The sequence below is a fragment of the Acipenser ruthenus genome, chromosome 9, assembly GCF_902713425.1.
Source record: "Acipenser ruthenus chromosome 9, fAciRut3.2 maternal haplotype, whole genome shotgun sequence".
NCBI lineage: Eukaryota > Metazoa > Chordata > Actinopteri > Acipenseriformes > Acipenseridae > Acipenser > Acipenser ruthenus.
The window spans coordinates 40,696,028-40,821,608 of NC_081197.1; the positions used below are offsets into that span (position 1 = coordinate 40,696,028).

Genomic DNA, 125,581 nt, shown 5'->3' on the forward strand with positions numbered 1-125,581 from the left:
GTATTAAAATCCTGTTTTCACTGTAACCTTATATTTTTTATATTTTTGTGTGTACAACATGGAAGAGGCCTGTCTTGTTAAGCATTAAATATACAGTGCCTTGCGAAAGTATTCGGCCCCCTTGAACTTTGCGACACCACATTTCAGGCTTCAAACATAAAGATATGAAACTGTAATTTTTTGTGAAGAATCAACAACAAGTGGGACACAATCATGAAGTGGAACGAAATTTATTGGATATTTCAAACTTTTTTAACAAATAAAAAACTGAAAAATTGGGCGTGCAAAATTATTCAGCCCCTTTACTTTCAGTGCAGCAAACTCTCTCCAGAAGTTCAGTGAGGATCTCTGAATGATCCAATGTTGACCTAAATGACTAATGATGATAAATAGAATCCAACTGTGTGTAATGAAGTCTCCTTATAAATGCACCTGCACTGTGATAGTCTCAGAGGTCCGTTTAAAGCGCAGAGAGCATCATGAAGAACAAGGAACACACCAGGCAGGTCTGAGATACTGTTGTGGAGAAGTTTAAAGCCGGATTTGGATACAAAAAGATTTCCCAAGCTTTAAACATCCCAAGGAGCACTGTGCAAGCGATAATATTGAAATGGAAGGAGTATCAGACCACTGCAAATCTACCAAGACCTGGCCGTCCCTCTAAACTTTCAGCTCATACAAGGAGAAGACTGATCAGAGATGCAGCCAAGAGGCCCATGATCACTCTGGATGAACTGCAGAGATCTACAGCTGAGGTGGGAGACTCTGTCCATAGGACAACAATCAGTCGTATACTGCACAAATCTGGCCTTTATGGAAGAGTGGCAAGAAGAAAGCCATTTCTTAAAGATATCCATAAAAAGTGTCGTTTACAGTTTGCCACAAGCCACCTGGGAGACACACCAAACATGTGGAAGAAGGTGCTCTGGTCAGATGAAACCAAAATCGAACTTTTTGGCAACAATGCAAAACGTTATGTTTGGCGTAAAAGCAACACAGCTCATCACCCTGAACACACCATCCCCACTGTCAAACATGGTGGTGGCAGCATCATGGTTTGGGCCTGCTTTTCTTCAGCAGGGACAGGGAAGATGGTTAAAATTGATGGGAAGATGGATGGAGCCAAATACAGGACCATTCTGGAAGAAAACCTGATGGAGTCTGCAAAAGACCTGAGACTGGGACGGAGATTTGTCTTCCAACAAGACAATGATCCAAAACATAAAGCAAAATCTACAATGGAATGGTTCACAAATAAACATATCCAGGTGTTAGAATGGCCAAGTCAAAGTCCAGACCTGAATCCAATCGAGAATCTGTGGAAAGAACTGAAAACTGCTGTTCACAAATGCTCTCCATCCAACCTCACTGAGCTCGAGCTGTTTTGTAAGGAGGAATGGGCAAAAATCTCAGTCTCTCGATGTGCAAAACTGATAGAGACATACCCCAAGCGACTTACAGCTGTAATCGCAGCAAAAGGTGGCGCTACAAAGTATTAACTTAAGGGGGCTGAATAATTTTGCACGCCCAATTTTTCAGTTTTTTATTTGTTAAAAAAGTTTGAAATATCCAATAAATTTCGTTCCACTTCATGATTGTGTCCCACTTGTTGTTGATTCTTCACAAAAAATTACAGTTTCATATCTTTATGTTTGAAGCCTGAAATGTGGCAAAAGGTCGCAAAGTTCAAGGGGGCCGAATACTTTCGCAAGGCACTGTAAATAGCTTGTCTGTCTGTTTCTGTATTTTTTTTTTTTTTTTGAGGGGCTTGTACTAAAATAGGACCATATTCACTATTGTATAAATTGCATATTCTGCCTCCTTGATAGTATTATTATTTCAGAACAGTTACAGTACTTTTGAACTACACTAGGAACAGGTTTTCTTCTACTGTTTCCATGTTCATTGAGATGCCATTTCACACTCCCCAGGCTCCTGGTTGATCTGCAAAGCTGACACATTTTCTCCAGTCCAAGAGGAGCACATTTAGTATGTTTACAAATGAGTCATTGTCTGGGAAATACAAAATAATGTAAGAAGATTTAACAATTTATATACTGTATTAATTGTTTTGGAATCTAATATTAAGTGATAATGGCAATGCTTTGCCGTGTTACGAGGTGTTAATAAATGGCAATGAAATGTTTAATCACATTTTAATCCAGATATATGCAGAAATGTAAGTGTGGCTGTAATAGAGACTGCGTCCCCTCAATGGCTTCTGGGACACATGCGTGAGTTTGCAGGAAAGAGCCAGACGCTTCGCTTGTGGCGCAGTCCCAGCTGTGTTTTGTTTACGGGGAATCGTAGCTGATTGGTCCGCTGCGGTTCCTTGACCAGCTGGTGGGCGTGTCCCAGAGGAGCGTCTCACTATAAAAAGGAGCCCCCTGACACACCTTCCTGCTTGTATGTATTTGTTGATCCTGCAGTCCATTGTCAGTTAAAATAAGTTTGAATATATACACAAATGGAAAACAATGTCAGTTAAAAATTGTCAATTATACAAAAATAAATTCCAAAAATAGAAAAACCTGGTTGTTTTCTGATTGTTACTTTAAAGATGTCTTTAAGGGATAAACACAGTCTTCAAAATAATGTATTTCCATACAATTAGTTTCCCCTGAAAGCATTTTGTTTTATTTTATAGTATTTCTATAATTCAATTTGACCCTGCATATGCTGGCTATTAGAAATGAACAGGCGCTTATTCTACACAGCTAATAGGTAGCTGTGCTGCTTAAATGGGAAGCTAGAAAGTAATTAGCTGGGATTGTAACCCAGTCAAGCTTAATAAGCTTCAATGGCTCAGTGCAAAATGAAATTTATAAACTGTAAAATCTGAATTTAATCATGTCTCTATAGGGGTCAAAATATTTGGCACCACTGACTATCAAATGTAACTTGCAAATGTATTCATTCACTCATACATGATCCACCTCAAGGCTTGTTTATTTGATTCATACATTACAAGGTTTGGGGAATTAATAAGAGATAAATCCCATGAAATTGGTTCTCGTACTATAATGCAGCTGACTAATACAAATCTTAATTATGTTTTTCAGTCTTTAAACATCAAATATACATAGATTATGCCAAAAGTACCTCACCAGCCAATGCTAATAATGTGTAACACCTTCTTCAAAATAGAAATGGTTTTTTTGGTAGAATATGTACACATATTTGTTCATTACAATTCAACAGTTCTTTGAAAATTAGACAGCTAGACTAGTTTGAAACATTATGTTGTTATTTATTTATTTATTTTTTTAAAGAATGTAAGCCACAGGTTTCATATTAGTTAACTTTGAAGTTAACTACCTCTGGAAGGAAAGGTCAAATACCAAGTTTTTGTTGGATAATCAAGGTTATGTTGTGTTTAGAAACTGGTAAACTCTGCCTTTACTTTGCTGTAGTAAACATTTCATTCTTTACAGAATTACAAATATATTATATCAGAACTTTGGATAATATCACCAACTCAGATGGACAACTTGGCACAACCAAATTGCAAAACATTGCTCCTCTGACTGCAGGGGCAATATGGTAATAAAGTGTGACCATCTTATATGTGATTATATTATATCCTGCAGTGTCCAGGGGGGTCAAAAACTGGAAGACATAATGGAGCATATAGATCGTCGGGGTGGGGGTGACAACTGCCCCCCCTACCCCATAGCAAATGACGCCCCTGCCTGACTGTATGACTCACCATGCACACTACACTACTGTTCCTTTTCCCAGACAGTCAGTGAGTTTTTAATTACATAACATTTCAAATAATAAATAAAAATAATGAATGTTGTATGTGACCTGAAAGAATATGTAAAACCATGTAGAAGTGTAAATGTCACTTGATGACTGAAATTATTTAGGAATTTCAACAAATTAATGAAATACTATACTACAAAGAAATAAATGAATAGTAGCCCCAAATAAACACTAGGGGTTTTATCATTTAACTGGATATAATTCTAAAGAAAGTGTGTTTTTATTAGAACAATATGTTCAGTGGCTAAATGAAAGTTGAACATGTTGAAAATAATTTGTTTATGTACTGTTTACAATTACTGTGTAATTATAATATACTCAATGCCTGTATACATGCATCCTGTTTGTGATCATCATATACCAACTTCAAATATGATTGGATTAATGTAGGGATAACACAGGCTTAAAATCAATTATCTCACTTCTTACGAGCATTGGGAACATTACCATATGTCTCCTGTTTCTTTATGAATATATATTTATTGTTTGCTTCTGTTTTACTTTAATTGAGAATATGCAGATTTTAAGCTTGACCCTCTCTTCACACTCACTCACATCACCAGATTGAGGCCTATTAGCCAGACTTTGATATGGTACCAGGAAGAATGAAGTGTAGATCTGTTTTGCTACTGTTTGGTGCTTGCAAAATCTACATATCCCCAATTGAAGTTAAAAATAAAGCAAAGAACCAAAAGGTCTATTGCACAATTATAATGGGACCCATGATGTTGTTGCTAATGCTAACAATTAGAGGTAATAATATCTCAATTTTAATGCCTTGGTTATCATTTAGAAGATAAGGTAGGAAGAGTCTGAATGGTTTCCACCTGTTTGTAATAGATTTACATTTGAACCTGGGTTAATATGTATTTTTTAAATAAAACTAGAAACATTTTGGATCTACTTTGTAAAATATAATATGGAACTCAGATACATTATTTGATGTATAGTCCAATCAGAAAGCAAGAGGAAATTGCCTTTTCTAAAGTCTATAGGAAGAGACAGTAATAATAAATGTAAGGAAGCGATGTGCTATAAATAGACAAACCTTCATGGGCCAGGCAGCATTATCTCCTTCCCAAATGTCAAATGGCTATGAACAGATAAAGTGCAAGTACTTATCAGAATGAAATATTAACAGTCTTCTGTGCTGTGCAGGGATATTAAAACACAAAAACCATTTCACAGTAAGTGATACTGCAACTGAATGGCATTATAAATTAAACACAGGTAAAATAAACCTCTACTGCAAAACCAATTCACAGGCAGGCAGTGGATACAAAACTGATGTCCACAGAGCAAAGGATATCCTTTGTTACATGTTATTTTTACTGCAGTGCCATTCCTTAAGCAGCTCTTGATTTTCTTGAAGTCAATTGCTTCGTCATTATAATTCAAGTTCAAACACAATCCCTGAGTGTTTGAATGTCACGTTGTCGATCTTGGGGATCTAATAGAGGGCATCACATTGGTCCGTGCTGGACCTTGGATGATGCGGATTCAATATTACAATATATTACTATATTACAAAGTTGCAGCTAATTTAGAATTTGTGCTCCTATTTTAACAAAAGCATGGCTGGCTTTAAAGTTTTTAAAGTTGTATGTTCTTTGTATTATTAGAACATCATTTTTTGTTTTTTTTATTGTAGAAATAAAACTTAGATCATGCTGATTCTGAGAGGCTGATTCATGCTTTTGTTATGACCCGGATTGATTATTGCAATGCTCTTTTCGTTGGTCTGACAAATGGGCTTATGAGTAGGTTGCAACTGGTTCAAAACTCTGCAGCTCGTATTTAACTATTTAAAACCAGGGCTAGTGAGATACTGATTAGCTACAGGCTTGATTTTAAAGTTTCATTAATTACCTACTGGGCCAGGAGTGGCCAAAGATCCACTCCTGGTCTTTGTTCCAACCATTCTAAATTGTTTAATTGAACCAATTAAAACTCCAGAAGTAGTTCATGTTCATTTTACCTATTAAATCTGGAGTGGACTGGCCATCCAGGACCATGATTGGACACCCCTGTACAAGACCTTACATGTTTTTACTCCTGCCTATATTTCAGAGCTGATCTTTACACGTGCCTCATGTCCTGTGGTCTCAAAGATCTGAGCACAGAGCACAGACACTTTCTACCTTGGGAGCCTGGGCTTTTTCAACTAACTCTGGAACTCAATTCTGCAACGACCTAGGGAATACAATTCTGCTAAATCGTTCAAAATTAACTTAAAGACTTAATTTGAGGTCTTTTCAACTGTTTAGGTCTGTGTTTTATACCCTTTTTTTTTGTAAAGTCAGAATTACAGAGTCCACAGCTGCAGTGCTGACCTTAGTCTTCTAGGGGTCACTATCTTACTGACATCAGGATATCCTGGGTGATTGGGATTGGAGGACATCCACTGAACTTCAGGTTCTAGAACATTGATGAAAGAATTGAATGAATGCACCTAGCATTTAGGGGAAGTTGTTCCCAGTACTAAAGGATTTGAAATGGTTCTCATTTTGCTTCCAAATATTATGTAATAAATCAAAATATGTTTGAAAACCCCAGAATGTGAAACCTACACAAGGAATGAGCACTAAAGGTAACATTTTTGGAATTAATTTAGCTTTAGTTTTGACCTTTAAACAAGTAAACTGCATCTATTATAATGTTATTTATTAACTGCCATTCCATGAAATGCTTCTGAGTTATTCTCATTACAGTAGCTAAGCCCTCCTGCCAACCTGTGTAATTGAAATGAGCAGTCTGGGTTGAGATAGAGGCAGAGTGTCATTTTCTAGATTTGCAACGCAGTCATTACATGGACTGAGGATACCTTGTGAAGTGTGGCACGAATATGACTAGCTGAAGGTCTGCATGCATCCGCTAACATATTGTATTCTGATTAGTCGCTTGCTGTGCTGGCTGAACAGTCTATTGCAATCCAATATAATGTGGGTAGGGGTTAGTTTGGCTTGCCATAAGCTGTTTAGCTATTGCTATTGCTTTCAGCTAAATTTGCTGATGATAAAATGGGTGCAACAGAATAAAATCAATAGTGTTGAATGGCATAACTCAGAACCAGGTATTAAAAAGTAGGGCAACGAAACATTGAAAGAAACACTATTTATTCTATTTCTGTATGTTAAACAAGTATGAAGCAACACTGCACAAGTAATGGTTATATGAACAAGAGGTACACAGGCTCATCAAATAACTCGCTCCCCTGACCACTGTCAGAATCAGCTTCACCCGTAACTTGATCCTCGTGCAGCTCCTGATCAGCTTTTCTGCTGTTCAAGCACATTTTCTTCGTGTGGGCTCCCTCTGCTGTTATACTATTGGAAAACAACAAGCTGAATCGCAATATAGTATGCAGAATATTTAAAATGCATTCTTCTATAGCTGTTCTTTGTATTTCCCCCAAAATTAAAGGTTTGGCAGCATACAGAATGACTTTTGGCCTTCCCTTGTTATATTTTGCATCAGACTCAGGTGTTCCAAGATTTTGCAAAGTTCTCGAATTTTTTTGTAGCCTTTAAAAATGTGGATGTAAAGATGTCTTGAATCTTTAATTGTGCGGCGATTTATTTATTTATTTATTTTTAGTCTAACTGTACTGTAACTATTCTACATTTTGAATAATACAAGCTTCAATGTGTAACGAGACTCAAACACGACCAACAGAACATTGAAAAAAACTACTGTTACCAGAATGCACAGCGCTCCACGTTGGTGAAGTGCGCACTGGAATACACGTGGTTTGTGTGAGACTCGCCGCTCGAGTTCATCATCATCCAGCTTAGTTGTGCTTAACTCAGTATGTCAGTGTTTCATGACGAGGTGGAGATTGAAGACTTTGAATACGATGAAGAAACAGAGACATATTACTACCCCTGTCCATGTGGTGATAGATTTGTTATTTCTAAAGTACGTAAGTGGTTGGTATATGTTGTTACAGTGCATCATGGGCCTGGCAGCTTAGGATGACTAACCCAGGCTGTGTAGGCACTAAGCAGAGGTACAACTAAATGTAGCCAGATTTTAAATATTTGTTTGCTAAAATGTTGTTGTTTTTTTTTCTTTCAGTATACATTTTTTTTTTTACTTCGTGACACTATGCGTGTTGTCTTATGAACTACAAACCGGTAACAATTGTGTTTTTAATAATAAAATAAGTTTAATTTAACTCTTTTTGAGGCAGCTGGCCTGGGAAATCTGTAAGACTTCCCGGGACATTAAATGTCAAAGTATATGATTTATTTCTTTCTTTATTTATTTATTTTTGTACGACATGACGCTGGTGTCCCGGTTTTTTATAAGTCGGAGGTGGGAATCCTACCCATCGCTACAGCTGTATTGTTAGCAATGTGAAGCTAGCAACAATAACATTGTTATTAGTAATATCGAACAGCATACATTACTAACATTTTTTACATGCCTGCCCCTACTGTTCCTGAACAGTGCAGTTCAGAATCAGTCAGGGCTTTCCAAATACGAATATATGACAGCATGTGTGTTTTTTTTGTTTTTGTTTTTTTTTACATGGATGTGTAAATAACTTCATGTGTAACTCAAAACTGGCCAGTTATGTCCATAATGCGTTGTAAGTAGGGGGGTTACGGTACACTTAACTCACACAGTCAAAAATAGAACATTCTACAAAATGTTTTGTCATTAAGCTTTAATAGGCCATTTTAAGAAATAAATTGATTATTCAGAAATTATGGATTTATTTATGAGAGGTGAAAATATTACTGAACGTCGGATGTAGTGGCCTGTAGAGGGCGCGAAACAAACGGTTTTGAAATGCAATGGTAACAGTTTAAGTGACATTGTGTCAGGGGTAGATTAGGGTTAAGTTTAGGAGTTAGGTGTGTCGCATATGACGTAGCACGTACTGAAATTGCGCATGGACAAATTTTAAATGGTGATAGTAATTGTAAATTAAGTAAGGTGACATTTAGTTAAATTAGTTCTGTTGAAGTGGTGAAAAAATAAGGTTTTAAAAATGTGATTTGCAACATTTTCCAAACATGTCCCGTTTAAGGATAGTTGTTGTTTTTTTGTTTGGATACTTTAAAAAAAAAAAAAAAAGAGAGCGAGAGCGAGAGAGAGAATATGCGAGAGCGCAACGAAGCTGTAGGTGTATGTATGGTACCGCTGTATTGTGTTTTTATATTTTTGTAAATAAGTTTAGAATTTTATTCTTTTTAATTTATGTTAATATAATAAAGTTCAAGGATGAGAAATTTGGTAGAATTTTGTGTTTTTGACTGTGTGAGTTAAGTGTACAGTACCCGTTGGCTGATTCTTAGTTTTAGATTACCATTTGAAAAACACAATTGTGCAACTTACATTTTGGAGTGGCCTGCAAAGCTTTAGAAATAGACCAGTGTCTTTGTAAACGTAAAGAAAGGAGCTATGTGTAAATAGGGATTCACTTGCAGACTGGACCTTGTTTTTTACACCAAATTCTTCAGCATTGCACCTGGTGGCCTTATTGATTGTCCAATGCATATAATGGTCCTTTTGACATTGAATGTGATCTTTTTCCAATACGTCTATTCTCCATAAACCCATATATATATATATATATATATATATATATATATATATATATATATATATATATATAATGTTATAACAATCTATGTGACGTTCAGTTATACTTTGCCTAGTTGTAAATTCTGTACTATAAAAATAATAATAATATTGCAGGAAGACCTAGAAAATGGTGAAGAAGTTGCCACATGTCCTAGCTGTTCCTTGATAGTACGAGTTATCTATGATAAGGTAAGTGTGTGTGTGTGTTTGTTTTCTTTCTTTTTTCTTTTGCTTTCATTATTTCTTTGTCTTATTTGGTTTAATAGTTTTTCATCCAATTTAAACCTAAGTAAATAAAACTGTTAGACAGTAATTGAATTACTATAAATGTAATTAGTCAAGATTTTAAGCTTTCTTTGCCCACATGATGAGGAATAAGGTTTAGTTTGATTGGTTGTATTGCCCTTTGATGTACAGATGATAGTGACCCCCTACACAGACTTGACTACAGTCTTGAAAAATGCTGTGCGAATATTTTGAGGATTAAAAAAAGTTATCTCTCTCGATCTTTTTTTCTTTTAGGAAGAGTTTATGTCTGGAGAAATAATAGAATCACCTTCTGCAAACAAAGTAGAACTGGTACAGAGCTGATTACAGCATAGTCCTCTGCTCTCCTCGCTGATGAAGGGAGACTGGTTGGAACTGGGAGGACTATCGCACTGCAGGCCAATGGAATTGCTTGGATGTGACTGGCTGCATTGTGGTATTAAATGCTGATTCAGATTTTATCAGCGTTGTAGAGAAATGACTCTGGACTCGAGACAGAAGTTTTGACCATATCTGACCATCCACGACAGAATGAACATAACATGGAGAAGATGCCTCATGGGTTCAGCTGTGCAATCCAGTTAAAAATTATTATGTTTAACAATTTTTGTATTGTCTCAGAAAATGCTACCAATTACAAATACATGAAATCCCGGTCATGTGTTCTGCATATCCCTGTATGCCGGTTTCACAGTGTGCAATACTGTTGATCAGACAGACCTTTTAGAGGGATGGTAAAAGGGGTTCAGTTGGTGGGTGCATCTGTATCCCAAGATGTGGCGCAAATTACTGGTACTGATTTTTCAAAAGTGAATTGGGCACTTTGCAGAACAGACTTCCACCTCCAGAATTATTGAAGGAAGTCACTGAGACATGGTCATGTACCCCCACGGAACGATTTAAACACCATGCAGACTTATTGGGCCATATTTTCAAAGTGCTTCTTTAATTAACTCCTATTTTTTGAAAGCAGAATAAAACACGTTAACAAGGATGGAAGTAAAGCCCCTTTCACACTGGCATGCTCTACCCAGGTTGGACCTTACCCGGGTCACGTCCCTCTGTCATGTGGGTCGGTTAAGCATTTTCACACTGCTTTTTGAAGAAACAGAGTCAACCTAGGGTGACAGAAGCAAGTACACAATGCCCCGGAAGCAGCAACGTTCACATGACCACACTGGCATTCTGTGAAAATCAGCTTAAGCCAACCTTCGCAAATTGTTTGGAAGACGTGCTTGTTACAGACGCTTTCATCCAAGCTTCTCTGGATTGAATTGTCGGCCCAAAGAGTAAATGTTTCTTATTCACTCCACGCCATCCCTGCAGCAATCTGGCTCATGGTGTGTCTCAATCAGCATACTGTGAATAAACAGAAATGGCTCTCAAAGTCCTTGCGGACGTGAAACCTTCACGCAGGCGTCGCTGTTTGTTACTTCCACCGATTACATGTGGTCGTCATGCATTTTGTCACACTTGACCCGGGTAAAAGCATGTAGAACTACATTCTGAGGTGGGTTGCTGCCGACCCAGGTTAAGCCAGGGTCAACCCGGGTACGTGGCTTCATTGCATAGCAGTTTGATCCATTCCTGGTTTTACTACACACCTGATCTTGTTACCTATAGACTGGGGCTAATCAAGCACATATCAAAACCTGGAATGTGTGAAACTGCTATGCAATAGGTGTCTTATTTCCATCCCTGTGTTAATGTTACAAAATGAAAAAGAAAACACCTTCAGGGTGCTAAAGAGAACTTGAAATATATAACTTAGTTGTTTGGTTCTAGTTCTGTCAATATAGTTAAAGACTGGAGTAAATCATTAAAAAATGTGGCCCATCATATATTAGCATTTAGATTTTTGTTGTAAAAGGTTTTACCCTGTAATGAATGCTGTCCTCCCTGCCCAGGGGTCCTTGTACACCCTTTTGACGTGTGTCTGTTGTTTGTCCATCCCCTGTAGGCTACAGACTGTTCCCGCCCATGTGAAAGCAGCAATATCATGATGCTAATCATGTCATAAGACAAACATGAGAAGGAATTGTGAAATACTTTCTATATTAACTAGAAAAGTGAATTACTGCATCATTTAAAAAGGTTATTAACTCCTAAAAACAGAATGTGGAGTTTGTGTTTGATATACACCAGAATAGATTGCTAAAAAAAAAAAAAACCCTGTGACTCAGATGAAGTCAATACCCTTCCTCAGTTAATAAATTCCTGGAAATCTGTTCTTCATTGAATTAGGGAATTTAATGTATAACGTGTTAGGCGTCAGACAGATTTAATTTATTTTAAGCAAAAAAGAATGTTTTAATCATTAGACTAACCACCATATTAAATCTAGAATTCTATTGCCGTTACGATATATCGACAGAAGTAGTTAGTTGTTGGTAGATCTGCAGTTTGCACATTGTTCATGTCAAACAATCCCTGGGTTACCGTCACTTATTTTGATGGTTTAGTAAGAATAGCAAAGGGAATAGGTCTATAACAAGGGGACTGCAAACAAGTGACATACAAAAATGAAATATTTTGCAATGTTTTGCCATTAATGGTCAAATTTCTCCAAACTTTTACCATACACTCCTAGCTACCTAGATATGTTTTGGCTGTAATCTGATAAACTGGAGATTTGATACTAATTTTATGCGATTATGAGGACCCTCTCTAAATTGGTGCTTATTATCTTGTATCGATTTTTTTAATGCCAACTTTGAAGAACTTAAGCCTTCACTTGTTTAGCATTATGAAATGTGATCAATATTAAAGTGCTGGGATAAAGATTGAATAGGCAAAAATATTCAAAGATTTGCACACATACTCCTTGTTTCTGTTCATATAACAGAATTTTTTAATCGCTGTAAATGACGTCTAAAATAAGTATTAACATTCATCTTCAGAACAACGTTTCTCACTTCATTAATAGGAAATTTGATGGAATACCAGCTTTTTTTATTTTGTATTTATTGTGATATGGTACAGATTATACTTTTTCCAGCAAATTCAAAATTAAAGAATTTTCAAACATATTGTTTAAAGTTGCCATGAAATCTTTGTATGCATCGGAATGTGCATAGCTGTAAATGTTGGAATTTTTTTTAAGCAGTATGGAATGTGGTGTGCACTTTGTGAATCACACTACATGTATGCTAACAAACATATAGCTTTTTAGGAAATTATATATATATATATATATATATATATATATAATGTCAATTAAATGTTAGCCTTTTGGCATAATTCGGGGCAGGGGGTGTGTGCCGGAACCCTAAATTGCTGCTTATCATTACCAATCTCCTATTTAAACCCTAATCACACACACCTTCCCTAGTGTTTTTCGTTTTGTAGCAAACGCTCAGGCCCGGTCATTCATGCTTCAGCTTAACATCTTAGCTAATATCTAAACTTGCTCCTTTCACTGCAGGTCATTTCTGTGCATACCGCTATCAAGACATATCAACTATTTTCCTACCTGCTCTGGTGATTCTTCTCATCATTCAGCTTCTCTATTCAGCTGCAGGAGCTCCAACATTAGTCTTTCCTGCTCCACCCAGTCTCCAGCACAGCAACAGCGCTGTCCAAAGCACAGCTCCTCCTTTTCCGCGTTTTCATTAGAAAGTCTGGCCCTCCGTTAAAACTTTTAAAGCTCAGTCGACAAGACATTGACATCAATTGCCTTGCCTTAGCTCTATTTAAATCTACCACAAAGCTTTGTCTGCTGAATTTGTCTTTACTGCTTGCCTGCAATCAGGGCCCCCTCCCCTGTGCCCCACTCAGCACCCGCTGCCACAGAGCCAGCACAATTTACCGTTCCATCAGAAGATCCTGTCCTGGACCTCCATCAGGTACGTCCAACGTTTTAAAGACCTATCCAGCCCATTACAAACTCTTATTTCAACCAGCGGCGGCTCATGATTGTGACGGGTCACGTAACATACTCCAATGACACTGCTGTACTGCAACTCTTCCACTGGCGCCTCACAGACCATGGTTACCACGGCAATGCCTCATCGAGTGACTACTGGGAGTGGTAAGTTGTCATGGCGACCAGGCAGCTTCAACAGGCACTGCAAGCCTGTGACTCATGCAATCTTCTGGTTTCTTGCTGTGCTTTCACAACCGGCGAGAGCGAGTCCAACTTGCCGAATTGTGACATCTAAATACTGCAGGCTCGTCTTGTAGAGCTACATTAACTCATTTATATACATGACTAACAGTTCAAAAAACATACTTCAATTGTATTTATTATTCAAATCTAAAGAATACGCAAATATTTTATACATAGACGAGGATTTTAATCGCAATACCCAAATATATTCTACCCTGCTTCACTGAAGCCAATGGTTTTAATTCCAATTGCAACCTTAGACAGCAGTTTAACATATTCTAAACTGGTTTGCTATCGCTGTAAATCTTGCACACCAACTTTTCTATCTGTTCCTGCAGTTCATTGTCACTGAGGGATTTTCAACCTTTTGCCTAACTATATTAATTGACTTTCTTCAATTTCAACTCTTTTCCCCCCTTCGAGGACCTGGTCATGAAGCCACGCGCTTATCGGTTTTCTGAGATGCTCAGAATCCACCATCACTTTAATCCAGCTTCCCTGCATCAAGCATCCATTCCTGCTACCTTTTCCTGTTCCTGGATTCACACTAACCCATCTGGCTTTGCTCCTCCAAACCGACAAACTTCATCAAGGCACTTCATTCAATTTTCAAAGTCATCACTTCATTCAACTGAGCCATCAGTCAGATATGGAAACCATGTCCTATGATCATCAACATTTCAGTCAAAGTGTCTTCCTACCCTGCAATGGACAATACACTCTGCTTCTGATCAAATCAATAGGTTTTGCAGCACCCGCAGAGCAACGCATTCTTCATCCTCTCAGGCTCTGCAGCAGCCTCAGATCTATGCTTTCTTCATCCCTGCCCAAAGCCAGCCCCATCTCTGGCTCCAGCTAAAACGCCTTAACACTCAAAGACCAATGTCCACAGCATTCAGCAGATCTCTGCTCTCTACGGCAGTCCTCTGTTCACTACTACAGATCACCACTTCAGAAGATCTCAGCTCTCTACAGCAGGCCACTGCACACTACTGACAGCACTCCATCGTTTACTTCCTCAGATCTCTGCACTGTTCTGCAGATCCTGCCCTCTACTGTTAATTGCTCCTCACTACAGCAGATCTTGTCTCCCTCTTCAGATCGGCTCACTATTGCAGCATGCAAGAGTTGTTTCAGTTCAATGTTTAAATCTGCAATACAGGCGCTTGACTTCCTCAGCAATCTAGTCATATGTCTGCTCTTCCTCTCAAATACTACAAGCATTAATACATGGTGAGAGACGTGGTATGAGACAGGAAATCTGTCTTGATTATGAGTTAAGGAGTTCCACTATTAGGAGAATGACTGGAGTTATGAAACCCAAATCTGAATGTGAGTTCACCTTTTCCATTCCAAGCAGATATGATGGTAGCAAACCGCCGATCGATCCCGTATTAACTAACACATAGGATGGTCGGCATCTCCTCTCTCTGCCCTTGTTTCCAGAATCAGGCGCAAAGAGCGCTGAGCTTCCTCAGCAGTCGATTTCATATTCGTTCAGCTCCAGCTGCCACCTCAGCCCTCATCAAACTCTGCAACACCGCCATCTGCGTTTCAACTAAATACAACACTCTCCAACCTTCTGCAATCTGCTCGCCACTACATGGCTACAGCCTTAGCCCCAGTGACCAAATCATCATACACCCCCGGATGGAAAACATTTACAACTTTCTGCACTCAAAACCAAATACATCCCATCCTGCTTCAATGACAACGGATTCTAGCCTCCATCACCCATGCAAGGGATTCTCGTCACTTAGCCCCCACTACCATTAAAGCCTACATCTCCGGAATTCAGTATTTCTACCACCTCAACATCCCTTCCTCCATCCCTTCAGTCTGCTTGACTTTCAGAGGGATCCTCAAGAGCTATCCCCCTCCCCCTGCTGCTCCCTCCTGGCTCCTTTATATCAATACATATCCTTCACTCTTTAAACTCTTCCCTCAGAAAAGGCTGCTCCTGTCCATTCAATGACCTGACCATGGAAGTTCTATGTCTAACTTCTTTTTCGGATTCCTCAGATGCTCTGAGAGTTTACCATCCCATCAGCTTCTACCTTCCCAGCGGCAAGATAGGTCATCAAATTCATCTAGTCTGGTTTCTAGAGCAGGTCTTTCACTTCGTTTTTATACCCCTCATTTGCATAGGATGGGAGCAGCAACAACATCAGTAGCTGGCGCGAACATCAACCTCCACCTAATCAAGAGTATGGGGCTCTGGACTTCATCAGCAGTAGATACATACCTCCTACCGACATTGCCACAGCCCATCAGAAAATTGTTAGTATGCCCGGAGTAGGGGCTACCAGAGGTTTTTCCCCTTTTTAGAAGGGGTTGTTTTCCTCTCCACTGAGTGGCAGGTAAACACATATATCATTACACACTACCACTTCTAACCCCCTCTCTGTTTGTCTCGTATGTCATTTAATCCTTGAATCTATGTTATGCATTGGCACATGCTCTGTTGTCTGTCTCACGGTGAGGTTCTGTGGGGAGCCGGGGTCCATTCTTTGGGGGGTAAGTGAGCCTCACTTTCCCGACCTTAGGCAAGCTGCGCTTCCTCAACCTTATTTAATGGAGGTTCTCGTCGTGTGAATCAGAGGGGACCCCCCGGCCATACTATCCTTTCACAGCTCATGCACTTATCTTACCTCATCGCAGTGAGGCTCTATCCTATGACAATGTGGGGAAGCTATAAAAAAGGCCAACAAGATGCTCAGATATATTATGAAAAGTGTTGAATTTAAATCAAGGGAAGTAATGTTAAAACTTTGCAATGCATTAGTAAGACCTCATCTAGAATGTTGTGTTCAGTTCTGGTCACCTCGTTACAAAAAGGATATTGCTGCTGTAGAAAGAGTGCAAAGAAGAGCGACCAGAATTATCCCGAGTTTAAAACACTCCTTCACTTATACACTAGCAGCTTTTCTGCTACAGACAATAACAATACATCAACAAATTAAAACCACCAGTTTCGACAGAAATTCAGGATCGCGGCAAGCCCATGAATCAAATAAGTATGACTTTTTCTTTTTTTTGTTTTTTTAAGTAGTCTGCTTTATCTTTTTTTTTTTTTTTGGCATGTAGTTTGTAAAGCCTGCCAATTTTTCTTGTTAGTTTGCAGTTTTTGGATATGATGATAACGTGTTTTTTTTATTTTTTTTTAATGTTCTTGTGGAAGGGTGGTGGGTGATTCACTGACACACAGGAGACAGAAGGTGTACTTGAAGCACTGCACAGGTGCCCAGTTTTATTGTGCCGAGTGTGTTTTTTTCTTTTAGCCCGCAGAGGGCGCTGTTCACCGTGGTCTGCCTACCAGCGATGATAAAAACAGAACCACGGAAATACCAGATGCGGTACAGAACAAGTGCGGGCGCACTTACAAGTGCTCAAACAATAATTCAAAAACCAAAGGCGAAAGTAAAAAGGAAAATAAAACACAGTAACAAAACTACAAATAAAAGGTGCTGCACTTCGGCAGCGTTACCCCAGCCGTCGCTAGCCGCACGGCCCGGGTCTCCGTCCTACTCTGACCGTCTACCCTAGAACTACACAGGGGGTCTGCCCACTGGTTCCAAACTAATATTAAGTTTACTTTCCGTTTTCTTTTTGTTCCCGGTTTTCTCTCGGTCCCGGCTGTTCCCAGCTCTCGACTCGAGCTCCCGTACTTCCCGGTACGTCTTTTAAAAGGGCAGACCTGAGGAAACAGTGAAGTATTATTTTATAGGGCTAGCAATCCCCCCAAGACCCGCCCTTCAGCCACTCAGGGAGAAGAAAAGCCCACACACCCTCTTTCCCACCTCTCCGTGTCACTGCCATGACTGACAGGCGGGTATTGGACGACTGCTGCCCTCTTCCTGCAGCACTAAGAATACGCCAGCAGAGTCAGCACAGGTCTCCCCCTGTTACAGTTCTCTTCACAGTTAACAGTTCATTTCCTAATGCTTACTGTAGCTACAGATTTATAATTTTACTTTAAAAAGACAAATTTATTTCAGTACACAATCACATTTGAAAATAGATATCCTATTTATAATAAGTTTAATATGCGATTAAAACCAAGATTAAATAAGATACATTTTTTTAATTGAGATTATTTTTTTTAATTGCTTGACAGCCCTAATGTATATATATATATATATATATATATATATATATATATATATATATATATCTGCCTCTCCCTTTTGATACAGTATCTGAACTGAAGAAAAGCTGCGCTGGCACTTTATAACACAGACAGCTTATTCAGCATTCATTTTATAACTAAATAAATATTAGGCCTATTACGTGGTTATCTTTCCTAATGTATTTACTTTTTTGTTGCAAGAGGCGCTGCGGCTTTCTCAGGGAGACGAGATGCTTCAGCTTTGCTTCAGCACCTCTATGGCAGCCGAACCTGGGTCGAGCCCATTCCCTCTTCCCTTCTTCCCCTATCACGACCCGCTCTCCTTCTCGCACTTGGTTGACTGGAGCCTAATTAATCATCACTTATTCAATTTACATTCCCATGTGTTTATGCAGGGAGGAATTTAACCCCCTCCCTGCCAACCCAACATTCCCCCCACACACACCCACACACCCGTGCACCGGCAGGGTTTTGACCCTGCCACATATCCCCCCCTCATGTGTGCAGCACACATGGCCGCCATTGGCCCCCTCCCCTCATGTCCATCTTTCTCTGTTTTGATTCTTGTGGGTGGGTTGGAGGGCGGGTCAGTCCACCTTCTGGCACCTGAGACCCTGAGACCCGGCGAAAGGGGACCCAAGCGGGGTGGCAAGGGCGACTGGAGCGCAGGCCGGTGACCGGGCTGTTGCACCAGCAGGCCGAGATGAGAGCCCTAGAGCCAGCGAAGCGACGTCTGATCCACCAGGCAAGAGGCAGGGGGAACCCCAGTGACATCTGCTGACAGCGCAGTGATGTCTGGGGTTTCAGGGGGGAGCACAGTAGGTGACCAGGTGAACAACTCTGCCTGGTGGAGCATCGCACTGGGCTCTAGGCATATCAACAAGAGTTTCAGACACCATGTCAGCGTGTCTAGGAGCACGGGGCCAGGGACCTTACCTACCGGTGCCGGATCTGTGGTCTGTTCACCTCCTCCCCCCTCTCGATAGCCCAGGGAGGAATTTAACACCCTCCCTGCCAACCCAACATTCCCCACACACACCCACACCCTGCCACAGATGTGTAGCCTTATATATTTTAGGCCACAAAAACAATGAGACCCATTGCAATTTGAAACAGATACTGATATCATGTGTAATATCCAGGTTATGTCATTCCGTTTGTGTTGTTCAGTATATATTTCCTAGTAATGAAAACTGAAACAAGAATTTTGGGTCTAGCTAAAATACATGGATAAACTTTTTGTTATTTTCATAACCCCTGGATTAAGGGACTGATTGTCAGTCCAACTGAAATATTTTAAGCAGTAATTTGGCACCTCCCTGTATATTAACAGCAACAGCAGTCGGTTGCCTTGTGTTTGTGTTCTATTAGAATTTCCAAATCTAGTGAATCCAAACTCACTGTTCTAGTACAAACACCTCAGTTAGGAGCTATTTTCCTATTAAGAGAGTGGTTCACTGATTTATGGCAGAAAACATTGCACACTAGTAACATAAGTAAAATGATGACTATCACAGTATGAGGTATAGTTTGCAAGCTTGTTTTGTTCTAAATAAACTACATTCAGCTGAAGAGTAGTGATGAAACAATTGAACAACTGGGGAATAAATTGTTCCTAGAATTATTTATTTTAGAATTTAAAGACAGCTGAATCGTACCTGTGTTAGGATAATCTAGTGGTAATTGTATATTACATTTGGAGGTGCAAATTATATACACATACATCAGTGAAATTGATTAGTCAGGATGTATTTGAGTCCTATGATTTGGCTCTCAGTTGCATTAGCGCTGTGTATCTGGGAGCAGGTTAAAGAGTAAGTAGCGGGGTTCCAAAAATATAGCGTTATACATCCTCACGTGTTGGTACAACTGTTTAAATAACATACCTGTAATTTTTCTTCACCCTTTTTACAGTTCTAACTTTAAAATCTGTTTCAAAGCTCTTTTCAAATTGGCTGCTCTAGTGCACTACGGTTTGAGATCTGTCCTCTAAATACCTGCAGAAAGAGCTATAAAAAATCAAAATAAACAAAAAAGAAAACATGGCTTTTCTATTCCGTACCACATCATGGATTATTATTGCTGTGTTTAGCTTTTTGACAACGTGGGCAATAATCCTTACACTATCAGTGGACTAGAGCAGCCATTTTGAAAAGAGCTTTTTGAAACAGACTTTACAGAGTTTTTGTATTAAGTGTCGGAATGTCGTCATGACAACAGATCTGTCTGACTTAGATAGAGTCAGTCATTGGACGGATGTTTCTGTCTTCAAAACTGCATACATTGAGGATCAGCCTCAAAAGTAATGACCAAGTGAGTTGAATTATGGTAAACAGATTTTGTTCCAAGATTTCTACCTTGGAATTAGAGGTGGTAATACTTGAAGAAGTTACTTATCTGGTGCTCCTGGCTGCCATGGAGATCGTACACTGTATAGACAGAGGTACGGCAACTGTATTTTGTATTTTTTCAAGCAATTCTCCATTATGATATTAAATGTGGTTTAATAGTTAAAGGAAACAGGTGTGATTATAACATAATGTTTTTACTGACCTAAATTACCATGCTTTATCGCTACCGCACAAAACGGGGACCAGTGTGCCAGACCCGATAAGTTTTAATACTTTGATTTGATAAAGCAAGTTTTGATGAATTAGTTAACCCAAATGTCTTCCACAGCTCCCGGTTGTCTGATAAATATAAACATAAAAAACCTGTGGGATTTCCCTCCAACCTACTCTGACAGGTTGGCTTAATCACTAATCCTCTCTACAGGCATTACTCAACTCAAATCAGAGGAGTCTGGGATGTGTGACTGCGGTAAAAGTTTGACAGACAGCTCTGGGCACCAAAATAAAGGACAACTGTTCGAAGTTATAAAGCCTCTGAAGTATCTGGCCAACATCAGGCAGGATTTTGGGATTAGTAGACAGAGAGAATTGACACTGAGGGTCATTTTACTGCTGTTATCTAATTTTATTATAATTATCTTGTTATGTGTGCTTTATACTGCTCCAATAATAATATTAATATTAATAAATACATTTGCAGTATATTGCACCTTTCATAACCATTGATTCAAAGACACTTCACAATACAATAGAGGTGTACTCTGCAACCAGTTTCCAAAATAAATATCAGGTTATTTTTAGACTCTTCACAAAGTTCTTTCATACAATTGAAAACATGCGTGCACTAGGAATAAATAATATACGTAATATACGTGTGGGGGGGGGCTCCAAATTAATGTTGAACTGAGGCTCACAAACTGAAAACCTTGGCAATCAATAATTGATCAATTCTTGCATCTATACAATAAAAACATAAAAATAATAACTTACTACACATCATTAAAGGAGGATCTTAACTCCATCCTATCCCATTTCTTTACATACATACCTTTTCAGCCTCAGGGCTGGGTCGATATATAATTTTTTCAGTTTTTTTAACTAAATTATAACCCTTATGGAATGAGGGAGGCCATTATCTGCCAGGAATGGACTAGTTTCAGCTCCAAGCACTGAAAAGTTTAATTGTCATTTCAACATCTGTGTGACAGGGTAGCGTCACATCCAAGCTATTCCTGGCAGGAATAAGAGACAGAGACAGAAAAAACTGCAGTGAAAGCGCATATGAGGACTTTTAATATTTAAACAAAAACAGGAACAAATAAACTGGCACAAGGGCTGAAATAACAGGTTTAACAAAGCAATCCAATATAGGCTGGACATTCGCCTTCACTGTAATGTTCACTAACATATACACTAACATATACTACCTCATTGGAGAATAACCACCCCTGTGATTGTTGGCAGGGGCAGAATTAACCACATCCCTGCCAACCACAGCCCTATTTACACCAACAGGGCTTCTGCCCTGCCACAACCTGCAACTCTTTTTTTACTGCCATTTCTCAGTTTAGAATATCCAGTCATGGATCATTGTTGCTTCTTTGGGGTATGGATGATGTTAGTGTAAATAGATTAGTCTGCTAGTCTTGCATCTCAGGAGGAACTGATCTGATGAGGCCAGGTCAGCAGGGTGGACTGTGATGAAGCCATACACTCCCCCTTCCATCAAAGAGACAAATAAAGTGCAGGTTAGGGGGGTGGAGAATGAAACTGCAACTGGGATTGCATCCATTAATATGTTAGGAAGGGAACCCCGAATCTAAAACTAGATTTATAATGTCCTCTCACCGTAGAAACTCAAAACAGCCTGGGAGAACTGAGTACAATCTAACTGCCAAGCAAGCCAATCTCCCCGTTACACCCAGGACAGCAGATATCAGCAAGCTACCAGTCCCTGGAAGACAAAGGCAACTAATCTGCACTGCCCTTACTGCATGTACTGTGCATTTAACAGCCACACTGGGATCCCTGACTCTCAATGTTACACAATATGAAAGGGTCAAGGGGCCATAATGAATAAAGTCAATTAAATTAAACAAATTGAAAGGAAAGCATTAATCCTGTATTCTGCCACTGTGATAGCACTCTCTACGATTATTTCTGTGGTGCTGACCAGATAAGGAGGGAGAGCAGGGATACGATAGACAGCACTCTGACACTCCAAATACCAAAAAAGTGCCATCTCTACAAATACTTTGATCATCATTTCATATCTCCATTTACAAAACATATAAAAACGTGTATGTGGACAATTATTATCAATGAATAACAGTTTGTTACAATATAGCATTTTAATAACAAGTTGCTAATGTAAAACGTATTATCAAATTCTATAAACTATTATACATGCAGATAAACAATGACTTTAGAAGTGTATAGTATCTATATTTTGATTACCATGCATATTGTATACCTGGAGAATGACAGTACAGTTTTATTCCTGCTATACAATATGTTGCTTAAAACACGTAGCCCAGGGTAGTATTCACAAAGCATTTATCCCAGTGCTTAGTTTGCATTACAAATAAATAACTTAAAAGGTTAATTTAAGAGTTGCAACATGCACCTTAAAGAAGCTCTTAGTTGTTTTGTAATAGTTCTGTAACATTTTCCTTTTACAAGAAAACTAATCAAACTGTAGTTATTTATTCAGCAACAGAGACCTAATCATTCATGAAAGCCTTTCAGCTAATTTCACGCCTTACAGGTTATTTATTTCAAGAAAGAGGCATTAGATACAGTTTTAGTGCCCTTCTTATTCTAAGCATCCAAAAAAAAAACAAATTTGTCGTTGAGAAGAAACGAACAGCTTGCATGACCTTTAGCTGCATCAGTGTCTGTTTCTGCAATGGCAGTAAATGAGCTATATTTTAACACAACACCTCTCTTCAGCTTGACAGTCAGCAGTGGCTATCCTTACTGCCTAGCAACCTTATCAAATGCCTAAGCGCAAGGGTGATTCCTAATGTCTACAAATATGGTGATGAAGTGGAAATTTGTCAGAAGGGCACTTACTATAACGAATGCGCTCAAATCAATATCTCTTAGTATAAAAAAACATCAAAAAGTATTTACAAATATAATACAGCACATGGGAGACCTGTTTTAAATCCATTTTGATGTTTATCATGGGAAAAGTGTACTAAGCCTAGTGAATGCAGTTTCAGATCATTCAATAAAAATTAGACTTTAAATTTGTGCTTTTAATATGTATCATTCAGCAAGAGTTAGTGTGATCTGTGTTTAAGCCAGTATCTCTCTGTTCTCCCCCTTAGTTGTAGAATCATTTCTGCGCTGACATAAATATATTGGTCCACTATTTACTATTGTCATCTTGATTTAGGGGTGGGCAGAGATATAGCTATTCAGGTTTAGAGTTTGTGTTTGTGGCTGAGAAATTAATTGAATTTTCTCACCTAGGTTTGGTTTGGGTTGGTAGGCATTAGCCATTTATCAAATACAAATAAATCTGTTTTTTTAGGATAATCTGTAATGTATCCACTTAAGATGCACATGGTATGGACAAAAAAAGTAGGAAGAATATGTAAGTAATACTTTTGATTTATTTTATAAACAGTACAAATATTTTGATGTAGCAACGACGTCAATGTGTTGACATTTTAGTCTTCGGCAGTTACAATCTGCATGAACTACTCAAATGGAAGTGTTGTTTAGAATGATTTCAAAATACTGAAAGAAATGAAAAACGATAAAACGTCTTTCCTGTCTTCAGTGGTCTTCACTCCCAAGTGGTATAGGAAGGATCTCTTAATGGTCCCATTAATGATCCCATTAAGAGGCAGCAGTGGTGGAGTAATGGTTAGGACTCTGGACTCTTGACCAGAGAGTCGTGGGTTCAATCCCAGGTGGAGGACACTGCTGCTGTACCCTTGAGCAAGGTACTTTACCTAGATTGCTCCAGTAAAAACCCAACTGTATAAATGGGTAATTGTATGTAAAAATAATGTGTAAAAATGTAACAATTGTAAGTTGCCCTGGATAAGGGCGCCTGCTAAGAAACAAATAATAATAATTCGAGTGTGCTGATTTTGCATGTATTAGACATTCACCTTGCATTGATGTGAATGCTGCTAGTTACAATAGGTCACATAGGCCAGGAATAAAGTCATTTGTGGAAATTATTTAGGTTAGAAAAGGCAAAATGAAGAGAAAAAAAGAACAAGAACAAAAGAGAAAGCAGGCTTGCTGTTGTTGGTTGTGCTATCAGTTGTTGCTCACTTTTTTAATCTTTCTTGCAGTGTTTTGGCAACATTATTGTTTGTTTATTTAGCAGACGCCTTTATCCAAGGTGACTTACAGAGACAGGGTGTGTGAGCTGCAGTCACTTACAACAACGTCTCAGCTGAAAGACTGAGTATAAGGAGGTGAAATGAATTGCTCAACACCACACAGTGAGTGAGTGAGTGAGTTGGGATTTGAACCGGGGACTTCCTTGTTATAAGCCCTTTTCGTTAACCACCGGACCACACAGCCACAGAACTGAACAGATGTTGAACAGTTAGAAAGTCACCAGTTCAAGTTATTATGGTTGAAGTTTGTTGTCAATCCTGCATAATACACTAATGAGATTAACCGTTGGAAAATAAAGTATAGCACACCATGGGACAAAGTTTTGCAAAAAGACTTAATGTGTCATGTTTGTTGTTGCCGTCTATGAATTTGAGATATAATATCTGCATTCAGGAAAAAATCATTATAAGCCACGAGGTTAAACGAGATTCCAATAAAGCCCTACAAGCAGGAGTTGTACTGTCTTCTGCTGACTTGCATTATAAGCTCCATTACACCATAATAAGCTTTTGTTAACTGTGGGTTAACAGGGTTGTCAGCCACGAGTCTTTTGCACTTAAGAGGATGCCGTTGAGATTTTTTGTACCCCTTTCTCCTAACCTGTTATACTGAGTTCTTTCCTTCTCCTGTTGATAATTGAGTATTTCATTTGATGCATTTTTTCAATCCATTTTCCTACCCATTTGAAATGCCCACTTTGAATGTCAGTTCATGGCTGATATCCCTTAAATGATCAGCAGCACTGAAGATCAATGTACAACCCCCACCCACCGAACGTATCAACGGATGTTACTGGAACCTGGAAGCAATGGCCCAGCCTGTTTAATTCCTGCTTGGACTCTTAGGACATCTGACCAGTTGGGGTCAGTGATGAGCCCTGTGGTCCCTTGCCATAACCAGGATTTAACCCATTGGTCGCATGGCTCACCCTTCACTCCAGTGCAGTCGTGCCTTGCCTTTCAGTATTTCCTTGAGATAATGTATGTTGTTTTCTTATATTTTAATATTTTTTTATTGTCCATCGTTCATCAGAAAACTGATCAAACATTATCCAGGAATATATTTCCCTAGCCCAGGAAAAACTGTTTCCCATTCCCTGGGTAATCTGCACTTTCCCTATGCGAGAGAACCATTATCCATTACTTGAAAAACCTTAACTTTTCCCTTTATCTGGCTAACATTTATTCTTTGAGGTAGAGATGCCTTTAAGAAATGTACCACAGTGCTACCACCTTGGTCCTTTTGGGTGAAAGAATGGCAACTGCTCCTTTTCAACGTTTATTTTTCAGATGCTCCAATGTACTGTAATATATATAATTAGAGTACAGATTTGACTGGGATTCTTCATCGTCAAACAGCAGGATTCGTCTCTTTCAGTTTATGAGTTATTTCTGACCAGCTGAGCTGACAACAAGCCACGATAGACTCAGCAATAGGAAGGCATCAGGTATGACTGACACCCGTTTCATTTTCCTTAGCTCAGATATCTAGAATCCTGCTGCATTTAGTCAGCTGCTGGTCAGAACCTAGAAACAAATTGAAAAATTAACACATTCACGATCAAAGCCCATGAAACCTGTTACATAATTAATGATGTTTCAATAATGAACACAGGTCGGCTCAAAACTAAATACGTTAGTCTAGGTGAGTGATTTATTTTAGTATTTTCTGGGACCCTACAAAATAAGCATTGAAAAGGAGCAGGCCTACATATTATTTACTATATTTTTTCACGCGCCTCCACAATTAGGTACTATATTTAATGATGCTTTTACTATGGTTTACTGTAAGTAAAACCTACATAAGCAAGTGCCATTTGGAAATCCAAGAACTTCAGGAAAGATTAACATTTTCATCTTGTGGATAAGTCTAAGACAGTTTAAAAAAGAAAAAAACTTTTTATATTTACAATAACCAGGTAAATGGAGTTTAAAAAGACCTTCAATCTATAAAAGTTTCTTGAACAAATGCAGCTGCTGAACTGCTTGCTGATTTCAGTCTGTGCAGAAACAGAAGCTATTGTTGCTTCATATCTAGTAACTTATCTGTTGCAGCCTTGTGTTATTTGTTGATGGAAGTCTTCTGTAACCCAAATCTCCTTGTGTATGGACTCCACTGACTTCTAGGTATGATTTGTGAAACTCAATCTAATTATTTCACATACAAACGACGTCCACATCGAGTGACAGGCTTCCTGATCTCACTTATTAAATCAGTCTGCCCTTGGATTATTTGCAAGGTTAGAAGTCAGTCGTGTGCAGTTCGCGGTAGATGCAATCAAAAATACAGTGCTGCTATATGTTCTTTCACTGTGTTTTTCAATCCAAACGTAACTGAAATTTACACAATAATAAAATATGTAATATTAAAGAGAATTGAAATGCCATTTCTATGTTTTTAAGTGTGATTACCTATGTACATGTTTTATTAGATACACAACAGCTTCCTTAAAAGTTTGAAATATCACAAAATACAACATAAGCAGCACTATCTCATACTAGCAGGGAAATGTCAGCCCAAATCCAGTGATTAGTGCAGATGGACTTAACCAAAGTATATTTAGCATCCATCTCCCCCTCTCAAACCCCCCCCCCCCCCCCCCCCCCCCGCCCCCCCCAGTGGATTCACCAGAGCCAGGTCAAAGAGCAGCATTTGAATATGATATGCAGTCTACTTGATCAAATACCATAAATAGTAAATAGACATCAGCTGTGGTGTTGAAAGCTCTGGAAAGTGTTCCCAAAGATCTTGGTCGTGGGCCTTTCTATTCACAACTACCCATATAGCAATGCTGACTGAAGTCCATGCGCAAGTGTTAGCATTTGGTTGTCTGCACTAATATGCAGCCCAAAGTGATGCTAAAGAGAAATACTATCCATTTGGAGTGGGGGGGGGGGGAGATGATTAATTAGTTTCCCTAATCAACAACTTATCTGGTTGCCAGGAGCCAAACTATGTCTGTTTTTGTAATATCTCATCCACCAATCAACTTTGATCTTTTTAAACATATTTATTACCACAGTATTGACCCTGATTCTTGTCATATTTTCTGAAAATGTAATTCTGTAACACAGTGGTCTTTATAAAACATGTGCCTGGTCCCCTGTTCTCTCCAGGTAATTTTTTTTTTTTTTTAGTTCTGGTATTGTATCAGAATGAATTGGCTTCTCATCCCATTAGATTGAATGGAGAAGCAAAGGGCTGTATGCAAACCGCAAACGTTTCAAAGACACTGTACCATTGAACTAAAGAGGAAGTGAGCTCCGTAGTTCAGCGGTAAGGACGTGTCTTATGATGATGTTAGTATTATTAACTCCTCAGGCGCTAGGAGGAGAGTCGGTACAAGATGATACCACAGAGCATCTATACAATATCTAGATTGCAGAAGAAATTTCTTCTTTTTAAATTTTTTTTTTTTTTTTGCAAGGTGCCTAGTGCCTGTATAATGTTCAGCATTTACATAACACCATTATTATTGTATGCAGATACTTGTATTGATCTCTGTTTAGGATGAAAATATTGATAGTTTAAATCGATCTGTCTACCACTAGTGAAGATAGTATCATCATGTGGTGGTACCTAAATGATGTAGTTACTAATGCATCCTTTCACACATTTCTAGGGAAGACCAACCACTGCTAATATTTTATTGTGAGGAGAAGCGGGCCTTAGAAAACATGTGTCTTTATATCTACTGTTGTTCTTGTACAGTTATTCTTTCTCTGGTCCTTTCAGGCTAAACACTTGAAATCAAGCAAAAAAAGAATACACTGCAGTACATAAATACAAAGCAGATGGGTGGTCAGCAACTGGAACCTGTAAGGTGCAATAGTGCACGCTGAATAGAACTTCAGGGTGTCCCAAAACATTTTGTTTTGAGTCAGGTCAGGATTTTCAGAAATGGAAAGGTAAAATTGTAGAACGTGACATTAAGATGTTAAGACAGAGTGCCTGGCTTAAGACATGTCCTGTAAAACATCTCTTCATTCCTGATCCTGTCCAATTTTTTTATGACATTGTTTTAAAAGCAGGGTGCACACAGTTGTGGTTTGACAATACCTGTTGCATGTTCAGTTTGGCTGACGGTTTTCCACAACTTTATCCCAGATAACCACACAGTGAGCTGCATTTAAGATGCAGAGCCCTATAAAGTTTAAACACGTTCATTAGGGTTTCTCAGCACATGGGAAAATATGGTGTTTATAGGATGTTTCTATAAAATGCTATTAGTATAACAAAATGAGAAAATTCACCATGTTTAGTTTGTGTTTTTGTTATTACTGTGTATTGTTCATAGCATCTGTCTGTTGCAAGTGGTTACAGAAGCTGTCCTGATCTCATGAAGAAAAAAAAAGGATTCAATGGGGAATGTAAGCTTGTGTCACTGCAGCATGGCTTTATTAAGACTTAAAAGAGACTGAATATATATATATATAGCGGGTGAGAAACTAACAATCATAATTAAGGAATCATGTTGGACACAAATTGAAGCCTTTGCATTGCTGCCATCCTTAGAACACCTCACAGGGAGGCACCATGAAACGCTCAGAGCTGCATAGATCTAATTTTTACACTGTTAGAATGGAAACGCTCACAGCTGCACGGATCTCATTTTTATACTGTTAGAATGGAGACACTCAGAGCTGCACAGATCTCATTTTTATTCTGTTAGAATGGTTGTCCTTGAGTAGCAGAACAAAAGGATAAAGTTTCTAGGATCAGGTTGACTTTCCATTTGGGCGCTGCTCGGACTACAGTATGAAGCCTTACAAGGCCAGTTGTGCACTGTGAAGTTGGTTTTATCTCCAGTGGATGGCTTGTGCTTTAGAGATTTTGTATTTATAGCTCATGTGGATAAAGAATGCCTGCCTGTCCAATTACCAGATCCATAGGTCCACTAATCCAATAAAGCAATAAGTTAGCAGGCACTCGCTCAGTCCTCTTATTCTCTGGCTGAGAGTCAGAGAGGCAACACAAGAAGGTAAGCACAAGAAGGTAAGGGCTGCTCTCTATTCTTTATTCAGAGCTTTTGTCCAGATCTGTGCTACTATAGCAATCGTTATTGGCAAGTGTGGGGAATATTTGTATTGTGTAATTTATTTTTTTATCATATATATATATATATATATATATATATATATATATATATATATATATATATATATTATTTGAGTAGCTTCTAATGTTCTTAATTCTGAAGGTTTTTTAGTGAAATACATTCTGTTGCTGTATTCTATTCATGATAATCATTGATGATACCGCATTTGCATTATTATTTAACTATTTGATACATGAAAATAGAAAACCAATTTAATTATTAGAATTCTTGGGTGAGAAGGGTCTATAGAAGAATTAATCTATAATCCTTCAACTTAAAATACATGTGTCATGATTAAGAGTTCAGATAAAGTTGACAGTAAGTTTACAGAACATTTGCATTTTTATTTATCTATATTTAAGAGAATTGCTCTAAAAATACAATGATAATGTGTAACATACTGTAGCTAGGTAATGCTTTTGATGTTATATGAAGAGTCTTGCAGTGATGTCTTTTTACATGAATGTCATTTTCACTTATTTCCCAACCATTGTGTAGTCGAGGTTAACTTACTTCTGTGAAGCTTAATATTGGCAAAATATTGTGTCACATCATGCCTGAGAGTGAGGAACTACACAGGTCTAGTTTAGAATCGTTCAGTATTAAGTCAACCTGAAGTTCAGTTGAAATTAATATTACAAAAATGCAGAACAATATGGTACTCTTGTAAATGTTGCAGTGGCACACTGGCTTGAACCAGGGAGTGAAGCTTAAAAAAACACACCAAAACTGATAGATTCACGTACACAATGACAGTAAAAACCATTGAGATGATAGCAACACTCAACACCCTGAACTAAAGAATAATCAGAAGTATGGATAACATCTCAAAGTAGTTCAATATTCAGGGTGCATTGGTCTTTTTTTTTTCTTTCTCATTGTGACAGTAGTCATAACCTGAGAAAAGGGTAAGAATATAGGAAGTTGCTTTTGTTACAAATGCTGCTGGCTACTTGATATGAACTACTTTATGGATTATATAGTCAGAGGTTTAGTTATAATAAAGCAGATGTATAGAGTGGTGTGACGAAAAAAACTTTTTCAATGACATTTATTGGGATTTGTGTTCTAGTTTACTTGCCATTGTTTATTATAAAACAATAAAAAATAAACTGACATCAAAAAAACGAATGTTATGTTACAGGTCAGGTATAAAAACAAGTACTGGTATATAATATTCATAAAAGAAGACAATGAACAGAACATTCAGAAAATATCAACACTCTATTAATTTTATATTTCTTTGAATTAGCGATTTTTGAGATCTATTTCAATATAATACCATATAGCAGATATATTTTTAAATGCATTGTATCAGAAAGCGAATATGTGGACTACACTGAAGGAAATAACCGAGTCTTACTTGCATTTAATCAACCCATTAAACCTTCTTTTATATCTTAACTCATTAAGAATGAACAGAAAACTCTCGCCTGTATCAATTCTCTGTTAAATGCCCTCCTGTGTGTTCCTCAGACTCGGGTTACTCCAGAATGTACATGGCATCGTCTAGTGGACCCGCTGGGAGGTGTCACAGATATCTTTATTATGATAAACACTGGGCTCCAGATACGTTTGGCACAGAGCCACATGTTTTATTGTTTTGGCTGGCATCTTTATAGTAGAGAAGCAAGCTCTCTCCGAGGGACACGGTGAAGCCTTTTCTAAAATTAGCTCTGGCTATCTCAGAAAATGTAATTCTGTTGAAGACCGTTTGTGAGAGTGTTGAGAGAGTGATGGGATAAGTAAGCACATTTGCAAATCAGAGATACTGAAAGTTTTAATAAGAAGAACAAAGTGCGAGATCAGGTGGCAGCTAGTGACCAAAAGAAATGGGAGGCAGAAAAAAGGCAGAGAGCTTGGAGACCCATTAAGCCCCCAGCAGGAGTAGAATCATATTATTGTATTCTGACTGACAACACTTTTCATATTATTATTATTATTATTATTATTATTATTATTATTATTATTATTATTATTATGTGTTTATTTAGCCTATTTATTTGACAGATGTCTTTATCCTAGGTGACTTACAGGTGTTACACGGCAGTACTGTATAGGGTTAAAATGCAAGATTCATTTTAAATACTTTATAGTTTACAGTAAGTGCAAATAATACTACTGTACTAAAATACAATATGAACTAGGATGCAACCAGTTAGGATTACAACAAGTTATATCTACAATGACATATTAGTAGTGCAATAGTGCAAGGATGGTGCATCAGCTGAGGATCCTGTGATGTGGTGCTGAGGTCAGGAAAGTCCAGTGCATAGGGGTAGATCAAGAGATCCACAAGTGCAGTCTAAACAGGCTTTACCCCAATTCTGCAGTTAAACACTTTTTCTCCACTAGCCAACAGAGAAAGAAAACCGTAGCCCATCATAGTTTATTCTAATAAACTTAACTATTACACACTGCCAGCGTATGTTTAAAAATGCACTGAATACAACATTATTATGTATTTCTTAGAAGACGCCCTTGTCCAGGGCGACTTACAGTGGTAAACAAAAATACATTTCAAGAATCACGGTACAAGTAATAATACAATTAAGAGCAAGATAAATACATTGACTTTGGTTCTAGCAAGTACAAGTATGACAAAATACAATTCAATAATGGAGCAGATAACAGTGTCAGTGATAGTTACATCAGGATATAATTAAATACAAAATACTACAGATTAAATAACACTTGTGACAGATTACTGTACTCTAAAGTACAGGATTAAATGCAGTAAAATAGAGGGCAGATAAGAGCAAGTAAAGCGCATTTAAGGAAGAGTGTCCATAGGGGAAAAAAAGAGGAGTTCTACAGGTGCTGTCTGAAGAGGTGAGTCTTGAGGAGGTGCCGGAAGGTGGTCAGGGACTGGGCAGTCCTGACATCTGTGGGAAGGTCATTCCACCACTGCGGGGCAAGGGTGGAGAAGGAGCGGGCTCTAGAGGCAGGGGAGCGTAGAGGAGGTAGAGCCAGTCTTCTAGTGCAGGCGGAGCGGAGAGGTCGAGTGGGGGTGTAGGGAAAGATGAGAGTCTGGAGGTAGCTGGGTGCAGTCTGGTCAATGCATCTGTAGGCTAGTACAAGAGTCTTGAACTGGATGCGAGCGGTGATCGGGAGCCAGTGGAGTGAGCGGAGCAGTGGAGTTGCGTGGGAGAAGCGAGGCAGAGAGAACACCAGGCGAGCAGCGGTATATAAAAGATTAAGACATAATTTATTTTGTGTACATCCAAAAAAACTTTTTTTCTTTTCTTTTTTGTACACTGTAGGTATACCTCCTTTCAATCCTATATATATACGACTAACAATTATAATACCTCAGCTAAATATGTTGATAAGAAATATGTATCATAAAAAGCTGACAAACTGCAAAATATGTCACCAAAGGAGTGTTTGTAAATCTATTGGGAATTTGTAGCAACCAATAGTGTATTTGACCCCTGTCTCTGGAAATAATTTAAAAAGCAATACGTTCAGACATCCATGTATTACACGTTGATAGTCAATAGTGGTAGACTATTTGCCATAAAAATAGACTAGACACCACTATAAAGAAAAAAATCAAACATTTAATAATGCGTGGTACTTTATTTGTGTACATATATTTTGAATTTTTTTGATGTTTGTGCACTATATTTCAAAACTTCATGGAACTATTTATAAATGAAAATAATCTCCAATATCATTTATATGTAACGGATTGACAACACAACCCCTTCTGAAACTGTACAATTCACAATTGTGTTCCTTTAATTCAAACAGCTGAATACAATTAAAATACTGAAAGGACTAGTTCACTACTAGTATCCACTTCAAACACACATGCAGCTTTGCATAGTCAATAGTTGTGTTTGGTGTATTGTAGAATAGGATGTTACTCCCTTTTATTTATTTAAACATGAATCTTCAAGGGCCCTGTATAAGAGCAGCTTTTAAACTTTCTTTATTAAAGGACGCGTCTTTCTTAACGAGGGTCCTGTACTGTACTGTAGCTCTTGAATGAATGTGTTTTCATAAATAACACTTTCTCTACACGGTGCAGCGCTGGTGAAACTAAAAAACACACTTTGTGCAGTGCATTCCATTTTGTTTTAATGCGAAGCAATCGGGCATTGTTTTGTTATTATCCCACCTTAGCTAAGGCATGCACAACATTTACATCTAATCTGACCCCCAAATGCGAATAGGCCCTTTCTTAAACCCAAAGCCCTCTGCCTGCCACTGATAGACTCAGGACATGATTTACTTCTGACAATATGAAGTAAGCATCACAGTCCTTTATACCTAATACAATAATAATAATAATAATAATAATAATAATAATAATAATAATAATAATAATAATAATAATAATAATAATAATCAGTTAGTCTCTGTATACTCTTATATACACGTTAACTCATATTTAGAGCTGAGTATAACAAGATATGTGTGACGGCCTAATTTAACCCATTTTCATAACTCCTCTTTCATAATAAGACATTTTAATGTAAACTGTTTTTGTTTATGCTAAACAGGAGGGTAAGCCAAAAAAATCAGACTAATCCAAATGATTGCTGACTGTAACCTGACTATTACTTATTTTTCAGGTTGTTGCATATTAAAACACTTTCAATTGAACATCTCCCGAGATTAAATTTAATTCACATTGGAGCATTTCAAATATGAAAACTCTTTTTATGAAAACTCTTTTTTTTAATGAATTTAACAAAGCATTGTCTGAACTGGCCTGTTTTTTGTTTTTTATTAATAACATAGCAATCCAATGATTAAAGCCTGTATCAATTATTACTGTTTTTAAACAAATAAGGATATTAATATATACTATGATATAAATATTTAACTAATACCAAATGCACTCTTTCAAAGAGCAGTGAAAATTAGATCGTTTTTTTAGTTTTTCTGACAAATCAGTCAGAGGATTTCTCCACAAGGACTGACAATTGACACTAGAATACTTGAACCTTAAGATCTACCAGCAAATGCATACTGTACATTGTTTGCATTTTAAATAGAAGTACTGCAGTTGATCTTTGTTCATTTCTGTTCAGTTAATATCAGGTCTTTGTACATTAAACCTACATTAATTTATCAATTTTACATACATCTAAACAACAACATTTAATTTTAATAAAATACGCAGGAATCAGTCCCAGTATTACTTAGACAATTGCTTACTTAAATAGTTTTGTATTTGCTTACTCTGCAAGAACCTGGTGCAACATCTTTTATAGAGATAGCGCAATTCCATCTTCTCATGATGTCAGGTTCACAACACCTTCATAAAGGCTGCATAAAGCTGAGCATAATCATTTGTCATTATTTGGTACAAAAAAATGAATGTACTTTAAATTGAGCATTTCAACATTGCATTGTGTGAATTGTACCTAGTCCCCCAATAACACTTATTTTTTTACTACAATTACAGATTTATTAAATATTATACTAGTAAAAAAATAATGGTATGTATGTTATTTTAGTTTTCAAAGTGATTGTGGATAATTATGAATCTATTGGTTTTATGCAGGATTATATACAGTATTATGCAGCCTAAGGTGTTACACAGTGTCCAGATCAAATAAAGCATTACCCTTTGCCAGATTGCAGAGTGATTCGTTAGTGTGTCTTTTCATTTTGAAGATGTATAATGGATAAACTTTCTTTTGCTACAATTTGTAGAAATCCAGTAAACAACACCACATTATTATAAAAGCAGCTCTCTGTAGTGGAACATGTGCAGCTTCTAAATGAGGTTATCCTGGCTGATGTATGAATGAATCCAGTGAAGTTGTGACATATTGGAGAAGTAGGACACAGACAGACCCTTGGAAAGGCAAATTAAGTATTTTGAAAAATAATAAATAACAAAAAATTAATAAACCCCTGGAATGGATGCTGCCTGCTGCCACCTCCAGTCAGCCTTAAAAGAGTGAGGTTTCCAGCTTTTGCTTCCATATATGGTAAAATGATAGAGAGGGGGTTTCAAGTGGCTAAGCACAGAAGAGCACTCACTGCTTCTGATAAAGATACTAGAGGTGCTGGCTTGTGCAAGGGGTAGAATTCCAGGGAGCAGCCATTGAATAATACATATATCTGCATCTTCAACTGTACACTCAACCAGACTGGTTCATGGATGTGGCAGCCAGTGCTTCTTTGAGAACACGTTACGCAGACTGCTGCTGATTTGTGAGTAGACAGTAATACAGCACTCAAGTCTCTTTTGTTTTAAAGTAACAGTTCTTTATTTACCACGATACCTGTTCAAATAATCTTAAACATGCTTTAACATAGTGGTTGTTTATCTATCTTGATTTGGAGACAAACAAATTGTAAATGCGTATGTATATTTGTGTCTTTGTTTCTGTGAGTGGTGATATTGTGTTGCAGTTGATGTTTGTACACACTGTAGTAAGGAAGGAATGTAAAGCACTGAGATGTGTAAAGACAAGATCAGCTACTAAAACAACATCTCCAGTGATACCGTGCTACCCAGCTAGTGTCCATAGGGCTGCTAAAGCCAAAAGTGTTGCATCAACTTCAATTTTAGGATTGAGACATTAAAAAAAAAAAAGATTTATACCTTTTATTTAACGTCATGCAATCAAAGAAAATACAGGAAGCTACAACAGCAGTACAGTATTTTGCGTTAAGTATATGTATAACTACAAAGCGGTATGTAATTTAATATGTTAACATAACATTATTCAGCAGGTTTCATTCGACTTTATGAAGCAAAATGAGTTAATTCTGTAGGGTGATGCAAAACCTTTGGCCAGAGCTGAATGAACACTGCCAAATCAAGAATGATGCCATGTGCATCCGGACTTTCAGGGTAAAAGCTAATGTGTGGGGGGGAGGGGATTACCTTACATTTTGTGCATATGCACTTAAAGAACATTACTTAATTGAGATAAACAGAACAGATAATACAAAAATAAATCTTTTGTAAAATTGAGTACATTTACTCAAAATTCACTTACATTTTGAAGATATACTTTTATATAAATCATTACAACTGAGATCTTGATTGAGAATTAATTAAATCAGTTAATAAATACAGTTCTGTTTATTTCTTTTTCTTTTACTTTCAACTTGTGCTGTAGCGTTCTATGTACGAGAAACTTCTGCACACAGGATGCTTGTGCTGGAATCAGGACAGATCCATCACCTAGTGGTTGATTTCATAGAAATCTGTACAGCCTTATTCTCTGAAAAATGTGTGTAAAACATTACAGGTAAAAAACAATGCACTTCCTTACTGGGATTATAAATATGTAATGATACGGTTTAATATTGATCTGTAAAGTAGCAATTCCCTTTTTGTTGCTCAGGTGAGAGAAGCTTCCCAGGTGTCAGGATGACCGAGCGGTATGACTGCCACTACTGCAAGGAGTCCCTGTTTGGGAAGAAGTACGTCCTTCGGGAGGAGAATCCGTACTGTGTCAAGTGCTATGAGAGCCTGTACTCCAATGCCTGTGAGGAATGCAAAAAACCCATCGGCTGCAACAGCAAAGTATGTCACACTGCTCCTGCCCTCTAGCAGTCAACCATGTGACCTATTGGTAGAATGCACTGATGGGACATTACAAAATCCATAACTTACTCAGTCTGCTGTAACCTTATTTAGTGTCATTTTTATTACTTTTAGTTATTTAGTATAGTATTTATTACTTAATGTTCTGCCCCACTTTCCTCTCTGCCATAACATTCACAAAGCCACCTAATAATAATCTACAAGTAAAAGTTATACATCATCATTCATTATTTAAAGTGGGGAATGATACATAACCCAAGTCATTGGTATGCATACTGTATCAGCTGGTGTGTAAGTGAGCACAGCTGGACCTGCCCTGTCAATGGCATGGGCTGTCAGATCGATTTTACTGCAGCTCAGTAAGCAGTCATGCAAGGCACATCTCAGTAGCTGTGAAAGACAAACCTTACCAAAGAGACATTGAATACAGTTCGACAGATAATTAAGGGGTTTCCTCTCTCCATCATCAGGACCTAGCTCAGCAGAGGATAGAAAGACATTTGTTGTAATATGGAGGACTTTTTCTTTCAGTAGTACAATATAAATATGTTGTGGTTTCCTGGTGTGAGTGGGGACCAAAATCAGGTTCTAGTTAGGGCTAAAAGTGTACAGTAAGTCACATACAATCAACAAGGCAATGCCTGTGTCTAAATGCCAGAAGCATCAGAAATACATTTAGACACAGGCATTGCATTGTTCGTCTTCGCCGCTCCCGAGTCAGCGCGGGAGTGGTAGTGGTGAGCTGAGCCTAAAAATAATTGGCTATTCTAAATTTGGAGAAAATGATAAATAAACAATTGGCAACTACTAAATTAAAAAAAAGAAGAAGAAATCCATTGTTTTCTGGTCATGGGGAGCTGCTACTACTTAACTTTCCAACAAAAACTCTGTATTTGTGTGCTGGCTGGGAACTTACCAATTAACAATTCAGAACTGTGGTTGTAATATCAATAAATCAATCAATCTTTATTTTATACAGTGCCTTTCATAGTGGACCACCATAAGAAAGCGCTTTACAAGATGCAGTAACAACAAGAAAATCCATACCACTTTAAATACAGAGAAATGCATAATACATGATATACAGGAAAAAAATATCATAATACATTGAATACAGAGGAAAGTGCATAATACATGTAATGTCTATAGTCTTTAGCTTTTAATTTACAAACATTAAATACAGCCCTAATGTGACAATGAAATTTACCAAATCACAGAGAAAATGTTTCAGACACAACAAGTTCAGGCTTGCATAAGAACTAAAGACGTGTTCAAATTTGTTGGTACCCCTCCACAAAAAACAAAGAATGCACAATTTGCTCTGAAATAACTTGAAACTGACCAAAGTAATTGGCATCCACCATTGTTTATTCCATATTTAATAGAAATCAGACTTTGCTTTTGATTTTATATTCAACATAATATTGTAAATAAGAAAACAAATGAAAATAGCATGGACAAAAATGATGGGACCGCTAACCTAATATTTTGTTGCACATCCTTTAGAGGCAATCACTGCAATCAAACATTTTCTGTAGCTCTCAATGAGACTTCTGCACCTGTTAACAGGTAGTTTGGCCCACTCTTCCTGAGCAAACTGCTCCAGCTGTCTCAGGTTTGATGGGTGCCTTCTCCAGACTGCAAGTTTCAGCTCTTTCCATAGATGTTCGATAGGATTCAGATCAGGACTCATAGAAGGCCACTTCAGAATAGTCTAATGTTTTGTTCTTATCCATTCTTGGGTGCTTTTAGCTGTGTGTTTTGGGTCATTATCCTGTTGGAGGACCCATGACCTGAGACTGAGACAGAGCTTTCTGACACTGGGCAGTACGTTTCGCTCCAGAATGCCTTGATAGTCTTGAGATTTCATTGTGCCCTGCACAGATTCAAGGCACCCTGTGCCAGGCGCAGCAAAGCAGCCCCAAAACATAACCAAGCCTCCTCCATGTTTCACTGTAGGTATGGTGTTCTTTTCTTTGAAAGCTTTATTTTTTCATCTGTGAACATAGAGCTGATGTGACTTGCCAAAAAGCTCCAGTTTTGACTCATCTGTCCAAAGGACATTCTCCCAGAAGGATTGTGGCTTGTCAATATGCATTTTAGCAAATTCCTTTTTTATGTTTTTCTTTCAAAAGTGGAGTCCTCCTGGGTCTTCTTCCATGGAGCCCACTTTCGTTCAAAAAGCGACGGATGGTGCGATCAGAAACTGACGTACCTTCACCTTGGAGTTCAGCTTGTATCTCTTTGGCAGTTATCCTTGGTTCTTTTTCTACCATTCGCACTATCCTTCTGTTCAATCTAGGTTCGATTTTCCTCTTGCGGCCGCGCCCAGGGAGGTTGGCTACAGTTCCATGGACCTTAAACTTCTTAATAATATTTGCAACTGTTGTCACAGGAACATCAAGCTGCTTGGAGATGGTCTTGTAGCCTTTACCTTTACCATGCTTGTCTATTATTTTCTTTCTGATCTCCTCAGACAACTCTCTCCTTTGCTTTCTCTGGTCCATGTTCAGTGTGGTGCACACAATGATACCAAACAGCACAGTGACTACTTTTCTCCATTTAAATAGGCTGAATGACTGATTACAAGATTGGAGACATGTGTGATACTAATTAAAGAAACTAATTAGTTTGAAATATCACTATAATCCAATTATTTATTATCTTTTCTAAGGGGTACCAACAAATGTGTCCAGGCCATTTTAGAATATCTTTGTAGAATAAGCAATAATTCATTTCTTTTCACAGCTTCTTTGCTTTATTCTATGACATACCAAAGGCATGCAAGTATACATGATAAAATAGCTTTTAATTTCATCACTTTTCAGGAGGAATGAAGCATTATTTCAATGAGCTGTAAGGGTACCAACAAATTTGAGCACGTCTGTAGCTGGGGTTGTGTGTATAAATTCGAAATAGAAGCCAGTTATATGGGTCTTATTAATGGATTTAGGAAATTTTCCATATTGCAAAATAACCTTTCTGCAGGGTAGTTGATTCATCATGATGGAATTTATGAAAGCTATTTCTATTCTGCTGCTCCAGCAACTAATCTCAATAATGTAGTATGTTTGGATGTTGAAAATTCAATTGCAACACATGTTGTTAATCATGCTTTTGGCATCCACACACCACTTTAGTGGAAATGTTGTTTGTAGCTCTGTTTATAAAAACCATACAGTGCTGCATTGACATTTCACATCTCCTGTGGGGCATTCATTTTAGAACTGAATACTATATAATTATTCAAACCTTGTGTGTGTCACCAGCTTCCTGTAACAAATACTTTAGGATTTGTTATGCTCAGTACTCATTCCAAATCTACCATTGAAGATCAAAATCCTTTTACTCCACAGAGCTGGGCTGGGACAGTGATCTCTGTGCCCATCCTTCCTTTGATTCTTTATTAGACCACCTGCCAAGATTCCCACAGTCCCAAGTCTTGTGTTTAATGTATTGTAGTACAATCTATATTACCCATAAAAATGTCTGATTCATGAACGAATAAAGAAGAAGAATTATTAAGTCATGTCCCCACTGGCTCCTATCTTGTGCACAAAGAAGATCCTACGCAAACAATTCCTGACTATAATGGTAAATTGCCAGTGGAAAACTATAAACAGCTAGCTTAGAGTAAATGTGTTTATCTTGATTCTTCTTCTAGATACTTCATTCCAAAACAGCTAAAACACTTTATATTGTTGCAACACGATTTACATTATCTTTATACAGTATGCATCACAGGGCTACCTTATCATTCTAAGAGTTTGCACCCGTCTTAGGTGTTTTGACCCTTACAAAGAATGCAAGACTGCACTCTTAAAATATACAAAATATATAGTTATAATTGTTAAAAAAATGTTTTATTGATTTTCACCATTATCAATCACTTATTAATGGAATGTTTTCCATAGATGTATAGAGACAACTGACTCTGCAGGTGAAGGAAAATGTATCAGCCTGTATATCTAGTAATAATACCTGATCCTACAAGTTTAAAGCCACAAGTATTTAACTGCAGCATGTTTTTGTTAGAAGAGTACTCACAAGGCACTGCTGTTCTGTTCCAGGACCTGTCCTACAAAGACCGCCACTGGCATGAAGACTGCTTCCATTGTTTCCAGTGCAAGCGCTCACTGGTAGACAAGCCATTCTCTGCCAAGGAGGAGCAGCTGCTGTGCACCGAGTGCTATTCCAATGAGTACTCCTCCAAATGCCATGAGTGCAAGAAGACTGTTATGCCAGGTCAGTCTTTATGTCAACTGGTGGCACTGAGGGTTGAGAGCTTGAGGATCATCCATCACTTCAAAAACACTCACTGACTCGAAGGAAACTCAAGTACACAAACATTGGGGCTGCTATAACATTTATCAGTGTAATGATGAAGGCACTGACTGAAATGTTGGTCTGCTTGACATACTTTCTAATGTTTTACATAAAGGACTAAGAATTGAATTAAATTGAATTCAATTGAATTGAATTCAATTGAGCCACAAAGCGCAATACTGTTACTGTTTTATGACTTTGTTTTTAAATGTGTCTTATATTAATAGTCGCCCAGGGTTATGTTGTTGTATTGTTATGTAGTTTTTCCATTTTGTTTGTGCTTTCCTTGGCTTCCTAAACAGGAAGGTGATCTTTTTCCAAACTGGATAGATTAGTTCACTGGAAACTTCCCCGGGCACAAGAGCTGAAATGAAGTGTGACATCTCTGATTGGACAATAACATTAATACTTGCTTACTGCCATTATTTACATGTTGAATAGATCATGCAAAACATAGACATTCTTTATTCTTCTTTCCAAAACAGGCACTCGTAAAATGGAGCATAAGGGCAACAGCTGGCATGAGACCTGCTTCATCTGCCAGCGTTGCCAACAGCCCATTGGAACCAAGAGCTTTATTCCCAAGGACAATCAGAACTACTGCGTGCCATGCTATGAGAAGCAGTTTGCCATGCAATGTGTGCAGTGCAAGAAGGTAGGTACCTAAAAATATTGTGGGCTGGGTTTTACATAACCCACATTGACTTTCTATGTTCTTTGTGTTGATATATATTTGTACATATACAAATACATTCAAGACCACTTCAAGTGGCAAATAGACTCTCTGTGATGACATTCACATGAGCAGGTGCCTAACCCAATGAGAAGTTTGTTAAGAGAAGCAGGAGAGAAAAGTGGCAGCTGACTTGTCGTGTGATTTTGAATTACGAAGCATGCGGTTTCAGATGGACGGAAGGGCAGTTGTGGCTACAATTCATCAACATATAAATGGAATTTTAGAAAATTCATAGTTTAAAAAAAATTCTACCAGTTTTAAAATGTAGTCCACAAACAGAAACGTGATTCTAAACAGTATGTTCACAAACAGAGCACCAGACATTTAATACAACATGAACAGTCGACCTGTTCGATTATTTTTTACCTAAACTATTCGACTCTGTCAAATCAGTAGCCATTCTACCCCTATAACATTTAGAGCTGAACTATAAAACCTTTTTTTTTTCAAGGATCTATTCAGAGCATAGTAATAGTAGCCTTGTCCTTCTTCCATGATGTTGCTCTTGATGTTAAAGTCTAACTGCTGTCCTTTCTGGCAGCCCATCACCACTGGAGGAGTGACTTACCGTGATCAGCCCTGGCACAAGGATTGCTTTCTCTGTACAGGATGCAAGAATCAGTTATCTGGACAACGCTTCACTTCTCGGGACGACTTCCCTTATTGCCTCAACTGCTTCTGTAACCTGTATGCAAAGAAATGTGCAGGATGCACTAATCCAATCAGTGGTATGTCCTGTTTTCATCCATTCTCCCATCAGCATTGTAAAAAAAAAAGTTATAAAATCAGTGAGTGAAGTGCACTTTACTGTAGCAGGGTGTTGAAATGAGTGATTGTAATATGTATTTGAAATGTTTACATAACTTTACTAGACTAGAGTTGTGCAGTACATTTTTGGGGATTGATACATCCTGTCTACTAGTATGAATTTACTGATACAAAACAAAAGCAGTACTGTAGTACCAGTAGTATCCCGCAGTGGATATTGCTAGTCTTATTTTCTGTTTTATTTACTGATAATGATCTAAATGAAATGGACTGCTAGGGCTTACAGTATTAGATAAGTGGATACATTAATAATTACTAATTTCAAAACGTCAAATTATTAAATACACATTGAAGGCATTCATTTTAAAATTGTACATTAAAAAAAAAAGCTAAAAAATATAGGCAGAATGTAAGGCTTTCAATGAATTATACTTTACAGGAAAATGGGAGATTGGTGTGTGTGTGTGTATATAGATAGATAGATAGATAGATAGATAGATAGATAGATAGATAGATAGATAGACAGATAGATAGAGTGGCAGCAATAGGGTTGGTAGGTGATGTAATCACACACAAAGACATAATCCCGATATAAGCTCCTTGCAAAGGAGTCGGCTCTTTTGTACAGCGGTATTGGCGCTATGCTTTAGTGCGAGAGGTCCCGGGTTCACGCCCGCCCTCCGCCTGTGTATGGATTGCCTAGCCCTGTGTGATGCACCTGCCTGCGGGAAACAAGATCGCTACTATATATATATATATATATATATATATATATATATATATATATATATATACATACACACACACCAATCTCCCATTATTGTGTACAAATGCAATGCAAGGAGTGTAGGCTGAAGATACAAACTTGCTATGAGAGATATGCGATGAAAGATCAAAATATGTGTTGCATTAATTGTAACTGTATATCACTGCATTCACAGGAATTGGAGGAAGCAAGTACATCTCCTTTGAAGAACGTCAGTGGCACAATGACTGCTTCAACTGCAAGAAATGTTCTGTTTCCTTGGTGGGGCGAGGCTTCCTTGCAGAGAGAGACGATGTCCTTTGCCCTGAATGTGGCAAGGATATCTAAAAACCACTAAAAACCATACTGTTACGAAAATGCCTATAATCAATTCTAATAATAATAAAACCTACTATACTTCTAATAACAAAGAAACTATTCGAGTGAATATAGCAAATTCCTAACTAAACTAACCTCTGAAGTTCAGATAGTACGGTAGAAGCAGTGTGCGGAGCTGATGCATGCACTAAAATGAGATTTCCTCTGAAGGTATTTTATGTGTTAGCATGTGCAAGTGTTTGATATGCAATATAAACAAAATTGGTACAAACAATATGCTACTTCCTTTTTGTAAGTGAACTGTAAATCTCAACCCAAAGAGCAAAGTATCTGTTTGTTATGTATTTTAAAAAGTGGTACACAGTTATGAAGAGTTTTATACTGATAACCAATATGAAAAAAAGCAGAGTGCCAATAGGTCTATAATATACTGCAGAGTCCTGCACTACAGTATACTACAGGAATCGATATTGTTTTGCATGGCAATACAATATATAATTATTTACATGGGAATTAATAGTTAGTGAATGGTATGTGTTATTGTGAAGGAAAAGTCTAACAAAAAAGAGGTTTTAGTTAAAGCCCCAAGAGTACATCAGTTTTTCATGTAATCATTTTTAGCAAAGTCACGGTGTTGCTTTTATTTTTAATGCACTGTTTTTTCAGTATTAATAAATATTTTAAAATTGCATTTCTGTGCCCTTCATGTTTTTATTCTATTATAGAATTATTATTATAGTCTATTATAGTCTATTTACCACATGAACAGGCTGGCTGGTGATGACGTTAGACCTGGACACAGTCAGTACTGCAGGGTATGAAACCACTGCCTGCACATTTTAATAATAAATACAAAGATTAAACAAAACAAAACATTTTACAAAAACAAACGGCACGTTGGCCAAAACAGCCAAAACACACACTGAACAAACACTAAAGACAACAAGTATCGCGCTGGTATTAAGCCAGCACGAGTAGCAATTGTTATTATTCTTTTTAGTTTCTCTGTACTACCGTTCCGCCTCTGAACAACCAACCTCAATCAGCCAAAGCTGCAGGTTTTTATACATGGGACCGTCTTCAAAGTAGTAATAAATTAATCAATCTGGAGACCGTCACATTCGGCACGAGTTTAGCATGGATGGGGAAGTTTAACCCCATCCATGCTGCAAAACAATTTACAATTTACATACAAAACAGTACATTTAAATAATAATACAACAAATACAAAAAACACAAAACATGAAATATGCACAGGGGTACCCCGCCACACCCTATCTCTCTTCTCTATGTTTTAAAATCAGTATTTCTAACTAGGTATTCTGGTTTCCATAATGGTTTTAGAAAAACAGAAATCATAAATAAAATGTTACAATTACATGTAATTTGAACTTATATGAAGATTCAGTCTGAAGATTAAAGCCTGATATGTGCTATACATTATTAATTATTTATAAGTCCACATTGACATAAGAAATTAGTACCACTAAACAGCAATAAGTACACTATGGGTATAAGAAGATTACACAGCAATCTGCAAAAATATGAAACCAAAATGCCTGCAAATTTCAGTATCTAAAGCAGTTAGCAGTTAACTGAATTGGGCCTCAAGCATTATGAGTTGTGTTAAATGTACATATCACTATCATTCAATCTTCAGTGGCAATGCATTAAAACTAATGGCAATGCAAAGGCTGTGCACAAAGGGTCAATGGTCTTCTCTTTTCTGTTCATCTAAATCATTAACTCTACAGGGTTATTTTTTAAAACATTTTATTACATTTTTTTTTTTTTTTTCAAAAGATTTTTTTTTCATCTGTTTATTCAAATCCAACGTCAGAATGACAGGTAAATCGCACTGTTTCAAATTGTGTTTCTGAGTAAAGTGTAGAGAAATATTGTTACAGTTAATTCCAAGAATTGGTATGTCATTTATCTTTGCTTCTGTCCAGCCGAGCTGCTGGTAACAAGGAACTCTGGTTTGAGGAAGGTTGTGAAAGCCGCAGGCTGTAATGTCACAGGTGACACAAAGGGCAAATGCTGTAAAAACAGTAGCGAACTGACGGCTCAAGACACTTAGGTGTGGTCAAAGCATGGTAAGAATTAGCCTGAAGCAACTAAAACCCCACGGGGTGCAGGTGCAAAGTGCATAGGTGACCTTATGATGACTTAAGAATGCAATTTCAACCGTGTGATGATATAAGATTAAAAAACCTGTCAGTATAAATATGGGCTGTGTGTGAACTGCTGAGTGAGACATGCTCCTCAGGCACTCTCCTAGTGGTCATGTGAACTCCCAGTAGACCGGTGGTAACAAGGCCAGTTATTCGAACTACTGCTGTGCTAGTGGCTCCATTACATGCCTAATTTAGCCATCCTCACTGGTTGAATAACTACAGTACATGAAAGTGTCCTCTATGTATACCGCATCACTATAAACAAGACATTATCTATTATTAAGCAACACAGTTTTGCAAGCTACCCCCAAGCAGGAACATTGCTTGCTAACTTTCGCTTTGCAAAAAAAAAATAAAAAAAATAACGTTGTGGTTCTCTTTCCTTTTTTCAATGAATATAATTTAATTAATAGAGAATTAAAACAAACCAAGCTAATGTCACGATACAGGTAAACAGTGGGTAAGTATATTTATTATAATTAGGGCTTCTGATTTTCGGTTTTAACCGATAAAACCTGATAAAACACACCTGATACAAAAAAAAATTAATTCGGTGAATAGCCAATAAACACCGGAAAGCACCGGAAAAACTCAAAGTAAACTATACATGAGCAGCTAATATGTAATAGAAACAAAGGTAATGTGCTAAAATAATCGTGATGTATACATAGTGTAAATAGTGTAAAATCAAAAAGACAAACATTAAATCAAGTGACAAATCAAACAGTGAAGCAACTACAAAGCATAGTTAATAAAACGTGCCTACTGAAAATGTTGTAATATATATATATATATATATATATATATATATATATATATATATATATATATATATATAAAAATAAATTACAACATATATACACAAAAGCAGTATATATATATATATATATATACACACACACACACACACAAAAGCAGCATTTAAAAATTCTGGGGCCATTATTACTACTTGAGTCTGCATCTCATGAACAACAAGGATAATGCCACCTTTCCATTTGCCATTGGGCTTGAAAACGATTTGATATCAAATTTGTTAATTTCCATAAGCAGCAAGATCAAATGCATTGTAATTGGGACTCTGTCAGCCCCAGGTAGTCTCTCTAACACTGCACTATTGGTGGAAGTTACCTAATGACTATCCAATGTAAAACCGGAGAGAAGCGGGTATTACATCTTGGACTGCAGAAAAAAAAATATAGGCAGATCATGAGGGTTGTGGATAAATTATACTGAAAGGGAAATATTGGAGGTTGGTGAATGAATTTATAAATAACAATAATACAAAAATGTTATAAATACAGGTGATTTGGAACTTCTGTTAAATGTCCACTTGTAGATTGGATTAGAGTGCTGATGGAACCACAGTAGCCCCAGTTTGAGATTTGTTTTACAGAGGGAGCAGGTCCTCAAGATATGATGAAGACTGAGTAACTGTAATATATCATCACAGTTATGATATATTTATGAGACATGTGCGGGCTAAAAGCTATTTTATTTATTGTGTGTGCGTTTAAGGAAGTAAGAAAGAATCTTACGTCTGAGATTATCAACGTGCCTTTTTGCTTATCCTCAGTTACAACAACAGTTTTGCCTAACTTCATGTTATAAGTGAAGACTAAAGCAAAATTAATAATGAGCCACCTTTTGCTGTTTGTAGGTTTCACGAGTCTGGCAAACCTGTCATATCAGAACAGTGAGTAATGCCGATTTACTTTTCATTTTTTAATATTAATACATTCATGTATTTTTTTTAAATATTTATTTTCATATTTTATTTTTAAAATATTGAAATCAGAGAAGCATGTAGTTGCTATCTTATTACCTGCAACCTGATGTAGAAACTGAACAATAGACTTCATTTGTACTGTAGTTGGTTGTAGGGTATTATAATCATCGTCCTTATGAATTACAATTAAATAGCTGTTATTATTATATTCTATTATATAACTTGGGAATTCACACAGATTGTATAGAGATTCACATAGATTGGAATTCACATATACGATATCCAGGTGTTACTGCTAACGTATATATAGATTACATTTACAATTACGCATGCTTAAAATTCAAAGGTAGAGCACAGCACACAGTCACGATAAAGAAGCAAGAAGTGCAGTTAACTTATTTATTGACTGGTGAAATACAATTCAAAGTTGCTGCAGTATTTCCATTATTTTGTCATTTCAAATATTTTCACAAAACAAACATTAAACTTGAACTCTACAGTGTACAGTGCAAAAGCACACCATGTAAAAACACATTTGTAGGTGAAAAAACGCTAGAATAAAAGTCGCTACATTTATAAAATATATAAACACATGAAATTTTCAGTCCACTAAAATAAATGCTTTACATAATCTCTGTAACTAAGTAAGAAATTGGAGTGTCCAGTGTGAAAACACAACATGAAATAATAAATTAACATAACATCCAAAGTAGCCCTATAGCATTAAAATGTTCAATACAAAAAAAATGCCTGAGTTACAAGCTCTTGCAGTGTTTAAAGGAAAAAAAATCCAAAATATGGATTGTAGCGTAATAACAGGAAAGCGTAATCAATCAGACTGCGGAGTCTGTATCATCTCCACGTCTTCGTTATTTAAACCATTATCATTGATGATGCAAGCAATTGGGGGGAGGGGGGGGGGGGGGTTCAAACATAAACAAAAAACACTCATTATCATATAATAGACGTATCTCCCCAACACCACACGACCATCATGACAGTAAAAACAGACATAATGAAGTGTTTTTACCTTTGTATAAGTTAGTGTTCAGCAGATGTGTTAGCCGCACGAAGAGCAGAGCGCATGGTTTTCACTCTACTACTGTGCAGAATAAATTCATTTTTTTCTATGGGTAAATAGCGGGACTTTCTTCCTATGCATCGGGACGTGGGACATTTGCTAGGAAATCAGGACAGGGACTGTTGGCATGTATGCTACTTTTGGTATAGAGCAGTGTTCAAGTAAGGTGGATCAGGGCTTTAATGAAAGTTTTTCTTAATGTTACCTTATTTATTACTGATTTGGGATATCTTGTCTTAAATTCTGTGGACTTTATTACTTATTTTAAATATTTTAATTTTTCTAAATATCTTTTTCATTTACTATGGTTCTGTTAGCCCTTCCAGGGCCGTTGAGGGGCCAGGGAGTCTGGAGCGTGATCAGGTTTGAGGGGCCAGGGAGTCTGGAGCGTGATCAGGTTTGAGGGTCCAGGGAGTCTGGAGCGTGATCAGGTTTGAGGGTCCAGGGAGGCTGGAGCGTGATCAGGTTTGAGGGGCCAGGGAGTCTGGAGCGTGATCAGGTTTGAGGAGCCAGGGAGTCTGGAGCGTGATCAGGTTTGAGGGGCCAGGGAGTCTGGAGCGTGATCAGGTTTGAGGAGCCAGGGAGTCTGGAGTGTGATCAGGTTTGAGGAGCCAGGGAGTCTGGAGCGTGATCAGGTTTGAGGGTCCAGGGAGTCTGGAGCGTGATCAGGTTTGAGGAGCCAGGGAGTCTGGAGTGTGATCAGGTTTGAGGGGCCAGGGAGTCTGGAGCGTGATCAGGTTTGAGGGGCCAGGGAGTCTGGAGCGTGATCAGGTTTGAGTGGCCAGGGAGTCTGGAGCGTGATCAGGTTTGAGGGGCGAGGGAGTCTGGAGTGTGATCAGGTTTGAGGAGCCAGGGAGTCTGGAGCGTGATCAGGTTTGAGGGTCCAGGGAGTCTGGAGCGTGATCAGGTTTGAGGGTCCAGGGAGTCTGGAGCGTGATCAGGTTTGAGGGTCCAGGGAGTCTGGAGTGTGATCAGGTTTGAGTGGCCAGGGAGTCTGGAGCGTGATCAGGTTTGAGGGTTCAGGGAGTCTGGAGCGTGATCAGGTTTGAGTGGCCAGGGAGTCTGGAGCTTTATCAGGTTTGCCAAGAGGTATTCCTTTAAACCAAAGGTGTTAAAACTTACTGCTTACACTGGTGTTTTTGTTTAGTATAGTTCCTAAATAAATTACCTTGATTAAGGAACATTTTGGTCAGAAGACTAGTCAGAATGTCTGTGAATTTGTAGTCTTAAAGTAATTACACAGATTACTTATCTATTGTTAAAATAAGGCAATGTGACCTACAGTTGTAACAAATGTCTGGGCTAGAATGGCCCTGCAGTGCACCACAGCTGTAAATACATGAGACTGCAGATTTTTTTTCAAATTACAATGTGTTAGTGCCATCTTGAGGAAAAATGATCACACTGCAACATTGAATACAAATCTATCACCAATGATCAAACATGTTACAACTTAGTATGACTCATTTGGGTAGATATAAGGATACGCAGTTATTTGCGGGTGTAAAACGATAAAAGCACACACCTGCAGAGATCTGTCATTGGCTTCAGGATGGCTGCTGTGGTACACTTCCTGATGCGGCAACACTTTGCTCTTGTTGAGAGGCAGGAACATGTTCAGAGAATGGCAAGATGCAGAAGACCCCGCTTATTCAATCCCAGTCACTTTGTTTGGGATGCTGGAGGATGTGATGCTAAAGCGTTATCATCTCATTCCGCAGGTCGTCCTTGACCTCTTAGCTTTATTGAGGGATGAGCTAGACCCCCAACGTCAATCTAGGGACCGCTATCCCTACACATGTGAAAGAGCTGTGTTCTCTGCACTAGCCTCTGTTTTTTTCAGACCAGTTGGAATGTCTGGAGGGATAGCCCAATCCACCTTTTCCAGAGTGCTAGACACATTTCTGGATGTCATGCTAAAAACGGCAGGCCAATACATGTAATTTCCTAAGGATACTAGCATAACTGATGTTGGTTGAGGCTTTTCCAAACAACTCAGTTTCATGCCGAGTGACCTCAGCATTTAGGACTCAGCTCCCTCAGAAAACTTTTCTTCTTTTCTGTGTGCCAGAGGTCTTTGCTGCCCTTTCTGACATTTCATGCTTCACAAACATCATACAGTGACTACTGCTCTCTGTACTCCTAACACTGCAAAAGAGACCCTCATTATCATAATTGCGGATCATTATTTGTGTGTGTTGAGTAATTTGCATTGCTCTTAAGCTTACAGAGTGCACTGCAAAATAATTGCCTGGTTGCAATGCAATTTTAATCTTCCATTCACAATTATTTACACAGCACCTATACTTGCATCTACCCCTATATGTCTTGCCATTGACACAATGGTCATTCCTTAATGGTTTAGTTACAAATGTACTTTTAGAATGCTGTATGTGTGTTTACTGGGAAGTCAAGCAAGAAACAAAACTTTACTTTTATGTTTATTATTTATTGTCCTGGATGAGAATGCCCCAATTTAAAACACAACTGCTAGACATAGAGCTGTGCAAAAAATAAAACAAACAAAAACAGTACATGGTGCTTTAAGTGGAAAACACATTATTTACTGTGTTAAGGAGACTTCTTGGTCACTAGGTTTCAAGTATTCAACATTATTTGGGCCCTATAAATACTTGACAGGGAAAATTCTGAATAAGCTTAATGGTCCTTTATGGTTCAGCTGTTCTACATGGTCATCTTCAATGTTCCCCAGTGTGTTTAAGAATTATGGAATCAGTTTAGACAAATTTCTTGAATTCATCATACAGGACCAGCACAAAGGCACCACCCATGCCTCTGAGAACATTGGACAATGCACCCTTAAAGAAAGCCTTTCCACCTTCATCCTTTGCAATCTTCTTCCAGCAGTCAATTGTTCCACTGTACATGATGTCAGCTGTGAATAGTGAAAACATATTTTATTTTCATGTATCTCACTAAAAACTACTTCAGATTCTATCTGTACTGCAAATTAGCTAAGAATTTTTTTTTTTTTTATGTAAACTTAGTGCATCCCAACAGTGACCTCAATCATAAAATGTATGAAAGTTTGATTAATCCTTCTTCAGTTTTATCTGACTGATATTAGTTAGGGAGGTTCTTTGTGGGGGGGGGGGGGGGTTGTGGAGGGTGGTTTGGGTGGGGGGGGGAGAAAATGTAAAACTTGGGAAAATGATTGTATTGTACTTAATTATATGTTTTTGTATCCTCCCCAATAAACATTTGATCACACAAAAAATGTATGAAAGCATTATAAATTCAGCCAAATACATTTTTAAAAGAGGTTTTCTTAACCTACAGTATAATGATTTAATCACACGGTTATATTTTTTCCACCATAAGAAGGTGTTCATGTAACTCGGACACCAATCCCAGTCTAAGGTCTAATACCAGCATATTTGACCCCTAGCATTCCTATCTACGTAGTGTGCCCAACAATAAAACATCTTTGGAGAAGTCTATTTAAATAAATACAGTGGGGAATTGATTATGTAACTGGTTTTATTTCTATAGCTTAAACCATACCTCAATTAAAAAGGTGATAATCACAACGACGGTGGACACCATCTGTTTTACACTTGTGGTTATGACCTCCCTGCGATTCTTGCGGCCAGTTTCTTTCACGTTATTTATAATTATACCCGTTATTGATTTGCAAATAGAACTGCAGTCTTCTTGTGTTTTGTTTTTTAATTGTTACACAAGATTACTAGCCATACATTGGTAAGGCCTTTTCATGAACTAACCCATATGCAAAAGTCAAATTACATACAGCTCAGTTAGCACCACTTCTAGAATGGGTAAGGTAATCCAAAATGAGTGTTAAATTTATTTACCTCCTTTACGGCCAGACTGCATCATCATACGACGACGCACAGTATCGAATGGGTAAGACATTACACCAGCCACTGCAGTCACAGTCTGTGCAATCATCCAGCTGATCACAATGTGGGTGTTCTTTGGATCTGGGAGCATACCTGGAGGAAAGAATAAATAAATAAAATTGCTCTATAGAGGGTGATTTGATATTCTAGACAAGATCTTGGTTTTATTGTAAGTTTTCATAACAAGACGTAGAATTAAATAAACATCATTATACTGTATTAGCAGACAAGAAACAGAATGGGTCACTCAATTACAGGAAAAAAGCCCACAATCAATTTCCACGCAAAGGGGGTGGGGGGATTGTGGGGAACCAACAGCTTTTAATTGTCCATTTACTCAATAACTATACGTGATAGAAATAAATATATCTGGAGGTATCAGTGTACATACCCTTGGCTGTATCATAGACACCAAAGTAGGCAGCTCTGTAGATGATGATTCCCTGCACAGACACATTGAACCCTTGGTACAAGCCTTTAATACCATCAGATTTGCTAATCTTCACCAGACAGTCGGCCAGGCCTTTGAATTCTCTGGTGGCACCAGCTTTGCCCACGTCAGCAGCCAAGCGTGTTCGGGCGAAATCCAGAGGGTACACAAAACAAAGGGATGTGGCTCCAGCAGCACCTCCAGAAGCAAGGTTACCAGCAAAGTAGCGCCAGAACTGGTTCTTATCTACACCACCCAGGAAAATCTGCTTATACTTGTCCTTAAAGGCGAAGTTGAGGGCCTGAGTGGGGAAGTATCGGATGACATTGGCCAAATTGCCACGCCAAAACGACACAAAACCCTGCTCCTTGGGAATGCGCACAATACAGTCGACAATGCCTTTGTACTGCTGGTCTACCGCAATCTGTTTGCTTGCATGTTGTACCTGAAAGTGGAAGGTGACAAATGTTATGATATTCTCCAAATAACTCAATTAGGTTTTCAATTAACTTTTTTATAACTGCAATTACTTGGATAGTCCATATAAAAACACCTTGTTGGTACAAAAAGGTGTGAAAATGAACAGCAAAGCAGGTGCAAGAAATGGCTCCATAATAAATATGTGATTGAACCGACATTAACTACCTTCAATTGATTAAGCTGCCCATACATGTGTATATGGTCAATTATAAACTATAGCTGATCAATGAAACTTTGAAGGTAGCAACATGTGACCTTGAGGAAGATGTGTTGCGATTTGAAGGCGACTCAAAGCTGAAGCACAGTAATTACATAATGAGATTTACTTCAACCTTCGCATTTCACAGCAACATGCTCATACTTGAAAGAGGGGCAGATCAAAATACCGACTTTAGTATAACCCGATTGACCTTTAAAGTATCAGAAAACGTACCACAGTTTAAACTTTTACAACCATTTGTGCAAATGTTGTGGCCCACTGTCAAAATAAACTAGAATCACCTTCTAGTTTCTTGGGACTGCAAAAACAATGTTTTTCAACGCATAAGTGTTCGAGTAGAATAAAGATAGCTGAATACAGTTGTGCCCACTGCTCTCATTCATATTAGCAAAGGTGCTTAAGTGATAAAGAATTAAGGCTCACGTAGCAGCAGGTTGGCTTTCTGTGGCTAAATTAGTGGCTTATAGCTGTTTCATACCGCAACTCAAGTAAATTAGACTGTTCGTTTAAGGACACCTACTGTGCAAGAAAATTACAAAACATTGAACAAAACCACATTTAAATTAAGAATTGTCTCAATTAAAATCAGGCGCCGCAGTGTTTATGTGCCAACTAAGCAAGGAGAAGATTGTATGTAAGAATATTAATAGCAATTCAGACCAAGAGGAACCTGTATTCACTACTCGTGGTAGAAAGAATTCTAGAAGAATCTATCGGAAAATGAGACTGGGATACACAAAAAGAAACGATAAAATGCAGTCAAAATGTAAAAAAATTAAATCACACCGAGCAATCCCTGCCGCAGTTTCAAGTTCAATATGGCTGCTCAAGGAGAATTTTGAAGGTTGTGAGCAAAAAATATATTTTTTATTTTTTACTTCAGTGTACTTTAATTTGTTGCAAAATTAACTGGTGTCAAGAGTTCAGAATCACCTAATTTAATGTGTATTCAATTTACAACAACGCACAATGTTATAAAAACCCTCCCCTCCCCCTGCTTGCTCGCTCGTCGCAGCTTCGCTTAGTTTATTTTATTTTACCTGTAGCAGCAGTTTGACTCTCTCAATGGGGGCCACTGCTGTTTTTGATATGGCAGCAGCAACTCCACCAGCCAGAAAGTCTTTAGCGAAGGAGATGGCTTGTTCCGACATTGTAGCTGTAAGGATGTATGCCGGCTTCGTTGGGATAAGAGTCAAGCTCCTGCAAGTCTCAATGCCAAAATCCTCTGACAAAATGGCCGATTTCCCGTTTGCGCTTGGACTAAATCTATGGCAAACGTATCGCGAGAGATTAGCTGAACTTCCCTTTTGTATTTTAGAATAACTTTATTTAAAAATTGTTTCACAGTGGTGAATCACGTCGAGTGTCAGTTTAGTAAAAGAGGTAGTGCTGCAATTGTACTTCAGCATAAACACCATTACAAAAACAATCACAGAGAAGTCAAACTAAACTCATCACAGCCACGATCAGTCAGTAGTCCAAAACAAGGACAACAAAACGCAAATATATAGTCTAGCTAAGTGCGTGTATAAACGTCAATTATAGTTACCAAATGTATTTTTGACAGAAATTAAGTCTTTGATAATTTTAATGGTTTTATGTTTTAATAATCAGTTTTATTAAAACTACAGTACTCACTGACCGGATCCTTTATATTTGTATCCGGTTCGTCGGGTCGCACATCTCTAGATTTGCCTCCACCCCCGTCTCGCTTAAATTATATTAATGTATTATTGTACTATGAAAGAGCCGAAACCACGAATAACTTTCGCTTACGGCCATACCACCTTGAGAACGCCCGATCTCGTCTGATCTCGGAAGCTAAGCAAGGTCGGGCCTGGTTAGTACTTGGATGGGAGACCGCCTGGGAATACCAGGTGCTGTAAGCTTTTCTTTCTGCAGCTCAACAGGGGGCGCTATTTCCCTGTTTTTTTTATGTTACTAACCTGGAAGCTGTAATGGTAAACATCTTTTTAATGTTGGAGGTTTGTTTTGGTCTCATCACGCACACAAACAAAGGGACCAGCTATGCAATATATCATAGTTTAATATGTCGCAGACACCAGTGTTGTTTCCTCAATTTGTGACGAAATGTGCACCATGCAGTCAAAAAAAGTTTTGAAAAAAAAGGATTGATGCAGAAGACACCATCTGTACAGCAATAATAATAATAATAATAATAATAATAATAATAATAATAATAATAATTTCTTAAGCATTCAGATCTTCTTTAAGTTGTCATTAATTTGTATTTTAAATAGATTGTAGCTTTTAAGACATCAATACCGTAGATTTTTTTTTTTTCCTAATCAAAAGCAATACGTACAGCAGGCTATTACAGATCACTTACAGTTTGATTGCTGTAATGTGGTCGTCTTACTGCTATAGGTGCCTGACATTGTATTTAACATCATGTAATCAAATAACTACAAAATGGTACTGCAAAAGTCTACCGGAAGCCATAATCGTAGTACAGTATTTCATGTTAGATTTCAATTCATGAAGCAACACGAGTTAACTTTTAGCCATAGCTGTCCTATCCATTATACATTGTGTGCATTGGAATATACATTGTTGAACACAAAAAGAGTTGTGAAAGGAAAATAGTTAAAAGGAAAGTTAAGTGATGTGACAGTTCGTGCTTGTAACATTCCCTTCTCCTAGGAACAATGTTAATGGGGAAGTGCGTACCCGGCCTGGACTATGGCAAAATTGACATGTCTTATCTGAGCAGAACAGCTAGGCTGTCAAACTTGGCTTAGCTGCCAACCGTTAATTTAGCTGCTAACATCTACTGGAGGTAGCAAGTATGAGACTAGCAAAAGTCCGAAAGACATTTGACACAAAGAGAAATGCAACAACATGCACCAACATGTAGATCATTTCCTCAGCAAAACAATGCAATGTGCGAGAAGGTAGGGATAATCAAATGGATGTTTTGATATAATGTTAAAGGCATTGAGGCAGGGGGTTTTGCTTATGGTAACTGGAAAATAGACAATAATTATTCGAGGGTGGGGAAGACTAAATCGGTGATAACACCCACATTTTAGGGTATACAATTATCAAGCAAATTATGTTGATTCTGTTGCTTAAATAATAAAATTTAATAACAAATAAAAAAAAAAAACATCTACTTAAATCCATGCTGTTGAATATCATCAAATTAGGATAATAGACACATTTTCATTCTTAATACTTGTGGTACGAAGATAAAGTAACCAGCTTTAGGATTTTTTTTTTAAATTGTGGCATGTGTTTAGAGAAATGACAGGCACTAATAATTACAATTCTGCATTTAGTCAGTCTCTCTCTATCTAATCTGCATGTATTTACTAGGTTGAAGTATTAACAATATGAAATCAGGATATAACACATAATCTGCATTTTATTAACCTTTGTGTTGCATGAAGGTACTTTTGAAATGTAGAATAGAACTAAGCAGCCATTCTTATTCAATAAACTAACGTTGCATTATACTGGCTTGTGGTTAATTCTTGTGATGAATGTCGAATTCTCAGAGGGTAATAAAGAGAGTCCACATACATTAAATTAAAACATTTTATTATGTTGAAAGATAAAATGAGTGTTCGTTATTTTATGTGGCTATTCAGAGTATCCGTATTAAATAACATTGTGCTTTGGTAAAGAAACACTGGATTCAGAACATTTCACTACAGTCCTGGCATCTGTAACGTTAATTCTGTAACGGCGCAGGCTCAGATATTTGAAATTAAAATGGGCACATCTGTATTACAATATGCAATACAATTCTGTAGTTTTCATACAACTTTCTGATACAATGGAAGTAAAAAAAACATCTTTGTAGGGGTTTGAAGACCACACACTAATAATGGCAATCAAACCTTCCATTATTATAGTGCACGGGACCGAGACACTAGGCTGGTAAAATCTTCTGGGTTAGAATCATGTGAAAGTCACATTACTGCTTAACGAACAGGATTGCGTCCAGAAAGTTTCCAGTGTGCTTCGGTTGTATTTCAGTGAAAGCGTATTTCTGCAGGAGCTGGCTGTACTCTGACCCACTCCTCTGCTTCCCTTCAGTCATGCTGAGGGCCTGCAGCAGTGCTCTTGCTGGGCTCCTTCGCTGCTCGTCCAGAACAATCTCAGCCACCAGCAGCCCACAGCCTACACATTTCAAACACAGAAATGGATAGAAAAAGGTTCATGTGTCAAACGCCCCCCACGGTCCTGCAAGCACACATCAAGCCTGCCACGACAAGTGGATGACGGAGCAGTGTTGTAAACGTGGGCCTCTAAACACTTTCCAATGCTATATCACTCTATGGCCTATATGCTTCACTGCCCGAAAACTGGCTGCTGTATGTGTAACAGGGTGAAAGCTAGGTGTAAACCGTCGACCCCACACATCGCAAAGACCGTCTAAACCACAATGTTTTTTAGAGCTTTTAACCTCATCTCAGCTTACCGACAGGGTACAATCCGGAACAGCGGCGTATCACACAACACTGTCTATTACACATGCAGGAGCCCAGCGGGTTTTCTGCCTGTTGTATTGTTCTTATTCACTGTTTCGATATGAAGATAATTGTTTTGTTCATGACAGGCAGGAGATACAGTCCACAACCAAGTTCCTTGTCTACGCTTCTATGTCAGATGTTTGTTGAAACACATTGCTGCTTGTTTTGCATGATCAATTATGTCCAATACATTTATTCAAACAAAGCACTTTCATTTTAGCTTTGTAGTCGGGAAACATCAACATCTGTACTATTTTTCCAGAACCTGCTGTTCTTACTGTAATCCTGCATATTGTACTGCGGGCCTTGCTCTTGTGCTGCAGTGTCCCTAGCAACCAGTGTGTGACACGTTCTCATGAAACTGATAAAAAAGGTCATGCTTTATGCTTCAAAACTGCAAATGAAGCAACATTAAATAACTATGGATGTAACTGTTGAACTGAATATCAATTGCTGACTTTCAGATTGGAGGACACCTTTAAATTAAAAACCTAATTTTTTTAAAAAAAAACACTTCTGGCCATCTAAATACAAGATTCCTTGCAATTCCCAGTCTTCACAGAGGAAAAGTGCTCTTTTCAAGCGCCAGGTTTTTATCCCTGGATCCTAGTGTCTCATACAGACCTAACACTATTTAAATGCTAGATTCGATACTATGTTCTTACCTGGTGTACAGATCTGAGAGATTTTGCTTAACAAAACATCGATCTTGTCTTCAGACCAATCATGAAGAATTCTGGAAAGGATATACAGGTCTGCTTTAGGAAGATCATCTTTGAAGAAGTCACCTGTTTTGAAAAGAATAACAAAATAAACCAAAAAAAAAAAAACTTTTGTTGGAGAAGGGGTGCGTACTGCTCATAACCTAAATCCTTCAAGACTAATTGAAAAAATTCAGTTTGCTTGACCCCACCATCAAAATGTTAAAAAACAAAGCATTTCATTTTTCATACTGTGGTGAGAAGTCAGCTTACCTGCTGTGAACGTCACTCGATGGGTATCTTGTTTGTGAGGCCGAAAATGGCTGCTCATTTCTATAACAGCTGGCAGATCATAGACTGCAATAGTTAAATCTGGGTACATTTTCACAAGCTCATACGCCATTGCTCCTGTGCACCCTGGTGACAAACACATATCAGTTACTTCCTGTATGACAGCTAGGGGAGTACATTGGACCTCTGATTGAGGCTCTTCAATCTCAAGAGCCAGAAAGAAAGAAATGCAGAATCTGAATTGAACAATAAGTGTGTGAATACCTCCTACATCGCATGCGGTTTTAAACCGAGAGAGGTCAAAGACTGCTGCAACATCTCTTCCCGTCGCTCGGGCAATGCTGTGCATGGCGTTCATAAAGCGCAGCCTCACGTCTTTTTTGTTGCAGTAGGCATCCTTAAACAAAAAGCAGAGATTTCATGAATAAATTCAGATAGGAGGAAGAAGTACAAGAGGGAAATCAATGTTGTTCTCTATTAAGAAAAAAAACATTTTTCAAGACCGCTGTAATATTTGTATATACAGTTGTAGTCAAAAGTTTACATACCCCAATGGAAATGTATAATTTGTGAAAAAATTGCTAAAATAAATAACTGTTTCTTGTAACTTTTTTTCCTCATCCACAAAAGGAAAACTTTTGCCAGTCACGGCTTCAAAGTCATCACTATTAACATAAAAAGGTGATCACCATGACCTATATCTATTGACTAATATACCCCCAGATTATCTTCATTTTAATAATTTGTGCTAAGAAAATCCTTTCATCTAAACTGGACAAGTTCTCTAGACATGTGTACATCTGTAAAACCACATATAAAAGATGTTTTAAAACAATTTGTTGAGCAATTTGCCTATAAAAATATATATATATATTAAACAATTATTTTTTTTTTTAAACAAAGGCATGTGGTTACCTGAAAGAGATCCTCCGTTTTGCTCCCAAAGGCTCTCTCGTTCTGGTTAGTCCCTTCCTGAACAGCATGCTCCAGGTGTGTGAAGAGTGGCCAGACGTGATCATTACAGTGAATAATATACCCGTGGAGGGAATAATCACTGGATGACACCAGGTACATGTTTGCTTGCTCTGTATTTTTATACACTGTGAAAAAAAAGGGACTTATGTGCTGTGCATGTTTACATCTAAAACCTCATCACTCACAATCTCAAAAGTATTGAGTGTTGGAAAACACAAAATACATCTTATAGGCAATAGGGGTCTCCAGAGTACAATGATATTACTATTAAAGCCCCAGGATATAACAATGTTCAACTGATTTTTAAAACTAAACATGATATGCCACATATGCACCAATGTGTAATTATATATTTTTAATTCAACCACTTACACTTTCACTATTGATCTCATGGAGTACGCCACTTAATATGACAACAAACCAAGCAGTACACTATTGTATTCTTATATATAGTTTTTATTCACCACAGGGGCTTTGTAAGGACATCATCCTAAGGTGAATAAAAAACAGACATCACGAACAATCATTCATTATTCTGTTTATATTTTATAAAATAAATAGCAATAACATTTGATATTAAACCAATTCAGGCATTATTTTACTCTTTACTTTCATTTTCAACACACTATGCTTTGATGTGGATTCATTTCAAACCCTGCTTATGGCCTCATCGTCTTTTTAGATAGAACTTTGCAGCCTCTCTGTTGTTTCCTACTCTTACCAGTGTTAGTGAAGGGGCTACAGGCTGTTCGGAGAAGTCAGACAGGCAATTCAGTAACATTATTTCTTGACTAAGCTCACTCTCAATGAAATCGGGGTCCAAATCAACAATAGAAATCTGAAATGATTTCACGTATTTTAAAACAACTACCGACACGCAGCTCTGTCCTGAATTTCAGCAGTGCACCACTGGATTGGAATATAAGCAAAGACACATTCAAAACTAGTCCCGGTAAGCATGTTATCCCACTTACGGAGGCGGTTTGGTCCAGTGGTTAAAGAAAAGGTCTTGTAACCAGGAGGTCCCTGGTTCAAATCCCGACTCAGCCACTGACTCACTGTGTGACCCTGAGCAAGTCACTTGACCTCCATGTGCTCCGTCTTTCGGGTGAGACCAGCTGATGCATTTTTCACACACCCTAGTCTCTGTAAGTCGCCTTGGATAAAGGTGTCTGCTAAATAAACTAATAATAATAATAATAATAATAATATGTTATTCCACTGAAGTGGAGTAACAAACATATGTCCCACGCTAGAGCCACCCAAGCTTGTGGTATAAACACAATATACTGGACTGTACAATGAGGGACGTACCCTGAGAGTCTAATTGATGGGTTTTCTCCAGCAAACCAAGTGCCACACAGCCCTCAAGGAGTCGCTCTGTTCCCACAACAGAGGTCTGAAGTTTGTCAGCAACTTCTCCAACTTCCAAGCTACCATGATGGTTTAACAGGTCAAACACCTTCAGTTTGGATGCCACAAATAAAGTCTGCAACACAAACACGAGATTCACATACTGATTCCAAAAATAATGTTGCATTAAATTAAAATGCTGTGTGTACATGGATGTGTTTGTTTGCAACCCTGGTCCCTTGACTGAAGGCAGCACAACTTGACTCGGGCCACATTTCCAAAGTGTTTCCTCGGTTCTTTAACTCCTTTTTTTTTTAAAAGCAGAAAAAAAAAATCATGTTAATGTTACAAAATGAGACACCAAACAAACACCTTGAGAGTGCCTAAGGGAACTTGAAATATATAACTTGGCTGTTTAGTTCTAGCTTTGTAAAATTAACAGGTGTTTTACATCTTTTAAAAAAACAAGAGTTAAAAGTTTCTTATAGTTTCACCTTAGAATTTTGATCCGAGTTTTATGGATAACAATAATAAGAATTGAAAAAAAATACAAAAAACTAAAAACTGTAAGTCCTTCCAAAAGCAGTTTTTGACTTTACGATTACAATGTTACAGTAACTGGGTAAAATCCCAGTTCAGTGTACCTTGAAGAGGGTGCAACATATATTTTACTACCTGGTGTCAGGATTGTACATGGAAAGTATCCCACAGTCTAAGACCTTTAACCATCCTTTTTCCTTCACAAGAAAAGTAAACTCAGAGTAAAAACTATTAATAGTAAATACCTTTGAAGCTTTAAAGCCATCCAAAAGATCTGCAATGTTGTGAGGAAATTCTACAGGCCCTTTAGCCGAACCCTGAGCCTCCACTGACACTGCAGCGCAGTGGTGTGAAATACTCCTGTTGTCTTGGTCACCCGGTTGGTTGCCTATCCTGATTGCCTCTCCATTCTCCGTGTGCCTCTCCAGTCCACTCTCCAGGTCACCAGGATTATCGAATGTTTCCACGTTTGGTATAGACTCATACTTTGTGTGCCGGATCTCACTTTTGGGTGGGGGGTTGTAGATCTCTGCCAGTTTCTTGCAGAAATGATTCAGGGGGAATCCCACAACATTAAGAAAGTCTCCGTGGACGTATTCAACCAGCATTCCTCCTAAGGCCTGAATACCATACCCACCAGCTTTATCCCTTTAAAATAAACAAGACAAGGAGAAAAAAAAAAAAAATCAACCTACAAATTCAAAACAGACATTTCAAGATTATTTTTATTTACCATATTACCAAATGTGGCAGACATTTTAAGATTCTTAGATAATTTACTATTATGCCTGTTTCATGCATGCTACAAACATAATGCTATTTTCCTTTATTTTGTTTTATATTTTCCTAATGAACTAACCAGATTTACAGTAACATGTACCCCCCACTGTGCTATACATATAAAGTTTGAGCTATTAGTATAATAAAAGCAGATCACCATGACCTACATTCACTGTAAGTACATGCACAAATGGAAGTGTGACAGCTTTGATATATGTCAAACTCTAAAGTATGTCATACACACTTAAGCACAGGCTTACATACTGGACCACTGTAAGACTGTCTGGGGTTCTGCATCCCTGTGCAGTTTACCCTGTATCTGGAGGTCAGCATTTACCACTATCAAGATAAGATTGTCTGGCGCCAGCTTCTGAAATAAGCTGTTGCTCTCTAGGTCGATTGTATGCAAACTTCCCTAAGCTTCATTGCTATACTTTGCTGCCACCTATTGTTCTAAAATGATATTACACACTGGACATTTATGGACGTGAAGTACTGTAGTGGTAAGCATTTTAACAACAATCAACCCAAACTATTCACTACAATTTAAAAGATTTGCGAAAACATTATATAATAGTAGTATACTTCACATCTTGAATTATGCTATGCAATACATACAATAGATGCTACAATAGACCACACATGTAAAAATGTACATGTGACAAACAGAGACACGTTTCTCTTTATAACCATTGATTCAGATACTGTCAATAAAGTGTGTTAAAGAAAGCATGGACAAAAGAATGCCCTAACCAAGCAATTCTCTACAAATATGTTAAACCCAGCAAGACATCGTTTCAAGTTGTACGGGATGTATACAGGTTTTCTTTCTTTCTTTGGGACACTTACATTGGTTCACCGCTGTGAATATATTCCCACAGTAGCTCCTCTGATAGGTCTGCAAACTTTACTTTTGTTTCTTCATAAAAATCAAAAACATCATACTCCATTTGACTGTCTGTGAAAAAATAAACACACAATCCAAAATATAAAAAAGACACAAAACAGCTGTACAATGCATTCTGTATGCTGTAGTTTGCATTGAGCACTGAATTTGAAATCTAGTTTGTTTCAACAGGGTCGACCGCTAAATTGTAATCTCGAGAATATGCAATTTGCAAACAATATTTTCACAATCATTGTGCATCTGTTCAGGTTGCAAGAACACACTATGCAAATGTGAGCACATTCTCTGTTCTGTGTATTGTACAGTTATAGCAGTCCAAGACAGGTAGCATCATCATGTCAGTTTGCATATGTTTAGAAGCCTGAAAAAATGAAACTATTAAAATAATTCAACATATGCATGGTTAGATCTACAAATCCATAACTTGTAAATAACTAACCAAACATTTGACTGTATGTGAAATGTTAGCAGAGGTTGTGTTAAGTGACAAGTGAGATGATAAGTTAAGGTGTCCTATGGCTCCTGCACCTCTATACAGAAGCATGGCAGCAACATGCGAGTGGGCAGGTCAGTCACTCTCCAGATAGCTTGCTGGACCTCTGGGGCAGGCTTGTACAGAAGGGTGTGCCTGGCAGCCCTGTAGGCATAATGCTCTTGAGTGAATACTTTCTGTGCATTGTGCCCCTCTAGTTCACCCATGTTGCTACAATGGTTTGCATAGACTGTGATACCCACAGACCGTTACTACACGTTCTGGGTTTGCCATCATTTCACATTCTATTTACAATCTCTATGGAAGTTTACCAGAAATGTTATCAAGATACATAGGTTTGGTATCTTAGTTAAAAACATGTGAAAGCAGATTTTAGAATACATGTAACCACATATTTTTAGAGCTACACACTAGATTATCTTAGATAAACTGTAACACCCTGTATTAAAGTTAAAGTATCTGCACTTACCAGTCTCGCTGGTACAGTGAACTATTGCAACCCCTGTAAACACGCTGTGCTCTTTACCACTCAGCCTAAAAGAAGATAACGCAATACATATTAATGTACCACAGAGCAGTATCTTTTACACTATCTACTGTGTAAACAGTATTGATGTAACACGAACTAGGCTTAGTTAAACATAGGCTTAGTTAAACATAGATCACACAAGAATTCATTTTACAATGCAATCCGTCTTTTTATTTATTTTTTTGGACAACGGAAACGGACCTGGAGAGCATCCGATAAGCGTCTTGTTTGTCAGCTGGTTTTTCAAGAATGTCTCCTTCTATAGTCTCAAAAATCAAAAAGAGAAATGAGCATTAGAAGCTATACTTTTACATTACGGTACATTTCACAGATCACAGTTTATTATTTCAACCAGAGGCACATTTGGACACTTAGAATTTCAAACCTCAAACTTGATGTACCACAATTTGTTTTGATGGAAGTGGATACTCCAAAATGTGTGATAACTGAATGTAGAAATACCTTACCACTATAGTATCTGCTCCTATCACAATGTCTGGTGTTTTGAGGTGTTTCTGAAAAAACAGAGATTAACAAAAATAGTCAATAACTATACATCGTGCACAGCAGCTTGCTTTCAATGTGTAACAGAAGGCAAGAACGTTTTTTTAGTTTACTACAATTACGAAGCCTTGGATTGAACAGCATTTGTTAGTTTAAGTTTGGCATCAAGTTTTGATCTTTATAACATAACACCATGTATTGTGTTATTAACTGTATTATAATTTGCACTTAACAGCTTTATATATTTCATACACAAGAAAATAAGTAACTGATGTAACACGAATGATTTAAATCACTCGCTACAATTTCACAGAAATCCATTTAACTATTTTGAAACCATCGTGATAATGGTTGCGTCAAACGGATTAATCAAGACTGGGATAAATGAAGTTAAACAGGTGTCAGCACATGGTTAAAGCATTACTGAGACCAGGCCTTTTACCATTCATTGATTAACAATGCAAACACAAATTCATTGTTCATTCTCCTTGCAACTTACAATCTGCATTCTTCTTGCCACCTCCAGGGCCTTCTGCTTGGCAGTCTCTACTGCATATAAATGCGGAGCTGCGAAAGACGACTTGTCCAGGGTCTCCTTAAACCAGGAAGGAACCACTTCAAAGCGTAGTCCCTGGGACATTAAGAGAGATGAACATCAGACATGTCACAGCCCAGGGGGTTTAGTGTACACGCCATAGAATAAGAACACTATCAATTAAGAACTATAGCATTGAGGCTTACTGCAGTCATCTACAGCAAAGAGAGACTTAAATGAGCCCCACTACGATCTCTACACTGTCTTTCACAATGCTCACTCACCACATTGGTAAGAATCTCCCGTCTCCTTGGAGAAGCACTTGCCAGGACTACTAGCCTTCCAGCTAGTTTGGTTATCACCGGGTTCAGCACCATCTTGATAGCTCTGTAAATGGAGACATTTAAGGGAATGCTTTATATCCCCTGAACTGGCATCATGTTATATGTTTATTATCCCAAGACAGTGGGTAGAGATTTGCCACAGGAAATCTTTAAAAAATCAAAAACAAAAACAAAAAAACACACACACAACTGTAAAATGTATCTTTCTACTTACTGTAAATATGGTGCTCTTTGTCCTCAACAATGGCACAGTTTTTGTACACTTACTAATGGTGTTTTGTAGAATTAATACATTTAGCAAGGTTTACTTGCATCTAGACAGCAAATGATTGATGAAACAGCAAACTGGTCTCTAAATGATTTGCAGCTGATTTATATGCTGTATCTACAGTACTGCATTGGGTTTGGCAACACTGTATTCATCTCTTGAGGAGTCTGGTCCCTATGGCAATACAGAAAGGTATTTTAATTTTGTTTTTATATTTTAATAAAACCAACATGTGCCAGTAATGTAAGCATCAACCCCAAGCTAAATATGCTGTGAAGTGGTTAAGGGCAACTGTTTTCCCTTTACAGTTGCCTGGATCTCCTTCAACAGGAAAATCAATTAAAAGACCTACAGACTCTGGTGAGATTGATTTCTGGTCTGAAAACCTATAATATGTCTGATCAGTTAAGGGCAGATATAGCAGGACCCTGATGGTTCACATTGCTGGCACATTACTATTTTATAATAAAATGGCTGATTCAAACCTACCTAAAAAGACCTTTCTGTATTGCTATAGGGGGGAGTCTCCTCAAGAGAGGCATACAAATACAATTTGACCAAACAGTATACAATACTGTGCATAATGTAACATAATGGCAAACGTGTTTTAAAAATACTATTTTGTGCACTCGTTTTTTGAGAAGCTCACACACAGGCAATGCTGTTGTAACGGAGGACTATATTTTGTAGAACGTTCGTTTTAGAGTTCTTATGTAGAAGGATACATAAAAAGTGCCATCATATTTAATCAGCTATAACAATGGCTGTTTTAATCATGACACTAGCTGGCTCCGCTGCTGTATTTAATCATTATATTATTATTATTATTATTCACACAAACCATCTCTCCGATTGAAATTCCATTCACTGTGCACGTTCCCCTTTCATTTTGTTTTTAAATGCTGTGTTTAACTTAGTGTCTGGCCTATTGTAACGTTAGCGCTATAGCTACTGACTGAACGAATAATAATAACTTAAAGTAAAGCTGTGTTCCAATTCCCAGTACTCGTTACCAGGTACCACGAGCTCAGCGGCAGCTGCTGGATTTCTCAGCAGAGCAAATTGCGAACGACAACCACAAAAAAACGACATACATTACAGAACTAGAATTAGTTTGGGAACAACAGTAGTAAGCTGACACCGTAGTTTATTCAGCATACAAACAAATAATTCTACACATGGAAACCCTGATGAAATACGTTTTAACATCATAAAAAAAAAAAGATCGAAACTGACGTACTTTTATTTCAAATTGTTGAATGAATTCTTGAAACGATACCCGATCGGTCTCCAGCCAGGTGATTTCCTTGCAACAAACAAACCCCCCAGTTTAGTTTGTAGGAACATGGAGGAGTTTATTTGCGCATGCGTTCTACTGCAGAAGGTCGTGTGTGGTGAAAGCACCGCGTCTGCTGCTGTTTGAAAGTAGCGTTAGTTTATTATTACTGTTTGTATTTATTTATTTATTTTACTCCGAAAATGTCAGTGCTATATGTGCATTGAGTATTTCTGAAATGTACTTCATGAAAATGCTGCTGTGTTAAAACTAGGCCTACTGTATAGGTTAACGATAATATGGAATACACACTGTCTTGCATGGGTTTCGCAGAATTGTACAGATCCAAGGTCAGTTCCGAAATGTTGCTGGGCAGGGTCCAGTCTCTGAAACGTTTTGGCCTGGTGTAGTCTAGTTTATTGCTCTCTGGCACATACTGCAGTTGGTGATTAAATTCCATAAAATAAACAATATTGTGTTAAAACTGACCGAATTAAGGCACAACTGGCACAGTGCTGTATTAATTTGTAATGCTGTGTTATCACTAGGCATTGTGCAAACCCTAATTTATTGTAGTTTAAATAACCACATTTATAGCTGGTATTGTACAACCAGGCACACGCCGCTCTCCCTTTGTTTTCTATGGAAGTCAGCGGCTCTGTTACTCAGTAACGGTTCACAGACACGCTCGAACTCCGGACTGCAAATATTCCCTCTTTCAGTGGACGACAAAAAGAGCCAAATAAATAATTTTAAAAAGTTGTAGTAATAGAATGAAAAGCCCTCCCTAGCCTAGGGTTTTACTGACTGGAGTATGTTTCATAGTGGTATATGCATTCTAAACTAGAGTAGTACTTAAATGTTGATCAGATTTAATGTCATATTTATTTAGATAATTGTGAACCTCAGCCCATAAATTTAGACTTGTAACAAAAGTGTTGCAATATACTACTTTTTATGTTAATCAAATGTCACATACATATATATAAAAAAGAAAATATATCTTTGCCCTCAATAGTACTGTAACACTTTGTTGCAGTTACATAAGCAATTCAGAACAAAGGTCAAAGGTAAGATTCCGTTTCTACCAGGAGGAGTATGACCCCAAAATATGGAAACCGTGTAACAAACCCCCAACTTGACGGAATGTTATGCAGATGTCATAATGCATGGACAGAATGGATCTGCAGAGGATTCTGGGATTGATATTCTATGCTTCCTCGCGGGGGGGCCAGTCGATAATAGGTGTAACGGAAAATCCAGCTGCAGAAGCCTGTTTTTTGGGGGGGTGGGAGGTTTGTCCCTGGGGATAAAAAGTCATCAGCACGGGAGGCCTGGGTTCGATTCCTGGCCAATGCATCACTTTGTTTTTTAAATATATTTGTATGTACAAAAATGTAACATATTATACCTTATTAAACTGGAGTGGGAGAGCACGAGGATAGCACACTATTAACAGATTTTGATGCAAACTAAGCTCTTTATAGTAAAAATCTATTATAATATGTAACAGCAATATTAATTAGAAAAATAAATGTTTATAAAATGAAACATTATACTTCATAAGAATGAGAAATAACTAGTTTTTGTCATATAAACCATAGGGTTTATATGCATATGCACACACATACATACATGCATGCCCCTTACTTACTAGCTAACCTGATATCATCTCAGCAAATCGTATTTAGTAAGTAAGGAGTGAGGAAAAATGGGCAATACAATCCCCACCCCCCTAGTCATAGTAAATCATAAGCAAAAGATTTCTTACTTTTGACAGAATAAATTAAGCTGAACCCTCCTGATAATTTCAAAAACAAAGAATGTGTACATTCATACTGTACTTCAGTATTATTTGCACTTATTGTAAACAGGCCTACTGTATTTAAATGTGAATCTTGCATTGAAACCCTGTACGGCAGCCAAGTTGCCTTGGACAAAGGCGTCTGTCAAAATGAATGAATGAATTATTATTATTATTATTATTATTAATAATAATAATAATAATAATAATAATAATAATAATAATAATAATAATAATAATAATCGGCAAACAGGCGAAACTTAACAACGATGCAAGTAAACAAAAAAAGCGTATTTTTACAACGTCTGTCTGTAATTGTTTTAGTGATTCAAAAATTGTCCTCTAGTGATTACAGAAGTGTTTAATTATTAAACAATTTACAAAAGCTGTTGTCTGGACATAAACAGAGTGACCACCCGTCCCTAATCGGACGGGACAGTCCCTAAATGTAAAGATCAAGTACCGGTCCCGGGCTAAATGACTTTGGGACAGAATTTGTCCCGGATTCATAGACAGTGCAATCTACAGATTTTAGCGCCACAGTCAAACAATAGCATCTGCTGAGCGCAAAGCCCCGCCCCTGCCGTATCATTTTGCAATGCGTACACAACACCAGAATAATTGACACACTGGATAGCCAATGTAAAGGATAACTATCATGTGACTTTTTACACTCAAATCACATCTTCCCCAACAGCCTGACACTGATATGCTTTGGCAGCAGCAAACAAAATGCAATTTGTAGAATATTTTAATTTCAGTTTTTTTTTTTGTTTATGAGAAATGGCTGACTCAAAAAGTTGAAGTGACCCTATACCTACTCCACCACAGAAAAAAAGTAAGCACCTGTGCAAATTCAGAGAGTACTTTGTTAGGTTGTTTGGTTACACACATGGATTAGGAAATGTGCAAATGATTCAACACGTGTTATATATATATGAAGATAATAATCAGTTATCAGTTACATTTTAATGGTTCATTTATTAATGCTTATGTGTCAGTGTGAGAAGGAGTACTTAAAGGAATGCTATTCAATGCTTTAAAATATATTTTTACTTAATTAATATTACTGGTCCCCTCTTTTTGTGGGCTGAGATTATTTTGAATCTAAACAAACTAAAAAACAAGATGTGCAGATGCTTTGGTACAACACTTGGTGTGAAATATCTGCATTCATATCTTAAATTATAGAATAAAACAAAGGGCCAAAATATCTTCAACAGAAGAAAAGGGGGTGGTGGTAACAGTCTTGCTTGTGCTAATAAGGGTAACTGAAATTATTTTAAAACCTTGGTTTAACTCTACTTAATATATAGATAACATGTTAACTGTTTTTTTTTTTGTTTTTTTAAGAAAACATCCACAACTAGCGATATACTGAGGCCACCCCTAAACTCAGTTCAACCAAGAAAAACTCAAGGAACAGAAAAATTAGATGTGGGGATAGATTGAAGTGAGAGAAAGACAGAAAATCCTACAACCTCCACCCTCCCAGTCCTGGACAGGTTAAAGCCTTACACATGAACCCAAAGGGGAATGTTGGACCTATATTGAGGCCCAGGTCTCTTAGATCCACAGAGCTCTCATGACAAATTGTCTGGCTTTGAGAACGTCAGCAGAGACATTTATAACAGGCTTTATAACAAAGCAAGCAGAGGAACTAGGGAGTATGTCTCTCGTATAAGAAAAAAAATCCTATTGCACAGGCATTTCCTAGAACGTAAATACTGTTATGCATTTATATATAGCAGTACATTTAAATCACAATTCATTCTCACTAGTATAATAGTAGTTATCTTTTCAGTAGATATGAATAGCATGAAGGATGTTTGGTAAGACATGTCACGTATAGTGTTGCAGGCTAACAACTTGGATGTTTGGGAATGGGCAGTTGCAGTCCATTTATTTGGATTATATTTTAGGGAGCTGGGATTTATTTTGTTGTTAACTATTGGTTTTGTATTCCAATAGCAGATGCCATTATAACATTTTTTTTTTGTTTAATTTCTCAAGAAAATGGAAATAACACCTATAAAGCATGTGCAGTAAAAACGGATACTTGTCTTTAAAAACACAAAACCACAATAAGTAGATACACCCTTAAAAGGTGTTAAAGCTCAGAGAAGGAAATCCCTTGAACCTTTCTCGTAATCTTACTTTGTTCTAATGAAAAGAAGAAAACATGTTGAATGTTGTTTGGAAGTACTGGTACAGCAGTCTTGATTCTTCTCATTTCATTTGAAGTGAGGATTCTGGGTATGGTAAACTGGGTATATTGGTATAAAAAAGTACTGCTCTCCCTCAATGTACAGCATATAATTAAAGTTCACTGAAATGTTACTAAATATGAAGGAAACTATACTTTGTCCTTACCCTTACAAAAAAACAGTGCAGGCCCCTCTGTACAAAGACCATGCTACTGAAAAATGTATTTTCATTTCCATTTTCCAGAGGGCAGCAGAGTGCAAATTTAATGAGAGCAAAGGCACTAATTTAGTTAGCTGGCCCACACATTTAAAGCATTTATCTGAGTTTGTAAGGGGCAGTGGCCTGGCCACTTAATTAGGACATGTATATAACATTGGGATGCGTTACCATTTGCCCTGATCACAGCCTTGAAATGAGGTGGCAAAGACTACACAAGGGGCTGTGAGGTGTCTTGATGGATGTTAATCCCTCGCAATTGGTGCAGAGCGGTAAGGAGAAGATCTTGATGATGAATGTGTTGTTCATCCCAATCATGCTTGAGATGTGACCTGAAGTCTCTATCATGCGTGGTGGTAGACGGGTGCATCGTTGTCTTGAAAGTAGCCACCGCGATCCCAGTAAAAGTGCGTCATTGTGTGGTGAAATGAATCCACAACGATATTTAATAAATGACGGCATTCATTCATCCTTCCAGAGTAATCAAGGGACCTGGGTATACCAGGAGAACAGGCCCCACACTAGGGTTTAAAATCCAATCAGGTCCTAATAAAGCATCCAGACAGTATATGTCATGGTACAGAAAAACATTGACTGCAGAGCTGTGTGTTTGAAGGCATCTGAAGACAACAACCAATCGACCAAAAAACACAAAGTGAGTTCAGGTTGTGAGCAAGTATGATTGTAAATATAATGCTCTATTTGTACATAGATTGAGTTTTTCTGAATTTTCTTGAGAGTTTGAGACATTGGAGTGAGAGATTTGTCATTATTTCCTTCCTACTTGTTAATGTGGCAACACCTAAAGGCACATTACCACAACATTTACTTGTGTCAGTAGTAACTTATTCATTATAATTTATTAAGTTTTAAAAAGATTTTAAAAAGCTGTCATTTTTACTTTTTTTTTTTTTAAATAAAGGCTTAATTAAAAACTACAATAAACACTATTAAAATAACACCCTGTGGTATCTGAATCTCATAATGATATAGCACCTCTTCAATGTAGAGTTGTCTGCAGTCAACTGGAGACATTTCTATATTTGAATGGTCTGTGTTGTGCAACGTTGTTTTGTATTTACTTCAGTTGCCAAATCTGATCTGATTACCTGGGTGGGGATGCAGTGCCATTTAAATAACACCTCAATTGACCCACATATAGAATATATAATTAAGCCAACTAAAATTATGTTACTCATAGACACTGTGTTAACAGGTATTACATTATGGAAGTGCTCCACTATGGTTGAATATACACAGAGCTTTAAATGGTTGCTTGAGATGTCATCCTGTCTGTAAAATAAGTGAAGAATTGAAATTCCCCAATATATGAAAGTCATTGTCATTTTTTGCAGCATGTGTTACAGTAGTTGTGTGGAGAGGGATCACCTGGGGTCACTGTGTATTATGAAAAGTAACCTGACATCCCAGATTTGTTAACGACTTCTTGCAATGAATGTTTGTTACCAGCTGGTATGGAGCAATTTAACTGATCAAAATGAATATATGCACATACCAGAAATGTTTCCAGACATGTCACCATTGCATAAATCTGTGGTAAGCTTAGTAAGGCAAACAGGTTGGAATTGTGAAATATGTTATTCGTATAACACAGACATTAACAGCATGGAATACACCAAAACTATGCACAAGGAAAATGTACCATTTCTTGACAGTTTTTTTTTTTTTACTGATTTTGAAAAATATCCAGTTACATTTTTATGCAGTTAAACATAAAAATGACAGCATTCAGCACTAAGCATCTGCAGTCTTAAAGAAAAGATGGTTAATGGAGCATTGCCAACAGGAACAGCACCTTGCTAAAACATTTTTAAAAACACCACACAGTTCCTGTTTTTAAAATTGATATTATCATAAAATAGTAACCCCATTGAATGCTTCTAAATAACTCAATCAATATTTCGATCAATATTTGAACTCAGTTCTCTTAATCTTTTCAACATGATCAAAATCAAACAGAAAGAAAATTAAGCAAGTATGATTTTATTTGAAATGCATGTAATGAAATTAACAGATGAGATTATAGTTCATTGTTTAAAGCAGAAAGCTAAATACAGCAGATCAAGCACTGTGACAGGGTAGTGTCACGGCCCAGACCGGCTGCCGGCAGGAATTAGACCAAAGCTGCAGTTTAGGTGCTGGTGTGCACGTTTATTTAACAAAACAACACAAAACACAAGAACAAAATAAACACGGCACAAGGGCCAAAATAAAACGTTAAAACAAAATAATAACTATGTGTAGACTGGCCATTAGCCTTCACTACCACATTGCTACACAATACAAAAATCACCCCCCTCAACTCCTCTCACCCCTCTCACCCCCCTCTCACCCCCCCCCCCCCACCCCCAACCCCTCACCCCTCACCCCTCACCCTCAAAACTGCTTCAAAGTATAATAATTTTAAAAAGTTTTTATGTTCCCTGGCAAAACATTTTTAGCATACTAGAGGTGCAGTTTTAATAAAATTTGCACACGTGTTTAAACATTAAATTATATAACTAGACATACTTTCATAATGCTTTGTTCTTTAATTCAGTAGATGCATGAAATGGTGCAATAAAAACATATGAAAGCAGCTGAACACTGAAAGCATGGTGGTTGCTCAGTCGACTATGTTAATATGAGGGCCTCAAAGGGTTTCGTTATGGCCTAGTCGAGGATTTCATTTAGCTTCTTGTGCACAATGTTTTGTTCTTCCTCAACATTTCTGAGTTCGTCTGTTTGGAAGTTCAAGGTAAGGTATGTAACTCAGAACCTTCTAAAGAAAACTTTCTTTCCTCTTATAAATTGATGACCTCACATCCACTTCATCCTCTGCCTGCCCTTGTGACAACAATCTAGCTGAAAAAAAACTCTCTTTTCTAAAGTCCACTGTGTTGGTATCGCTGTTGTTTGCTTTAATACTCAATAAATGCCGAAACTTTCTCCGAAATTCTTTGGAAGCAAAATAGTAAATGAAGGGATCCAGGCAGCTGTTCAAGCAGCTAAGGGAGAGAGTCAGTTTATAAGCTGGGTAGAATGACTTGTTGTAAAAAAGCTTGCCAATCATATGGGCAAAAAGAATGAGGTTATTTGGCACAAAGCAGGAAATAAATACAAAAAGCACCATGACAGCCAGATAGACAGCTCTTTTCTTCTGTGCACTGCCATACCTGCTGGTTTTGAGTAGCTTCAGGATGATCCCAGTGTAGCAGAACATTGTTAAAAGGAACGGAATCAGGAACAGGATGCCAAACAGCGTAAACAGAAACGCTGCCCATGCCCCCATCGATGGGAGCATGTCTTTTTTGAGGACATCAAAACAGGTTGTAATGTTGAGCTCCTTAACCCGATATGTCAAGTCCGTGCTCACCAATGGGTAGAATATAAGCAAAACAATGCCCCACATTGCCAAGCAGGCCGCTAGTGCGTATCGGGTTCTCTTGCAATCAAAACGCATTGGGTGCACCACTCCAAAGTAGCGCTCCACACTGATGGCAGTCATGGTCAAGATGGAGCAGTACATGTTGGAATAGAACATGACAGACACCAAACTGCAGAGCGTCTCCCCAAAGATCCAGTCATAGCTGTTGATAAGATAGGCGATCTGTAAAGGTAAGAACATGCAGAGTGCCAGGTCAGTGATGGTGAGGTTTATCATAAAAATAATGGAAGGCGTCTTGGGTTTAGTATGGAACAAAAGCAGCCACAGGGAGAACCCATTGCCTGGAAGGTTGATGCAGAACACAATAATGTAGACAGCAGAAAGGGTGTAGCTTGCTGTATTGTCAGTGAACATCCCCAGAGTTACATTATCCAGACGAGTTGCATTCAGAGCCATGGTGCAGTCGTTTCTTCACTTAATCATGCCAATGACAATCTAAAACAGAAAAACAAGATTCAGAATTTCAAGATTGTAGATTAAGACATTTCCTGTGACACCTCTATGACAACTGATATCTCTGCACTAATCAAGGCACCAGGGGAAAACCGTCTTCACCCAGACCTGTTTCAGCAAGTGAACTAACAAGAGATTTCATTTCTGGTGATTACACATTCCAACTGTATAATTTTGCTGGACCATTGTTGAACATACAGTGGGTGCCATGTGTGCTCACTGAACTGTAAAACAAAGTAAATCTTATCATAGAACTGGAGTAATCTGCTGGCTGCATTTGGTAGGTGCCAACACATTGATTGCCAGGTTTTGAACTAACAGAAATAATTCAGGGAACTGAGTTAATCAAACTTCCATAGAGGACATCAAGGTTCAAAATGAATCCGACCACTGTCTTACCTATAAAGCCAAATTGATCCACATTTTCAAATATTATTAATTAGTAATTTACAAATATTTTGTAGTCTTTAATAGTTTACTTTGATAGACGGCTTTCATATCCAATACTGCACAAGTTGTGCAGAAGGTTTCAAACTCCAACTCCCCTAAAGGATTTAGATGAAGTAATCAGTGAGAAATGCTCAGTTACTCAAGGTTCATTAGGAAATGCTTTATCATAAAAAATATTGACAAAAAATAAGCTAGGTCCTTTATGGTGATGTGGGGGTCTTGTTTTTATTTTATTGGGTAGTTTGTATTTCAATAAATCACACAGCAAACCAAGTTAGAAAGGTGGGGCTGGGTACAAGAATCCCGTTCTGATGTTTTTGGTTAGCTGTCTTTTGCAGAATACATTAGAGTACAGTGACATGGCAGTGCATATTCCCTTTTTAGAATTATAAAACCTTTTTTATTATTGTAATTTGTATTTATTTATTATAAATGAATCTTAAAATGGAGCATAACGGTTTATAAACATGAGTGTCATCTTAATATTACTGATATTAAATTAATTAACTAACACTTATCATTTATTTATTTCAAATAATAATAAATCAGATAGAAATGACCCAGTAGGCTACTGCTCTTGAAAATCCACCTCTACAGTACTAGAGTACCAAGGGTATAACCCATTTTTGCCCAGAAAAAGTCTACCAGCAATTTGAAGCTATAAAACCTACTGGTAGCATAACACTGTTTATTGATGCTATTTATTTACTTACATTTATCTGCAAAGGAGGTTATTTGGTGTGACAGCTACTTCTTAAACAGAAAGTGTCGAGTTCGAGTTAGATATGAAAAAAACACCTGTCCTTTTTTATTCCTATTGTCTATCACTGCGCCATCCTAACACACGCCTTATTTTTTAATTAAATTAACTAAGGAAAAGATATTTTAAAATATTTGTGTATGCTGTCTTTTGAGAGATAATCTGCCTGCACTACATTTATGTTACAAGCCATGCCAATTTCACACTGTATTAATGATAAATTAGACGTTATTCCACACTTTAAATGATTGTATGCTTTTTAACAGAAGACACTAGCAACATTTTTTTTGTGTGTGACTTAAACAACTTCCTTGAAATTATTAATGGTATTTTCAGTTCTTTATTTACTGAAATTCAAAGTATTGCAAAGACGGTTGTTACATTTAGAGGACGACCCTGGGTCTGCTGTAACCGCATTTGGGAAGGTTCTGTGACCCTGGGTCAAGGGTTCAATGGCAGCAGGTGTTCAGGGACGTCAGAGATGGGAGAATCGCCACCAACCAGAAGCTCGGCTTGTCAAACAAGCGGGGCCCGGTTGCAACATTGTTGTTACAAATCAGGGGACGAGGTGTTGCAACAATCAAGGGATCGAGAGTGGGAAGCCGTGCATGCTTGGCATTGGTGGCTGACGCACCGGGGACATGTCCTGGACGGCGGGGGACGGGCTGCTGAGACTAACAGGCTGCTGCTGGAGTATGAAAAACAGAGAGACAGAGGAGCAGAAGAAACAGCCAAGGAGAGGCAAAGAAAAGCGGGACTAAAAAGGAACCAGAGACTGCACTTAGTTGCCGTAACACACGACCAAAACAGTGTGACGTGGAATTTCTTTTATTTCATTATATTATTTGTATCAGTCTGAGTAGCACGACGCTGCTCGGCTGTAGTTGTACCACTGGCTGGTAAAGCAGCACGCTTTATCTGTCAAGTGTGGAGTCCCGGCTTAATAAACCGCTACATTGAAGAAGCTGAATTTCCACGCAACACTACAGTATTAATGACATTAATGAGAGCTTGACAAAAAAGGAATTAGCACTAGTGTTGTTTAGTTATTAATTACAGAATTTGAAATATTACATTTCTAAAATATTTTGTTGTTGTACACAATCACGCAGGTTTTATTGGAAAAAGAATTCAAGATGCCTGCACTGGTGCCGCATGTAATATGTAACTGTTGGATGAAATAAAGATTAAAATAACATGCTGAATAATTTTGCATTTTGGGGTTGCAAACTCACACAACAGTAACGGATTCTGTCACAGTGTTGAGTTTCATTACTGAAATGTAATCTGTGGGGAAAACTTCTAGTATTTGGAACGGGGAGGAGACAGTGGCACTGCACTGGAGATTCGGGTAAGACATTTTGCATGCAAAAAAGAACTTGTTTTATTATTACAAAGGTTAGTTATTTCTGATGCACTACTTTCCATAACTGAAGTGTGAAAAACGCCCCACTCAGTTATCTATAATAAATCAATGTAGTTTCATTACTGATTTGAATGGTTACGAATCATAGATGAATGGTCAGACTTTAGTTGTGCGTAGTAGTGGTCTGAGTAATTTTGAATGTCAGAAAATGCATATGAGTACAAAGTTCAGACTGACACTTTAACGCTGGCTTTAAGTTAAAGGAAAACCGAATACCAAAAAACATTTTAAAGATCATTTAGATTAAACCATTAAAAAATGACAGCTTTTGTTTGTTTGTTTTTGGTACTTCTTTAATGCTGTTGTAAGGCTAAGAACCATAATCTAACTGCATTGCCAGCCTTATGCATACAATCTACCTACAAGTCATGTTTGCATTCGATAGTAGAAAAATATATATATATATGCTTAGGCACCCTTGCTTGAGACTTCCGATTCTAGTAGCCTTTACCATATACATATTATTGCATAGTGTTGAGTGAATTCCTGTCAACCAAAAGGACATCAAGCCACATTTTTTTTATGAAATAAAGAGGATCATGAGACAATGTTATGCAAAAGAGATGAAACCAGTGGCCCAGCACAGTTAGCTCTTCGTGAGATCCTGAATGGGCAGGTGCATTTAATGGCATATGACACATGGCTTGTTTTTGGGTGCCTGTTAGTTTAATCAGGTGTATCTTGAACTACTGCTGTTACCCATCTATAAAGAATGAGAAAAGTAAAGACAACATGTTCGGTCTACAAGCAAACTGGGACTTATTATATCAAGCCAAATTATCATTTCGGGATATCTCAAATCAATGTATAGATCTATCTAAATATTTCAAGACATCTCTAAATCATTTCCAGATATCTCAGAATATTTGAAGATATCTTCAAATATTTAAAGATATCTCAAACTCATTTTAAGATATCTAAAATACATTTAGAGATATCTGTATATGTAACTAGAGCTTTAAATGAGATATCTAAAATGCATTTTCAGATACCTTTTCATTTAGAGATATCTCTAAATAACTTCCTGTTCATTTTGAGATATCTCTAAATAGACAGGAAGTCCATTCAAAATCATTTTCACAGGAAATAATTGAGATATCTTGAAATTACTTTCTGTTCATTTCGATATACAGGTAGTGGACAAAAAAAATGGAAACACCTGGGTAAATGAGGGACACCAAGTATATTGAAAGCAAGGGCTTCTTCCACATAGGTGTGGCTCATGCGTTAATTAAGCAAATAACATCTCAGCATGCTTAGTGTCATGTATAAAAATGCTGGACAGGCCTGGTTGCTTATGATTATGGCTAGCATGGATGCAGGAGGAGACCTCAGTGACTTTGAAAGAGGGGTGATTGTTGGGGTGTGTTTGGCAGGAGCTTCAGTGAACAAGACAGCTCAACTTGCTGATGTTTCACAAGCAACGGTGTCTAAGGTGATGTCGGCATGGAACTCCGAGGGAAAGACATCATCAGCAAAGGGCAACGGTGGGCGGAAGCGCATACTCCAGGATCATGATATCTGTGCATTAATTCGAAGTGCAAGGCAAAACAGGCGAGTAACTGCAGATCAATTGACTGCAAATTTCAACCTGGGGCGCTAGCAGCCAGTTTCATCAAAAACGGTCCGCCGAGAACTACCATAGTGACCCAACGCTGTATTAAGTGACTTTACATTGGTGTTTTTTGTCCACTACATGTATCTGTAAATGATTTTGAGATATCTAAATCATTTTCAGATATCTCAAAATCATTTCGAGATATCTCTAAATAACTTCCTATTCATTTAGAGATCTCAAAATAAGTTACTGTTCATTTTGAGATATTGCTAAATGGACAGGAAGTCCATTCAAAACATAGAGCATTACAGGAAGTAATTTAGAGATATCTTGAAATGTGCTAATTTAATTAGCTATTTTTGTTGAATCTATTTTTTAAGTAAAAGTTCAATCCAAACTGAATAATATCTACGGAATAACACCCCTAAAACATTTGTATTCGACAGGATTATTATTATTATTATTATTATTATTATTATTATTATTATTATTATTATTAGTATTATTATTATTAATTAACACAGTATGTGTGATTCAAAAGTCAGGTGAAAGTACAGAGTAGAAATGTTTTTACAGATTTTAAACATATTTTACTAAGGCTGCTTTCCATCTGTGTGACAATATTTGATTTAATTACTTTCAGACATAGTTTTGCATTGAATACCATTTGCCATTTATGCTACCTGTGTTGCCTACAGAGTGAATAACAAATATTTAGGAAAGTTCCAGAAATTCTTATAGAAATCAAGTATAAAGTAAACTACAGTATATATATATATATATATATATATATATATATATATATATATATATATATATATATAAGAGGTTAACCCCCACCACGCCTGTTTATGTTTCTTGTTTAACATTGACGTGTTTATGAATTTCATAGCATTTTTTCTGGGATCAGTACAGACGGCTGTTGTTATCAATTTTGAAAACCACACATGACATGTAGATCGCCCACATATAAGAACCCACAATTCTAATTCCTCGAAACCAGTTTAAAACAAGAATGAAACTCTTGTAACCGTCTAACTTTGTTTCCAGTTGTCCAGTAAAGTACCAGAAGAAAAAGAAAGCGTTTCAATCCCAAAACTGTTGAAACCAAAGATTGTTTGTTTGTTTTTTCCCCACACAAGTTGGGAGAGCGGCCCTTGTTTTATGGGACAGCAGGAGCCATTGCGTGCCAGAACTGGGAATAAATCACTAATCTAACAGGATCTGGACCCAAATAGTTTGAGTTATTAAAAGTTGTGTAAGTAGACATAACTAACGATTAATTCAGAGTTGTTTAGTTTAAGTTTTTCTATTTTACAACACTTTCAGGATTTTTTTTTTTTTTGGTTCAGTACAATGTTATTGTTTATGTTAAAAAAAACAGAAACGCCAGTTGTAATACATTGGCAGTGAAGTGGTTTATTAATAGTTTTGAAACATAAGCAGTTCCAGTTTTATATTTTGAACAAACTCACAGCCCTTATGAACGCTTGCATTAACATGAGGCACACAGAGGAAGAGGGGGTTTTAACTGTATCTTGCCTCGTGTTGCTTTTTTCTATGTATACATTGAGTAACAGTAACATGCTCCAGAAATTGGTGTCAACTCTGAAAAAAAAAATTGTACAGAAATCAAGATTTGGATTATGTTACAGTAAATTAAAAATAAATAATATAGTACACATGTTGTCTGAAAGCCACACTTGGCAATTTAGGGTAAATACATGTGTTCTAAATTGTTGATTGCTTGTGTTGAAACTGTAAACAAATAACTATGTTGCAAAACATCTCAGATAAAGGAAATTATCTATAGTGCAGTGTTTTCAAAGATATAGGGTTTTTTTTTTGTTTGTTTTTTTCCAATTACAGTACTCAGTAAATTAGTTTAAGCAGGTGATATTTCATTAAAAAGGTGACCCAATAAATCAAATAGTTGCTTTTATTAGTTATTTCTGTCAAGTTTTGCAATATTATTATTATACACCAAACTTACAGCTTCAACATTCAAATCTCAGAACAAATATTTGATTACTTTTTGTCATTCATATTGCATGTTGATGTTTTTGTCTGCGCATCTTTTGGATTGTCTTGTATTTATTTATGTATGTATTTATTTATTTATTTATTTTTAATTACTGTAGAAGAACTAAAATTCATAACCCTCTTGATCAAATTAGGAAATCAAATATTTTCCAATGGAAACTTTTGAAAATAATCTCAAAATGAACTTATTTTCAAATAGAAATACATTTATTTTTACTGTTAATCTTTGCCACAACTGTGATTAAAATGAGCTTGTTATGCAACCCCTTTTGAAATGACAGCATTAGTGAGCCCTGTTATTGTTACGTGATAAGATCATGAATACCAGTAAATACAAATTGTATTTTGCAAGTACAACTAGAAACAACAGCAGGCCTACACTTCCAGTGCTTGCTGATATCTATCATTCCTTTCACAGTACACAGCATAGGAAGTGCATAGCTTTGGTCTATGTTGAAGCCTGTTCTGTTGCTATTCTGCTGAGCTTACCTCTATGTATTAGAGTTGCATTAATCAATGCTGGTACTGGACTAGCTGCAAATTTCTCCACAGTCAGTACTGCTGAATGCTTGCGCACTGGTAGTCTGTGTGAAACCATCTAGAGGCACAGCTTTTCTAAACTGCTTAAATCTGTTTGAACTTATCTTTTTATCTGCACCCAATTACAGAAGATATCACCTACAGATTCTGTTCCTAGTTATTACTGTGTTTAACAGGAAACTGTATTTTCTCAGTAAACAGTAACCTCCTTTACCTTGGCTCAGGACTAAGCAGGTTCCTGCTGTTGATTCCTTTTAAATTGGATCACCTGAAATAAACAGAAAAAATAACATCTGTTAGATTCAATTTCCAACTTTTGTGGTTTCGAAAGCTAGTGTGTTTATATAGATATTTAATATGATCCCACGGAAGAAAAAACGAAAATGCAGCAGGCTTTCATCTGGTAGAAACGAATGATCAAAACATTGCATTAACCCTGCACTTCTGAATGTTCAAAATGTTGTTTGCATTTAGTCTGATTATCCTAATTTTGTTTAAATAGGTCATACCTGTTTTGTCACCACATAAAAATCAACAGCTCATTGACAGCACTTCCGATTCCAATGAGTTGTTTGAAGTTGGCCCTGTTTATTATGATATTGTTCCCAGTTTGACAATCGGGCAGGCAGGGCTTGACTAGCAAGCAGTACTGCTGAAATAAGACAGCCCTGTTCAGCAACTCCTTGACTGGATATGCCAGTCGATTGTGAGACGCTTTTAAAAGTGTACCATAGCTACAAGCCTAGCAAAGTAGAATGAAGCATAGTGAAAGCATGGCAAAGCATAGGTAAGCATTGTAAACAACAAGAACATAAGTTTAATAAGAACGAGAAGAGGCCATTCAGCCCATCAAGGCAATTTAAACGCACAGAATCTAGTCTTTTTTAAATGTTTTTTAAAGTGTTTTAGATCCTTCTGCTTCACCTGGCTTGCTTGTTATACCCAAGCAAAAGTGCACCACACTCGGAGAACGCACTTTTAGCTTCATGGCCAGACTCTCTGGAACTCTCCCAGCTTTAGTGCGTGCAATTCCCACAGTCGCTCGCTTCAAATTAACTCTCAAGACCCACTTGTTCTCTCTTGCTTTCAATGCTCTTTAAGCCTGAAATCTGTTATTTGCTGTTGTCTAAATTGCTATTTCAGGTTTCTCACACTATCTTATTTGTATGATTCTGTATGACACACGCATCCACAATGTCTAGAATTCACATCCTAGCCCTGTGATTCTGTATGACACACTGTGGCAGGATAGCCGAAGAGGGAAGACTCAGAGTCAGAAAATGCAGTGAAACAAAAATACTTTAATTGACAAAAAAACACAAAATAAAAAGGCACAAGGGCCAAACAATAGGTTTAAACACGAAAGAAAGGCTTTCAACCAAACACTGGAACCAAATTAATCAAATTAAACAGGTATCTATACACATTTGTACAGACAACACTTACTTACTCTGTCTGTCTGTCTGTCTGTCTGTCTGTCTGTCTGTCTGTCTGTCTGTCTGTCTGTCTGTCTCTCTCTCTCTCTCTCTCTCTCTCTCTCTCTCTCTCTCTCTCTCTCTCTCTCTCTCTCTCTCTCTCTCTCTCTCTCTCTCTCTCTCTCTCTCTCTCTCTCTCTCTCTCTCTCTCTCTCTCTCTCTCTCTCTCTCTCTCTCTCTCAACCAAACCACTCCACTAGACAAAGAGTTTCAGTTGTCTTTTATGGTCTGTGGCTAGAGCCCAATTAACCAATAATTAACAATTAAGCAATTAAGGCTCCAGCCACATTCTCACATGTATTTTGCAGGGAGGAATTTAACCCCCTCCCTGCCAATCCAAAACAAACAAGAATTATAATGAAAAACATAATGAAAACAGTAAAAATAATAATAATAATAACACAGATTATAGGAGCGAGCTGGCACCCCATCACACACACACACAATGTTTAGAATTTACATCCTAGCCCTGTATTTAATGTAATATGCCTGTAATTAATGTATTTGCATTTTTTTTACTGTTTGTATTTAATGTACTATGCCCTGTATTTCACTATTTAATGTATTATGCATTGATCCTCACTATCTTGTAAAGTGTTTTGTGATTGATTGACCTGTTGTTAGGATATTCTAAACGTACTTTTACTCAGCTTCCATTTATGCCCTCAACCCCTAAGTGTTCATACCAGTGAGACCCCTGCTGAAAAACCTTGGGATTGATGAAAAACCTTAACCTAGACCTCACCAGTAGATTTTGTTTTTGTTTGTTTTTTTAAGATATCTCTAAATGTTTTTGAGATATCTTTAAATACTTTTCAGATATCTCTAAATCATTTTGAGATATCTCTAAATAACATCCTGTTCATTTAAAGATATCTCTAAATCATTTGAAGATATCTTCAAATAACTTCCTGTTCGTTTGAAGATATCTTTAAATAGACAGGAAGTCCATTGAAAACATAGAGCATTTTCACAGGAAGTCATTTCGAGATATCTCAAAATGGCTTCCTGTTCATTTGAAGATATCTTCAAAATGAGATATCTCTAAATCATTTGAACATGGACATCCTGTCTATTTAAAGATATCTCCAAATGAACAGAAAGTTATTTGAAGATATCTTCAACTGATTTAGAGATATCTTTAAATGAACAGGACATTATTTAGAGATATCTCAAAATGATTTAGAGATATCTTAAAACGATTTAAAGAATATCTAAAAATGCATTTTAGATGTCTCATTTAAAGCTCCATTTAAAGATATCTGTAAATCATTTTGAGATATCTGGAAATGATTTAGAGATATCTTCAAATATTTAGAGATATCTATAAATGAATTTGAGATATCTCTAAATGATAATTTGGCTTGCCATAGACAAAACGTCTTTTGAGACAAGACAATTCTATCTTTGGGTAAGGGGGGAGTTTGCGTAGCAGCTACAGGAATATACAATGGTAATGTACACCTCTTCATGGTTACCCCCCCCCCAAAAAAAAAAAATTAAAAAAATGAAAAATGAAATAATCTGCTTGGACAGTTGTATTGGATTTACCGCTGTATCACGTATAAAGGGTTTCGCAACCTCGCAAACAATAACAAACTTAATATGCACAAACGTAAGACTCTCAAAATTGTGAAAAACCATGAGTTTTACAGGTAAACCTTGAGACTTGACATCCATGCTGTTGTGCTAAATTTGAACTTTATCTATACCATTTATGATTTTAAAGACTTCAATCAAGTCCCTGTGTCCTTTCTATTTTCTAGGCTGAAACTATTTAATTATTTTAACCTGTCCTCATAAATCATGTCATTAAGTCCTGGGATCAGCCTAGTTGCCCTTCTCTGTACCTTCTCGAGTGCAATCAATGTCTTTTTTATAGTGAGGTGACCAAAACTGCACACAGTATTCTAGGTGGGGTCTAACTAGGGCATTGCATATTCTTAGCATATCCTCTCTAGACATACCATAGTGAAGTATGGTAAAGTATATTAATAGAAGTCAAAAAGGATCCGTACACTGTGATCAGGAAAGTGGCAACAAAAAAAACACTGCAAAAAATACCATGCAAAAATACAGTGGCTTTTATATGGGGATGACTGGTCTAGCAGGGTAATTTGATTTGTCAGTGCTGAAGTCTGGTTGACTGGCTATTTCAATATCTATGAACCTGCATCTAAAAAACTCACCAGCAAGCCCAAGGCACAAGCAAAAAAATGTAGTCCATGTCTACTTTATTCCCTCTCTCATAGTGTCACATGCTTTCATTTTGCTCTGTATTTACTACTTAATATATGGATGGTTTGATGTATTTGAATTTATATCAGAGCAGACACATGCTGTTTATGTCAGGACTAGTTTTGCAGTAGCAAATATACAATAAGGTACTGCAAGAAAAGGAGCGCTACTAATTATGCTGTGAAGCAGTCTTGTGTTCTCAAGGGAAAATGTCTTGCTCTACCCTGAACAATGCCAGTGCATCACTTTCTCAGACAGCTGAATGTGCCACAGACTCACAGACTCACAGAAAACAAGAGTGTTGTGATAAATATCTCTCTAATACTTCTGTTGCGGTTGTCTACAGGCACGCACAGCAATGTTACAGTTGACTTGAGACTATCAAAATAACATGTGCTTGTTCAACATACAACAAGTCCAGTGAACCAGAACATGTAAACATTTATTTGGCTTTGTTTTTTATAGATGAGACGAAGGACTTACATCATCATTACAAGAATAAGACCTCTTGTGACATAAAAAAAAAAAACTGGTTTGTTTCAAATGTGCAGCTCCAGAAAATGGTATTGCCAGTCATTTCTCTGAGTGAAAGAGGCATGAGCAGTATGAGAAGCACATTTTCCCTGATGTAGTAACCTTGCAGGGAGGGTGTTGCTTTTGTTGTGAAATCATAAACAGGAAACCTACTGTCTACTACACAGGTGTCTAACAGGATTTACGGTCAAGTGAAATATTCCTGGTACTGTTGCAAACTTGCTTGCTTCACTTTATGAAGAAAGTACATTTATTATGGTCTTTCTAACAGTGCCATACAGTGCAGTACATACAGTAAATGCCACTCTTCTCTGTTGACCTTGGTTGACCACACTATCATGAATGTGGTCTCTTAATAAGAAATAGCTGATTCAGTTAACTTAAATTCAAGCACACTTAATTGCTCCCATTATTCTTTCTGTGTCACTCACAACCATTTCAATAGTGACAAAAGGAAGGTACCGGTACTGTAAGCACACTAGGTGGGTCACCTTAGGTGAGCCCATCAACTGGTACCACAGTTAACTTTGACCATTGTTTTTCTTCTAAATATCTACACTTGGCCTAATATCAAGCTTTATATAGCTGACTATATTCAGAAAAACAATCTCACTCTTGAAATATAGATTTATATCTGCAGAAAAACAACCTTACTCTTTCATTGTGCAGGAGCACCCACATCCAGACATGTGGTGTGTAATCACCAAACTAAAATATATATTAAACTATGCTTTATTATAGCAGCACTAAATAAATAAACAACAACCAAAAAAATGAATGCTGAGTGCCTCTGATTTCTGTCTTTAAAAAACAGTTGTTGTTTTATATCATTTTAATCGTTCAGCATTAATACTGACATGCATCCAGAATACTGAACACCTAGATGGGTGCTAAAAAAAAAAAAAAATCAAGTATTAGCACACACACATAGCTCTTCAAACTTAGTTGGATACAGTAAAAGACATGCTTACCTGTTACCCAGAGCTTCATCCAGAGTGGCAGTTGGTTGCGTTTTCACAGTAGTTTTCACATGTACAGATCAGGAAGTGGTAGAGCTGTTTTTTTTTTTTCCAGTTAACTGTTCGTGTGCATGGCATTTATATATATCATTTGCATTCAAGTCAGGTGTGCCCTGCTGGATAAAAGCCTTAATACAGAAGGACTGGGGGTGGGCTTTTTATCAGCACTTGTACCCCACTTAGACCCCTTACTACTATAAATACATTGGTATCACTGAATAATGTAGATAATTGTCTGCAAAACAGAAAATCAAAGAATTGCTATCCATTTCTTGGGGACAATCAAATAAATTCTGTGTAGTAAATGGATAATATACCTGGTTCCACTGCACTATAAGGCGATGTCTTGGTTTTAAAAATGTGTTACCTAATTATTATTTTTTTGAATTTAGAGTAACCAATTATTATTTGTATTTATTGTGTGACTCATCCTGCGCTCCTTATTTTTGAAGAGGGTACGATTGTCTGTTGAGACTATCAAGACATGGGGTCTATGGGCAATAAACGTTCAAGGTGTATCACAAAACTAAGCAGCCACTAGTACTACACTTGTAGGGTTCATTTAAATACACACAAATAATGCATTAGTAGGCTTTTTCATACTGTCATTGCATTACTTATAAGAAAGCAAACAAAAGAAGCGTTCCTTCATAAATAAGCATTATTAAACTGGAAAAAGCAATAAATCAATACACCTTTTATTCATTATTACTGTGCTCCAGGGGGAGGGGGTGGCCTTCCTCGTTTTAAGTAGCCAGTCATTTAGCAAGTTTCCACGAAGAAACAATGCTTTGTGAATTTTGTACAAAGGTTGTTGGAAGAGTTTGGGACTCACAATTGAGGTCCTATGGTCTTGTGGTCAAACCAACCCTCTCCTTTAGCTTATACGATCCAAAAGCAAATGTGGCTCTCTGAGGCTTCAGATTGCACCGAGTTAGTTCATTAGAATGACACTTGGTACTCAGTGGCCCCGTTTAAAATCCACTATAAAGTAAATAAAATAAGCAATGCTATAATTACATAGTTAGTCAAGTGAGTCGCTCACTTTACCTTATATAAGTTTTTTGTTTCTGAAAGAGAACATAGCTGAACGTCTTGCAAAATGTCCTTGACCATGGTCTAAAGCAGATTGCCATGCGCCGATAACGGAACAGCTCCCAGTTCAGACACGGACAGACTTCCACCTGTATACCTGTTTCATCTCATTGATCCCAAAGCAAACAGGTGTCTCCAATTCTGACATTCTGTATTTCCCTATTTATAAAATGAAACTTTATGCAAAACATTTAACGTATTGTGTAATGCAAATTTAAATGTTCTGTGAAATGTTTAATGTTTTATTAAGCAAATTAAACTCACGTGAACATATGTCTGAGTTAATGACTGCTTCCTGACCCTGTGTGTCATGTAAATGAAAAGGTAAAGTAATTGGACTGAAGAAAACTCAGACTCAAGGGAAAGCACCCTGATGCAGACTTATTTAAAAAAAAAAAAACATCATTTGAGAAATTAAAATAACCACTGAGAGTGATCGCAGGCATCATAAAAGGTAAAAACAACGATGTTACCTACAGCTCTGGCCAAACATTTTGCATCACCCAATAGAATTAACACATTTTGCTTCATAAAGTTTGAATGAACCCTGCTGAATAGTGAAACGTTAACAAATTGAATTGCATACCGGTTTGTAGTTTTAACGAAAATACTGTAATACTATTATGGCTTCCGGTAGACTTTTGCAATATCCTTTATTACATGATGTTAAATAAAAAACGAAATTACGTTCATATATATTTTTATTGTTTTAGTATTGTTTTTATTGTCTCAATACTAAAATTCTAGGTGATACAAAACTTTTGGCCACAGCTGTACTGTTTAAACTAACTCCTAAAAACTTCATTTCAGTATTTTAAAAGCAAAAGACCTGTAGAAGAGGAAGTTGGTATATCATGGGGCAGATCTGGTAATAAGGTTTCACTAGGGATGATGCAACAGTTTGACACAATAAATATCTAAACACAGGCTGAGCATACAGTTAGAGAAGATTTCAGCTTCAGTGACGCATAAGGTGTTAAAGGTTTGCTGTGCCAAGATTTAGAAAGGGGAATAAAACAGACCCATTAGTTTAACGTCCATAAGATACAAAATGATGGAAGCAATATTAAGGGTTTAGCTTGAAGATCAGCTGTATAACAACAATATTATAGCCAAAATAGAACAGATTCACAAAAAAGATCCAGCCTTACTAGTCCATTTGAATTTGAGGATGTGAGTGTTTACAGTATAATTTACTTCGATTTTCAAAAAAAACCTTGGTGAAGACCTACAACAAAGACTGATACTTGAATTTAAATCAGCAGAAATACAAGCAAGAACAAAAGTAATTGTACAACTAATGTTTAAGTAAATGCGCTTAGGCCTATATTTATAATGTTTGTGCACCATATTCTACAATACTATAGCGAGCTGGCGGATCATTCGCTCTACCGCCACCTGTCGGACACGTCCCCACAAACACAGCAACGGGAGAACCTGCTGTGACAGAGCCGCCAAGACCCGGGCCATACAGAAAAGGCTCATTTGCATGAGCAGCGTAGTGATGCATGCTGGGGGACACTGTTGTGATTGTTTGGCACCGCTCTGCCGAACCGGGACACTTTATTTTATGTACAAAGTTGTTTTAATGCCAGTTTTTGCCCTTCCCCCCCTGTGTCTACGGTTAAATTGTTCCTGCCATCCTAAGTGGCAGCGGAGAGTGGTTTCCCTGTGTCTCTCTCTGGTTTTTCTGTCCTTTCTAAGGATTGTTTGGAATTGCCATTAAAGAGCTTCAGAATTGATATCTGTTTTCTGTCTCTTTCAATGTCCCATTCAATGTCCCATTCAATGATGTTGTTGAAATAAAAATACATTTCATTCATTTTTAATAAATAAAATTGAGTGGTGTAGCTACAGATATTTTTTCTCTGTTGCTTGCTCAGCTTGTACTTCCAAAAGCATTTTAGATTCTTTCATCCTGCTTACTTTCTTCAGCAAATACCACTTTGTCACGCCAAAAGATGGAATATTTTCATCTCTCAGAGTCTCGCAGTGTTGCACAGCCTCTGGTGTGAGTAGTACATGTTTAAACCTTATATTTCACTGGACAGGAGCATTGTTTGCAAAAAGTCAGACAGCATTATGCTCGAGTGGTTTTGCACCTTGGTGATTTGTATGGATTTGGCCGGGCGTCCCCCTCTGTCTAGCTGAGAGCTAACCTCAAAGATGTAAGGTCCGGATCTGCCGAGCCTCCACTGCAGGGTGGCGAGATTCATCTGACCCCCAGAGGGAGATGCAGTTGCAGAGGTGGTGAAGGGGAGGAAGAGTTGCATATTAGAAGGTGGAGGATCACTTGCTCTTGCCTCCTGAACGTCACCATGGTTACAAGTATCTGCAACTGTAGAGCAGAGCTTTGACGCGTCATGTCGCCTCATGCAGTCTCGCTTCAGTGATGCTATATTTATTGGAACAATGATAATGAAATAACAGCAATAATGATAAGTGAGTATAGGTAACAGAAACAGTTAAATACATTCTAAATCTCTGCATATTTTGTAGATTAATGTGGGAAAATGTACTGCTCATCTATGTCACTTTCACTTCTCTGAATCTTGTTTTCTTCTCATTTCAATATGATATATGTGACAGAATGGGTTTCTAATGTTTAAAAAACAAGAAATAAATGGAAGCTGCACACATGAAACACAAAGACTGTTACCTGCTATGTGTGTAAATTCCACAATATGCTAAAATAGATCATACGGAAATGTTCATATCCACAAAATATTAAACTGTCTGGCAGATTTTTAAAATCTAATGGCTTTCAGTTTTTTGTTTTTTTATGTGGATATCTTAATATACAGTATACAATGTTGTGCAGTTTTCTGTATATTGTGCAATATTCAATCGTCCTGAAATCTGCCAGGTAAGGCTTATACTAGTACTACTAGCATGAGTCTATGCCCAAGGAGGAGGCTGTGTGGTCCAGTGGAAAGGGGCTTGTAACCAGGAGGTCCCCGGTTCAAATCCCACCTCAGCCACTGGCTCATTGTGTGACCCTGAGCAAGTCACTTAACCTCCTTGTGCTCTGTCTTTCGGGTGAGACGTAGTTGTAAGTGATTCTGCAGCTGATGCATAGTTCACACACCCTAGTCTCTGTAAGTCACCTTGGATAAAGGCGTCTGCTAAATAAACAAATAATAATTGCCTCACTTGTAAATATTTGTTTTTAAAACAAACTTTTTGCTACTTCCTCATGCATTTCTTTAGCTTGTGCATTTACACAGCTTATCTTAACTCATGTAAAAGATCACACTGTTTTCAGATGATTTTTTGGCATTTAAAGGGCTACAGTGAAGCTTGCAACTGGTCATGTGAGTGAAAGTCATCTAAATAAACTTTCTTAATCCTGAGGCATCACAAGTTTCTTGACTGCCCTTCAGCAATTCATCACAATGCCCTGGGAGGAATTATGTAACCCTGTGGCAAAGTGCCCCAACCCTGTGTGCATTTCTGTGTTGTATGTTGCGTTATGGTGTGTTAATGTTGGTGTATAGATATAGCTACACAGGATATAAATGGGTGTGTGCAGCACGAGTTATTTAAAATGTTACTTGTATTTAGGCACAGGGATTGCACTTCACTTCACGTGCATTTAAAGTAATTTAATATGTGAGCACGGGGTTGCACATAATTAATTCACATGCTGAGATTCAAGTGAATAATTAATTGGTAATTGAATCCCGGCACAACAGTATATATAGATGCACGTTTCACTCACTCGGGGTGGTGTGTTCAGGGCGAAAGAACGAGAGAGAGTGAGGAGAGAAATAATAATCAGTTGCTACGTGGTGCTGGAGGACCAGCACGGTACGTGTTTGTTTAGTGTTCGTCCCTGTGTGTTAGTGTCTGTTCGTTTTGTTTGTCTGTTTTATTTGGCTGCAAGTGCCGTGTCCTGTTTTCTGTTTAAAACCCTTTTTGTTTGTTTATTAAAACACTGAGCGCTGCCGCGTCTCAGATTCACTCATCACTACTACCGTCTGTCTGTGTACTCCTTTCTGGTCTGAGTAACCACTAGAACCAGCTTGTCACAAACCCCCATGACAATATTGCTTAAAAAACACAAAACCAACAAACATACAGTATTGTATATCCACATACACACACACAAAACATCAAAATCTACAGTATTATATACAGTCAAACCAGTTTAACATCACTCTTGCTAATGCCATCCTGCACTTATCAATGCTTTGAATATAATTGGAGTCAATAGGGACAAACTACTGATAATTTCACTTTCATTATTTATACAACTGATTTCCACTCCTCTTAATATCAAGTTGAGGAATGGAAGCATACGTTTAGATCGTTTAGAAGTAAATTGCTGAACAGTACTGAAATATAGTACACAGAACACTGCCATGGGAATGCATATTCTGTAGGTGTCATGTTTTCATTGTTACAATATGTCACAATACTGTACATACACTTCTTCTGTGGTTGAATACTTATTTTTCCAGGTTATTGGTGAACTCCTGATGAAGTCAGTTCTGCTTATTATCATAGTTTTTGTTTGTTGACGTTATATTTAAAGGGTTTGACTGTATGAATATAAATCAGCACGGTGTTTAAAAGCAACATGCATTTTTTGAACAGTCTTTTATCACGATCTACAAATATATCATGCTGGCTTCTTAACATATCTTGCAGCAGATCTACAAAGATTTATTCAGTTCTTTAATTCAACTCTTAATTTTTTTAATTGAGAAAAAAACCCTTTTTAATGTATTCTTTAACCACACTATCTGCACTATCTGCACACATATCTAGATTTGTTTTTATATTGCATGTCCCCTAAATCAGGATAATTCACTTGAATGAAGGTGCATTTCCAACACAACTCTTCAAACGCTTAGAAGGTTTGCCTTGTTCTAACTACTGGGATCAAAAATAAAACCATGAGAATCAGGGCAGCATGACTCATGGTACTGTACTAATGTAGCTCATGGGCAGCTACAGGGACCTAGTGGTCGAATAATTCATTTGTAGAACAATACCACACATGCACAGTAAACAATTTTAAATTGAACAATTTTGAAAGGTCAAACAAATACACACTGGCAATATGTTCCCATAACACTGAAACTGCACTAGTGTGCTTCCAGACCACTATGTAGTATTTATCTTAAACCATTTGTCTTGCTGGCATTGCTGTGGCCTGCTAATGGTTATGCTATGTGAAGCAATCAGGTCAGCATTATCAAGATGTGTCCCAAAGCCTTCATGCTTCTACACCTAGAAACACCTACATTTCATCTTCAAAAGGAGAAGACACTGGTGTATAACTGGGGACAGTCAATGGGATCACTTGGTGTGTGGTGCACCAATGCCAAAGACCAAAGTCGTTGTATTTATCTTGCTCTTAATTGTATTATTACTTGTACTGCAATACTTGAAATGTATTTGCTTACGATTGTAAGTCGCCCTGGATAAGGGCGTCTGCTAAGAAATAAATAATAATAATAATAATAATAATAATAATAATAATGCCACAGAAAACATCATCAGTGGCCACAGAAAAACATCAACATGGTCAATATTGATGTCTAGAGAATCTGGCACACAAGCTTATTATTAAAAGTGGAATGTTTTGTTTCTTTTTACTATTGACACGGTGGGTGTCATCGCAAACAAGGTTACTGGCGATGACACAACTTTCTGCTGATTTCTAAACTTTTCCACTTTAAAGAAGCTCCCACATACCTGCTGTAGACATACTTACATACTTCTCAATTGTGAGATCCCAGTGTGTGCCTTTCACTATCAAGAATGGGAAGCAGATTATGTTTATAAAGAAACTGCAGAATAATTAGAGCAAATATAGTTTTACTTGATTAGCAAAGACTAAAAAGAATTGCTGCATAACACGTATACTTGCATTCTTATTAGAAAATAGAGCTGTTTCACAGTGTTTAGGTAGCTGCTTTCTCATTACTAGACAGAATGATTTGGGTGCTTCATGACAATTTAAGTCTTCAATCACACATGTTGCAGTTGGGTATAAAATGAAAATAGTTCAGTGAGTTTTTACAGCAGATAAAGCTCTATAGTCATGACTCCCATTTACCCTGTAAGTCCATTCCACCAGCACCTGAATGTTTTAAGGCAGTGATAAAGGTGGAGCACTGTACTTGTTATGAAAACGTTAGTTGTTTTTTTTAATTGTATGTTTATCTATTTATAATAAAGTACTTGTGTAAAGCTTGAATAATGTAATATCTATTATTATTATTATTATTATTATTATTAGTAGTAGTAGTCGTAGTAGTAGTGGTTCAAAATGCTGCTGTTAGAGTGCTGGCACAGTCAGATCTTTTAAATCAGTTTTAAAAACATATTTGTTTGTCAGCTTATTGATTGGCCAGCGGATTTTTTGTGTTTTTACTGAAAAAGTGCCCCGGGATGCTACCGCATGAAGCGCGCAACATAAAAGCAAACTGTATTGTATTGTATAGTGGTAGTAGTCGTAGTATTAGTAGTAGAAGTATACAGTACTCTGAGTTTCCCAAAAAATAATCCTGCTACAATTAATTGGAGTCTTATGTTAGACTGAACTATTGGAATCTTAAAATGTAAGTCGTTAATATCGTGACACGTGCTTCCCTGAATTGTTGTCAAGTAGAAACATCAAAATATGTGTAGGAGGGTGTGTGGTCCAGTGGTTAAAGCAAAGGGGCTTGTAACCAAGAGCTCTCCGGTTCAACTCCCACCTCAGACACTGACTCGTGTGACCCTGAGCAAGTCACTTAACCTCCTTGTGCTCTGTCTTTCAGGTGAGACGTAATTATAAGTGACTCTGCAGCTGATGCATAGTTCACACACCCTCGTCTCTGTAAGTCGCCTTGGATAAAAGTGTCTGCTAAATAAACAAATAATAATAATAATGTGACTGTTGAGAGAACTCCACCTACTGGGCACTCAATGCATTGAACTTAATATCAATCATTAGCCTTCCTAGGCACTTGTGGAGTTATTCAGGCTTCAAATCCATATTTTGGGCCTCCACTCCCCTGATTCCAGAGCCCGCTCCTTCTCCACCCTTTGCCCCTCAGTGGTGGAATGACCTACCTATTATTTTACAATGATATATCAGCCAGTTAAACCATATTTCTGTTTCAGGACTTTTTTATGTTTTAAACCTATATATATATATATATATATATATACACACATTAGGCATGCTCAAAATGTAATTCATCCTGCAAAGCTATTTATTTTTAATGTATGATGCAACTGAAAATCAAGCGACCAGATTTTGTTACAACTTGCTCTCTATATCTCCACCTGAAGCAACGCCGGTGTCAGGAAATAAGTCCTGACTCCTCTCCTGTAACAAAACCTCATTCAGCGGACACCCACGATTGACTAACAACTACAGTAATCTGTCACCTATCCGACTGCGGTGGGAGTAAGGGCGGCTATGTAAAAAGGCGGATAAATGAATCCTCTTTTAAATGTATACACAGCTGTAACAATTACTAAACTCACACGATTATTGTTTTGAGATTCAGCTTTTATTAGGGAACTCCCCTAAATCCCTTGTTTAGAAAGATACAGGGTATTAATGATTGTGACAGGGTAGCTGTCTGCCGTGTGAGTGCTCAGCACGGAGCACATTCAGTGTACAACAACTTTGGGGGGGATCTACAATCCCCAAACTAATATTCCCTGTTCAATAATAAACTAACGTTGCTGAAGGGATTGGTCCTGGCGGATAATCGGTTAGGACGGATATGTGACGGACGGGTTACTGTATTTGGATGGGGGGACATTGGTTTATTTTTTTGGGGGGGAGAGGGCCCTGCACATATGAGAGGGGGCAGAGCAAAGCCCTGCTGTTTAAATGTATTGTTTATTTTAAAACAGATTATTGTATTTTGTGTTATTTAAAAGGTATTTTGTGTTTCGGTTAAAACACAATGTGGGGTTATGATTCAAATGTATTGTTTTGTATTTTGATCTAAAATATGATGTTTTGTTATTGGTTTGAATGTGTTCCCGCAGAGGCAGTGTTAACAGCTTGTCTCTGCCAGACAGCTACTGAGACTGCGTGGTCAGCAGTCTGTGATTATTGACTGTCGGCCATGCAAACAAAAACTCATGTAGAATGTGACCATCTCTGGCATTGACTAATTAAGTGTTAATTCGGAGATGGTCACAGGGATAAAAGCCTGCAGCTTCCTCTGTTCGTGGGGGGGTTCAGGAAGTGGAGCGTGAGATCGAGAGCGAGCGGAGACTCTAAAAGTAAACAGAAAGTAAGAAAACAATCGCTACGAGCGCTGGAATCTCCAGCACCGGACTTGTTTAGTTGGTGTCAGTTTTTTGTGTGAGAGATTTGTTTTTGTTAAACATTTTTATTTTTGCTCTGTGAGCAGTGTTTTGTTTTTAATTTTTTAATTTTGCACCCAATTATCTGTGAGCAAAATTAAAAAATTAGTTCCTGCTTCTGGCATGACGTCACCACCCTCAGCCATCCTGTCACAGTGGTGTCCAACGTGGGATTTAGCGCCTCCTGGACTCAGGCCAGAACAGGTACTGCAGGTGCAATTTTTTTCAAGAAAAGGATACATTTCTTTGTGTGGAAAGAGGATGGAGGAAAGCGTGTGGTGCGTGCACTTCACCACAGTGAGGCAATACAAGGGAGAAAGCGCTGTCCAGAGGGGAAAGGAAGGGCCTCCTCTCCTAAAAGGAATGGAGAGGTACGAGAGCTGGCTGAGGGACCCCAGCCCCCCAACCCCCCCCCCGTGGCTAAGAACAGAGGGGAGACATCTGCTGGGGGAACATGCACCCGGGATATCCTTTTGGACTTCATTGGGCTGAAGCCAGAAGCCCAACTAAAGGCAATCACCAAAGGATATCCAGGGCTGATGGAGGCCTTGGAGAGGATGACCCAGATAGTGGACTGTGTCTACTAGGAGTGGGAAAGAGAAGACACGGACCTGGAGTACCTGCTGTTTCCACCTCCACCAGCAGAGGGAGAGTAACTGCTGTTTTTACCTCCACCAGCAGAGGGAGAGTACTTGCTGTTTCCACCTCTACCAGGAGAGGGAGAGTACCTGCTGTTTCCACTTCCACCAGCAGAGGGAGATTGCCTGCTGTTTCCACTTCCACCAGCAGAGGGAGATTGCCTGGTTCCACCAGCGTGTGAGGGAGAAGCCCTGCGATTGTCTCCAGCGCAGAAGGAGGACTACTTGCTGCTCCCACCTCCGCCATGGGAGGACTATCTGCTGCTGCAGCACCACCACCAGGGGGAGAAGTGGAGCTCCCGCTGCCGCCGCCTTCTGAGGGACCGCTCTGGCCCTGTCTTGCACCGCCTGCACAGCCTGCACCACCTCTCCACCACCCGGGGACGCCGGCACGACACTGCCTGGGGATGCCTGTTTTTAATTTTAATTTAAAATACGAGCGCTGGAATCTCCAGCACCGGACTTGTTTAGTTGGTGTCAGTTTTTTGTGTTAGAGAGTTGTTTTTGTTAAACGTTTTTATTTTTGCTCGGTGTGCAGTGTTTTTTGTTTTAAATATTTTATTTATTTTTGTTGTAAATAAACGCCGCTGCATTGAGCTTTTGTGTGTGATGCAGTTCCTGCAGTTCCTGCTTCTGGCTGACGTCACCACCCTCACCCATCCTGTCACAGAGCTTCAACAATTTTTTTTTAAACAAAGTTTTCCAGTGTTCTGACATTTTAGAATGTGTGGATTTTGTTTGCCTTGAAGACTTCTTTAGTTTGTGCTATTTACAAAACCAAAGTCATTCTTAAAACAGTGTTGTCGCTGTCCCCGTGGAACTGAGTGCCAGAAATGCATTTTAATGGCTTTCATATTTTCTCCTGATGTCCTCCAAACCCAATTAAAAAACCAAGAAACAATGGTCAATGTAATTGGAGCACTAAACAGGAGAGTTTATCCACGTTTTTATTTACCACTGCCAGTAGGTATCAGTACCAGTGTGCAGTAGATGATTCCCTATGTTACATATATTAGGTTACCGGAGTTAAAGACCCCATTTATAAAGACCACTTTCAGACAGTCCCATGGGTGTTTGTTGCCATGTAGAAAGGTTAGCTGGCAATGCATTGATTTTTTGGGGTTTTAAATGGAGCGTGAGAAAGCTACAAGCAAACAACTCTCATACATTGTAGGTTTAAATTATAATAAAGGAAAAGAACTGGCTGTGGCTTGTGGTTTACAAGCTGTGAAAACATAATTGTCAAAATAATTGCAACACAATTTTCTGTGTGTATAAAACAGGTATATAGTTGCCCACTTTGTAAATCTCAGTCATTTTAACTTCATGTTGATAAACAGAAAATACTTGGTTTTTCCTACAGATTTAAATCAGCAACACAACTTTGATAACACAAACCTGAGCTGGTTTAGGGTGGATCAGATTAAAAGATTCTTATCATCTGAGCCACACATTTAGACTTGAGCACAGACCTGAATTGGGTTAGGTATGTGCTCATATAACCCATGAACTGTAGTGCATGCCCGATGCCATCATATCGACTACCTCTTGCGGAAAGGCAGTTCCCTTCCTCAAACCACAGATACCAAAGTTTTTAAATCAACAACAAGCCTGTCATTTGTGTCGTGTGTGTGTTTCTACTTCAAGGGCGTTCCGTGCTAATTAAGATTTGATTTTGCCATCAGAAATGGAGCAAAGCGGTATGTGGACATTTAAAGAAACAGGTGTTGTGTATACATGATATTGTATACCTGCATATTGTGTACATTTACACTTCAGTCTGACATCTCTTCTTATATGTAAATAATAAATCCTGTTTATTTTCTTACCCGTGAAAAATACTTATTTTTGCTATTCAACAAAAGTGAAACTCATTAATTTAATAGTTAAAAAGAAACATCTGCGACTTTCAGTTGTGTATGTTCTCCTCCTGGAACCCAAGTTTATACACCATACAATTAAAAACAAAAAACAAAACATAAAGCCTCTTATAAGTGAAAAGATTTCCTTGTAGCCAGTAGTCCTTTGTTTAAAGGTAGTGCACACTTATGACGGTAAAGCCTGTGCATTTAAATTTATTAAACTTCCACAAGCTTGTGTCTTTAATTTTCAGATTGTATTAAAGCTGTCGCAGAGCCCCCCCCCCCCCCCCCCCTGGAGCAGGACACTTTTAGGATGGCTGTGTTTACACACAAAAAAAACAACAAACAAAAAAAACCCCAACAACTTAAGTCGCCTCAAAACTGGTTTAAAAGTGACTTGTGTAACAGGGTCATTGTGTCTGATACTAGGAACATGCACTCTGCTTGCACTCTATTTGAACTGATGACTTCCTGTTGTTTTTTGTTTTTTTTTGCTTGTTTTATTTTGCAGCTTGGTATTTTTTTTAACACTAGTGAGTTGTTTCTCTCCGGAGGACATTGCCTGCTCAGTGTATGTACCTGGATTTCAACCTAATTTATTTGTAAATGAATTACTCGCAATTTAAAAATATCTAAAGATGCGCTATAATGGTCAAATGGTGTTTCAATTTGTTGGGGGAGGTGAATTGCTGAACAAGTACTATTATTCAGTTTTTAATTTTCAGTTTGACGGCTGATCTTTTGCCTGTAATTATTATTATTGTTTATTTATATATATATATATATATATATATATATATATATATATATATATATATATATATATATACAGTACTGTGCAAAAGTTTTAGGCAGGTGTGAAAAAATGCTGTAAAGTAAGAATGCTTTCAAAAATAGACATGTTAATAGATTATATTTATCAATTAACTAAATGCAAAGTGAGTGAACAGAAGAAAAATCTAAATCAAATCCATATTTGGTGTGACCACCCTTTGCCTTCAAAACAGCATCAATTCTTCTAGGTACACTTGCACAAAGTCAGGGATTTTGTAGGCATATAGTCAGGTGTATGATTAAACAATTATACCAAACAGGTGCTAATGATCATCAATTCAATATGTAGGTTGAAACACAATCATTAACTGAAACAGAAACAGCTGTGTAGGAGGAATAAAACTGGGTGAGGAACAGCCAAACTCAGCTAACAAGGTGAGGTTGCTGAAGACAGTTTACTGTCAAAAGTCATACACCATGGCAAGACTGAGCACAGCAACAAGACACAAGGTAGTTATACTGCATCAGCAAGGTCTCTCCCAGGCAGAAATTTCAAGGCAGACAGGGGTTTCCAGATGTGCTGTCCAAGCTCTTTTGAAGAAGCACAAAGAAACGGGCAACGTTGAAGACCGTAGACGCAGTGGTCGGCCAAGGAAACTTACTGCAGCAGATGAAAGACACACCATGCTTACTTCCCTTCACAATCGGAAGATGTCCAACAGTGCCATCAGCTCAGAATTGGCAGAAAACAGTGGGACCCTGGTACACCCATCTACTGTCCGGAGAAGTCTGGTCAGAAGTGGCCTTCATGGAAGACTTGCGGCCAAAAAGCCATACCTCCGACGTGGAAACAAGGCCAAGCGACTCAACTATGCACAAAAACACAGGAACTGGGGTGCAGAAAAATGGCAGCAGGTGCTCTGGACTGATGAGTCAAAATTTGAAATATTTGGCTGTAGCAAAGGCAGTTTGTTCGCCGAAGGGCTGGAGAGCGGTACACGAATGAGTGTCTGCAGGCAACAGTGAAGCATGGCGGAGGTTCCTTGCAAGTTTGGGGCTGCATTTCTGCAAATGGAGTTGGGGATTTGGTCAGAATTAATGGTCTCCTCAATGCTGAGAAGTACAGGCAGATACTTATCCATCATGCAATACCATCAGGGAGGCATCTGATTGGCCCCAAATTTATTCTGCAGCTTGACAACGACCCCAAACATACAGCGAAAGTCATTAAGAACTATCTTCAGCATAAAGAAGAACAAGGAGTCCTGGAAGTGATGGTATGGCCCCCACAGAGCCCTAATCTCAACATCATCGAGTCTGTCTGGGATTACATGAAGAGAGAGAAGCAACTGAGGCTGCCTAAATCCACAGAAGAACTGTGGTTAGTTCTCCAAGATGTTTGGGCCAACCTACCTGCCGAGTTCCTTCAAAAACTGTGCAAGTGTACCTAGAAGAATTGATGCTGTTTTGAAGGCAAAGGGTGGTCACACCAAATATTGATTTGATGTAGATTTTTCTTCTGTTCACTCACTTTGCATTTTGTTAATTGATAAATATAAACTATTAACATGTCTATTTTTGAAAGCATTCTTACTTTACAGCATTTTTTCACACCTGCCTAAAACTTTTGAACAGTACTATATATATATATATATATATATATATATATATATATATATATATATATTTATTTTTTGAAAAGTCTAAACATCAGGTCACACCCAGCTCTCCAGACTAATCATTTTTAAACTACTTCATGTCCACCAGCACACAGCATTAATTTGCAGTAAATGTTTTTTTAATTCACTGTATGGATGCAAATTATATTATTTAGCTTGAAAACTTAAATACGGCCTACTTAACCTGAAACACAAAGGGGATAAACATCTCAATTGATCTGAATTTTTTAATGAAATAATAGTTAATGTATCTAACTATGAACCATATTGCTGTTGAATTTTTCTTTATGAAAACATATATTTATTGTGGCATATTATTTCTCCAATATGTGCAAATTCTAAAATAAGTTAAAATGTGAATGATACAATAAATACAATGAGTAATTTATTCATAGATTTGTAAGAAAGAGTGATTATATACAGCAAATGTGTAGTTAAAAGCAGATTTATTAAAACCATAAAGACAAAATATAAGGTTCTTAGTAGAACATGTATAATGAACATTAGGATTCTGCAGTAACAGTTCACATTGTGTATAGGAAAAACAAACAGTGGAAAATAGCATTGACACATTCTGCATTGATTTCAGTTGACAGTACAAATTACAATCTTAATACCAGCAATAATACAACATAAACATAAACGAGTTACAATAGCACAATAACCCCAGTGGGTCCAGGCTAAGGTGCGAGACGCTTCATGGAAGAGTAAGAAGCTTGCATTTTCTTTGGGGGCTCAATGTCCAGGTTGCATTCAGACTGGTTTGCAATGATACATTAATTGTTCTGAAAAAAAAGTGTTGGGCATCCCCCTGGTTGTTTATGATGCTTGTTCCTGTTTTACCACTTGGGCCACTTGTTTGCTAAATATCTTGCTATCTCTGAATATATAATCGTCCCCTCTTCAAAAATAGGCAAAAGACTTTAATAAACAAGGCATCCAACAGAAGCTGAGGCCACCCATTTTTTATCCATTTACTACCAATGCAGAATGACTGGTTGGGGTATTTGTCATCATTATGCCTCATAAATGGGTTTCTGCAATGATAACTGACTCAAAAGCTATACATGTTAATATACACAGTGAATTTGTATTCTTATATATTCTTATTCTCCAGCATAGGGAATGTGCAGGTTATTAGGATCGTGGCAAAGCACAGGAGAACCAGGTCATGGAAACCGTTTGTCTAGCATCGGGAAAGTGCAGGTTAATTGCTTAATGGGAAAGTGCAGGATATCCATATAAAGGGAAATGCTTCTCCACATTAGGGAATGTGCAGATTACTTGAATAATGCAAAATAGCATGTTATTCAGGTCATGGTAAAGTGCATGCTATCCAGGTAAAGGAAAACATTTCTCCAACATAGGTAAAGTGCAGGTTCCCCAGATAATGAGAAAATGCAAGTTAGACAGGAAATGGGTAACATCTAGCATTGGAATTGTTAACCTTAAAGAATTGTTAAGCTTTCTCAGGACTGGGGAAACAATATTTATTTTATACAGTGCTAATTTTAAACATTTGCAAATATTTGATGAGTGGACAATTATCTCTTTAATGATACCAATATATTTAGTACGCAGGTGTTCTGAGTGGGGAAGACTGAGCAACAATAGTCCCACCAAGCAAAACCAGTAGAAGTGGTCCAACACTTTTTTCCAGGGCACTTTACATTTTCCATTCATAAAATGATTGATTGTTATAGTTATTGTGTTCTTAATACAGTTCATAATTGACACCCTCTTTGTATGTCCATTGCCATTGTAAGGTGATTTGTTTGTTCATATATAGTATTATTGTCCGGCATCTGTTACAAATAATCTTCTAACAAGTATCTGTACTGAGAAGTTCAGGACCTGTTATGGGTATCCTGGCTAGTTCTGACAGATTGGATGTAGTTGGTTCATCATGAGCATCAGGCATACAGCAGCATAGTTTTTTCTGAAGTTTGCGTCTAAAATCCTTGGAAGCAAAGTAATATACAAATGGATCAAAGCAGCAGTTCAGGCTGTTGATGCCGAGGCATAACTTGTAATAAACATACAAACTTTTGCCTCTGGACTTATAAATCATGTGAAGAATTTGAAGCAAGATGTTGGGTAGGTAACAGACAATGAAACAAAGCACCACAACCAATATCAGGTACATTGTTTGCTTCTTGCTGTCTTGTGTCTCCGTGTTTGGGGAATCTTTCAGAGTTTTAATGATGGAAGTGTAACAGACAATAATGACAACTAGGGGAATAATTAAGAAGAAAATAAGCGGTACAGCGAAATACAGATATCCTGTTACTTTTGGCTTGAATAGATTTTTAGGAAAGATGTCAAAGCATGTGGTGATGTTGAGATCTTTAATGCTAAATGTAAAATCTTTGTACAACACTAGCACATGGGCGATGAGCACGACAAGCCAAATGGAAATGCAGGCAATAACAGCAACTTTCGAAGTTCTCCAGTGCTTCGTTTGCAGCGGTCGTACAATCCCCCAGTAGCGCTCCAAACTTATAGCGCATGTGGTCAAAACTGAACAGTACATGTTTCCATAGAATGCGACTATGGATATCCTGCACACGATATCTCCAAAGGGCCAATCATTGCCGTTCAAGTGGTAGATAATTTGAAAGGGAAGAAATGCGCTGTACAGGAGGTCGGTCAGAGATAGGTTGATTGCATATATTATTGTTGGATTGTTGCATTCCGTGTGGCAGCAAAGCAGCCAAAGGGAAATGGTGTTCAAGGGTATGCTGATGATGAAGACTACCAAATATATAATAGGGAGGGCAACTGTGAGAGTCTTGCTCGTTATCATCTCCAGTATGTCGGGTGATAAGGTAGACGTCGTATTGGCAGTGGTGTAATTAGTGAGCTCAAACCCTCTGGGGGTCATTGTGAATGGATGCAAAGCCATTGGGGAAGTTCACACAAGAATATCTGATGGCAGTGAAGCTGCTGGAAGAGAAAAAAAAATCAGAGTCAGCAGTACATTTGAATAAATATAAGGACATGAAAAACTATCTTTCGCTTGACTCTCCAGTGTTACAAGCTGATGTAGTCTCACTCAGTCCATTTTTAACATTATTGGTCCATTTTTGGACATGTTTTATGTATTAAGTTCACACTGGAGACCCTAAGACTAGACAACAATGCCTCAACTCAGTTACCCTTGTTTCAAAGTGACGCTCCAACTGCGTGCTAAACTGAATTGAAATGAAGTACGCGTTAGAGCCGCACTTCATTATATTCCATGAACCAATTTCATACTGGAGAACTGAAGCATGCAGCACTTATTTCAAAGCAATCTCCCACAATGCATCGCAATAAGTAATGACAAAACCAGGAAGTGAGCGTGTGTGAATGTATGTGTTTGTTATCAATATTGTGCAATTATACCAATGAAAACATTTACTTTTTTTATTATTATTTGTTTATTTAGCAGACGCCTTTATCCAAGGCGACTTACAGAGACTAGGGTGTGTGAACTATGCATCAGCTGCAGAGTCACTTACAATTACGTCTCACCCGAAAGACGGAGCACAAGGAGGTTAAGTGACTTGCTCAGGGTCACACAATGAGTTAGTGACTGAGGTGGGAGTTGAACCGGGGACCTCCTGGTTACAAGCCCTTTTCTTTAACCACAGCCTCCTACCCACTCTATCACATAGCATTCCGTGTTCTAGCTAGCTAGTTAGATATAGATTCAAGTGATACCAGACGCCAAATCATTATTTGGAAGATTCTTCAAGAGAGAAAAAAAAACTGAAAAAAAGATGATGGCTATTCGCAGCGTAATGGTGGCGACAAGAAATGTCTTCATGAAATGCTTAACTACAAGTGTAGGACTCAGAACTGGTTGCTGCTCTGTGGCGCTGCCATGACCGATTCTGGTGGTAACAGGTGATCAGTGTAGCAATGTGGGACACACGATACTCATTAGCATGTCATTTGCGTACATTAGCATTAAGTACAGTTAAGTACAGTTCGCTGCTGGAGCAGCGTATGAAATCAAGGCGTGCTAGCATCGAAAGAGCGTCAAGGCGTACTTAATTGTTTCAGACGCCGCTCCACTCATGTACTTAATAGGGACATAGTTCATATTTTGTGCCTGAATTCAGTGCTGTATGCTGGTGGAGCATCTGTTTGAAACGGGGGCTATACATTTCAGGAATTGACTAATATGAATCACCAGCCACTTGCCAGTATTTGAAATTGTGCAGTACTATTGTGTGCTGATATTGGTACTATATATTACCAACCAATTATGGGGACATTGTTTACACTTTTATGTTTGGATAAATATACTAATATAATGTAAAATGTACAATTTTGTAAAATAAAATAAATAAGAGTGTATGCAAATGTTAAGGTTATTTATTATGTTGTTCTCTTGTGGGGTTTGTACCTTTATGCACCACTAGGCTGTGCTCTCTTCAAACCAGAAAACAAATATTAACAGAAACTGAAAAAAAAAAATAACTGAAACATAGCCTTTATTTTTAAGGTAAAAAATATTTTCCACCAAAACCTATAGAAAACGGTAAGGTAGGTTTCAGAAAGAGAATTTAGATGCACGTTTACGTATCAATCTAATTGGCTGCGCGTTAGTGAAATCTATTTGTTTGTAAAATTGTTGCTATGACTTTCCCAATCCAGAAATATAGGACATACAACACAACCAACGTACCTTTAAATAAACTGTAACATATAGCACTCGACTGTAAATGTATGTATTTTTCTATATGGCGTAGATAGGTCATATATTTAAAAAAAATGTATAAGCTTTACAATAAATGTTTATTTTAAATACAGGGTGAAAACACACTAATGTTGCGGACAGGACGATCACAAGCATTTCTGTGACTTCCCATACAGTACACGATTTAACCAGGTTGCATGCTAATGCAAATTTTATTACTGTCTTGTACTACTGAAATCCCTGTGGACAGGACTCAGAGAATCACCATGATTTAACATGATTGCAGATTCCCATGAATTAAGAGGGCTACATTTTAAAGCAACACCATACGTATGTTGCCAGGATATCTGTGTTTAATATATAAAGCAACAGAGTGTAATTCATTGCATTAACGGTTGCAAAAAATGATTTCGTAACTACAGTAGCGTTACAGAAAGGGCAAAATGCAATGCATCCTGTGAAAACCAACCCAAGACATTTTAACGACAAGCTTGGGTTACAGAGCACTGTTGACAGTGTTACAGCGGAGGCTGCCACAAATACACCCTAGTGGGGTGACATCGTTTTGTTTGTGTTATTCTTTTCTTTTTCGTTTATTTCTGTATTATCAGGTCAGTTTATCTTATCTGTTGAAAGACGTGTTCCAACACAATCTTTTATTCTCTCGTTATAGAATACAGTATATTACTGAGATGCTGTGACATTTTTTTTTTGCTCCCCAAAAACACAAAAACAAAACATGCAAACAAACAAAACACTATTATAAAACAAACTATGTGCAACATTTTGCATTAGGACGTGTTACTACCAGCGGCATAGGAGACCAGGAATTTTAAATACACACTTTCAATATATTAGCTCCATAGTAATGCAATGTTAAAACACAAACCCTTCCATTACAGTGTAGTTATCATGCAGCTGCTTTGTGAAAATTAACCGGTAGCTGGTTACCCATTCAGATAAATTAAAAAATAAATATAATAAAGCCTTGTTAAATTAATCACAAATATTAATGTTTTACAAAAAAGTTGTATATATAATCCTTTGTTTATGATAAATAAATAAATAAATAAATGCTACTTACAATAACTGAACAGCAGCTCCACATAATCATTGAAAACCAGATATTATAACTTGATGGTACGCAGATATTCGGCCTGTAAATATATATGGACGACCAGTTGCTGAGAGTTGATGCCTATAACTTATATATAAGCAGAAAAAAAAACACAATAGCGTGACTATCACATAAACCACAAATAAAGTGTGAAAAAGGATGTTGGCTCGTACACTGTGCTCCTGTCCTAAATACTATGCAGCGGTTATAGTTTCCAGTGTTGGGTTGTTATGCCGTCACACATGTTCCTTTTTTTTGTCAGAGTGAAAAAAAAAAAAAAAAAAAAAAAAAAAACATTCACTTAGTCAAAATAACTAAATATAATGTAGAGATTGTTGGAACTTAAGTACTGAATCCACCTTCTGTTGTTAATTAAACAACAGAACCCAAAGAAGAGAGTTTTACCGTCTGGAAAATCCTGCCTCGTGTTGTTAAATTTAACATAACGAGAAGGGGCTTACCAGACGGTAAAGCCCTCTATTGCTATTAGAAAATGGATACGTAAAAAATAAAAATAAAAATAAAAATTAAGGTTTTTCTGTTTGTTTAAATAATGGTGATAATGGCGCGCCAGGTATACATTTTTAATGTAGATACAGATACGCTCTCACCAGTCCAGAACAGCAATATAATTTTTCATGTTTATGCTACCAAGTAATTTTGCTACAAAATCAAGGTGTATGTGAAGAAAACATTTGAAAAAAACTCATTTTGTTGTCATTTTTTTTTTTTTTTTTTTTTGCATTGTTTGTTGGTTTGAGATACAGGATAGCTGTTTATGACAGCAGTCACTAGAAGGGTCAATATACTTATCTATTTCTATATTAAATGTCTGTGGTTTCTATTTTTCTGTTAGAATTTATGATACCGGTAAGGTAAGGAATTGTGTCTTACATTCACTAAGCTTTTGTTCCAGCCCAAAGTTTTCTCCACCTTTTTCTTGATGCTATCAGTGGCAACCAAACAAAAATACAGATAGCATGATATGTGCTGTTCTAAAGTTGTGTGAATAGGCTATCACTACTAATTCCAAGTTTATCTTTTGAACTAGGTTATATTCATAAGCTTCTTAAAATAGGGTTACAAGCTACCCTTCATCACTGAGCAATGCAATCATCAGTATCAACAGTTTCAAATATTAATTTCAAGCTAAACTATGTCTGGTAAATGATAGAAGAATCTTAACATCAAATCAGTTCAATTTTGAAAGTGAGGTTATAACTACTACTGTATAATAATAATAATAATAATAATAATAATAATAATAATAATAATAATAATAATAATAATAATAATAATAATAATGAGAAGCACCTTTGTATTCAGATATTTTTCAACAGCAGGATTCAGTGGTATGATCTTAAGGAACATAAGCTAAGGTTTCACTGATTGAGGGTTTCGCTTGCTGTTGGAAATTCAGTCAATCTATTAGTGACTGGAGGTATATCATGATAATATATTGAGTTTGTAATTTATAAAATTGTACATTATAAACAGATTAGTCTATTATAAGATGATTTACTTTTCACAACCGTGGGAAAGCTCTCAAGCTCTGTGCCCTTTCACTGGTTGGCATTTTTAATTGTATTTTTTGTTTTTTGATACCAAGTTTCACTGGCCTTTGCATTATTTGTTTTGATGTTATGCCATTAGCATTTCTTAACATGAGATTTTCAACAGGATTACAGATTTCCATTACATGAGAGTAGATGTTACAACTTCATGCTGATTTAAACTCAGCACTCGCCAAGATAAGCACTGACTAAGCCGTACCTTTACAGTAAACTAATGTGATCCATCTGTGTCTCCATCCATTTGCGTTTCCTTCCATCTGATGATGTAGATATCCTTCTGCCTGGAGTTGATGGCTGAAGTGTAATGCTGGCTCCAGGGATCAGCTTATTTTGCCTCCCAGTGCATCAGCACACACAACGGCTGCGATGCTGGCTCCAGGGATCAACCACAGTGCGGTCTCCTCAGCGCATCAGCATGACAACCGTCTGGATTCAGCTAAGTAGGGTACATCTCTGGGGTCTTCAAGTGGGCACCTTCCATCCTCTGTGTTTCCTCGACTAGCCCACGATACCTCAAGAAGGCTCGATGGTGATTCTGGCGTCCCAGCATCACCCCCCTCCGTCCCCCACTCAACTCAACCCAGCTTACTTACCCATACATCAGCGTTTCTTTCTATTGTGTTTGAGATCCCCAACCAGAATCTTTCCGTCTCAACCACAGCCAGTTGCTGCTCCTCTCTGCTGCTTCAGATAAGTTCTTCACTGTGCGACGCAAACTCTTGGCCACTGAATCCGATATCTCTGAGAAACCGGGTTGTAGAGTGTTCCACAAATCCTCGACAACCCACCTCCACTGGGTAAACCCGGACTCTCCATCCTCGCTGTTCCGCTTCAGTGGCTAGTTCAGCGTACCAGTTTCTTCCTCTCATACGCCTCATCTACAGCATCCTCCCATGGCACTGTTAACTCTACCAGGTGAGCAAGATGTGATGATCCAGACCACAAGACAATATCTGGTCGAAAGTTAGTGGTGGCAATCACAGGTGGAAAAATAAGCCGTTGACCAATATCTGCCAGCATTTTCCAGTCTCTAGCAACTTCCAGTTGTCCTGGGAGAGGCTTGATTTTAACACCTTTTCTTGGCGGTTGCTCTCCTGGGCAGAGTAATATTTTCTTTTGTGTGTAATGTTTTGATGGAACTGGTAGCAACTTATTGGTCATGTTACGCTTGTCTTCAAATGCTAAGGCCAAACATCGCAGAACCTGGTCATGGTGCCAAGTAAACTGTCCTTGGCTAAGACCCACCTTACATCTTGTCAAAATGTGCCTTAATGTTGCAGGTGATGAACACAAAGGACATTAGGGATCCTCTCCTACCCAGAGGTTTAGGTTCTGTGGTGATGGGAGAACATCATATGTTGACCTGATGAGGAAACTGATCCTGCTCTGTTCCAGCCGATCTTGCCAGCCGATCTTGCCAGCCGATCTTGCGTCGTTCCACACTCTCCCATCTCATCCATTCTCCCTGCTTGGCCTGGGAAATGGCCTGGGAAATGGCCTTTACACACCTCATCATCTCCTCCTGCTTTTGCACCTCGTTAACTACCAGCTTCCTCCGTTGAGCTGGGGCTGCCTTGTAACATGTAGGAGGAGCTGAACTGAGACCCCCTCTTACATGCTGAACTTGCCCCATGATATCACCAATGCGAAGAGCAGCCTTTGCATCTTCCACAGATTTCTTTGCTGCCCACTTTCTTCCAGTTTTCAACACAGGTGCTGCCTCCCTTACGGATTTGTCGCATGACTCTACTAATGTAATTTCCAGTCGGATCTTGGCGCACTTAAACTCCTCAGTTAGAGCGGAGACTGGTAGCTTCTACTGTTTGTTGTCTACATCTCCCACACAAACTGTGTCCTTTAGATCTTTTCAGGCACTGTTGGTATTGCCTCACCATTAATGTAGAACCTTTTATCTACTACTTTACCTTTAATTATAGAGATTTAGTGGGCTTGAATTGCATTCGTGTCCATTCAATGTTATTGGTTAATTTGCCTACTGTAGTCATGGTTGTCATGTTATCCAGGTATGCTAGAATTGGTGGTAGTCGCATTCCAGAAGCCAAGTGCTCTCCTCCCACGACCCATTTTGATGCCCTAATAATTACTTCCATTGCCATGGTAAAAGCCAGTGGAGAAATGGTGCATCCTGCCATTATTCCAACTTCTAGGCATTGCCATGTAGTGCTGAATTCTGAAGTTGAGAAACTAAATTGCAAATCTCCAAAGTGGGCTTTCACTAAATTTGTTATTGTCATCGGTACACTGAAAAAATCAAATGCTGCCCAAAGAAGTTCATGTGGCACTGAACCATATGCATTAGGCAAATCCAGGAATATCACATGGAGCTCTTTCCTCTCCTTTTTAGCTGATTGAATTTGTTACCAGATCACATTGATGTGTTTTAAGCATCCTGGGAAACCTGGAATGACCGCTTTTTGTACTGAAGTGTCAATGAAGCAGTTCTTCAATAGGTAAGTTGACAATCTCTGAGCAATAATGCTGAAGAAAACCTTGCCTTCTTCGTTTAATAGGGAAATAGGGCGAAACTGACTGATGCTTGTAGAAACTTTTTCTTTTGGTATAAAGACTCCACCTGCTCGGCGCCATGCTCTTGGTACAACCTGTTTTTCCTATGCCACTTTCATCAATTTCCACAGGATTTGTAGAACTCCTGAAGCACACTCTGTACGGAATTCCATTAGGCCCTGGAGGCCCAGAAGTTAAGGCAGTACATTTCCGAGTCTGAGTAAGATGATGATTCTAAATTTTGTCCATGGAACTGGCACTGGTTTACCCCTGTCAGACATTCTGTGCTTGGAACGTGCATTTCCAACATGATTTATAATCTTAATATAAAACAAACTTTTCAGTGAAGAACCAGAGGTGTCAATCACAATCCTGAGTAAAGCCAAACAAAGCGAGTCCAAATGCTCTACCGTGTACCACATCCAATTGTTAAATATTTCTATCTAACAAAACACCCCAAGAGATGCTCTGACTTAGAAGTCCCTTAACCGCATGATGTTTTCAGTTTCCTGTGTGTATCATACCACAAGGTAATTCATGAAAGTATGGTACTTTATATTAAAAAACAATGATAAACTGCTTTTTAAAAATGAAACAGGACCATATCTCAATTTTAGAGATGAGACAAAAATTTTCCCCGACAAGTAAGTAATATAGAAAACAAGAACCTGAATCAGACTTCTGATTCTGTCTGATTCAGAAAGTGTAGTTATAGTCACTTTAGTTACAGTGTAATGACAGAGCCAGTGTGGGGATGAGGCCACTTGTCCTAATTAGTATAGCTCCTCTAACTGATTCATAAACCAACATGTTAATCTAGCAGTGGTTGCCATTTTGAACTATGCCAGCAAACAGTAAATTTTAATTGAGCAGCTGTTACTTGTGGGCCTGAAATCAAATCCCCCCAGCAACCACAAGATGATACTCCAGAAATGGAATTTCCCAAGAAGTTCCCAATATACAGTACATATATGTAGGGCCCAATTTATAAAAAAATAAATAAAATAAAATTCACCAAATTAGATCCAAACAACTAAGTAATGTTATTCAATGTCTTCTGAGCACTCTCAAGTTGTTTGTGTCTCACTTTGTGCATACTTTACTGTAATAATGAATCTCGTTCCTTAAAATCAATACTCTATGTAAATAACACAAATAACACCTAATAGTAAGTAAGCTGTGGTTTAGCAGGACAAGTCATTTACTATACGAATGGATGGTGTTCCATGAACATGGCAGTAATAACAACAGCTTTGTATCAGCTTCTAATTTTCACTAATGGTTTTACACCATTTCTATTCTGCTTGTGTTATAGACATATACTGTAAGCAGTACAACTGTTATCACATTACAGTAGGCCAAGAAGCACAATGCACATTGTGCTTGGTAAATGGAAAGTGATTAAGAAACATGTGGGCTGAAATGAAACCCACATGGCAATACAGTGCTGGGATTTTCCATAAGTTTACATGAAACAGTTATCTTCTAAGTCTAACAAAAGACTGAACAGCTTCGCTATTTACTTATTTCCCCAGGATCTTGTAGTATATAATGTATTGTATGTTTTAATATTGACGTAATAAGAAAAGATGGAACACTGACAAACATTTTGAAAGAAAATCTCCACTTAACTGTGGTCAAAAATTGAATATTTATAACCCCTGATATGCATCATCTCATTTACAAGGGAATCCTGGAGAACAGCCACCTCACACACTATCCAGTTACATCTCAAACACTGACAAAACAATTTACAGACAGTATAACAACAGATTAAATATCATCAGTTACATGTAATAGTCCATTGTAAATTCACAACTTTGTTAGATAGACAATGACTTTCCTTAAGAAAATAGTCGCATGTGAACCACAAGGAGCAAATATAACATTTTACTAATCATACATTGACTTCAAACTCAACATAAAAGTGTACAAACGATAAAAAAATAAGAAGTTAGCCATTCAAATGTATTACTTACAGTACATCCACCCAGTGTCTTGACAGTCAACAGATTCTATGAATAACTGTTGTAACGGTTAGTTTTAGGAAGAAAGGAAGCGCATTGTATGTGAAACTCACTGTAACCACAAGTACCACGTCAACAAGTGTCTGCCTTGAATTTTTAGAAACAGTGCAGAAATGCTATATTATATTTAAAATGTTAGCTATGTGGACACACAGTTAGAAAACTCCAAATGATTTAATTAATCATTTTAATAATAATAATAATAATAATAATAATAATAATAAACTGCCTCGTGTTTTTGATCCATTTGAAATAAACACACTTTACATAAAGGGAATACAAATGCCACAAAACAAATGAGAAATAACTTTGATGCATTTTATAGGAAGATATTCTGTTCTATTGCCTGCCATAGACATATGTAACATAATCAGGGAAAACAGAGTTTGCGCGTCCATGTGATTAAACAGCGCCTGGCATACATTTAGGGGAGTGGCCTTATCAGCATATGAACGATTTTGAAAACTGGAGATTGAGATTGCGCTGCTCCTCCCGTCATATATTTGAGACATTTTCAAAGCCGGTCTAAAGATGTGCGCAAAATAACTGCTGTCACTAGGAGGGCAAGTCGATCAAACTAACTTCTGTGCAGCTTAGCACTGAAACATCAGGGTACTAACTCCTCCAAAGTCAATAAACCTGAAGAATAGCGTAGAGTTGCAGGGAAACCAAAAGAATGAAAGTTCAGCTGTGCATCCAGTGTGCAATGTTAAGGTGTGTTTGTAATAGGTGAATTCGGTTTCAAGACATCTTTATTATATAGATAACACACCAGAAACCCCATGCTTTGGCTTGCCACAAAATTTACATTTTTGATAAAAATGCATGTCCATGATCTGTTCCTGCAGAGAAGTGTTTGATGAGCAATTTTGTAAAATATATTTCCGTCTTACACCACAAAGAAGCACCTTAACCACTATGCAAAAGAGTCAGGCTCATCTGCGTTCTTTGTATAGAGCTTTTAACCTCATCTGATGGGACAGAATCCTTAACAGCAGTGTATCACACAACACTGCCCGTCACATAAGCCTACACTTAAAAAATACAATGTTTCACTTGTCATAATTACAACATTTTCCTTTCTATAAATACTTTTGAATGTGATATGTACTGTCATTTGTGACAAAAAATGACTGTTTCTTTAAAAGCCTGAACATAATCATCAGGAAAAACAGACAAAATCAATGTGGTTGCTATAGAAATGGGCAGAAGGAGGATACAATAAGATTTTTGTTAGACCCCAATAAATAGGTCCAGATGTAAAAACAACTAGCTGCATGGGCCTGCTAGCTTCACCTGCATCCATTAATCTTACGTCGTTAACCCCCTTTCTTGAATTGAACACTGTTCTAGATTTATGGGCCTTATAAGAAGTGGTTCCTTTAGAAAGGAAGGGATTTACATTTGGAATCAATTCTTTGCATTTTATTTAATTGGCTACAATTTTCATTGATAGAACTATAGTTACTGTGGGGGCAAAACCCAGTTTGTTGCTATTGTTGATGAATGTGCGTTGTTACACAAAGTTCTATTTTAGGTCCCTTGCTTTTCTCTCTCTTTGTGGCAGAACTGAAGTTCTGTCGAGTTTCCTGTGTGTATATCTCTGATGATAAAACAGTTACTTACAGAACACTAGTCCTAGCAATGTTCTTTCTTAATATCTGCAATCTTGCACACAGATACTCTGATAAGGACAGTTTATTATTATTATTATTACTTTGTTACTTTCTTTATTAAACACACAATATACAGTACTGTGCAAAAGTTTTAGGCAGGTGTGAAAAAAATGCTGTAAAGTAAGAATGCTTTCATAAATTGACATGTTAATAGATTATATTTATCAATTAACTAAATGCAAAGTGAGTGAACAGAAGAAAAATCTAAATCAAATCCATATTTGGTGTGACCACCCTTTGCCTTCAAAACAGCATCAATTCTTCTAGGTACACTTGCACAAAGTCAGGGTTTTTGTGGGCATATAGTCAGGTGTATGATTAAACAATTATACCAAACAGGTGCTAATGATCATCAATTCAATATGTAGGTTGAAACACAATCATTAACTGAAACAGAAACAGCTGTGTAGGAGGAATAAAACTGGGTGAGGAACAGCCAAACTCAGCTAACAAGGTGAGGTTGCTGAAGACAGTTTACTGTCAAAAGTCATACACCATGGCAAGACTGAGCACAGCAACAAGACACAAGGTAGTTATACTGCATCAGCAAGGTCTCTCCCAGGCAGAAATTTCAAGGCAGACAGGGGTTTTCAGATGTGCTGTCCAAGCTCTTTTGAAGAAGCACAAAGAAACGGGCAACGTTGAGGACCGTAGACGCAGTGGTCGGCCAAGGAAACTTACTGCAGCAGATGAAAGACACATCATGCTTACTTCCCTTCGCAGCTCAGAATTGGCAGAAAACAGTGGGACCCTGGTACACCCATCTACTGTCCGGAGAAGTCTGGTCAGAAGTGGCCTTCATGGAAGACTTGCGGCCAAAAAGCCATACCTCCGATGTGGACAAGGCCAAGCGACTCAACTATGCATGAAAACACAGGAACTGGGGTGCAGAAAAATGGCAGCAGGTGCTCTGGACTGATGAGTCAAAATTTGAAATATTTGGCTGTAGCAGAAGGCAGTTTGTTCGCCGAAGGGCTGGAGAGCAGTACACAAATGAGTGTCTGCAGGCAACAGAGAAGCATGGTGGAGGTTCCTTGCAAGTTTGGGGCTACATTTCTGCAAATGGAGTTGGGGATTTGGTCAGAATTAATGGTCTCCTCAATGCTGAGAAGTACAGGCAGATACTTATCCATCATGCAATACCATCAGGGAGGCATCTGATTGGCCCCAAATTTATTCTGCAGCATGACAACGACCCCAAACATACAGCGAAAGACATTAAGAACTATCTTCAGCGTAAAGAAGAACAAGGAGTCCTGGAAGTGATGGTATGGCCCCCACAGAGCCCTGATCTCAACATCATCGAGTCTGTCTGGGATTACATGAAGAAAGAGAAGCAAATGAGGCTGCCTAAATCCACAGAAGAACTGTGGTTAGTTCTCCAAGATGTTTGGGCCAACCTACCTGTCGAGTTCCTTCAAAAACTGTGTGCAAGTGTACCTAGAAGAATTGATGCTGTTTTGAAAGCAAAGGGTGGTCACACCAAATATTGATTTGATGTAGATTTTTCTTCTGTTCACTCACTTTGCATTTTGTTAATTGATAAATATAAACTATTAACATGTCTATTTTTGAAAGCATTCTTACTTTACAGCATTTTTTCACACCTGCCTAAAACTTTTGCACAGTACTGTATATTTAAACAGCACAGCCTTTTATCTAATACCAACATCTCTACACATATTGCAAGTATGCACTGAATATACATACAGTACATATGTTAATGATTTTGTTGCCTATTTAGTTTGTTACTGTGGAAGGGTGCTATCAGTTAGATTTATAATCCCATTAGATTTCAGGGTGGACATTTTATATTCTCTAGGTAGAGCTGCCAATCCAGTGAGATTAGAAATGCCACCAGTTAGGATCCCAAACAGAGCCTGCACCCTGGTACAAACTCCAGTCGTGATCCCCGCAGGCAGAATTTCAAATCCTACCAGTAGAGGCATTCGTACCAATGTCAACTCAAATGCTGGATAGAATGGTTTTAGATTGGGATCTGCCTTCCAACATATACATACACCTAGCTTCAGAAAATAAGGGTTTGTAAATAAAATATCACTTGGCCAGAAATCATGCCACAGGACCACACATCAGACTGCTGCCTTAATGCAAAATATCTGTAAATGAGAGACATTTATATTTTTTCATAAAACACACTTTGAGAAATTTAAACAATAAAAAAACTTTATGGTATGAATTGCATTTTCATTTCAAACTTACATAGCAGAAAATATTGAATTCACCCAACCCTCATAAAAGGAATTGAAACTTCCCGGTACCTTCGGTTTGAACCATACAGTATTGCACAACACTGCTCAATGCAGAGGATTTACCACATTTAGCCTAATTGCAGTTACTCAAACTGTTCAGGGATAAAATATTAAATGATTAACCCTTTCCCCCACAACTGACAATACCATTACCAGTCAGATATCTGACAGGCAGAGGCAGTGACCACAATACTGAGAAAAGCAGTGCCCATCATATAATACTGAGGGCAGCTTGTATGATTTTTCAAATCTGCCATTAATGCCACTACAACTGGTAATATCTTCTATATATTCTAAGCCACTTCAGCTCAAAAAAGATTATTTTCAGTGTTGTAAAAAGTCTTCAAGAACATCTAACAGCATCCTTACCTTTCACCTGTGACCAAAGATGGCTTTCATGTTGGGGTGCAACTTTTTGGTTTCTGATGCTGAACCCAGCACTTCAAGATACTGCCTTCATACTTGGTGCATAGCTGTATTCTGTAATTCACGTGGCCAGGTTCAAGCCTGATATACCAGTCAATCTTACATGACATTTCCTTTAGACTTTAAACTTGGGAAATCTTTGCTTTTGTTCACACATTTCTAGTTCACACAATGATTCAGTGCTAGACACTGTGGTAAGAAAATACACATTTCTTTCTGCTCAAAAGTGCAGTCTATAAATACTAAAAACCCCCACAGTGAGACACTTACTCATCTTTTAACCTTTAAAGTGGATGCAATCTCAGCAGTGAATGGGTGGAAAACATTTATTCATACAGTAGGTATGGGTAGGCAGACATAGCAGGGGAAATAAATTGACCTTCTTTGCTTCCAGGATGACGAGTAGGCACTAATAGTTTAATATTTATTAGAAATGGATTGGCTGAGTCAATCAGGTATCAAGCTGAGCTGCTGTAGTTATCACAGATAGATCTCTTATTACATATGATTAAAAAGCCAAGGACTGATTCAGGCCAGTAGAAAAAGCTACCATTGTATGATAAACTGATATGGGCCATTAACAGCAAAATAAAATAAAAATACCAAATTACCAAAGTTGGCAGTTTTTTTTTTTAATATTATTTATTATTATACATTTTTCTTTTTTTTTGGGTGGGGGGGGTGGAGGGGTGGTGCAGTTTATATAGAAAAACATATAATAACATTGTATGTTAATAATAAAGCCGTATATAAAAGAATTATAGGACTGTGAATGGGTTATATCGACACTCATAGCACTTAAATGGACCTCTGCTTTGAGCCTCCGTCCACCCACTTCACTCGTGCTGATAATCTGTCAAACTCAGATGTTCGTCGTCCTATAAGCCTGCAGTACAACACATGGCTGTTCTTTTTTATGACTGAAACAGTGGAACATTTATTTCTCCCACCACTTTTTATTACGTAGGGTACTATGTAGGTAGAGCTTTTTCCAGTGCTTGTTTCCAAAACTTTAAATTTCAATCTGGGGTCTATTATGCCAAAAGTAGTAACATGAGTATGTGATTCACTCAGTGTAAGTAAGGGAAGTGCTGGAGGTTGAGCAAAGATTGTGATTTATGCCGTCAAACATGCATATTAAAAATCAAATGAGATTCTTACACACTTGCCAACATCTATTTTGTTTAATAATTTAAACGTGCTTCATATAGAATTACTATAGTTTATAATACTCAACACATGCATAAAGCAAGTAACAATGTTATATATATATATATAATATATATATATATATATATATATATATATATATATATATATATATATATATATATATATATATAATTAGACAACTCCACAACAGCATTATCCCTCTAAAGATGCTTAATAGATTGTGTAAAATGTGCCAAGTTAAAGAAGCGGGTTGAACCAATTGATTTCAACGGATGTTTTTCACATTTGATCTAGTTTACTGTTTACCGAGAATTAAAACGTAAGTATACATGTTCAAAGCTAATATAAACTTATGCAAGAAACCAATTTCCTGTTTCTAACAGCCTTCTCTGGTGACTTTTTGTTAGAATAAAGAATACAGCAACAAATCAAGTTCACATTGTAGTAAATAGTTATTCATGCACTGATTTGTCTAAATGACTAATTTAAAAATGTGCACTGCCAGTAAGTTTAGCACTACAGTAATGTACTAGATTTACTGGCCTTTTTACTTCAGGACTATGGTCATTCACAAACCATTTCTCATCGTGCTAAGTTAACAGCAACAAAACACTGATGTTAAAACTCTTCAAATAAATAACTCTGGGAATTAGAAGCCCCTACATGAAACTAAGTTGTTTCTTACTAGTTTTATGTTATTATCCATTTTTTCGTTTTATAAAAAAGGGTTCAAACTTCACAGTTGTAAATGTTTAATGAATGTAGCCCTATAGGTCTTTAGCATAATTTCCCAGACTTACAGTATCTGCTTTACCATTACCCCCATTTCATATGGTTCTCTGCATTTTGTTTTGCTTTTTAGGATGGGATGTTTTATTGCTGGGGTTTCAACACAGCCCTTGTTTCTTATTTAAAATGTCTGCAATACTGATACAGCCCTTTCCAAATGTTTCAGCTCAGCTTCCACAGAACAACAACTGCACAGTTTGCACAGTGTTCAGTAAAGTCTGTGTACCTACAGTATTCATTTATAATATAGCACAGGCTACTGTTCACAGGTCATTCTGTAAACATTAAAAAAAAAAAAAAAAAAAAAAATCTCGGTACAGAAAATAACACTATGACCAGATTTTTTTTTTCAAGTTTGGAAACCAAAGAAATACTGACTTGAGTTTTATGAAGCCTCTAATATCTGCTACTGACAACCCACACTGCAGCATTAATAAGGAAACTTTAATCTTTATTCTAGTGTATATATTTCTTATATGAGCTGTTTTACTTTGAACAAAATACTCATGTATAGTCTGACATATGGTATTGAAACTGAGCTTTTTAATATAACTACGGTACATACATGATCCCATGAAAAAATCTGAAAAATAAAAATTTAAAACTTTAAAGATAATTTACTGCAACCAGAAAGTTTTTTCTGCTGTATTGAAATATACCTCTTTCAAACGTTCTGAAGTTTTACAATGCATTATCGTTCTCATATTGATTTCAATCTGTCTTTTTAAGTTACACGTTAGGTAAATGACCTTCCCTTTTCGTAATCCTGCTTTATTTCTGGCTAAGACATTTTCATAAATTTAGGAAATACATCCGCAGATCATTGAAATCAGATTTGCATAAAATAAATAACTTGATCGTATTTTCAAGTACCCTACTTGCTATTTTTTTCTTGTTTTGTATACGATTGATTCTATTTTTTGAAATACCCAACAATGACAGAAAACCAACACTTCCAGATGATGACCTCCTCCTTTTGTTTTGAATATGCACCGTGTATTTTCTGTAAAAAAATAAATACTCATCATGCTGTTCTGTACCTCGCCGCATACCGTGCCTCAGTAGCATTCCATGTTGTGTGTGCGTTTAGCCCAGCCTAGGTTCAAAACCATACACAAATGTTCTCTAAAATGTATTTTATTTTATTGTGGTTTTCATTAAAGCTTATAGAGAAATAAAGAAAGAGAAACGGACATTTGTTTTAAACATTTGCTTTTTATAACTTTTTAAATTTATATTCAATGCACTCATTTTTAAGTATTGCATCTACTGCAAAATGGCCCTCCGTGTGTGGATTTTGTATCCATATTATTTGCAGTACCAATGAAGGCGTTTAATTTATATTGTAATGCTTTTGAACTGGGGAAAAAAAGGGGTGTGTGATCTGTGAAAATTATAATACTTCAGTTCCCTCTCAAAAAGTAAACTACACCTCTGTTACACCTGCCCTTCCACTTTACTTCATCCTACATTTCAGGAATTGTTTGATTTGATGCTATTTAAAATAATACATAAACTAGAAAGCCACACTATTCTCTCAGTTTCTAAGAACACACATGCTAACTTCGTTTGAGATTTTATCTGCCCACTTGTTCCAGGAAGAACCTGTTAACTCTCCTTATAGCTTGTATGTCATCTTGGTTTCAGTGGAACTTTTACTTGCACAGGCTTCAAAATACCGCAGCAGTATTAATATCTGAACTGCGTGAGTCAAAATATCTACCATTTGTATGAACAGAAATCGCCTGGCTGCTAAAACAAACACAAAAAAATAAAAAATAAAAAATTTAATTTTTGTTATAACAGTATGATTGTTGATAAAAGTTTCTCATGTTTAAAGCTTATATTTCTTTATTGTATCCAAGGCATTAGAACACTGTTTTGTACAACATTGGAACAAGTGTAATTGCTCAATAAAACATGGACACTTAAATGGGGTTGTGTGTAATTGTGTTAGTTTGACTTGCCAGTTTGTTTTTACTCTTAGGTCCTGCTTGGGAAATAGCTGCTTGTCTGGTACTGTTAAAATAAACAACAACAACAAAATAGGACTGATAAGCAGTATACTGCAGTTAAAATTTCTACATTTTTAGGGAAAAAAACAAAACATTTTTGAACTGTAATTGCAATCTACAAAACCTTGTGGGGATAGTAGAGAAAAAGGAATACTAATATACTGGCAAACACGTTCGTAATTACAGGTAAACTTTAATTACAGAAAATCCATCCATTATCATTAACTGCTTACTCCTTTACAGGGTCGCGGTGAGCTGGAACCTAACCCGGCATACACAGGGTGCAAGGCGAGACTACACCCTGGATGGGACGCCAGTCCATCGCAGGGCACCACACACACACTCACACAGAGGGCAATTTAGAGTGACCAATCAACCTGGACAGCATGTCTTTGGAGTACCCGGAGAAAACCCACGCGAACACAGGGAGAACATGCAAACTCCACACAGGCAGTACCCTAGGGCGGATTCAAACCTAGGACCCTGGCGCTGTGAGGCAGCAGCACTAACCACTACGCCACTGTGCCGCCATTACAGAAATATAATTAAGAAAATGTCCTACTGTATTTGAAAACAGTGACACCTACTGGAATGAATAAAACCACATCTTATCATTTTAATATTTTTGCTCAAGAGAGCCTGCTGCCCAAAGTAATATTCTTTGCATCACATTGTTGTCCTTATAGATGTTCAGATTTAGCCTTATATGCAGCAGAGTGTATCACACTTCATCTCTTCCATGGGAATGTTATAATGGCCTGTGGCATGCCATCAGGGTATTATTATCATTATGGTTTTGTACTTGGCCAATTAAGTATTGCAATGTGTATTTTAAGTATGCCCTGTAACAAAAAAAAAAGATCTGGGCTGCAGTTATATCTGTTGATATATGAACTTACTGGTACATGTAGTGCAGTGGCGGTGAATGTGCATCACCTTACAGTTTTTATTAATTCTCAAAATATTCTGTTTTTATCATCTAAATAGGATTGCAAGGTTAAAGAGATACCAAGTAAGAAAATACAACGCGGCATCACCAAGGTAACGGGGTAGTGCCTGTTTTCGGTCTACAGGTTCTCAAGCTTTTTTTTTTTAAGACTGTTTTGAATCATGTCATAAATATGAAACTTTATTAATCCACCTTTTAATAAAAGCTCTGTGATATGGACCCCTTGCTTCTATGTTTTACATGCTTATTAAACACACCATTCAATGAACTTCTAATATGATGGAGGGATGAAAGTTGGAAGAAGCCTTTTTAAGTCAAGGTATACGAGCAAGGGCTGAATGGAAGAGGTTCAGAACCAAAAGAAAATGAAAAGTTAATTACAGATGTAATTCATTTGGATTGAAATGACACATTTGTTAGAATGATATTCAGATATCTGCATGTTACAAATGAGCTGCAAGGTCCAGGAATGGAGTATGTGATGAAGGTGAATACTGACTTATAATACCGGCAATTCTCATTAAAGGGAACTCGGATTAAACTTTCTTGATACTATGTATTTTCTACATGTTCCTGGACATATTTTGCAGTCACTTACTGTAAATTACTTCTTATAATACAAATTTACTTCACATGGGAATTATTTTGAACCTCCCGAGGGAAGAATACATTTGAATAAAACTAATTATGACTATTTTATTGCTATTCGTTTATTTAGTAATAATGCCTTTGTCCAAGGCGACAGAGACTGGGCTGTGTGAACTATGCAGCAGCTGCAGAGTCACTTACAACGTCTCACCCGAAAGACAGAGCACAAGGAGGTTAAGTGACTTGCTCAGGGTCACACAATGAGTCAGTGAGTGAGCTGGGGACCTCCTGGTTACAAGCCTGTTTTTTTAACCACAGGAACACACAGCCCTTGTTCGAACAGCTGAGTGCAAAGGATATTGGGAAATGTATTCACTTGCATCGAGATTAGCGCCTCTAATGTATTTTAGTATGGTTTGCAGACTACAGATCCTATGATGTATTTTGAGTTACCATCGTGCTCACGCATCGATACCATTTCCATGAAGCAGTGCAAAAACGTGCAGGTGTTGAAAGCGGTGGATAATGCACCACTGTACAAGAAAAAGAAAAATGTTGCTGCAGATTTCAACATTCCCATGAACACTTTGTCAACCATTCTGAAAAACAATGCAATAGTACAGGCCTATGAACAGCAAACTGTGGACGCAAGTCATCAGCATTTCCGATCTGCTCTATAACCTGATTTTGAGCACGCCTTGCTTTAGTGGTTTAAAAACGCCCGTGATCAGAATGGGACATGCTGGTTTCAAGTGCAGTTTATTTGCAATGTATACTTTTTAAAACTTCACTTACAATACTTTTCATTGTTCTAGAATTGAAATGTCAGTCTTACTGTACTGATAACACATTTTTTTGCCTTGAAATTTGTATTAATGAGAATTGACTGTAGATATAATTCATTACAGTATAATACAATCAGAATCATAGCACCTACTGTGGAAGAACGGCATTTCCCAGTAGAACTGTCAAACCGATTATTCTATTACTCTGATAAACTCTCCACAGGTGAGGGTCATTGGGGTTGGTTGGGCTAATTTACCATTCCAAGTGCAATAACTGAAGAGACAGATGCTGGAGTG

The 125,581-nt window shown here is 37.6% G+C and overlaps 6 protein-coding genes and 1 non-coding gene across 11 annotated transcripts; 3 read left to right on the forward strand and 4 right to left on the reverse strand.

Moving 5' to 3' along the window:
• The first annotated feature begins 7,473 nt into the window (after positions 1-7,473).
• On the forward strand, positions 7,474-12,658 carry LOC117405345 (diphthamide biosynthesis protein 3-like). The gene is made up of 3 exons (XM_034008321.3): positions 7,474-7,686; positions 9,478-9,552; positions 9,886-12,658. The coding sequence occupies exons 1-3, from the start codon at positions 7,579-7,581 to the stop codon at positions 9,952-9,954; spliced, it is 252 nt and encodes an 83-aa protein (XP_033864212.1). The 5' UTR covers positions 7,474-7,578; the 3' UTR covers positions 9,955-12,658.
• A 16,789-nt stretch (positions 12,659-29,447) lies between these two features.
• LOC117405473 (four and a half LIM domains protein 2) lies at positions 29,448-44,818 on the forward strand. 4 transcript variants are annotated; one of them, XM_034008557.3, is made up of 6 exons: positions 29,448-29,570; positions 37,013-37,194; positions 41,286-41,460; positions 42,027-42,196; positions 42,819-43,005; positions 43,987-44,818. In XM_034008557.3, exons 2-6 carry the CDS (start codon positions 37,039-37,041, stop codon positions 44,136-44,138), a joined length of 840 nt encoding a protein of 279 aa, XP_033864448.1. In that variant the 5' UTR covers positions 29,448-29,570; positions 37,013-37,038; the 3' UTR covers positions 44,139-44,818. The 4 variants fall into 4 exon arrangements, with proteins under 4 accessions (XP_033864448.1, XP_033864446.1, XP_033864447.1 ...); XM_034008555.3 differs by having other exon boundaries at positions 29,459-29,584; XM_034008556.3 differs by lacking the exon at positions 29,448-29,570 and adding an exon at positions 35,705-35,867.
• Positions 44,819-51,541: 6,723 nt separating this feature from the next.
• Positions 51,542-55,378, reverse strand: LOC117406389 (ADP/ATP translocase 3). Its single transcript, XM_034010410.3, has 4 exons — positions 55,168-55,378; positions 53,389-53,872; positions 52,950-53,090; positions 51,542-52,009 (listed from the first exon to the last, which is right to left on the reverse strand). The coding sequence occupies exons 1-4, from the start codon at positions 55,276-55,278 to the stop codon at positions 51,852-51,854; spliced, it is 894 nt and encodes a 297-aa protein (XP_033866301.1). The 5' UTR covers positions 55,279-55,378; the 3' UTR covers positions 51,542-51,851.
• A 519-nt stretch (positions 55,379-55,897) lies between these two features.
• LOC117406391 (5S ribosomal RNA) lies at positions 55,898-56,016 on the forward strand. The gene has a single exon (XR_004544950.1). It is a non-coding gene; the product is annotated as a 5S ribosomal RNA (ribosomal RNA).
• Positions 56,017-57,674: 1,658 nt separating this feature from the next.
• LOC117405108 (probable bifunctional dTTP/UTP pyrophosphatase/methyltransferase protein) lies at positions 57,675-68,247 on the reverse strand. The gene is made up of 14 exons (XM_034007906.3): positions 68,090-68,247; positions 66,522-66,624; positions 66,202-66,333; positions 65,666-65,713; positions 65,400-65,464; positions 65,139-65,203; positions 64,119-64,227; positions 62,735-63,137; positions 61,911-62,085; positions 60,537-60,721; positions 59,886-60,018; positions 59,604-59,747; positions 59,295-59,417; positions 57,675-58,276 (listed from the first exon to the last, which is right to left on the reverse strand). Exons 2-14 carry the CDS (start codon positions 66,612-66,614, stop codon positions 58,071-58,073), a joined length of 1,881 nt encoding a protein of 626 aa, XP_033863797.3. The 5' UTR covers positions 66,615-66,624; positions 68,090-68,247; the 3' UTR covers positions 57,675-58,070.
• A 6,499-nt stretch (positions 68,248-74,746) lies between these two features.
• On the reverse strand, positions 74,747-88,308 carry LOC117405428 (P2Y purinoceptor 8-like). The gene is made up of 3 exons (XM_034008485.3): positions 88,250-88,308; positions 83,246-83,299; positions 74,747-76,236 (listed from the first exon to the last, which is right to left on the reverse strand). The coding sequence occupies exon 3, from the start codon at positions 76,195-76,197 to the stop codon at positions 75,136-75,138; it is 1,062 nt and encodes a 353-aa protein (XP_033864376.1). The 5' UTR covers positions 76,198-76,236; positions 83,246-83,299; positions 88,250-88,308; the 3' UTR covers positions 74,747-75,135.
• A 14,735-nt stretch (positions 88,309-103,043) lies between these two features.
• Positions 103,044-108,669, reverse strand: LOC117405358 (P2Y purinoceptor 8-like). 2 transcript variants are annotated; one of them, XM_034008351.3, is made up of 2 exons: positions 108,451-108,669; positions 103,044-105,619 (listed from the first exon to the last, which is right to left on the reverse strand). In XM_034008351.3, exon 2 carries the CDS (start codon positions 105,579-105,581, stop codon positions 104,499-104,501), a length of 1,083 nt encoding a protein of 360 aa, XP_033864242.3. In that variant the 5' UTR covers positions 105,582-105,619; positions 108,451-108,669; the 3' UTR covers positions 103,044-104,498. The 2 variants fall into 2 exon arrangements, with proteins under 2 accessions (XP_033864242.3, XP_033864241.3); XM_034008350.3 differs by having other exon boundaries at positions 103,044-105,622.
• Between the last annotated feature and the right edge of the window lie 16,912 nt (positions 108,670-125,581).

Bases quoted from the DNA above. Each gene is read 5' to 3' on its own strand.
- LOC117405345 (XM_034008321.3), top strand. From the start codon at position 7,579: ATGTCAGTGTTTCATGACGAGGTGGAGATTGAAGACTTTGAATACGAT. The intron at 7,687-9,477 runs GTACGTAAGTGG...ATAATATTGCAG, and splicing joins ATAGATTTGTTATTTCTAAA to GAAGACCTAGAAAATGGTGA. The intron at 9,553-9,885 runs GTAAGTGTGTGT...TTTTTCTTTTAG, and splicing joins TACGAGTTATCTATGATAAG to GAAGAGTTTATGTCTGGAGA.
- LOC117405473 (XM_034008557.3), top strand. From the start codon at position 37,039: ATGACCGAGCGGTATGACTGCCACTACTGCAAGGAGTCCCTGTTTGGG. The intron at 37,195-41,285 runs GTATGTCACACT...GTTCTGTTCCAG, and splicing joins CCATCGGCTGCAACAGCAAA to GACCTGTCCTACAAAGACCG. The intron at 41,461-42,026 runs GTCAGTCTTTAT...TTTCCAAAACAG, and splicing joins CAAGAAGACTGTTATGCCAG to GCACTCGTAAAATGGAGCAT.
- LOC117406389 (XM_034010410.3), bottom strand. From the start codon at position 55,278: ATGTCGGAACAAGCCATCTCCTTCGCTAAAGACTTTCTGGCTGGTGGA. The intron at 53,091-53,388 runs GTATGTACACTG...TCTTTCCTCCAG, and splicing joins TGTCTATGATACAGCCAAGG to GTATGCTCCCAGATCCAAAG. The intron at 52,010-52,949 runs GTAAATAAATTT...CACTATTCACAG, and splicing joins GCAGTCTGGCCGTAAAGGAG to CTGACATCATGTACAGTGGA.
- LOC117405108 (XM_034007906.3), bottom strand. From the start codon at position 66,614: ATGGTGCTGAACCCGGTGATAACCAAACTAGCTGGAAGGCTAGTAGTC. The intron at 65,714-66,201 runs GTAAGTTGCAAG...CTGTTTTTTCAG, and splicing joins TGGCAAGAAGAATGCAGATT to AAACACCTCAAAACACCAGA. The intron at 59,418-59,603 runs GTAAGCTGACTT...TTTTCAAAACAG, and splicing joins TCGAGTGACGTTCACAGCAG to GTGACTTCTTCAAAGATGAT.
- LOC117405428 (XM_034008485.3), bottom strand. From the start codon at position 76,197: ATGGCTCTGAATGCAACTCGTCTGGATAATGTAACTCTGGGGATGTTC.
- LOC117405358 (XM_034008351.3), bottom strand. From the start codon at position 105,581: ATGGCTTTGCATCCATTCACAATGACCCCCAGAGGGTTTGAGCTCACT.